Consider the following 144,179-nt stretch of genomic DNA (forward strand, 5'->3'; position numbering starts at 1 on the left):
TGGTTGTTTATGTAAATGTCATCCTCATACTTGGACCAGTAAATATTAGGTCTACTGAAAAGATCTGTCCGTTTTTAAAATAAAACAGAATACTAAATTTCTCGTACCTTGAATCAATTTTATCGAGTAATACAATTTTTATCGTTATTTATGACATCTCGCTAGCGTGATTGCAATTTGTATATCATTTTTAACGAGACAGATTCTCGGTGACACAGTTGAAACTAAACATCTGTAGACTACAGCCCATAGAAGAAGACGTTAGAGATATCGCGTTCACACTCATATCGAACAGATATATTTAGAAAAATGAACAAAGTTGTAGATTGTTCTACCCTTTTGTCCCGCAGTGATTTATATTTCCCAGAATTTCTCGAGGTTCCCTCATCGAGCCATGTTTTTATTCCCGACGAAGGCTTTCATTCGGCAACTCGAGCCTCTGATTGTGGCGAAACAACCGTCGGAAGGAGACAACGGATTCGTGCGAGGAACAATGCGAGGCTCGACCGCAAGCACTGAGCGTCCTGAAACCGCAGTTTCTCAGATCGTTGCTGCCAGTCGATTCGTCAAAACCACGAAAACGGATGATTTACGGTCCAGCATCGAACCGCATCTTTACGCGGGAGCCATTATACGGCACCGTGGATATTTACGATCCCTTATTTACACATCGAGCCCTCCACGGTGAATGGAGGGAAACGAGGAACGCAGCCAGCGCGAGAAGGACACGGGGAAGGGGTTGGATGCTCGAAGGGGGTGGATTATTTACGGCGTAACGGTCTTCCGGGGCTGTTGTCTTCGTTGTCAGGTAGGCGGATCGGAGCTCTGAAGCAATTTGCATTTATTTGCGGGTTCCTGACGACGCCCCCTTTTCATGGCTCCCCATGAGACGAGATACGTATCGCCTTCGCTGTTTCACACTTACGTCAGCCCTGGCCTGTTGTTTTTTGCGCTCGATATTATATCGGGATCGGTTACCGCGTGTCAAGAGTTCCCTGCTTTTTTCCCTCGGTCGAAATAACAGTAGCAACAAGAACTCCTGCGGACGTCGAATTATTGAGATCCGAGGAAGGATGCGCACTTTGGGCACTTGCGCGTCTTCATCGTAAAGAAAGGACGATAGGGTACTTCAAGTTCTGGCAGAACTGTTGAAAGTGATTATTCTAAAAGCTTAATGTAATTCGAATTAATATAAATTTAATATAAATTTCTGGCAGTGAGTCACCGGTTAGCGAGGAAGCTGTTTCGTGAGTATTGTATTCAACATTTGGGTAATTTTTAATTCTTCAGTTATAAGTGAAGTAGAAATGCATTCATTCGTGACTAATTGTGTATGAATTCCTTAGTCGTCCTTCTATAGTCAGTAAACGTGATGGGAGCCATTTTTGTCTACCACGGTGCCACTGACAGATTCATTGGAATTTTCGTTTTCAACTTGACTTTGTATGTTTCAATTCATATAATAATTTTAATTTTATGTTTCGTTATTATATCCCGTCATTATAACATCAATTTATTCGAAATAATGGCTATTTGAAATCTAACGATAAAAATGATCTTCGAAATAATATACAACAAAAAGAATTTATTTTAAGAAATCATTACATCTACTGTAATAATGGGAAAACGTCTTTTATAATCGGATAATTGTTTAACATAAACAAGTCAATTCTTTAATCCTCAATAGTATCAACGCATTCGTCTCTTCTTGAATTTGTGCATCGTTGCCATTTCATCTTCATATAATTTTCAATAAACAACTTCATACTTAATAATTATTTCAAAGGTGACCATAGGCATGGAAATAATGATGAAATAAAGTAGCTATTTATTAATAATATTTCAAATAACATGTCACCAATAACACGATCAATAATTAATCTACACGAATTAATTGATATTACATGAAACGATATTTCAAGAAACAATGATCAACAACCTGATCCGAGACTCTTTACCCTCCAGTAGCATCCTGCGTCTCAATTCTCCTGGAACGGGAAGGGAGACGTCCGAGCGGACACCTTCGTTCGCCAACGACACGCCGAGAACAAACATACAAACGGATCCCTTTCCCAATAACGGAGGCATTCCCGTAAATCAATTACGTCTTCATCCCCCTCGAATTCTCCGCTTCACGCTCGGCAATCAGCGATATTGTGACGACACCGTGACGATCTCGTCGCGACCTTGAAGAAGTGGCTCTGTGCGGTAATCCTCGGAGCTACCAACTGGCTAAGTTCTCTCGCTCCCTCTCGTTTCTCCCCTCGATCTCTTTCTCTCTATGTCTCGCCCTCGTAGATGGTCCGAGATGAGTAGCATGAAGACATTAGGGAGTTTGTTTTGTCCTCGCCACGGGACACCGTCGACCTGGGCATCCCTGTTAAAAGTAACGCCGTATTACTTTGCCAAGGAAGCCCCGACGGGTGGTCCTCGGGCAGTTTCCTTCCGCTTTTCCGCCACCTCTCGCGGGGTGAATGCGCGTCGTCTCCACGGCAGCCTTCTGTTTGGCCATTCTCGCGCTGCGAGGCGCACAAACAGAACGATAATAAACATTGATGGAGCATCAGCGGCCCGCGCGGTTCCTTCGTCGCTGGAACAATGTCCCAGCACCTAGAGATTTTTTCCTACCGGGCTTTCCCGGCGTCCACGTCGTTGATTTTTCACGGAACGAATCCGTCCCTTGACGAGCTACGCTCATGGAGAACCCGTGGGACGTGATCTACGGCGGCGGGCGAAGGAAACATCGGAGCACTCGATTTTCTGTAAATATCTTTATTTGTTGGAGCACGATGGGGCATCGATTATTCGAATTAATCGATGGCCATGGGAGTGGTTAGATGAGGGAATTTTCGGATAACGGAATATTTTTTGAAGTTTCTCGGTGTTGATCTTGTATAAAGTTTTATAAGGAATGTTTATTCAAGAATGTTGTCTGAACTGAACGATAGGTTTGACGTTTTCAAATAAATATTTCATTATAAATATGTATATGAACAAACTCTGTAAATACATATATATTTATAATGAGAAATTTATTTGGAAACACGAATCCTATCATTTGATTTAGATACATTTGTTCTATAGAAGGTACGAATATTTGTGGAGTTGACTGTGTATTTTAAAATACAGAATGAAACTGTGGATAATAAAAATTACACATAATGAATTTAGATATGATTTAGACGGCTTCCAACGGCGTAGAAAAAATAAAATATGAAAACTCGTCGGATCGTCTGATTCGATTAGTCTTTTTACGTCGATGTCGAGCGTCACGTTCTGTTTGAAGCGAAGCATAGTCATTTCCTCGATGGGAAAAAGGATCGTGGGCCTAAGAAGCGATAGTTGGAAGCCGATGGTCTGTGATCATGCGTTAATGATCGACACCCACGGTTACGGGGGGACGGTTTTAAGCGTTATTCGTGCTCCTCGCTTGCTTAACTCGTTGACGCTCCACTGCGTTGCCCAACTCCCGCGACGCATTCAAACCGAAATTTAAATTAATTCAGTTTGGTCAAATTATTGGGAACGTTAAGGAAAACTGGAGATTCTACTCTATTTAAGGGGATGATCTTTTATTTTAGGTAAAAAAGTATATTTATTTATATGTTCTTGTTGCTCGAGTTCTTTAAAATATTTCTACCAAATTAGATTAATAACTACATGATTTATGATGAATAAAAAAAAATCATTTTTCATTTATCGGACCATCAAGGTTGGACAATTGCGTTAACATAGATCACAAAGCACTCTTCAAAATCATTCTGCATTTGAATAAGTAGTGGTCCAAAAAGAAAGCGTGCTGACATCAAACCTGTAAGATTGGCTTAGTAAAATCAACAAATCTAGGCAGATCGTTATTATGGAAAGTATTCAAGGAGTGAAAGCTGAAAATACTATTAATCTAAAAAATCGCATTTTAAATACAGAAACATCATTAGGATTGTACACATTTGCGAGACCTTAATATCACGTCAATCAAACTATTACTTAACGAATCATCGATAAATGGACAATAAAATGCTCCTGAAAAATGAGTAGGTAGGTTAAACTTGTCATCAAACTCAATACGATTAGTAAAAAATTGCTTTCGAAGTTTTGCGAAGCTATAGATGTAAGAAATTGGTAATAAATTCAGACTAATAGATTCCTAATGTTCATGATCTAAATATTCAAAATGTATGAATAATGAACTAATAAATCATCAAGGAATGAATCACAAAAAACACACTCAAAGCCATTAATTTTCAGGGCGAACAGTGCTCCAAAAACGGAGTACCTCGTAAAATTAGACCAATAGATTCCTAATGTTCATGTTTTAAATATTCAAAATGTATGAATAATGAACTAATAAATCATCAAGGAATGAATCACAAAACACCCTCAGAACCCATTAATTCCCAGAGTGTACGGTACTCCAAAAATAGAATTCCTAGTGAAATCTGACCAATAGAATCTTAACATTCAAAAATTTTTTAAAGATCTGCGAATAATTAGTTAATAAATCGTCAACGAATGAATCACAAAATACCTTCAAAACCCATTAATTCCCAAACCATACAGTGCTCCAAAAACGTAGTACCTCGTCAAATCTTTTAATAAAACCAACGTCTTCACAGACCATCACTTTATAAAATCTCCAAAGTCTAAAAACCCAAAATACCATCTAAAATCCCAATAAATCCCCTTCGAATCCTGAAGCATCCAAACTCTCCCCATCTAAAAAAATCAGTACCAACGTTACCCTCCCAAGAAGCCCTGCTCGCAAAATAGCGCGCCAAAAACGTGGCATCTCGTCGGTTCCCCCTTCCACCAAAGCGCACCCAGAAAAAGGAGCATTCGTCCCAACGACAGCATGGTCTCCACAGGCCTCCCCCGCAGGCTACCACTCATGCGCGGCTGGGCGTGCCGTTAGGGGCGCGACATGGAGAACGTTTCGGAGCATGGATTGGTCGCACGATGCCGGGGAAACAGGTAGAAACGCGGCTGGAGCACGTTATCCTCGCTGGCTAACACAGGCCAGCTTCAGCTACCGTCGCTGCCAGTTACCCCACCATCGGTTGGTCTCAGGAACCGCGCGATGGGAGTGGCCAAGCGTTAGTTACCTCGGTGCCGAGTGGTAGTGGAGGCTAGTCAGGATCAGGAAGCCGATCTGTCGAGGTTCAGACAAGTTGTCGAAAGGCTACGGTTTCGAGGGCACAGGTGTCTGGCCGCGGTCCAAGGACAGGAGACTCGAACGGGATTGGATCGCGTGCAGACAGATCCTGAACAGCGTGGCGCGAACAAGTGACTAATCCTGGAGATTCGGAGTGACAGTTCCTCGACAGCGTGGTCCCGAGAGCAGAGATCGGTCGTCATTGGATATAGCGTGTTCACTCTCCGATACGGTATCTCTGTTCGGTTCTCCAACGAGCGCCCGCTTCGATCAGTGTCTCCCTCGGACTGGTGATTACTCGGTTTGGTGAACGCTTCTCGGAACGGAGGAACAGTGCTGTGACAGCGTTTGTGGCGTTTTGTGAGCGAAACACCGGTGGGCGCGAACGCGCTGAGATGACGGTGACCACTAACTTTTCGATGATGCGACCCTGCTTCACTGGATACCCCTTTCAAGGTGAGAGGCTGCGATGGGCTCTTTGGTAGCGTTAGATTGTAAGAATGCACTTCTTAGAGATGCCAGGCTTGGTTTTAGTAACTAGGTAATTTAGAGTTACTTGCAACTAGGTTGGAGATAGCTGAAATAGGGAGCATTTAGGTTTCTGTATAAATATGTAGAGACGAGTTGAGCTTGGTTTAGTTATGTATCCGAATTACAAAGTGTTCTTTTTTAAAACATCAGTGGAGAATCTAGAAAATGGCCTCTTGCATTGCGAGGTAGTTAGAAGTTAGTATTAATACCTGTTAAATAATTTTAGTGAAGCTAAATAAATTTATGACGAATTAAAGCTGGTGTATTAGAAACAAAGTCAACTAGGTCCAGTAATATTCTTCCATTTGAATTTTAAAGTGTCTTTTTTTAAATTAACACCAGTGGAGAACCTAGAAAATTTCCTCTTGCACTGCGAGGTATCTAAACACTTATCTAAACAATTATTTGAATGTCAAAGTGTCCTTTTTTAAAACACCAGTGGAGAATCTAGAAAATGGCCTCTTGCACTGTGAGGTAGCTAGAAGTTAGTACTAATACTTGTTAAATAATTAGTAAAGCAAAATCAATTTTTGACGAAATTAAAGCTTCTATATTAGAAACAAATTCAACTAGTTCCAGTAATATTCTTCCATTTGAATTTTAAAGTGTCTTTTTTTAAATTAACACCAGTGGAGAACCTAGTAAAATTGCTTCCTTGAAAGAAGTTTCAATTGACATATTAAGAAACTCGTAATGATCCTACGAGAGCTTGCAAGCAATAAAAATTAGTAAAAGAAATGTCACAAAAAAATTTGAGGAAATTGAAAGCGATAGGAACGTCAAGAAGCTGAGGAAATGGCAGATCGCATTAGTATTGTGCAATATCCCGTCGGGGACCATTCGGAAATCAAAATTTTACAACCGACCCGGTGGCAAGAAGATCTTCCAGATTCTACCGACAGGATATCCTTAAGATTTTAAACGGAGCATTGATATATAACCTTACCTGACCCGGGAAGACCGGAACATTGCCATTAATGACCGCCATAAATAATGAGGTACATTTCTCGTGGAGCTTTTGCCGTCGCTTTGAGAAAACTCGAAGAGGTGCTCCTCGCTTTTAGACTTTTTTTTTGGCAAGAAAAAACTTGTTAGGATCGACTGCAAATATCCTGCATAACATTTTTGCATTTAACATGTTGTGCTACGCTATATCGTGCCACTTAAGAATATATGTACCCGATAAGCACGTTTCTACTAACTGCATGCGATGTAAAATAAAAAATAACATCGACAGGTAATAGATCTATTAGATTATTAGATCTTATCCATAAGAGTTAATTGTCGAAAAATTTATATATTTGAGATCACTTATACTGCTAGTGTTACGTGGATTCTTATCCTTTTTAAAATTTCCAATTCATAAAACTTTCTACTTACTTACTTGAAACATTACTTGAGAGGATTTATTACATTACTTTATACATTATTTTATCAACATTTAATCGGCCATGTAGATATTAATACCCATTTAGACTGCTGTAAATTAAAGCTACTCCTAAGCTAATGACCATAAGAGTTATTATTATAAATTTATTTATTTTCGTGGCATTAACGAAAAACAAGAAAGATAGGTATTATTGAAATTGTCGCCAGTTAGAACCATCTAATTTAAATCAGTGGTCAACCAGCTGATTAGAGAATTATTTGGAATTCACTGCCGAGGCTTTTTCTCGTTGATTATCCAGAAATCGAAAATCGACCGTGTAATCGTTGAATTTGTTCGGTATTGTTGACTTTCGTTACCGGAAAATTTTCGATGCCGACCTCATGAGCGGTTCTACTCGAAAGTTTCGAAAAAAGACTCCGCGACCTTTCTTTTATTGCCCCATAAATTTCGATACTTTTCCTTCAAGACAATTTTCCGTGCCTACCTGATCGCGAAGGTCTTAAGAAAAATTAAACAGACGGTTAAAAAATAGTTAGCAGAACATTTTATTAAAATTGCGAATAATATTCAGGAGTAGATCTATCCAGGAACGAATGAACTCTTAATTTCAACCCTTCTACTGCCAAGTTTCTTATTCGATCATTATTGTTCCAAAATGTTTTGGTTCAAGTAAATGTAATCAAAGACCGAAGAGAATTGTACAATTTCTATTTAAATAATTTGTATTTCTGTTTAATTCTATTCAGTTCTATCGATATAAACTTAATCACTCGATTATCTGAATAATTGAGATTCTGCTGGACCATACATATTTTTCACACTAACATGTGTTTCTTATAAACAGTACCAGAAAAAATAACGAATAAATTAATCAATCAATTAGCCTTTACGACAGCCATAGCTAATATCTTGTTTGTGTACTCGAGTTCTTGTATCTCCGTAAACAACGCATCTAAAAATCGTCGAAAATTCCAAGAATGGAATCGGCTAAGCGAAATAATTAACACAGCGAATAATGGTAAACACTGCGTCGGAGTAATTATACCCCAGGCAATAAGGTACGATAATTAGACAGATTGGAAACGATGTTAGACGCAATTCTAATGCAAATGGGGATTCCGTCTGGGAATTTTGCATTTTCCATTTGTTGCTTACGCGCTTCATGGATCATCATTTGTCACTGTCCGACATTACGCGTCGGGCGCGCAAGTTTAATTGCAACCGACAATTAGTCAACGAATCGTTTGTAGGACTTGTATGCAAAATGGAAGCGTTTAACGCTCGGGGAACGTGTAATTAAATATTCCTGGAAGATTGATAATGTTGCGGGCGCGTTTCTCGCAATTACGCGCGTTGCACTTTGCATCGGCTATAGTTAATTATTTTACTGAATGTTGAGACGCCGCGGCGTGAGAACAGGTAGCGAAAAATCTCGATTAATTTATCAGAGGTTGCTTTCCTTTATCGAACGTTAATTGCAGAGGTGGCTCGAGCGGAGGCTTTCAAATTTTTATTTTAATTGTTCCCCGTGGCACTGGCGATTAACAGTTTCCTACGATTTTAACGTTAATTAAATTTCAAATCTCGCGGTGAACGGTGTTAGAACTACCGAATGAATTTACGATGGTAATCAATCAGGGCAATTAGAATTACAATGGCAATTAGAATCGTTCGTTACTTAATCCCTTCAGGGATTGTGTTAGTGGAAGGTTATAACAATTTGGAAAATCGAGCAGTTTAAAATTCAAAACTCCCATTATCCAGACATCTTGATATTTTTCAATTAAAATAATTGGTAAAGAAAGATGGATGATATCATTATAATAAAGAAAATTTAATTTAATCTGAATGAATAAGTATATAGTAATTAAATCATATATACATATATACATATATATATTTAAGAATGAAACAGAATTAATTGAATATTCCTTGAAACATTAATCTTCGATACCTTTTATATTATTTACCATTTACAAAGCAAACAGGACTATCTTCAGCATTTCAAGCTTTAACAATATGCAGAGTCTCTCTTAAATATCACAATATAAATGTGAAAGCAATCTTGAAACTCGCCACGAGAGAAAAATCAAACGAATTAGCGAAACAATTAGCAACAGTTCTTTCGAGTCCAGATGGTTTGAGAAAAAAAGGCTGTGAACATTATCGCGGTTCTGCGTTTTCCGGGCCGTCGGGTGCACTCGAGCCGGTGCATAACTCCGGTTATGCAACCGACCACGGATTCTGCGCAATTGAAATCACCGTTTCGCTTACTTATTTTTATCCGCCGCTCTCGCCTACTTTTTTTCCATCTCCATTTTGGTTACGTGAACGATTCGCCGTTTGGTTTGTTCTTTGGTTCGTTCTTCTTCCAGCGTCAAGGTGGCACGATTTCTCGCGAATCGGCGTGGGAAACCGGTCAGTTTCTAATCAGTTGCAATGTTCAACGAAGACGATCCGAATTAGGCGGGGCTTCCTCTCGAAGAGCTCAAGCGATAGTTTCGGTGAAAGGAGGGAAACATTTCTTTCGTTGTAAGTCACGATGAAGGTGGCGAATTTTTGTATCGATTAGTAGTAGTTTCAACCATTTCTTATCGATGCTTCAACTATATCAACGACTGCTTTTATTCGGGATAAGAGACGGGAAATATTTCTTTTTTAATAAGACCAATGAAAGAGGAGCGTGTACGCATTGACTAGAAATTTTAATAATTTTACACAACATTTTACATAATAAAAACACAATAGAAGGTTGTCATTCATTCCTATGTCGACGTTCAAGTCGTACAAGTTTTCCACGAAAAACGTTACAATTTTAATTCTATTGTTAGATCGTATCCTCTAAAAGTATATTTCTGGATCGCACCAAAAACAAACTATCATTCATCCAGTTCATTATTCCACAAACCTCTCGACAAAAAAGATTGAGCACATTGCCTTGCTTTTAGTATTCAATAAAAATCGATCGCACGACAAAAACCGCAACATGGTTGCAAAGATCGCGAAAAAAAATGTAATTGCTCGATGGCGAGCGACCGTGTGAATATTTTTTAAATTCCGATTTCACGTGATTAATGACTGCGAAGTGAATGGATCGCATAGATCGTGCAGCATCGAACGACAAGCAATAATTCCATATTCTCGTTTTCATAACGTTACGCACCGGCGATCAGTCCGTCTTCATTGTCGTCGGGAGACACCGTTTTTCCTCTCGCTACTGTGTCACAAAAATGATTCACACCCGCGTCGGATGCTTTTTGCTCGCCTCGATCGCGATCGATCCAGTTACCGTAATATTTGTCACGACTAGTTGGGAGTCCGCCACTGCACGCAGCCAAAGAAAGAACGGCTCTGTTACGTTCGAATTACCAGCCATGTTTTAGCTTATTGTTAGTTTCAAGGAACCGGTCCACGAGAACAGGAAACTCGGTGGATCGAAATCGGAAAATGAAAACATGGATCAGGAAATTAAGAACCCGAAGTCCAATCGCAAAGGAACGATGTCAAAGATCCGAAAGCAGACATCGAGAAGATGTCACCGATTTCAATGCCCCTTGACACTGTAATAACAAATAGGACAATACATTTCTTGATAAAGAAACTGTTTCGTTCTACTGTCACGCTGTTATAAAGCTTCAGAAATGATAACATTTCCAACGATTCTACCATATCCTTTATGGTTCATAATTATAAAAAAAAAATCATCGTTTCTTTGAAGTGGAGATTTTATCACTGGCATCGCTATCATTCGTTAAACTGCTTTTAGTTAGCGCGATTGGTTTGGCGCTATAATCGCAGCCCTAAACAACGAAGAGCGTGCAGAGATTTCAATTAAAAGGAGAAAAATAGAATATGGCAAGGTAAATAGTTCGCTCGGATCGCGATCGCGTGACGTAGATCTCAGTCGGCCAAGCAAATTATACGCTATCAGTGTTATGTACGTCGTAAACCCTTAGATTCATTGGTCTTATCGTTATTTATGGGACCGTGCACCAGCCAATAACTCTCTCCATCTCGGCCACCTCTCTTTCTTCCTCTTTCCCCCTTTCGTCCTGTTACCCCTCGACAAGCAGGAAACACGTCGAGGCGAAGGTGGAACGATAAATCCAGGTTTCTCTTTATTCTCCACCGAGTAACTGTTCTCTCGCCTCGTTCGCGCGCGGAAACAAAAGGATCCACGGTTTCGCAATCGGCCTTCGATCGATGGATCCTGCGCTCCGTTGGAAAAACGCCGGATACTTTCCAAATCGTTCAAAGTAAAGGATCCAGTGGAAAAGAGACCTTCTTTAGCTATTTTCTTTTCTCTGGAACTCTCGAGGCAATTTTCACGATTTCCTTTTGTAGTCAATATTTGTTTATTTCGAGCAATGATAGCTTCCTCGTAAAGAACAGAAATGTTTTTTCTTTTAGATGCGATTAATGAATTTGATTGAATAATTGTTAGCTGTAAGATTGCTCTTAGAGTGAAAAGAAATGAGTATCTTGGAAAAGCACTCCTCTCTTTTTAATATGTAAGGATAACATCGATCTCATATTTAAATAATGGGTTTCATACACTAATGCAGCAGATCTCTGGTATTATAAAAATGTTTCAAAAGGAGCTTCAGGATTTTGTAATACATGTTATAAAACACAAGTGGTATGGAATTTATTTTAAACGAAAGTACACATAATCAAAATTAATCTAGATCACATTAATAGATCATGTCGCGTAAGTGTCGTACACCTGCAGTACCTTGTTATTGAAAAACAAAATTCTAAACCTCTTTTTAAAAAAGCTCATTACCAACTCATATACATATATGAAATAAGGTGCAAGTGATTTCTTCCTTAATTTCGAGAAACCCTTTCTCCGTTATCAGCAAGTCGTACGTTTCAAAATTGTACACGTGACGCTAGTTTTCATTTCTTCGTATCGAGAAGGAAGACTCGCCTTCCCCAGGATATTCCTTTATTTAATAAATCTAAAATTTGAAACTTTGATCTGCCTTGAAAAATTTGAATGGACCGCTAAGTGTATCCTGTTCTGATTTCGACAAATTTCTGTCGCAGATTTGGGATCGATTCCAGGTCAGGGACGCGTCAATCAGCTCGGTGGCGTTTTTATAAACGGTCGCCCGCTACCGAATCACATACGTCTGAAAATCGTCGAGATGGCTGCTGCGGGCGTCAGGCCCTGCGTTATTTCAAGGTAACCAAGCAATATCTGAACACGTTATTCGCGAGTCACGGGGCGTTGTTGAGAGATGATGCGAAACTTCTCAGGCCTGCAGTAACTCGATAAAATGAAGAAGAAAGTAATACAACGAGATTGAGTTGCCTTTTTAACGCGTGAATTTTATTTTATTCGAAAGACAGTATATTTATTGAATCTTCAGAGCAGTACATATATTCTTGTATTTAAAAGATCCAAGGAATATATCTTACTTAGGGGTTCGTTCCTAGGTGACCTCTCGAAGAGGAACACAAAACGTGTAATTAACAGATCTTTGAAATATGAAAATATATAATCTGGAAGCTTAAGAAATGTATTCTCTTCTGAATGCGAATAAAAATGTTTAGTTAACGTAGAATCCTTTTCTTTTTTAAGCCTTTAATCTTTTCAGAGTAAATAAAATGTTTTAGTTTAATATTGTAAGTAACTTAAGTAAGTACTCTTAGTGTAAAATATCATCTAAACGTATATCGACACATTGCATATTATTATAACTTGAAGTTTTACGTAAAGAATTAACATAATTTTTTTTTATAAATCATGCTACGTTTCAAGACAAGGACGTTATTATAAATACTCATTTATAACCTATATCACGTTATTATCGAACTATCTTCGGACAAATTTCATTAATTTTCTCTAGAAACACGTAACAATTCAAGAAACGTACATTTCTAAAAAATTAATTAATTTGCATCGAGAGATAATATTAAAATTCATGTGCCATTGCAACGAAGACGTCAATGAGTATTTTATAACGAGTCTGCAAAGTTTCTCGAACCTCGTTCTACAATTTCAGTTCTGACGATTGAAAAGAATTATACTCGATTATTATTTCTCCACTCGAACAGGCAATTGAGGGTGTCGCACGGTTGCGTATCGAAGATTCTAAATCGATACCAGGAAACAGGAAGTATCAGACCAGGGGTGATCGGCGGCAGCAAGCCGAGAGTAGCCACACCGGAAGTCGAGGCCAGGATCGAGGAATACAAGCGCGACAATCCGGGTATTTTCTCCTGGGAAATTCGTGACAGGCTTATCAAGGAAGGAATTTGCGACAGGACCAGCGCTCCGAGCGTCTCTGCGATTTCCAGGCTTCTCAGAGGACGAGATCCAGAGGACGAGACGAAGCTTGGCGATGGTAAATATGATTTTCAAGAATTATTGTTTATTTTGATAGAAACAAGGAAACATAACACTAAAGGGCCTATAATGAGTGGTATTTTAAAAAATTGTTTATAAAGAAATATATCACGAGTTGTCTTCCAAATTTCATTGTGTTTTACTGAACATATAAGCAAACAAAACATGGTCCCATAATGTCACTAAAGTGAACATTGGAAAAGAACCACTGTACATTAGGAACCGAAACACCAAAAATTATCTTAAATTAGATACCTAAGCGTAGTTTATTATTAAAAAACAATGTCCTAAATATCCTTTTAGAAAACCACTAATAAATTGTATCATTCCAAGAGAAGTTAACAGTATTTTATTTAATCGAGTGCTTATAATATATTGAGATGGAAGAAGTATTTTTTTTTTTAACATTCTAGTTTCAATTCACCTGTAAAATTGCTTATTAAAATACTGGGATGCTTCGTGAACATCTTGACAAAAACATTTTCGATCGAGAGCATGCCGGTCTCGTGTCTTTTCTCGACCGCTCTGACCAAGATTGATGATCCACCTGAATCAGTGAATCAGCCTCTCGCAAATATTCCCGTGACAGCGCCACCGTGCAAAATTAGATTATAACAACACACCGGCTGGTAATTTCGTCCTGGAGGCTCTCGTTACCCGAGTTCCCTCCAAATTGAATCGGCCATCTTTTTTTATTGCAACACCTAATTTTCTCGCAACAGAATTTCGCTCCCCGTATTTATGTAAATCACTGAAATTACGCTGATATTATAACACCTATGTTTCAGTGAACTTTGTAATTAATTGGGATTGTTCACGGCGATAAAATTGTAACTATTCGGGAAAGGCAACTCCTCTTTGCGAACTGATGTAGAATATGAGAGTTATTTATTAAAAATATTTGTTTTGCGTTTCAAGTTCAATAAATATAATTGAATGAAAAACGAAAAACGTATTTGTCAATTTTAGTAATTACAGTGATATCATAGACAATGTACAATGACATTGATTCACGTATTTGTAGTACTAGTATCGCACTGCAAAAAAAAATTATACAAAAAATCATGTTCATTCTTGACACGAAACTTCATGTTATAAAAATATGTAATATGTTGAAGTAGTTGACGTATTTCTAGTGCTAGTTTTTGAACTAGTTCCAAACTAATTTCTAATCTAGAAATTAATATAATGTGGTAGAAATATTTGAAGACATTAGTCGATACTCCAAAGTTGAATCTAGATAACGAAAACAGAACAAATCGTATGTATTAATAATCAAGAAATCGATCCTATTCCAAACCCAAATATAACAGGAACTATTTTTTGTCTGAAACCGAATTAAGCACTTCCTCAAAATGCACTCTCCATAAATGTTTTCGAATCGTAAAATCGCCATAGTGCGTCAAATATCACGGAACCCCGTCTCGCGTGTCGCTTTGTAAAAATTTTCACGGTGCGTCGTGGTAGCTCACGCGAAAAATTGACCAGCAAAACGTAATGTCCGCGATAAAAAGCAACCATTAGAGTAAAACAGCATCCTGTGCAACGTAATACTCCATCCCAGGGAAAATTATAACGCTGTAAATTACGAGGGAGATCAAAAGCGGAGCTTAGCGGTGTACTTCGCAGTTAATTCGCCACTCGAAGCTGAAACTTTTATTCGCGGCACTCTAATCATCCTGGAGGATTCGAAAACGCGTTTCTTAGTTGCCGCGAAACACCGTTTCCACCCATATTTTTTTGATCTTTTAAACAACTCCGCGAAAGAAAGATCCGAGAGGGAAGGATTTAGTTTAAAATTGGCGCGTTTCGCGAGATCTCGAGGATCGATAGAATGCTGCCTGAACGCTTGCAACGTTGCACGCTATAATACACTTTTTATATTCTCTTCGCCCGGTGGAAGACCTTGGCAAATTTTAATCGAAACGAAAATACGATACAACTGTTTCAAATTATTTATTTTGTTACTTAATATTTTTGAAATATTTCACCAAATTATATTAATATATTTCAAAATTGTCAAAATTATAATCGTTACAGTAGTTCCTCGTTAATTCTATTTTACATTCCGATAATTTTAAATTTTTCAACGTAGCACAACGTAAGCAAACATAATGCATGTTTTCCACATTCTGTTTAGCAACGGAATTTCATTCAGCGCGACCACAAGAAAATTTTCACGGCGCACTGAAACTTTTTGGAGTTTACTGTATAACTTTTTTGTGTCACTATATCTGAAATATGAACAAAAACGTATCTCTTTGTCCTGTACCGCAACTCTTAAAAATTCGTCTCTCAACGGTGTCCTCACACAACAAAATTAAAATTGCACGATCGCATGAATCAACTCAATACTTCCGCAGTCGTATTCAAAATGACCCGCTCCCATTCCGTTAGCGCAAACACGACTGAGTAGAAGTAGCGAAACGTACTGGTAGTAGCTGGAACGCTACGTAACAGCCGCAAACCGATTGGGAATAGGAAAATTGCGAAGTCGGACTTAGTAGCGAGCGAAATTGGCGCGTATGATCGCCTATACATGGCACGCCCTATCAGCTGGCCGTCAGACCACCAAGGATCCGAGCAGGATCTGAAAAACGGTGAATGAATAAATTAAATGCTCGCGCATTAATCAGCCTCGCGTTTCTCGATCTTGGAAATTACCGGTTCTCGTTCGCCGCAGCGAACAGTCGGTAGCCGGCGCCGGGTCTGTAATTTTCTCGCCGCCCGGTACATGCCCACGTGCACACGACCGAAAGTTCGATAGGTGGTATCGAGTCGGGTGCGCGCGAGTCTACTGCGAGGGGATCCACGAAAGGATCTAGAAACCCTTTGGGTGAACGATCCTGTTTCATTTCTTCCAGGGAAAGTTAATGAAAATAAGAAAAAATTAATAAAAAAAAATTTTTTTTTTTAAATTTTTTAAATAAAATGACGATAGTCATACTATCACCGTATTTATGATATATTCTTCCGAATGTATGAATGCTAGAACAGATTCACAAATAGACGAACATTGAAAATGATACTTTGTTTAAATTTTCGATGCCAGATTTAATTTGGTAATTTCGAATTTCTATTAGAAAAGGGTTACACTTTCTTTCTGTTTATTTAAGTTCAGAATTTGTTTGAAGAAATATAGAAACTCGTAAACCGTAGCGATAAACATCAAAGGTTTCTCACGGATTGAGGGTTGTTTCCACCCCCAACGGGAAGACGAATGAAACTAGTACCGACGGCGGTGGTCTGCCGTGGGATCATTTGAAAATTCACGTCGGCAAACATGAAAGAGCAAAACGAGACGAAACTGCTCAGTAGATTTGTAAGTCGATCAGCCCGATGGTCGGCCGCCCTTTCCAAACAAAAAGAGGAGGGCAAAAACAACGGAGGGGGTGAGAAACCTAAAAAGACGCCGACCATTGGACGCTTGCATTTGTCAAACTACCTAGGAAATACAGTTCTTACCTTACAGTCTTAATTCACTGAGAGAAATGAACTTCGCCAAGGTTAAAAAATTGTATCGAATCCTGATCTAAACCAGTTTTCCAACATTGATCATTCATATTCCAAATCAATATATCACGTGGTTGACAAATTATTTGCGGTTAACTTCACTTGCAATTCGAAACATGAATCTCAATTGCAATTGAAGTTAAAAGGCAGGTATAGATTCCACTTAATCTCAAATTTAATTGAAAAGATAAAATTTCAATTGTAACCGAAGAGACTTTAAATCGAGAGTAAAAATTTGAGAAGTGGATCTCAGATTTCGTGGGACAATTAATTCTTTGCTGTTGCAATTGCCAATTGCTCGATTGCCTTAGAATTTTAATCAACATTTAAGGAATTAAAAATTTCCGAAAATTTTTAAATTAACAAGTATTTCATTGCCGTACGAATTCCATATCAAATTTCGAATTCTTTGTAAATTTGGCATAAAGGTGAAATCCGATTAGAGTTTAAAAGACATCTTGCTTCGTTTCTTCTTCAATAGAAAAACCATGTGTGACGTGTCTTCGTCGATATCTTCCAAGCTACGTTGCAGAATCGCGTAGAACGGACAACCTGGTAATCTTTCAACCCCCCCGGGGGTAATATCGGGTTCGAAAGTTTGGTAATTACTAGCCGGTAGGAACCGCTTAGTTCCGTGAAAGATGCAATTTCTGTCGTGATTTTATAATTTTGCCCAGTTCGTCTTCTGCTACAATTTAAACCCAAAAAACTTTACATGACTTCATCTAAAGAAACGATTTATAATCATTTCCACCTGGAAACGTTAAAGTGTCGATGATCTATGTATCGTAACTATTTGAAATTTCAACTTTAGAAATTTGTAGATCCAGTTAGAATTTTTTTTTATACCTTCTCAAGACTGAAATACTTCACGAAAAATTTCTTTGGCTATTCTTGAAGCATTCCGTACACCAAAGGATTTCTTCGCTACGACAGTGACAATTATAGTAATTATAAAAATGTGGGACTGTCATAATATCTACCTGTCAGAGTTGATGAAGCTGTCGGAGTGCAATACAAACTACAGAAAAAATAGAAGGTATTCTTTTTTTAAAATGTAGACATTTCCGTGTGTTAATATTCTTGTTCCTTATGATTTTTTAAATATTTCTATCAAAGTCCCTCGTACAGTCTGATTGAATACGAATCTTCAAATGCATTTTTCTCTCGTTTTTCTCATTTTGAATAGAATTCAAATTTTACGTACCTACAAAAAACGCTTCTGTCAATTTTCATTCAATCCCTTTTCCCCTAATTCAGGCTGCAACCATATTCATAATGAATAAAACAAAAAAATAAAAGTTTCCATTTGTCCTGACCATCAGGGCGAACCCAACCACATGAACATACTTAATCCGTTCTGCTTGACGTGACGTAGAATCTTTTCACGTTATTCATAAACAAATCGACCTGGACATTTGAAAATTTTAGAGGATCTTACGCATACATGTACAAATAAATAAACCGAATTTCAATAGTTCATATCGCGTACTTTTCCTGCGAGAAAATCAGAAACTTGCCAGATCCGTTCGTAAATCCAAAATATCCATGTAAATTCTCTCCGCAACCAAAGCGTTCCGGGAGACCAAAGGATTTATTCGCCGCGATAATAACAATAATAGTAATTAAGAGAAGGAAGGGGGAAAGGGTGTTGGGAAGCGCGGAAGCTTGCGGAACGTCTGAAACGAGCCGATGCAAGAAAGGAAAAGGAAGAAACGGTCCGTCCGGGAATAGAGTCCGTGTCGAATGGGCATCAACGCGGGGCGTCCCGGCGTCAGGCGTCGTCGGCCGATTAGTCGCGGCCCGAGTAAAGCCACTCGACAATTTCAAGACGCAACCGAGGCCATCGGCGGAAGAAACAGGCTTCATTCTTTTCTTGTTTCTTTTTTATACGCGTGTGTCGTCCGTTTCTGCGTTCGCGGTCGCGATGATGAATCTACCGTAATCTAAAAATGTGAGCGGTCTGGCCTTTTTGCGTTTCACCCCCTTTCGAATTCCGTTCGCGTACGAGGTGAAACGCTCTGCCACGAGGGGGAAAATAATAGAAACAGTGGCAGGTCCAGGAATTTCTGATTTACTTCTGTCGAAGTGGCAGGGCTTGTCTGCGTAAGTGCGAGACGAGAAAAATATCGAATGTGGAAGCTAGCTCTTTCAGACCTGGCTAAAACGATCGAGGATCTCTTTTGGATCTAGACACAACAATTTAAATGCTTCTTTTATAGATGCAGCAGTATGGCCAGCTCTATCAAAGCTGAATGAAACATTTCAGCTTATACATTCTGAGCTAGGTGCAACATTCTAGTTAAGTCTTTCAAGATCAAATGAAACAGATGCACTTGTACATTCAGAGCTAGGTGCAACATTCTAGTCAACTCTTTCAGTATTGAATGAAATAAATGAGCTTATAAATTCTAAGTTAGGTCCAATATTCTAGTCAACTCTTTCAGTATTGCATGATGCAAATGAGCTTATACATCCAGAGCTAGGAGCAGAATTCTAGTCAACTCTTTCAGAGCTGAATGAAATAGATGAGCTTATACATTCAGAGCTAGGTGCAACATTCTTGTTAACTCTTTCAGAGCTGAATGAAATAGATGAGCTTGTACATTCAGAGCTAGGTGCAGCATTCTAGTCAACTCTCTCGGTATCGAATGGAACAGATGAGCAGTCACAGCCAAATACAATAGTGTAGTTTATTCGTTTATTCGAAAGTAACGACTCGCAGTCGTTTATTACGAAAGTAGCAAGTCCATCTTTGTAAAAAATAGAGTTCCTTAAACGAACAGTCACAAACACATCGATTTTTAATCAAACGAATTTTCACTGTGACATAAGATCGTAATGAAATAATTGTCATAAAAGCCACACCTATGCACCTCGATTATTTGAAAACCCTTGATCCCACATTATTTGCATAAACATCCGCGCTTTACTTATGATCGGCCAAAGGGTCGAGCCCGTTGCAATACTCGTCGAAAACGATACAGAGGGAGTGATTCGCGAAAAAAAACGAAAAGGAAAAAGAGCGTGGCAAACGAATCGATTGCGAATCGAGTGTGAAATAACCGCCACAAAGCGAGCCAGGGAGCGGTTCCTTTTGAACTCTCGCACGGCAAAACAAACCATAAACCAGGACCCGCGTTCACCCACGTAGAGACGAGGTTGGGTATGTGACACCATCGATCCTGAGGAATTAATAACTGTTAGACGCGGCACCGTTATTTGGTTCGCTAGTATTGGCACCCCATCGTTCTTTATCTTTCTGTTGTATCGTCGCAACGTGTTCCGCGGCCCTGATAACCAGCGGAATGTTAACGCAAAACAGGCAGGAAATTTAGCGTTGTGAATCGCTCTTTCCTGCCTCGTTAAGGAGCTGTATCGTTTAACGACGCGGTTACTATGAAAAAATGAACAGCCATGAAGTAGAGGCATCTAATTGTTAGTGTTGCAGCAAAGTATTACTCGTTTGAATCTGGCCCTGCAAAATCATGATTGCTGTATAAATACTGTTGCGTTATTGAGAATTGATTGACACTGCACTGATTACTCTGTCTAGAAAACTATTTATTTTTAGCGAATAGAATTTTGAACACAAAGGTGTTCGAACACAAACTTCAAGTGCAAAGGGGGACATTATATGGAGTAAATAATTTTTTTGTAGGCGGTGTGGGTGATCTGAAGAATAAATTAATTTTTTTAAACGAGACTTTGTACATTTTTATATATAGTAACATACATAGTCAAACATATATATTAACATATTATAGTCAAGTTTAACTCTAGATTTAATTTCAGTAAATTAATTTAAACTGCGTACAAGAATTGAAGGACGAAAGAAGACGCTCCGTCCTTGTTCCACCGATTATATATTACTACAAATATAGTACTTTCTGAACCATTCATTTTCTTTCCTTAACTCTTTCTTCCACCTTGTATATTGATGTAGAAAATCATCTTCTATGCAGTCTAAAATCGTCTTTCTAAGTAGACAGAAAATTAAAATAAGAAAAGTCAACGCTAATAACTACAAACAAATGTATAGATTCCTGGATACATCATACTAGAATATAGCTACGAGAAATTAGTATCTAAATGACAAAGTGTGAACGGAGAATATTTGGAAGAGAGCGGATAAAATCGAACAAATGTTTATGTTATGGTATCGGTTGCCAGTTGTAAGAACAAGTAAAAGTGCGTGCTGTAAGTGTAAATAGTTCAAGAGAAAGACGCGGTTGAGAGTTTCAATGGGAATCAGTCGAGAAAGGATCTTCAAGGAGTACATATCGAATCGTATTTCTCCCATTTTGTCAACTTTATTTGCACAGTTTATTTGTAAATCGTACAGTGAAGAATTATTATTAAATCTACTTATTAGTCTAACATTTCTTTACGATAACAAGGATCTGGCAACGAAGGATTTGTCCTTTCGACAAGAAAAAGAAATGAATGAAAGTATGAAAGTGATCATTTGAAAATGTGAATTATTGTACCTCGTTACCAAAGGAAAATTTTTGATAAACATTCAATGTTAATTCCTTTTTCCAGGCAAGACCAGTTCCGGTTCCGACTGCGAGAGCGAGCCAGGAATTCCTCTGAAGAGGAAGCAACGCAGAAGCAGAACGACCTTCACTGCCCACCAACTGGACGAGCTAGAGAGGGCTTTCGAGAGGACCCAGTACCCAGACATCTACACCAGAGAGGAACTGGCGCAGAGGACCAAGTTAACGGAAGCCAGGATTCAAGTTTGGTTCAGTAACAGAAGAGCAAGACTGAGGAAGCAGCTGTCTTCCACCACTTCTGGTGGTTACGTTAGCTCGGTGGCCTATCCCACGGCTTCTTACGTTCTTCATCCTCCAGGAGCACCTCATCCTCATGCTGCCGCTACGGTTCCTCCGAGTCATCCGCATCCCCATTCTCACGGACAGTCCCTACCAGACACCACGTTCTCGTCCAGTCAAGGTGAGTTAATTTTTATTGATGGATTTTGAGGCTTCTAGAGCTTGGGTTCTCATTGTTAGTACAACTTGAATCTTCCAAGTATAAATAGCGATGTGTTTTCGTGTCGTCTAGTGAGTTAATTGTCATTGTCGAGTGTCCAAGGTTTTCAAAATTCGATATCGAGTTCTCATATTATTTATCTTCAAAGTTCCATGTACAAGTAGTGATCAGTTTTCAAACAACTTGCAAACTTTTAAGCAAATCAAATCCTCCAAACTCTTCGAGTCATTCAAGCTTAACATAATTGAAAACCTCCTTGAGCCAGCTTCATACCCATCGCTAGATACAAACTATGTCTTTCTGAAAAAGCGTTTCGACATTTCACCAACACTGCTACCTCTATCAGTGTATCCAAAGCATCCCCAAACGCTTTACCTTCCTTCAGCCTACCGTCCCTCAACCTTTTAATCAACTGAAATTTCTCTATACAGTTCCAGAGCTGTACGCTTCGCATCATAGTACGATGTCTCATCAGCTGACGCCAGATTCGGCCCGGCTACCCTCTTCCGTCGGTTCTACACCGAGTTATGGTCTGCCACCGTCGGTTACCTACCCAAGCTCGCTTTTACCACCTACATCGTCGACTAGTATGAGCCACATGACCCACCAGGGATCCCCCGTGACTCCTGCGTCTGGGTCAAGCTACCAGCAGCCGAGCAGCCACCAACTTCCACCGACTCCCAACTCGTTGGTGACTATGATGGGTCCGAATTCAGGCAATTCGAACCAGTCGTCCGACCAATTGACCTCGTCGGATCTACCGATAAGCTCGGTGTCGCCGGTGCAGCAGCAACAACAGCAACAACAGAGTAGCCAAGGGAGCACATCGCCCTCGTGGAATCTTCCAATTACCAGCGGTGGAAGAGTCGGACTTCCTAGTCCACCTACCAGCTTGCAACAACCTCACGCGCACCCCACTCACCCCCATCAAGCTTTTGCGAGCCACTATGGCGCTCAGGGTTTCCAACAACCCCCTAGACCAGCACCCCATCAACCGTTTTACAGTTGGTACTGAGGCGATGTGTATGTTTGGGGTAGATCGAAGGCTATCGAAGCTGAGTGATAATAAGTTCATAGTGGCTTAGACATGATTTAAAAATGTTCAAATGCAACTGCCAACTGGTTTGGCTTGTGCATGTTGAAGCCATGCCATTTTTTTAAGCGTTCAAAGTCGCGTGCTCGGACCTTCAATTGGTAGAACGTAGTTGAAATGAATTAAGCTGTTAAATTGTTTAATTGTTTCTCTCTTTGAAACTTTGTATATTGTATCTATAATCGAGGCGTTTTGGATGGAGTTCAGCAGAGTAGATGAAATTAATTTTTAAGTTGAGGTATCTTTAAGGGATGAAGTCTTTGCTGCAAGGAGTAAGGGAGGATAGGGAGCATAACGCATGTAACGCGATAAAAGGAACCAAGTTGTAAGAAGAATATAAGTGTACAAGGGGAGAATGGTACAAGTCGTTTATTATATAGATCGCAGAGCGTTTAGATAAAAGAAAATAATCGCGAGTAATATTGGCAACATCAGGAAATGATGTGAAATTCGTAAAGAGACAATTTAAGCAATTGGACTGAACTAAATCTACTGTAAACTCTTTTCGCACGTAATTATTCGATTGATTATTCTAAATACGAAATATCGATTTGTTGCCATAGAATGTTACCGAAGATGTGGCTGTACGTGACCATAATTATGGCAAATATCAATCACAAGTATCGTGGTGCATTGATGTAATTATGATCACTTAATCGATTAATAATTTATTCTACCAATTGAGGGTTAAAGAGCTCAGATATGTAAACAAAGATACTTAGCAATTCTCGATTACTGTATGCAGGGTGACGTATGTATACATGTATTGTCTGCATGCAAGATTGAAATGTCCTTATCCAGATCGTCTTTTGTTGTAGATAAATAGACAGTGTGTAGATGTAGCTATTTATTTAAACATTTTGTGAGAGACATCGACGACAACAGAGAATTAAAAATGGAATTGCGTGCATGTTGCATCGAACAAATGATTGCAGAACTGAAAAATGCAAATTTGTTGTAAATTGCAATGCAAACGTACGTTTTAGCACAGTTATTTATTTTAATCATTTATGAGAGAAATTAAGATTACCAGAATTGGGAAACATGGTAAATTCAATCGAAATCATAATCGTATTTTCATTAGGATAAAATGGAAATACATTCATTAATTACAAATTGATTAACGTTCTTTAGTAACCACATGTTTCAATTTTTCATATAGGATCATTTGCAGTAGGATTAAGATTGGAACATTGAAAATATTTTATGCGAAATTTAAATTACACGTTAACAGAATTTAAACAGTCTCTTTACAACTGCAAAGAAAGGAGCGAACCATAATGGACATACAAGCAGTTACGCTTGACTTAGGAAAATGAAACAAGCCAAGCCAATAAATCCATTAAGTATTTAAGTTTTAAATTTAGGTCGATAATGTAACATCGTCGTTGTATAAAAGTTAGAATAATGAATCTTTTTAAAATCTTCCTAGCCTCGGGGACGAACGAGTCCAGTGATTGTATCTATGTTTGCGCAATCTGAAAATGTAAATATTAAAGTTAAGATTGGCGCACGCTGTCAACACTTGGAGACAGTTTGCAGGCGACTGTCGTAAAAAATAACGCGAGAGTTTCTTACTTGTAACAATTGTACATTCTCTTACTTTGTATAGCTTAAATTAATACCGTAGTTAGTTAATTACATAGTGTACATATTTTCTTCCTATCTTCATGGTTTTCGGGTTTTCCTTTTTAATCTTCCACTAATATGTTCTGGTGTGTATACAGTGCGACCAAAAATGAATTAAACGTGTAAATAATAGGTAGTTGATAGGTTTGCAATTTTGATAACGAATTTTATTTGGAACTTTTTCTGCAGAAATTTCTTGTCAAGTGACTAGAGTTAATCGATTTGTCGACTAACGATGAACTAGTAATTGATAATTTGATCATATGTTTAATTGTGATTTAATACTCAGTTACCAATTATGTTAATTTGCCGAACGAATGTTCCAAAAAGTTACTATAAATTTGTAAAATTAAAGAATCGTTGTTTAAATATCAGATAAGGGTAATCGATGAATTGTGAGTCATAGAAGATACAACTCGTTCGATCGTAAATGTCCAATTCCAATTTTTGACAAATTTTCCTGTTTATTATTGACGCATTCGCGTCGGACCACGTGGGCACAGGGCAATTTCGCATTTTTCTTTTAATAGCATTATTGCTGACATTTTCTAATTAATTTTCGCAAAGGAATTTTGAGGAAAAGTGTAAAATATTTTTTGAATCTAAAAAAATATAAGGAATAAAATTGTTAATATACAAACTGGGGAAAACACTAATTACTGAGAAACACATGTGATTGTAGAGCCCAATGATGACCTAAAAGATTTTACTCTTACACTGTATGGTCATTTTATTAACCGTAAACAAACATTTAATTCCGTTATAGATAATTATCGGAAATCTGTCTGTACACTGTGCAGCAATACTCAACCCAAAACCTAATTAATTCGTGAAACATTTGTATATTATGAAACTATATTACTATGAAGTAAAATTCCACCATTTATGTTTATTTATTTGTCGATAGGTTGTCTCGGTGCATTTTAATATAATGACGCATATGTGCGTTACCCGAAGCCAATGTGAACAAATGAATGTCATATTAAATATTCATAGTATTGTATTTCGCTACGCACGATCTATAAATAAAGTTTTAAAAGAAAAAAGTGTCATATTAAAAAGACTAAGTAATCGTAGACATTTTCTTGATGCATTAGCCAGAATTGTTGTCGTATTAAAAATTTGTTTACCCTCGAGAAATGGGAAGCATTATAATTGTTATTCATTATCCTTTGTTATTCGTTATATTCATTACAATCACATATTTCCAAATACAATGGCGGTGAATAAATAATTGTTAACAGTTCTAATTTATTATTCCATATACATAAGAGCATATAGGCAAGCTAATGGACCCACGAATGGTATTGCCATCTAGTGACGGAGATCGAACTAAATTTGCACATACACATATTTGTATATTATGTATGCAGTGTGTACATGTATATTCACATTTCTTTACTTTTTTCTGCATATTTATATAATTTTACATCGTAAGTATCGTAAGCCAACATCTAATTGTTGATTTGTATTTTAATAATTAATTGATATTACATTTTTTGAATAAATAGAAATATAGAAAAATGTGGCGCCATCTCTCAGTGAACACTCCAAGTTTGTCGTGAAATAGTTTCCACCTCCTCGCGCTAGATGGCGCGACCGACATGAAATTACTTAAAGTATAAATTCTTTACAATTCTCTACATTCAAATGTAATTTTACATTCTAACTACCATATTTTAACTAATAATTATCGATTCGTATACTAATATGTGTCTGATGCCTAGTTTCTTAAAGAAATAGAAATATCGAAGAATAGCGCCATCTAGCGGCGCGAATTGGGAACTATTTCACGACAAACTTGGAGGGTTCGCTGAGAGATGGCGTCACATTTTTACTGTTTGTAGGGATTCCACATAAAAGAATAACGAACACGAACATAAAACCGAACTTTATCAACAAAATAATTTATTTCAACGAGAACAATTAAATAAGATTAACAATTTGAATACAAGGAGCTGATTGTACGATTGAAAAAAGTAAAAAATGTGAATATACATGTTCATACGCATACATAATATACATGCGTGCGATGTGAAAATTTAGTTCGGACCCCGCCGCTAGATGGCGATTCCATTCGCGGGTCCATTAGCTTGCCTATATGCTCTTATGTATACGGAATTATATGAATGCAATGAATCTAATGAATAATAAACTATAACTCTTAACAATTATGGTACTGCTCATTTCTCTGAAACAATAATGCATCATATTCATTACTTAAGGCTGGTTGGTTAGCATAATAAATTGAGTAGCAGGTTTATTAGAAAGAATGACAAGGCTATACTTTTAAAATTGATTTTTATTGTTGCACTTAATACGCATTATAATTTGATACTTATATCGTCATTTGCTAAACGTTCCATTAGTAAACAAAGTAAAACTCAAGGTCGCAATTCTAAATTTTTAATTTCTTGCATACTAAATGTAATTTCTTGTGTTACGTCGTCTCTTGTAAAGCTTATAGGCCACGAATGGGGGTAATCAGATTTTATTAAGCGTTGGTGGTGATACCATTCGAACACTAATTAAAATATACGTTCCTGGTCGCGACGACTTAGACACAAATCGAATAAAGCCGTTCTTTGAGAAGCTGTGAAACAAAGATAAGAAAAAAAATGAAGAAAAGCGAAATGTCGCGAGTGGCCTAGTCGACGAAGACACGCGGTCACGTAGCGTGGAACACAAATATACACATAAGAGTACCTGAAGAGCGTTTCTGCACTCCATCGAGAATGCCTTAACGTCCCTCGTTGGGGATAAAAGGTGCACACACATACCAGGCTGTGTTTATCCACGTTCTTGTCGGATTCTTTTCTCGCGCCATTTAAGTCGTTGGTATTTTCCCTCGCTTTTCGATGTTACTGCAAGCATTGCATTCCATTGCATTGCTGCAGCATCGTCTTTGATAAAACCCCAACGATGACTGCGAGAACTAATTGTTTTTTTTTTTCGGATATGCATTCGGAAATTTTTATTTCCTAACTATGACGCTACATAAAATTTTTAATTCGATACAGATAACAGGATAACTATAGTTCCTATGCTAAGTCAGCCTTGCATTATAGTCGTGCACATTTAATAATGAATTTGCATATTTTAATTAAGTCCTATAACATTGCATAGTATAATATCGTTTTCTAATAAACATTTTTATACTTTCATACGATTAAAAATATCTTTTGATTACATTATAATTGATTACTTTTGGTATTTACTTTGTTATTTGTACAGTACTTAAACAACTTAATCTCAACTTATTTCGATTCATTGATTGTGCAACAATTTTCTCTGATGCAATGTGCAATGCAAAACAGAGGTTTATCATTATCTAGACTTCCATTCGGGGTTCTCAATTCAAACGATACCCTGCTAATTAATTTCCTCGTGGAGTATCATGGGGTCCGCGAATTAATTGGAGTAAAGGGAATTCATCACTAATCAAAGAGGATTACGTATAAATCGTTCTAATGAATTGTAATACCTATTCTATTGTATCGATGAGAGTACAGAGATCGTAATTTCAACGAATATGATATTGACAAGTGTAGTTGAGATTATGGGACTTATGATACTTAAAAGAATTATTAATATAGTATTATAGATTAATATAGGAACGTTGAAGTTGAATTTATTCGTGAAAGTTGTTAAAATGTTAGTTTCAGGTACTCACAAAAAAATGGGAATTTTTCATTTCTAACAATTTTTGAACTAATTAATGAATGACATAAGCATATTAAATTTGAAGTTACTCGTGAAACTAGGGGTAGTAAAGTGTAAACTATCTATGAATGTGGCTATGTTAAAGTCGAAGTCTTTTATGAAAGTGAAAATGTTACATTTGATGTTTATAATGATAGTATGAATGCTGAAGTAGAAAACATTTTTATGTTGTACTTTTATCGATACATTAGATTGGATCAATAGTTGACACATTAAGACGAAAACAGCACATTTTAGCAAACAGCACATTTTAGCAAACAGCGAAACTTTGTTTATTTTTCGATTGTAATGTAGTCGAAGATTCTTTTATTTTTTAAGATAAAAATGACTCCCAACTACTGGCGCTCCAACCTTAGTATACATATATTAGTTATTTCTTTAGGGAAAGCGAAAAGCAATTGAAATACGCGATATATCTGGAATTTTCGAGTGTTATACGCATCGGTAGCTAAACTTTGAACGAATTCAAGCGAATAATTAATGGCGGCACCTTGTTCCGTCGGAAGTTATTATTTGCACGTGTCCATGCGCGACGTAGCGCGTGAAATTATAGCGAAATCGCTGGAGATCAAAGTTTCCGTGATTTTCGAAGGACTAACGAGAGCGTGAGAAGGAGTTCCGCTCTCGAGTCTTCCTCAATTTTCGAAAAGTTTTCGGCGTAACGCGGAAACTCGCCAACTTTCAGCTGGGGAGGAGTTACTTCGACCGGAAGTGCTCTTGGAAATTGTCGCTAAAACCCTTCGAACGCGTCGACTGGCGCAAAATAAGTACTTCGCGTTTACGTTGCTAGGGCAATATTATACTATCTTGTATTATACGTCTGATCTCCTTAAATTTTCGTCAGGCGATTTCTATAAATTGTGCGCCATTTTTAACATACCTCTGAGACTGTAGCTGTGTTTGATTGTAGCTGAAGTATGAGCTATAGTGTTAAATAGTATTTAATTCAATAATTACAATAATTAACAAATACTATAAAAAATATTACGTAGTGGAGGGAAGGGTCAGAAATCTCGAGAAGAATTCTTACAGAAGGTATGCGAGGGGTGAGAGCTCGTTCTTCGATGATCCTTCGGTCGATATGGATCCCGCGATCGCGCATCCGCGTCTCGCGTCCCTCCTATTCTTCCTTGTAGTCTTTGCTTGGTATTGGTTGTGGGTAGCTTAATTTGGTTTGGTTAGCTTTAAGGCATGGGTGTACGAGAGTCTGTCATCTACCAAATAATTATTAATCATTTGTTCAATTCTTTTGTTTGTTCGTAGGTCCATATTGGACTCGCAACTTCGTTCACCACTTCGGTCACTATTACTTCATGTCATAAGTGAGGTGACCAACCGTGTGACTGGACAGAATGGTCGGTTGCCGTCCTCCTGTTGGATCTGTACTTGAGAGGAAGACAATCGGCTCCTCCGGATCGGTTCTCTACTCCCTGTATCCCGTCTGGTGTAATCCTAGGCTTCCGGCGCAGTGCAGTAAGTCCAAAGCGCAGTGAGACGGGTGCAAGTCGGGTCCTATCGTGGCTCCCAGATGGGTGCAGGGTGTGGAGGACTGGTTCGGAGGCGTCGGTCGTCTTTCTCTCGAGTTCAGATCCAACAAGAGGAAACGGGACTGACTCAGTAAGTCCAGTTTCATGGTCGCGTCGTGTCGCGATTTCCATTTACCTTCCATTTAGTTCAAATAATTATTCGGCAAAGTCAGACTTAGACTTTGGAAATCAAAGGGAGTTTGTTTTCTTTGATTTCCACGGTTTCGTACTTAGTATTAAGCTCGTTGCTCTATGTAGAGCATCTATGCATCTACGTATGTATACTCTATATAGAGGGAGATCGAAGGAAGTCTGATTCGTTCTATCTCCGGGTCTCCAGTCGCAGCAACCTCCACGTGGTGAGTCCTGGTAATCGGTATTATTCGTGACGAACAATCCTTCGTCGCGAGTAATACCGGGCTAATGGCTGCGAACTTGTAATAAGATCTTTAGATATAAAAAATGTAAAGTGTAAAGTGAGATTAGATTTAGATTACCAGGGACAACACCGAGAAGCCGTAGCTGGTACTAGTCAAAAGCTTTCGATTTGACGTAAAATGCGTCTATCTATTTTTTATTAACTACAATTATCTCGATTTTCAATCATTTTAAGTAAATTTAAATTAGGGTAAGTCACACGTTGGAAGAAAATTAATTATTCATTCAGAGAAACACATTTAGATTTTGGGAAATAGCAGTCCATATAAAAATGAAAACGTTTAGCATGAATCCGATAATTAGTTTCTGGAATTTTAGGATAATTAATTAAATTCATTGTTAGTGTGAAAGGGCATTACATTTGTACGTGTCGCATACAGCAATTTAACAATTAATTAATTCACGTCAGAGTTTATTACACGTCAACTTAAAATACAGAAACATTTTCTATGGGAAAATCAATACAAATTGTAGTAAATATTTCTCGCTAAAGTGATCAAAATAAGAAAGCTGATTTAATGTAACAAATAAATTACTGCGTCGATGCAAGAGTTCAACGAAAATATTGTTCACAGCTAAAGAAAAGTACATTGGGAAACTTGGGCAGTGGAATAATCGTCAGTGACGCATTTCGAAGATCTCTGAGACATTTGAACGTCAACAGGATTTGTTTACCAGTGGAAACTCCAGGGAGAGTTCGTACAGTTTCAGGACCTAAAAAGTTTCCGTGTGGCGACACTTTTTCGTTCTAGGCCAACGTGCCAATGCGCAAAGTCCTTTTCCAATGAAAGCGTGATGGTAATTTAGCGCATTAAGTAAATAAAACGCGAATCTACAAAATCTGTGTCACATCGATCGATTGATCAGTCGAAAATTAAATTCAGGAAAAAGCTGATTCGAGTCGGCCAGTGGATATTTTCAAAAGACTGTCGTTAAAGGTAAAAGGACGCTGGTGATTGTTTCCGCAACCTTGTAAAATCACCACAGAGATATTTCATCGGCATGTCGGGTACATTTTCCGATCGAATTCAATTTTCGATGGGAGTCTGTCGCTCGAATCGTTGTCAAAATCAAATTCTATGCTTTTTAAACTATTCCATTTGGAATTATCTGCGAGATCATAAAAAGCACACGTAGAATTTGTATTATTTGTGAACGGAAAAGATGTTTAATAACATGAAACATCAATCACCAAGGAATAAGTTCGGACAAAAGAAGCTGCATCATTTGACATTAACAATTTGACTTAAGGTAATTAAACACATTTAATTCATTAATTTAAGAAAATTAAATGTACTCAAGGTAAACTATAATTTCAAAATTATAATGTATTCTTCTCATTTTGTAAGCAGTAGTCGGTGGAAAATAATGAGAAAATGGAATGCCAGGGAAGATAAAATGGTTTTCTACAAATCGGTTCAAGGTATCAGAAATCCTGTTCGGTCGCCATTTCGCCTTCAGCATTGTTGACTGTAGAACGTTGAATCGAATTGTTGTTAGTTTTACGAGGGCAAGTTTTCTTCTCCTGGCTGGGCAGAAATCTCTATCTCTATCTCTACCTTCGTTCGAGGTACAAAGGGAGACACACATTGCGACTCGGCGAAAAGAGAAGGAAGTGAAAAGTTTCTCGTCCCGTCTTGAACGGCGAGAAGAAAGTCGAGAACGTCGTCGAAAATCACAAAGGGGAGCGCGTTAAGGGTTGATTTATGGCCAGATGCGAAAAACCTGCCGACCAATGCAACGGGATAAATATTATCTACTCTCCTCCTAGATCCCTTCTTTTCGAACTTTTCTGTCTGGCGATTCAATTATTAACACATATCGTCTTTCTATTGACGCACACTCTGCGATAAACGAAGCTATATTTATATTTCATTTAATAAATTTACCAACGCTTTGATCGACGACGCGAGTACTTGTTTACACGTCGACTGCCATGTATGGGTTACGTAGTCCTCCCTCGATAAATTAAAAAGTGATCTTTAATGCACAGTTTTGTATTTTAATATAGCTAATTAAATAATGCAGTAAAATTGAGGAAATTAGAATTTTCGGAAATAGCAAAACTAATGAAAATAAATATAAAGTAGATAGTACTCTTAATTAAATTTATATAAAGTATAACGTCTCGTATACATTCGGATTAATATCATTCACGTTTAGTTTTCTTATTTCTTCTATTTCTAAACATTCTAACATTATAAATTTAAATTTGTACGTACCTTTAATTCGATATACAATAATACTGGATAATACTCTTATATTTCGCGTAATAATCTGAAAATTTTCACGTGAAAATTGAATGGTTTTTTCTTGTCATTCCTAGCGAAATATTCAAAGTATCGATAAAATATATTCTCTAATGTACCACCAACGAAATACAGAAACATAAATAATAATCATTGATGGATATGTATCGTTTCTTAGACACTTATTCCAATTGAGGAAGTATTCATATAATTATGTTGTATATAAAATATGCAAAATACGCATATTTCAATTTTGCTCTTTACTGAAATTTCCAACAAAATTTAAGCCTCGTAGAAATGTTCACAAATATTGGTCCGGCAGTGAACGGTGTCAAGTTGGTAATAATGACTGGAAATCGTGTTTTATACTTTGCAATGGCCTTTGCCGAGGCGAGTTTTCCTAATCCCAGAGTTACCTCGATCGAATCTCGTTTCCTAACCGAGTACGCGGAACCGTATCCAGCGTATCAAAGCGATTACAGTTCAAAAACAATTCTCTCAGTGGCTAAGGAGATGTATGCAAGTCGAGATCCCCAATCAGTCTTAGTAGTCGTCTTAGGTGGGTTTAGCGAACGGTTCCTGTAACCGACAGTACCGTAACACGATCTCAATATCCCCCTTTGCCTTGCGGAGGGGTGGAGGGAACCCGTTGGCACCGACACAGGGGAGGATTGGGAAGGATATATCCTGTTAATTACGCGATCTCGGGTTTGCCTATGACGTTAGACGTCCCGACCAGGACGTCTGTTTCCTGACAGCTCGAATTTCCTCTGTAGACGAATGTGTAATCTCGAGGAACAAAGGGCCAGTTTGATTTGTCGCACCGTTTGCTTGTCGAATTAGGAAAAGGCGAAACGAAAATTGAGGAACTTCTGTGCGGTACCGCGACTGATTGAATCATAGGTATGCTGCGGAGACGAGGCTTGAAAATAACGGAGGTAGAGTGGTAACAGTTCTTGTATTTCCAAATTTGAGATTTCCAAAGTCAGTGTTTAAATATTTTAATGGTATAGATTTTTATCCTTAGTTGACTTCGTTATGAGAAAGTAGTTTGGAATTTCTTTGAATTCTTTTAAGTTTGAGGCTCCTATAACTCCTTGCGCTACGCTGAAACTCGGAAAAAGTCGTGGCAAACTCGTGCGCCCGAATAGTCGCACTAAATTTGACAACGACCCCGACTCGTGATTTTCAAGTTTGGCCCAAAATTTTCATCGTGAGTCAGACTCGTGAAAATAGTGCAAGGGGATGTAATTAAATATTGAAATAATTCAACTTCTGTTCTGTTCAACTTACGTTTTGTTCCTTTCGATGGACGAAATTTAAAAATTTAATGCTTTTAATAACAAAATTAATAATCATCGAACCAAATAGAATTCTGCTTTAAATTATGACAATATGCACTGATTTGCATAACGTTCTGTTGAAAATGCAACACATTCGTAAAATTATCAAATATATTCATAAATCATACAAAAACATACTAGTACTCTGCCTTCGCTTACACAATACTTCTTGACCAATTTATCATTTCATGGAAAAAGCTAAAACTTTATAAAATCATCTCATATCGTCATAAACTTTAAGACATAATTCAAAATTCTTAATATCACGTAGTTAACGAAAGAGAAACGATCCAGAACATTAATATTCAGGACTAACCAGGAAAACTCTAACGCGATCATCTGATAATTCCGTTACGTAAATACGTCATGATTAAATGCACAATTCGCGCAAGAAATGGAAAGTTTCGAACGAGCGACCGCCTCATACGACTTCTATTGATCTTTCGCTAAAATTCCGCGTTTACCTTTGCACGTGAAGGCGAAAAGTTCCATGGAACGAAACTTTCGCCTCGAATAAGGATAGTGGCATCGCGGATAAAGTGGCAGCCCCGAACCGCTTGCGCGTGTAGACCGTAGGTGTATTTCTACGTAGAACCATCATCGTTGAAACAATGTTACGAAAAACATTCGGGAAATCCTGTTTCCCCGATGCCACCGCGAACTCGAAACTTCCATCGAAAACAACGAAGTAAACAAGTAACTTTTCTGTCATGAGAATCTAAACACTCAGCGATTCGAATTCTCCGGGAATGAGAATGAAAACACGATAATTGGCATTTTCAAGTGACAATTTTTACACCGGAACGAAGTAACGAAGTCGCTCTTGCTTTGCTGTTTTTATTCTTTTCTCTAAAGAAATATTAGATTAGTCATTAGATAGTTAACTCGAACCGATCTTATAACGCGCAAATCTTTTATTCGATACATTTACGAAGATATTGCTTTTTCCAAAACGATTATTTTCACCAGTTATGATTATCAAGTTTTGTCTCTGTCGATTGCCATAGAAATGTGAAAGTGATATCCATTTTGATGGAATTTTATAAACGTTTAATTGTTTCCTTGAAAGTGCAGTAATCGTTTTACGAATCGCTTTAACCAGAATCTGAAAACGAAAGAGAACTTCGTTACCGAAGAGAAGAACGCTTTTCATTTAAAGCTCTTTCGAGCTCTTTCTTTCGACGAGGTCATTGTTCTCTGCATCGTAATCTTTCAGAAGTTAGAGAGAGTTATCGAGTTCGAAGAGTCGCAAATATGTTGTTGCTTCTCGAGAGGGGAATGCAATCGTGGGTGAAATTTCTCGAAACATAGTGAAATTCAACGCGAGAGATATCGAATCGCTACGCAGGAAGCATAACGTTCCGAGAACGAGCTTAATAATGAAACCAGCCGCGAAAAACTCTTAAATCTTGGTACACGACGTAATTAAAAGGCTCTCTGAATCTTTCAGATTCGCTTAATGAAGCTACAGTGAAATTGGCTTTTTCTCTGGCCTATTTTGCTTTTCTTTCTTCTCGTGTTCCCGTGGCACGATTTACTCTGCAATTAAATAATTTCTCTAGTTGCTAATTGAGGCATAAAAAGCTGTTAAAGCATTCCCGATGAAAGCGTGAAATCAATGAACGTCGTACGAATACTGTTCATTTGTAAAATTCTTCTTCTTCTTCTTCGTTTGTATTATTATTACGTATTATAAACATATTATTATGTATTACAAAGACAAGTAGACGGACAAATAGTAGGAGAAAAAGGAACTTGAATGTAATTGGGGGGTTGGAAATTGCGATGAAAGTACACCAAGGTTTCTCCAACATAGTTCTCTTCTTTTTTTTTCATTGCCCTCAAAAAAAAAAAAAAACACTTACGAGTACAGATGCACTTTGGAAACGGTCACAGAAGTACATGCGTATGAAAAGCACACTTTACAAAAGATACCTCGCACGCATATCGTATCTCCATTCAGGCAGAACATAAGCTCGATCTCGCATAGGACCAAAGAACTGTCCTTTTCTCTATGAGAACTGAATTTCCGTAAAAAAAGTCTCGCGCCAGATTCTCAGAAAATCTGAAATTTTGTAGAAATATAATACATGTGAACCTATTCACGTCGTTATTTTTCGTAGGAAACGAAGAGTAAGTTACCGAGGGTGAAGGGACAGGGAATTTTGATTTTTCATATTTTTGGTGTCACTAGAATTTTGTTTCGACGCATTTCTCCATCTGTCCTTGAGTTTTCATATTTTTGTTAATATTTTTGATGACACAAAAAGTATACAAAATACATAACGCTCTATAACACTGTAATAAAAGATTTTTTAAAAACTTCGTTTTGATGCGTTTTGAAAATATTTGTTCAATATTTTTTATAGTTTTAGCGATATAAAGAAAAATATGGAAATATAAGATATTCTTGGAAGGGATACCCACGCTTCTAGAATTGTTTTTTAACACCAACGAACGATAGAAATGTTAGTAGGTTCACGTGTATTTTGTTTCTGCAGAATGTCAGTTCTTTCGGAGTGTATCAATCGTCGATTTTCCCTTGGTAGAAAATCTCTCGTCTCGCAAAGAAAAGGATAAATTCCGTGTTAAATCGCGGTCTTCCGGCGGGTTTCATCGTCGAAAAACGATCTATCGACTCCAGTCGAAGGATTGAGGGCAAAATAAGACACTTTGATAGAGACTGCCTCGACTTTTCAACGAGGAAACCTCCAGCCACGAGACGCTCCCTCGAATCGATCGAATTCGAAAATAATCCGGCGTTTGGTTTCGATTTTCGCGTATCATTTATACATATACTTCTTTAGTCTCTTCTTTATGTACACGGAAAGCGGAGCGTAGCGGGTGCTTTTGATTTCAAAACTTTTCCTGCCATACGATACATACACTATGTACAGATTTTTTTTTGTACAAGTTTCATTGAGACAGACAGAATGAAATGGAAAGAAACTGGAATAAGAATAATAATTATAGTGATATAACAATACAATAATAACAGCAATAATAATAATTAGTAGTTTTCCAGGTCGTACTGAAGCTCGATGATTAACTCGCCAATCTTCATAGATAAAGGGTAATTCTCTGATATTTGATAGAAAGGTCCTGAATATAAAGTTCCTGATTTAAAAATATAGCCGTGAGGCTACAGAACCTGTAATAGTATAACAAATTTTACCGAGGACTTGGCAAATAAAAAAATTCATCGACTTATTTTTACTTCGATAGATAAATCGAAGGATTTGTTAAAGAAATATAAACTAGAATAGTCAAGTAATAAGTATTCAAAATTTTGATACAGCTTTGTAATAGTAAATATGAGAACGTAAAACACGTAAAGCAATAACGTAAACATTATGTGATAAAAAAAAATTCTAAGATAAAATAGTTGTGACAGTCAATAAATTAAAAAAAGAAAAATGTTCTCTCTCGAATATGTAACTCTGACTTAAATTCTTTCTACGAAACATCAAGGAATGAACCAATCGAAGTTAGATTACAACCCAATATTCCCTGGTACCACAAGATACGAGAAATTCATACCAACTCACGCAGAATCGTCCAAACGTTCACCATGCAGCCTTTATACACGTCTTTTTACAGATTCTTTTTACAACGAGGCACAGACATCGCGCTCGCGATGAATTCCAACTTCTGTTTTCCTTTTATCAACGATTTCAACGTCTGTTTCACTGCGAATCCGTGAAAGGGTTAGGATGCAACGTCCTCGGCCCTGTCGTGAAGGACTTGACTCGAGTCCTCGCGATTTATGCAGTCCCTGATAGCTTGGAGTATCACGCGAACTCTTCTGTCGAGTGCTATGAAGTGGGGCTCCCATAAAACTGGCGCCACAGGATCCCTCGCCATGCTTTTTCGCATTGCCGCACTCAAAGACACTGGTCCATTGTGGAATCTGAAAAGAATTAACACAGACGATCGCGTCAAACATTTTTCTTTAATACTCGTGATCGAGAAAGGTAATTATTTCTATATGACGTTATTTTCGTAAATATATTAATTAATACAAAAGTATAATACATTTCAAGGAGACATTTTAATATCATTCTAATATCGATACAAGTACTTCGTATTAATGAAAAATACAAATTTTAACATCGTCGTTGTACTGAAATTGACAAACAATGACTTGGATTAAAAAATCCACAAAAGACACAAATGGATTTTTAGAAAAAATTTTTGTATGAAGTTTAAGTTGAATATACAAGTAATAAAATACATAGATTTGATACACGGATATTAATTTGGAAATCAAGTATACATGTTCTCGAAACATGTTTTAATTCCCTCATAAATTCAAGATTGAAACTATCGTCGAAAAAATCTTGCATTAATTTAGAAACATTCTACTTTTTAAGTAGTACCGAACAAAACGAGTAACGTTGCAATTCAATAAATATACATTCGCTCAAACGTGACAAATACAGATTTCTGTTGCTCTGGAAACTCGGACACTAACATTTGTCTTCGACGAAACGTACAAAAATGACTTTCTTTACCCCATTCCTGTATTCTCCAGACAATGGCTCGCGACAATGAAACAAGTAAAGGATCGAAAACGCGATGGTAGCAATTCTTCTTTCTTCAGCGAAAGTGATTGTCGGCCGAACAGTGAAACTGCCACAACTTGGACCGAATTCGCCACGGTTCCTATTCAGTGGCGAGTGAATTCGTCGACAATTTATATATCGATCGTCGTTCAAATCCTTTTTTCAATTCGAAGGGGTTCGTCACCACTCTCCCCCCTCCCGCACCCAAAAACTTCTCCACCCCGAAACCGTCCGCTTTCAATATTCACAGAATCAAAGTAAGTCGATCGTTTTTAATAAACATGCAAATCCGCGAACGACGCAGAAGTCGTCGGGGACTGAAAAGATGAAAAAACGTGACCCTTCCTCCCTGTCCGGGCAAATTGATCAGCGAGCACGAGAGCGCGCCGCGAAAGGAATTTTTCAATAAAAATGCAAATACTCGTAATTACAAGCTCTCGCCTCTTCGAAAGATACGTATCTTCGTTTCTGTTACGGCCCGTACGAAAATTATTTTCGCACCGGGTTAAAGAGTTTCCGGATGTGTTCGAACGTCAACCGAGATTTCGAGACGGTGCTACGATGATGGAGAATCTAGGTCTTCCTCGCGGAAGAGGCAATGAATAAAGTATCGACTTAAGCAGACAGATAGTGGATGCCATTTATACTATACACGGTGGTTCACTCAACTTTAACGACCGAAATATAACTCTGGAGGTCTGGAATCAATCTCTATTTAATTATATGTATAGTAGGAAGAGCACCGTCCTGCCTTCCTTAGAAACTTTAGACCCCAATTGACGTGACATTTCGTATCCTTAAGGAGGACATCATAATACAACATTCTTTAATATTCGTCTTAGATCTCAAAGTACATAAAAATGTATCGAAGAAAGTTTGAAGGACATTATTGAATAAATTTGATGAAAGACAAACATTTCTTCATCTTTTTTGAAGCCTTGAGGATTGAATATAATATTTTGTTTTTATCCTTCAGTAGCTTTGAACTCTTTTTTCCAGTAGTGACGTAAAAGTACTCGAATCTCGACTTTTCCATGATTTTACTAAAACGAAAAAAAATTCAACGATCGATAAATTAAGGTAGCTAACAATAATATATGACAGAGCTTTTCGTTCTTCTTTTAAACGAGTAAATCTGTATCTTTTAAACGGGTGAATTTCCGAAGTTAAAATTCTATATTTGGTGTCTTTCCATACTCTTCGTAACATCCTCCAAAATTTCGTGTCAATCGACCACCAGTGCCTTTCGAAATAATATCTATAATTTTAACTTAAAATAATCCACCGAATTATTTTTGTAATCCGTGAAACGCGTAACATCATTTGCAGATACTCGACGCGACAAAACTGTATCCCCACCGTGAATCGAGATTATGAATACGTTGAATATGTATATCGACGCGTCGTTATTCCGAATAATCAGGAAACATATGAAATTCCAAACTTAATTATCTAATAACCCATTCGCAGCATCGTGCCACATAACGATTCGTACTAACGCGCGTCGGGGGCTTGCTCAATGGGAATTGAATGAAAACGAAGTCATAATGAAAAAAGCAACCGTGACTGACACGACGAAGTAACCGCGATGAAGTACCCACAGGATGCAATTATCCTATAATATCGGGTTTAATGGACAGCGTGTGGGCTTCTTTAATGCGCCTTCAACGAGCAGCATGATTTCATTTGAGAAGTTACTTGGGACTCGTTCCTCTCCCTAACTATAACCAGGACGACCGACGATCAAACACAATTGTTAAATTCTTCGCGAAGAACGGTCGGCGAGCTATCGATTTTCCACATTCGGGTGTATTCTTGTCGTTAAATTGTCTGGAACCTGTACAGGGTGGATCGGAAATTGTAGAACATACGGACTGGATGTAATTCTACGTGAGAGATTAAGACAAAAGTTAGGTATAATATTGTTCTACTCCGTGGATTCGTTATCGAGAAAATCGATTTAGAAGGGTGACTTTGGAATTTTTATGCTTCCTAAGCCTTAAATGCTTCGAAATAACTAAAAAAATATTCCTTCAAAACTTCAGCACACTATCTCAATTCTTAACTGTTATTAAAATATATAGGAAAAAAGCGTTTTGCATTTTGACTTATATATTTCGAGAACGAAATAACTGAAATATTATGAGATGGTATATTCTTATAGGAAATCGAATGCTCTTCAAAAAACGTCTCTTGTGAAAATCTTGTAAGTCTAATCGGTATAAAGTTATAAATTAGTAATGTTGAAATTATAAGAATTTGTCTGTTTTTCTGAATTTTAACCATAACCAGTTTCTATATTACATTCAGCTCTTTCGGTTCAATGAAAGACGTGAACAACGAAAAACCTGTGTCTTTAAAAAATTCTGTAGTAATAAAATAAAATACGAAACCTTACAACTGTTTACTATTTTGTTACCGTTGTTTAATCTCTTGAGACATATATGTATACATTCGCGTATATTTTCTTTGGTATAAAAATTGTCGTTATTTCCAGCCACGATATCTTTCACAATGAAAAAGTATACCATATTGAAGTGAGACAGTAGATTTGTATGTTAGAATCAATTTCCAAATCAAAATTGCTTTGATTTGCGCGTATTCAATTACAGCCCCTCGAGAGATCAAAAATCGCATACTTCACTAGCCCACCCTTTAACATTGCCCCAGCCTACCACCTAACGATTGCGTCGAAAGGAACATACGATCGATAAATCTCTCGACACGACCGACAAGGGTTAAAGAATTCTGCTATCTTCGACTGGAATTCCAGCGTGACCGTGTCCCGGGGAATTCAATCTACGTTTCCATTTTTATCGAGACAATAGCTGGTGGTGTCGCACACCAGCGAAGAAATACTCGGTCAAAGAAGATATCGGTCGTTCGAGTTAGCAGCTCGTAACGGCAGCTTAAGCATCGGTGTTCCAGGCGAATCGATAATCGGCTGGCGGAATCGTGCATCGGTCACCGCACACGTACGTGCGCGTCCACGTGGCGCGGGGCTACGCGTGTCGACGAAATCCGCTTCTCGTCGAATTTATCGCGCCCGTAAAAAGCCCGTCCCCGTGAATCCACATCAAAGCGGAGATTCACGAGCGACGGTACTGGCGGCCAATTCTGGTAAAACGTTTCACTCCGAAATCCACCTTATCCGAACAACCCTCCCACCCTTGTTCGGCTCGTAAAGTTTTCCCGGCGTTTCCCTTTTTCGAAATCCGCGGCGAGAGAGAGAGAGAGAGAGAGAGAGAGAGAGAGAGAGAGAGAGAGAGAGCCCGGTCCGCTCTGAATTGTAAATTTTCCCGCGATCGATCCCTCGCGACGGCTTCGATACGACCCTGACGGAATTAGGGGTGCGCGGAAGATCGACGATATTTCCCACTGAGCTGGAATACCGGACCGTTCGGATCAAAATTCAATTGGAGGCGCGGGAATTTGATTCTTGCGTGGACGGGGAACTATTGGAAATCGAAAAGAAATCGGCGTCGAGGCAAGCGACTAACGTGACTTATTGAAAAACGGGGCAATTTTACGGGATTTGTAAGATGAAATTTATGTAACGGAGAACTTTCGATTTTAATACGCTTAGTTTAAAGCTACTTCGAGCTTTAAATGAAGGAACTGCGGCAGTGAGTCAGTTGTCTTCGTGTCGGCAAACGAAGTTCATTGCAAAAATTGAATTTCAGGAGAAAGGTCTTCTAAGTTTTCAATTTTCGTCTCAGAAACTAAACGTCGTATGAATAAACTGTGAATGTAAAGAAGTTTTGTTTTGTCATTCTCTATAAACTGATCTTTTTTTTAAATTCACACCTCTTCGTCCCTTAGAATTTCGAGGAAAAATCGTCCCGCGGTCAAAGAGTCAATAAAGGGTTCCTGAAACTTTCGTAAATACTTACTTCAAAAGAGTGTTTAGGGTGGTCTGTCTGATCATGCAGCATTGCAGGATGGGGGCTAGAATGGAGATCTCATCGTGGAAAGGTCTTCCAAAGCCTCTGCCGTGGTCCAAATGCAAGGGGAACGTGTTGTTGCCGAATATCTTGAATGTCTCGTAATGGTGTCTGTCCATGTTTCCCATGAGGAAGTCTAAGATAGCCATATCCATCAAATCCAGCAACCTTCGTCCCTCGTCATACGGAGGTATTTCTTTCACCAGAGAACAGTAATCGGAATCTGAAATCATTAGAATACGTAATATTAGAAATTTCTGCCTGGACCATAGCGAGCAAATGTATTTGTTTTATTGAATTGCTTCGAAAATCACAACGCAATATTTCCATTTAGTTGAAGATAGCAAAATGGTTTCATAGATTTTTCAGACATTTTAGGTCGAATCTAAAATTCAATCATCTGGTTGTTTGATACAAAATAATTATTGATTATAATATTAGAAATTTTTACATGGAACACAGTAAGGAAATATATTTATATTTTATTGTTATTATTACATGAAATCCTGATACCCAATGGATTGCACGACACAGTTATGAATGAAATACGGAGAAACATAAAATTTGATAAGTATTCGATGTGTAAAGATATTATTCGATTGAAAATTGAGAGCATATTAATTATGAAACATCAATTTATATCTATCACTTTATGATAGATACAAATGTATTAAATTGATGTCATATATATTTAATAAATATGCTCTGCATATTTCATCGAATAATTATATATTTACACATTGACATGCATATATACAAAAGCAAACAATTAATTTAATTGATACCGAAATTCGACACATCCAATTATTAATTATTCAGAAAACCGCATGAATATTGGAACCATAGACTAATTTTACTCTATCCTATCATTGCCATTTTATAATCAAAATTTGAGGTCTATTATTAACAATTAATTGCATTATAATTCTAGATTTCACTTCATAATTTTCCCGGTATATAATTTCCAAACTAAATAAAATTTCATGCAACAATTCCGTAAAACAATAATATAACGCTCATATTTAATTATCCATAAGCCCATATCTTCTGTATACTTTCACCACATAATTTTCATATTTCCATACAACATAAGAGCATAAAATTCGCAATGTAATAGTCAAGAAAATCAAAACTGATTAACACCATTACTACAAAGAGACTGCAAGAAAATATAAGAAAATCTATGAGAATGTGCACCAATGCAAAAGTATATACAAAATATCAACAATAATATGCACGTTATACTGCTCACAAGATAAGACACAATATCATTTAAATTTTAAATTTGCATAAACATCATCTAATCGTAAAGAATTTGATTGAAAAGATGCATTTACATAAGTGCACGGGTAACAGATATGGAAGTTCCTACAACTTTCCAGCGCTTCTGTTTCAAAGTTATTCACACTTTTACTCGGCGTCTAACAGTATCGGGAGCCGTAAAAGTCTCTTTTATAAAATGCTTTTCGTTTCACGCTCGTAAGAATCCCCGTTCGCGAGATATCGTCTCCCAAAGCACAGCATGATTTTTAATATTCCGCTATCCCCACGTCTCTCGTGTCTTGCTCGCACAGCCGAATCTCCTTTGCTCGCGTTTTAAGGCTGTAACTGACCTACCCCGAGCCCGCCACGTGTGCGCTGACCAGTGACAGACGCTGAGTCGGTCGGTTTTCGCCACTACTAATCTCGCAAACGTACGCATTTTCTAGTAAAAAAAGAACTAGGTCACCGCATTTCCCAAGAATTTTGGTCGCCTATTCGCCGTCCCAGCGCATTTTAAATGCGCGCTTTAAAGTCTGATATCTCGCGAGGATCGATCGCCGCAACGTCGACGCGAAGTGAAATGTATTATCAGGGACACAATTTCCTTTATCGACATATTCGCATTCGCATTCAAAATTTCGCAATGGCATTTGGCGTGGTTTTCAGATTTGTTAGAAAAGAGAGAAAGGAAGTTTCTGTTCACGAGATGCACGTAAACTTATTGTGATTTGCTCGATTCGTTCAAAATTAAGCTGTTCATATTGATTTACATTGATTGAATTTGTTATGTATTGGATGGAGTAAATTGATTATAGAGTTTTTTGGAAGATTGAATCCTTGTAAAATTGTTTTACGAATTTTAGGGGTTGCAATGATAGAAGAGGTTGGAATAGAGGTGGTTGCAATGATAGAAGAGGTTGGAATAGAGGTGGTTGCAATCATCAAGGTTCCAATAATCACTCTTGCAATAATTAAAGAGACAATAAGCGTATTTGTAATTATCAAGGTTATAATATTCCAGGTTTTAATAGCTGTGGTTGGAATAATCGAGGTTTCAATAATTATGATTGGAAGAAATAGCCAAGATTGCAATAACTAAGAGTTGCAATTGTTCATGTTCGAATAATCACTGTTGCTAGTTAAGTTTCTAGTGCATTGATTTCTATGTAGGTGAAACTCTTACCGTGCTCCCACTGCGCCTTTTTCCGTTTGTGGTAACTTCGTCTCCAGGGGTGTCTCCAAGCTTTCCGCGTGACCAACGATTTATCCGGCAAAAATGCTGCGAAACTCCCTTCGAGGGTGTCCGGATTTCCGCAAATCGCGTGCGCCGTATCGCAGTAATAACTGCACTTGCCATGGAAGCAGATATTACCAGCGGGACTGACGAAGAACGTCTTCAGAAGCTCACCATCGGCGATCTGATAAATCTCTGTCGTCAGGTTCAACGTTCTCCCAGTGACTGGCATCGCTCTACGGAATCCCAATAATCTGCAAATAAATTTATCGAGAAAATTGTTACCTCCGTTTATCCAGGTTGGCTTTGAAAAAAAAAAAACTGTTAAATCTTCCTAAACTAAACGCTGACTTTTATGAAATTTGATACACAGATAGAGAATTGAGAAATAGTAGATACGTATTTTTGTATAGCACCTGATAATCATGTTCAAGAGGTGAAAACTACCCTTGAGGTTGCGAATGATGTAGCTATTCATTTAAATTTGTCAAAAACTGACGAATGAAAACCTACTAAAACGCTCACTAAAATAAACGTTTAATATCTAATGTTATTATATAAAGAAATTTTGTTACCTGTCTAAATGGAAGGCTGCGATTTCGGCGGTATGTCTCTCGAAGTCGGTGAAATAGAAATGATTCGGCAGAGTTTGCTGTTCCCGCGGAAACCTGTTACAAACACAAACATTTTACTTAGTTGCGAAATAGTTGGATTGCGTCACACGTACACAGTGCAACAGATCGTGGAACATCGATTTCATTCGCAACACGTAAATATCTTTGTTTGTCGCAACGAATATTAACTTTGTATGAACCTTGCATCTAATCTTACATTCAACTACCAGAATAAATTGCAGAAGTAGCTACATAACGTCTCTGTAACCGAAATCTCGATGCTTTTAAATCATTGAGAAGATTGCTCGTAAATAGGACGGTAAACAATTTCAGAGAATCCTTCAGGTGTTACGACTATGTTTGATTGTATTTACAGTACGGGTTTAGCGATCTCGAAATACCCTAGCTGTAATCGAAATTGTTTTCAAATGTAATTTTTAGATTATCGTTTTTTTTCAAACGTGGGTTTCCAAAACCACGAGGACCAGTCGCGTTTTCTGATAAATATCTGTTCGTTCAAGGACATCAGCGAGGTTTACCAACGAGAATGCGCGACTAAGAAACTTCGCGTGGAAAGTGCGGTAGAAAATCGACGAAAGAAAGTGGAAACGGAAAGTAGTTTCCACTTACTCGATACTTCTTCGCGACGAAAGGGCAATGCCTCCAGTGAGCGAATACATTATTTTCCATAAGAATAAAAATTCGTAAAAATGAGGGAATGTATGTAGCAATCGACTTTTAAAAGAACGATTCAATTGCAACTTGCAAATATTATTATTGTTGTTAATACCTGAGAGGAAAAGAACGCATTAATTAGAAAAAAATATTCGCCACTATAATATTTCAATCAAGAACAAATTTCATATAATCTTGATCGACGGTACTTTATAGAAATAAATCATCCTCTCAAACATTTTTAATAATCTTCGTAAATATTGTTGTAGGTATTATTGTAAAGCGTTAACAAAGGACTAATTTTTCAACTGTGTTACACGAAGCTGAAGCGACCGAGGTACAACCAATCGATCGAACGTTCACGTTTCGCAAACTGATACGAAATGGAGTCGAATGGAAGCCTCCACAATCAAGTGTTTTCCCTCTATTTCCTTTCTTTCCCGAAAAATATTTGTGCCCGTTCAAGGACACGGTCGTATCACGAACGGAGCCCCGAGACGTCGGAATCTAAAGTGAGACGATTTCTCGAGAAAACACGGCGATATGGAGAAAGAGTATAGGTAGAGACAGAAGAAATGGTCCAACCTCCCGCCTCGGTTCCGTGGAAGTCGACGGCGATAAATAAAAAAGGCATCCCCAGGGAATCCTTCGTGTACGTGCGCACCTTTTCTCGCGGAACACGGGGAAGGAACAAGAAGAAGCCTGAATTCCGTCGGTGTACTGACGTTGAACGAGTGTGCTCCAACGAGACTCGATGGGAATGTAAATAATGGGAAAAAGTTTCGCGCGAAAACAAATACAAATACAAATTATTGATTAAAATTCTGCGAGGATTTCGATCCGCGAGTAGGTCAGAAAAGTGTTCCTAGCCTACGCGTTATTCCTCTCCAAAGTGACCAAAGTCAAACCCCCCGTTGATTTTTCTTGTATAACTTTCTTAATATTAACGATAAAATTAAGTTTTTGATGGTTAAAGATGCTTTGATTAGTTTTATCTTAGAACCTGTTTCGACAGAATTCTTGTAAAAAATTACAGTGAAAAATATTTTCGATTTTATGACGAAATGTCAAAAATAATGGGTCATAAAAAATGCCCCAAAGTCACACTACTATTTCTTACATATTGAGATTGCCTAATGTAGATGTTTTTATGGGGACAATTTCAACTGTTTAAAACAATATTTTTCAAAATTGTCCAGAATAAAGTTGAACAAAATTTATGTTTTTCAACTTCATGTAACAATATTATAATTATGAAGAGTATAGTTATGAATAGTTATGAATAGTTATGAGAATGATTTGTTGTGTTTATGTTTTCAGAGCCTCATGTAATTAAAGAATAATTAATCACTGAAAAAACGATCAGAGGCTGCTTGCGAACGATTCTTTCCCAAACCAATATATTGTAAATATTGAAATCCTTTTAGCTGGGCGAAAATATTGTTGCAGTAACTCCCTGAAGAACAAACGAGAAACAGCGGACAATAACACATGTGGGAAAAATGTAGAATGCGGGGGATTTCGAAATGCACCAACCTAGAAGATTCTTCCCTCGGTCAAATATTTACCTACGATCTTCGTGTAGATTTTACGAGCCACCTGGTACGTGCATGAAGGATCTGTAACGCAGCTACCGTAAATCTAGTACACCGAAAGTGTACATACATGTGTCTACATTTGCCAAAATAACGATCGATTTAAGAACCTAGATAGCGATGGAAATAAGACGTGTCCTGATTCCATCGACAGATTTGCATTTCAAATTGATTCTTCTGCATCAGCCTATGCTTAGGATACAAAACTCTAAATTCACATCAGCTATGCAACCCATAAGTTTACGAACGATACAATTTGGAGCAAACCATTCTGAAGAATGTTGATATAAATTTTACTTTATCATCTATATAACTCATAATTTTATTCACGACACGATGTATACTAGTACATATGCTAAGTACACATATAAAATAATTCTACGAAACATAATACAGTAAAATATAAGTAATACGTAATCGGTTAATTTACATACATATATCATTGGGATACAGGTGGTTCCAGTTGATCTTTATATGACATATCCTGTTTCCTTATTTCTATTTTTATTGGATACCAAACTTGTTTGGTTATAGATCAATCTGAAAACTAGGGGGTTGGTTTTTGTATCAAACTTTAATAAGGAATATCTTCAAAGGATTCTAGATATATTGAAACATGTTACGGCATCGACGACTAACAATTATATCAATGTTGACACCTGTTTAATTACCTTCACAGCTAAACAGAACTAATAGGAGCAAAGCTAATAGTCGACAACCAGTCTGAACGTCAAACATAATTAGTAACCTTACATGGCTAACATGTGATGAATTTTCCACAGGTGATTGTGCTCAATCTGTTCAATGGAAAGAAAACGTAAAAATGTAACAAATACAACGATAACAATGATAATTGAATCGAAGTAATGGTTCGTGGCCACAAATAATTTAATATTTGAATACACACACTGCATTTTCCTTCGTAACATAGAAGATTAAGTACAATGGCAAAGCAAAAAAATTCAATGATATCAGATTTAATGACAAATCAGAGAAATATGAGAAACAATAAAAATTAGTCGATTGGTACCATTGGTAGTGGGCTGAAAAAGGATCATTGTCCTTCGAGATTAAAATAAAACATCGACATGTGAAATTCGCTGTTTTACAATAATTTGCTGGTCGACACGTTAAATTATTCGTCACAGTATGGCCAGGTTTGCACAAGTTCCTGTGAAATGTCAGTCAAGAAGTTCACTATTTTACTGCGACAGTTTATTGGCACATGTACGGATGCTCGAAAGGTTCCAGGCGGACGAGACTGCTACCGAGAATAGTTCAATGAATCACGAGTCACGAAGATTTTGTATAACGTGATGCTTTTATTACATTTCAGATAAATAAGTAACTGAAGAAAGTACGATTAAACAAATCGGAGATGATAGAAATAAAATGTGAAAATATTAGATCGCTTATGAATAATTACTATTTCAGTAAAAGGAAGCTTTTCACGTCCTTGAGATAAGCTGTTTTTCTTTAGAGTTATAAATTCCGAATACTTCACGCATTCCAGCCGATACCTTATCTCACGATTTTAATACAAAACTTTTGGAAAAATATCAGTAACTCTACGGTACGTTAAAAAAGAAAATTTTGCACAATGATCTTCAAATCAGGAATGTACATACGTGAACTCGTTGAATAATTCGGTACATCTTATAAATTCAGACTGGACAACCACCCGAATCTACAAGCTAGTACTCTCACGAATAATGCAGCAGATGTCGGGTGACTAAATATTGTATAATCAAATCAAATCCATTGTAATTCTATATGAATTGTAATGAGTTGATTATACTTGATAATGCACGCAAAGAGTAAACGTCTCTCGTGCATCTGAAATAGGTGTGTATTCACGAAAAGTATACACAGCGTAGAACGAAGTACATTCTGTCTTCGATTAAATATTAATATGAATCACGGTTCAGTGATCGTGAGAAATTTGTCAATATTTTAATATCTATTGATTGGATCAACTAAATATTAATTTCTGACAATAGTTACATTAATGATTAACAATATTTGTTTAGACAATGATCGCCGTCCTCTAACTAGTCTGCAGTAGTCTCCGGATCAGAACTCTCTCCTGTAAGACATACTTGGCACAGTCCGTATACTGATGATACTGACTATGTTGACTACGATAACGATGTGATAATAATTATGATAACAATGATCATGATAGTTATAATTGGACGATGGGCAATGGAAAATGATCAGTGGACACGTATGTACGTTTTGCTTGTATTCCGAATATTTGCATCTATTCCGCGTAGGAATATGTACACTTTTCATACATATATGCATCTATTCTGCATACGAGCGCATGTTTGCATACAAAGTATGCGGCTGCATAAACAACCGCAGTCTACTAATGAGTATTTTATTCACATGTACAATCCTCATCGCAACCAAATCAAATTAGCTGGTCGGCTCGATACGCGGCACGATGTGAATTTGAAAAAGTAATTGGAATAAACGAGAAAGAAGATCGTCAAGGTAGCGAATCGTTGTCTACCGCTGGAAAATAATTCGAGATATGGTCACGCTTAAAGTCGCAAGCCGAAACGAAGCAACGAGACTTGGAAAACCACTGAACGGTTGGCCAACGGGGAAGTTTTCCGAGCAGGCTCTGCTAATGAATACGACGGTCGAGCGGTAATTAGCGCGTAATTTGCATTTGATTAAAAGTTAACTGGAGTCGCAAGGCAGCCAGCCAGGCCTTGCCTCCTGACCTTCCGACTTCGCTGGCATAATTTTGTTTACCAAGCTCCTTCGTTCGCGAATTTTCGGGGCCCCGTTTCGCCCTCGTGTCGCGAAAGCCTGTTGGAAAAGATAACTGGTATTCGGGGCGAATAATTGCGCGAAACAAGACCGCTCCGGTATTTTCCATTCGAATACACCTATGCGCAATTTGCCTTGGCAATCATAAGCATCGTATCGTTCGCTGCACGGTGGAATTTGAACCGTTTTAAAAACTTCTGGATCAAGAGGCGAAATTTGAATTTGGAAATTTTGTTTAACTCGCATTAATATCAGTCATCTAAAGGCTTTTTGAAAATGTATGTATATTGTAGTGTTATCATGTTAAAATGTCCAGTGATTATTTTCAGTAATTTCAGAAATTTTACTTTTCATGGGTTTTAATATTCTCAAATATCTGTTCCATTCTATCGACCTCTTATAACTCCCATATCCACGACGCCTTTTGAGCTTATGGTTCTCTAAATCGTGACAGATCCCTTTTCACGCTGTCTGCGCGATGAAACTTTTTCTTCCTCCCTCGAATCTTGATAATAAAATGAATATCGGTCAGGACCATCTAGATTAAACTTACTTTCATCGTGAAAGATTACATTTTTACACTTGGTTATCCAGCTGGTATGTTTCCTCGCCAAACTCGAGCCTATTTTTTTTTTTATAAGGATCTTTCAAGCATGGTTCTCATTTTAAAGGTCCCCTTTTTGCATTTTTCGAGTCCAGAAACTAGAAAAAAGCATAACCTAATACGTTATTTTTGTTGATTGTACGTTCATTTAAAATATGCAGCATACAATTCGGAATATATCGGCGTTCGAGTACTTGGGTGATCGACGACTGCGTTTTTCTGTAATGAGCTGGATATATCGCGACGGTTTGTAGTTTACCATTTACCTTTATTCATTTTGAGGTATAATTTAGAGCCACTCGCGGACAATTTTTATGCACGGGCGATCTTAAACGGTTCGTTCGAGGGGTCTGCGAAACCAGTTCCTCTGGAATTCGCGACACCGTGAACGACCTAACGCCAATTACGGGCCGGCTAACGATGTAGGTCGATGGTAATTATTGCTGCTCGATCGGGCCACGAGTGGCGAGATGAAAAACAGAAATGTACACCTTACGCCGAACAAATTCCCTTTAACGGATCGAATTAAAACGTATTAACCCCGAGTATTCGACGTATTCAATGCGCAAATTATTGAAAGCGTTTCCGCGCCCGTCGCGGAAAATTAATTTAGAAAATGCGCGGAACGTATTGCACGCGTTCCAGTGAATTTTGTAATAAGCGAGAATCGTTCGCGTTTATTTTCGCTTGGCTCGGGCGGATAGCATTTGAGAAACTTCCCTAGAACGAAACGAAGGAGATTATCGAAATTTCTTGGCTGGAGAAATGCCGTTCTGGAAAAACGCGGGGAAGAAGGAAGTTGTTTTTAATAATCGAGTAGACGGAATTCAAACGCGGAACTCCCGCGGAAAATTTAATAACGCGAACTTCTGAACCCGTGGGGAAGCACGCCGTCGAGGAAAATTTTGCTTTTTTAACAGTTCATTACAGAGAATTCACGAAAACGGAGTCTTCTTATCGTGAATGATGATATAATTTTTGTTTGGAAAGAGTCGAACGTGACAGAATTAATCTACATAAATGAATGTACGTTATTCGATAACAGTAATTTTAAACATAAATAGAGAACATTTGATTTTCGTTAAATTTACATACTCATATTCTACCGGCAGCTCTTCTCTAGTTTTTGAATAAATGAATTATTCCTGAAGATTGTCGAGAATCTATTAATAAAATTCAATAAGCAAAATGGGACGTTAGAGGAACAATAGCGAAGGTGAAAATGAAGATGAACTTAAATTAAGAATTTATAATATATCAGAAAATTCATAGAAACTCGTGATATATCTATCTGACAGTTAAAAGTTGATTTAATTATGTTAAATAATTAAACAACTCTTTTATTTATGTTATTGTAAAAAATGCAGTTTTGATAAAAAAAACAGGTTATATAATTTTTGTACCTCTAATACAATTTGACAACTTTTTGTGCGATTTTTAATTTTATCGAAGAAACAACGGAAGAAAAGTTGTTTACCTCTCATCCGTTACCCGAAATGTTCAATCTAGATGAGAATTTTGCTCATCTCCGTCGTCGTCTCGAGATAGAAATCGCTACCCGCCTCGTTTTCAAACGAAACGGCGGCCTATGGTTCTCGTGCGGTGACGCAAAGCCGATAAGGCTTAAATTACTGCGCATCAGTTCTCCCTTTGCCCAAAAGGAAAATAAAAGAATGGCTCGCCGAATGACCGAAAATGAACGTAAACGAAAAAGACCGCTCACGGAGACACCCTGCGGAGCCCGGTCCGCAATCAAAGAGCCTTCACGCTGGTGTCCAATAAAAAGCATCAGGAAGAAATAATTTCCCGGGTGGGAGCGACCCGAGAAATTGTCCATTCAATGAATCTTAGCGAGCGGAGGGGTGAGTTTGACCCCCCGATGGGCGAGAGAAGGCCGTGACTCGTTTCGTTTCGAGAGGAGTAAGAGAGGTGTCCTCCTTAACGTGTAACGAGAGCTTATTGCGGGATTGGTGGCGTCGGGACGCTCGCAATTTCGCTCGGAATACTCTTTCTCCGTCTGGCAGGGCAAGGGGGTGGCGGTGGCCGAGGCTGGAAACTTTCCATGGAACTTATTGCCGAACTTATTACCGGAGTTTAAGCCGCCCTCGGCCACTTATCGCGGAATCTTCGGCCAACCGGAAGTTTAAAGGGCCAAATGTGTGCACCAGAGGGATTCGAGAGGGCTAGAGGTGCAGGAGGTATAAAAAGAGACGCAATAAGCGTCCTGGGCGACCCTCGCTTGTCTCGAATTTTCTCTCCGCTTCGGGATGTTACGTTGTCTCTACTTTATTCCCGTCTTTCGGGCTCGTTCTTTCGACGCCACGTGCGATCCATTCGGTGTCCAGTCGATCATTTCTGCACCTGAACGTTAGGGATATTGCCGATATCGGTGATGTTGACGTACAATCATGGATGAAAAGGGAGCACGAGTGTGGGTGACATTAAGTCCTCGGGATTAGATTCAGAATTCTGCGTACTTAGATACTACGACTTAGCACAAACGGTGCGATGTTCATAGTCGCGTGAAGTATGTAAAGCAAATGCCAAATATTTCAGTAAATTGTAAACTATGTTCCCAGTACAAAATACATAATATATTTGTGTATTTTATTTTTATATTCTTATTTTTATTTTTATATTACATTTGCTTTATCATTCGAGTTGAACTGTCATTTTTAAAAAAGAAATATTTCATACGCTCATTCAACAAATAAAAATTAACAGAATCTCGTAAATACACGTATAAACAAACATACAAAATTTTCAATGTTTATGTTAGGTATTTTGACTGCGAAAAATTAAAATTGTCTCGAAACCGGTCAAGCATACCACCTTGAATCTCTGTTCTCAATCCGAGAATAAGATCCAAGGAATCCAAAGTACGAGTACCGAAGAAACTCGCAAAAGCTCGCGAAAAGTCGCGGTAAATTACGCCCCAAAGGGACAAGAAACGTGGAAAATCGGAAAAACTATTAGCCGAGCAGCGAAATTACGAAATTATCGCACCGTCTATCCATGTTTTTCACCCCCGTGCTTGTTCCGTCACGCAGCTAGATCTGCGGTTTTACCGGGGCTGACGAAGTTACGTGGATGGGATTACGAGCACAATTACATAAGTGGAGGCCCAAGTGCCTCGTGCCGTGAGAGAGCCACTCGAACTGTCCTTGCCTCTTCTACTCAATTATCATTGTCCACTCTCTCTTTCTCCCTCTAGAAAACGCGATACGTCACATCCTACCATTGTCTGAGACCTAGAAACGCTTTCGCGAAGAACCGACGGGAACGAGCGCCGAGGGTGGTGATCGTTTTGGATGCGTCACTTGTTTTTACCCTGGGACGTGCCGGGTCGTTGGGTGAAACAGCTTCGAGATGTTATAAGAGAATACGCCCACGCAGTTTCAAAAGTACTGCAATATTCAAATTCGTTCTGGGCGAAACTCGTTTCAATCCTCCGGTCAATTTGCATTTCCGGCGATATTTAAAAATCCATCTTTCAGTCGTAACAACGCTTAGAATTTGTTTCCAGGGAACACTTTTTTTTCTTCTTGTATTTGTACCTTTCGCTATCCGAAGGAGCTTCGACGAGTGTTTTCTATTTTTTATTAGAGGATCTTTGATTTTCTATATGACACATGTGACGCAAAGGGACATTTCTTTAAATTGTAGTATTTCTAATAAAACGTGGTATGGAATTGGTATATTTCGTTTCGCTTGTGAGAAATATTACATGTTAAGATATGTTTAATGAAGGTAATCTTCTCTTATAATAGGAAACATTTAAAGAAAGTTGTTTGTATAAAAAAGGAGAACTTGAATTTCACGTCACTTTCCTTAGTATTTGATTTTCTTTACAGATTTTCTTCTATTTTTTCTCCTCGTTTTCATTTCCCTTTCATTTACACTTCAATTTTCCATTTGATTTCCATCCATTTGTGCTTGAGTTTTCCGTTTAGGTAATTTTGATTTTCATTTGTATTCAAACTTTTCTATTCGCTACCCTTTCATTTATATCTCCATTCCTATTCATTCCCATTCCTATTCCTATTCATTTTTATCCATTTCTCTGGCATTTGAAGAGACAAACTAACGTGGAAAGTGACAACGGATGAAGTTGACTTGCTCGGTAGTTCTAGCGTTAAACGTTACGCATCCCCACGTGGAGTTGCTTTCGTTACACGCGGTATGCTTCGGTGTCCCCGAAGAGGTTAAACGCCTCAATCGGAAGAGCTTTCCCAACTTCCGTCTGTCCTTTGCCGTTCCCATGATTTCATCCCTTTCCACTCACACGAATGAGGTCTTAATGCCCCACGAGCTGTTTTTCACCCTGCTGGCCAATCCTTACGATGGGAAGTTGCGAGGAGCGATGCTTCAGCGTTAATTTCCCGATTTCTTATCGCGACCGAATCGACGAGCGGGAATGTCCACGCGATTCCTGCGGGATCTCGCGACGAGAGAAGCCACGTCACGGGCAAACTGCTGAAGTAATTTCCCGCTGGCTGCAAGTTCAAGATACGAAACTTTCCAGCCCTATCTTTGCACCGGTTGCGCCGTCATTCGCGGAGACTAAGAAGCCCGATTTCCACCTCCGCAATTTCCTACGAGTTGCTTCTAATCGCAAACGTCTGTGCCACACAGCAAATAACGTTCCGTGTGAAATGAAACACCGCGGAAAATGTTTTCGACGCCGTTCGCGTTACCACGATTTTTTCTTTATGTAAATTAGCGAAACATTCGAGGAGTCGAGTAAAGTGATTGTTTCCTAATCCAGACCTAAGCGGAATAAAAGTGGAAGCTTTATTTATTTGTTCTCAAGGGGATGTGTGAATTTTTACTGTAAAAGTTTCATTTCAATTTTTTTGAACCGCATCTAGTAACATTAAAACTATCGAGCTAATCAATTTGCATTTCAAATTTCTTTAAATTCAATCAATTAATAACACTGCTCTCGTCACAATTTTCAGGAGACAATTATTGTAATGATGTACGTGAACTATAAGTAGTCTGCTTAACGTGCTCGGTAAGGGTGCTTATGAAAATCAAATTAAAAAATTAACTACTTAAACATTCTTTTCTGAATATAAAATATTACGAACAAAAATACAAATAAAAATTCAGTTATATTATACATGAAACGAGGATAAAATAAATGAAATACGTGGAATAGAATTCTATTTTCAAGAAATTTAATTTTATAAATTCGTGCCACTGGTAGTAAATGTGAGTTGTTTATTTGTAAATTTTGTTGATGACATTACTTTTCGTGGATTTTATTACTGTCTAAGGTGTTGCAAGATATTATTACGGATCATATCACTGTCGACGATCATGAACACCAACGTAAGTAGAAATAGTGAATAATGGTCAGACATGCTAAATAGCGAAGTCAGTATTAAATCGAACGCGTATTCGGAATATTCAAAATCGATTTTCAGAAAATAACGAAACTTCTATCTCTTTTGCATTAATTTCATTTTATCCTACGTTCAATTATCATGTGTAAGATTGATTTAAAGTAATGAAATACATACGAGACTATTTATAAAAGTAGTCATATAATATTAAAACTTGTTAAAAAAGAAATTTATAAAAGTTATTCGCAGTACTAGTTACACGAGAATTTATTTATTAAGACAACCAATAAATTTGATTTGGTATGATAACAAATTAATTTTATTTGCTACTATACTAAATAAATTCATTATCTAATTAGCAGATGAAACGATAACCTAACCCAGACCAGACAATGTTATTTAAATATTCGATTTATCCTTAGTTTAAAAAGGGAGGTTTAAGGGTGTCTTCACTAGCGAGTTTACTTACAAGGTTTGAAAAGCACCTATTCGGTGGTTCTCGCATTGTTGTTACGATTGAATAAATTGTTGAACGAGCAAACTAACATCGACGCGTCCAAGTGGACCAAATTCAACGTGATTCCTCGATTTTAACGCGGACTCGAAATGATTCCAACGGATTCGATTACCGGCGAAATATAATCCAAGGTAAACCTTGTCCCAAGGCACGAAAGTTTCTCTTCTTATCTTCATCCTCGAAGTTTTATAGTTTCATTTGTAACGCTAAGCAGTGCATTCGGTTCTCTAGACGTCAGTTGTAATTCACGCGTTTACCAGAGATAAGCGGCAGCTTTCAAGAAACTCTCGTTCCCTTTGATCAACCGAGCAGATATACTCGTACTTAACAAACAAAACGGGGAAAGAAAAGCAGTTTCAGCTTTCGAGACTTTGTCGCGCTACTTACCTCGTTGTTGGGTGAAACGATTTTTCTGAGGGTTGGAAACATTCGTTTCTTCGAATAAATGAAATTTATATTTTAATATAATTAATATTGCACTGTAATAATTATAATACATGGTTACTGTTGGACCGTCTTAGAGAAAAATTCACAAACTCTAAAAGAGTCGTCTATTTTTTAAGGAAACGAATGGTTTACAACATTCAGAAAACATAAAATCTCAAATTCGTTTCTTATCACTATTCAACAATTATGATTCACATCCCACAAGTGTATCTCTTTATATTGAGAACGTTAAATTAAATAGTTTGTACAAATAATGTTAACGACTTCGACCTATCTAATAGATCCTTCTCCAAAAACATGGTTTATCTAAAATTATAAAACCATATATGTTAATAAATTTATCTAACTTAAATCAATCGCGTTTATTATATGAGTAATTCACGTTGACTTTGCTATTATGTTATCGTGTGGTATTTAATACAATTGTTGAGGCATGATTCCAGCACTAGCTGGCGACCCTTAGACAGGATGTTTTTAGATAAAACATACGATTGAAGAAAACTGAATAGATAAGTGAAAATCGTTCTATAGGACAATCTAAAAATGAATAGATAAAGAATAATAGTTGTTCGCCTACGAATACATTAATATGTTGAATATAAAAAAACTACATAAAATTTAATTCCACTCACCTCATGGGTTTGAACAACGCCTGCATGTACGAATAGTTTATCTCGAGTTTCAGCTGCGTGCCGCCTTCCTTCTGAACTGAAAACAAACAAAAAAAAATGGTAAAACAGGATTGTTTACTCTCCAGTTTCGTGAAAATAAAGGGGCGATTATCCGACCGAGAGACTGGAACACGCAAATTGCTTAGGAGTAGTTTTCCAGCTCGATTTTCTCGGTCTGACGGAGCCCGGAACAATCGGCATTTTCGATTCAATTGGTCCCTGCACGATTAAGTCTCGCTTAATTGCACTCTCCGCGTATGCAGATACCGAAGGATAATCAGGAAAGTGCGTTTATCGAGCAGCGATTTCGATCCCATTCCGAATAACCTCTTCGCTATTTGCATCGAACACTTCTCGAGGATCGTTCGAGGATTCCATTTTATCTCGTGTATTGTCTAGCAGTAATTCGGACCTTCGATTGTCAATTTTTACAACGATTACGTGCCGCAAAATAATCCCTACCGGTATTTATGTTTATAAATACCTTGTTCACCTCGGTTGCAGATCAAAATCGAGAACCCCGCTTTCAAGTGAACAGAAAATCGCACGTTTGACGATTCAGAGGGATATTATCGCGTTTATTATTATCATGATTATTATTATTACTATATATCTTTATTTGAATACATTTTTATTTATTTAATGTCTTCGTTAAACTCACTAAAATACAGAAATTTTACAGAAAGTATGTACTTTTAAAATAATTGATTCCCAACTACGAATCAGATATCAAAAATGAGAAAAATAGTTTCTCAAATATCAACTTTTGTTTTAAAACTACACGTATTATCAACTAAATTCGAGTAATATTTAAGTCCATTTAAATACTAGCAAAAGAAACTTCCCAATGCTCTGTAATAAGACAGTTAATTAGCCAATTAACCATAATTAACTATAATTGGTTAATTAAGGAATTCTATCGAGTATCCAGTTTACATAAGGCGAGCAGAATTCAAATTAATTGATCTTTAGCAGACAAAACGAATTGTTTGAACACGGGATCCTTTAATTAATTGATAGTTGTGCAATTTTGCGGTGGATAATTTCTGAAGAAATTTAAAGTGAAAAGCCAGGTTTAATAGTCTTCGTGATTGCGGGAATAAAATTGCCCCATGGATTGGTAATGAGAAATTGTGCAGCTTGGAACAAGTTAACATGGAAAAATTCTTGGCAGAGACGCACCGCAGGAATATCGATCGTTCATCGCCCGCTGTGTCAATATCATAAATGATATATGCCTAATTTACGTACCAGCCGTGCGGGTTACTCGCGGTCAATTTATCATACAGAACAATTAATCGTCGGCTTCCTGTCGCGCCGTCGAAGTTATTGACTCGGACTACTTACGTTTACATCGTTACGCGACAATCGGAAGCTATCACAATCATGATCTAAATAAAAAGTTAAAGTATTCAACGAAAACTAAGAGAATAATTAGGTTTAAGAAGCTTTCATTTATCTTAATATCAGTATTAATAATAATAATAATGTCATGATGAATTAACTCGAGCTCTCCCGGTAGTAATACTCAAATGCATAATGAAAGGCATTGTTGAAAGTAATTATTTTAAAGAATGAATCATGACTGATCATCGCAATTGTCAATTAAAATTGTCATTGAGAAGTGGAGCGTGGTCTTGCGTAACCAGGACAACCAGGAGTCAGAATTTTTTCTCACGAGTTTATTACCAATGCGCAAACAATTTTTTTGCAGATATCATTTTCGAAAACAATTTTAGAGCAACGCGTAGCGTCCTTGAATGGGGTTATTTAAGGACGCTGGCGTTTTACACAAACATTTTTATCGATACTGGTAGTCGATCGAATGGAAATTCTACCTTGAACTCGAGCAAAGTTCTAAGGTCGCTCGCTTGGGGAAAAAGGGATTCTAGGAGATTATTGGAGAAATAGGTGGAAAGGAAACTTTGCGAACTGTTTGAGGATACACTTCAATAAGTACCGTTTTTCGGAATCTGAAGATAATACTTTTGTGTAACAGAAAATTAACCTCTTCAGAGACGAATTGTTTCGAATTGTTTCGAAGGTATTAATACTCTATTAATAAACTATATAATATTATCTATATGATATTAATAATCTACACAAAACAATTCGTTTCTGAAGAAATGAATTTTATGTCGAAACTCTGCAATCATTGCCAATACGATTTTTATTTACATCAGATCTTTTGCTAGGAATCGAGTGCGTCGTCGAAACTTCAACCCGATTAAATGTCTAACTCCGTGGGCCGTGATTACGTATCGAAATCAGTTCGCAGCGTATCGAGTGGCTGCAGCCTAGCCGCGCAATTTAATTATTGTTTAGCAAGTTGGACCGACCTCCTTTGTCACCGAGATGCCCGGGGAAGCATCTCCGTTCCATCCTCCCTTTTGATCGACGATCTAATTTCCTACGGCAGTTCGATACTGCTTAATAATTGCATCCGCGGCAGCCTGGGACTCCTTGGTTCCGATTTAATTTCGTTCCGTTGCCACTCGACCCTTCGGCTCGTCTCACCATTTGTGTAACAATCTGTCGCTCTTCGACTTGATGCAATCGAAATTACACCGACTCGTCTACGCGACGAAATTCACCACCGACCGAAGGAATCGACTAGAATCGATCAAATCGACACTTTGACGCGTTCTTCGATTTTTTAAACTTCATCGTAGGAATTTATTGTTAACAACTGCCTGACGTTTGCGAAACGATTTTCAGATTGATATTCAAACGACAGGACGAAAACAAGCGAGAGCATACACATGTCGCGATTGGGTATAAATAATCGAACAATAGTCGACGCGACGATCGAGTCGAGGATTGCGCGCGCAACGACACGCCATGGCTAATTTTACAACGTTATAGTTCTCAGACCACGCGAACCGTCTGTTCCGCTCGTTCTCTCTTTCGGATCGAACGATCGCGGTATTGTTAGTCAATAAACCGCGTCGCAGCAATTACTAAGCACAAAACTACGGTCACAATAACGTCGGTTAATTGAATGGCTTCATGGGCCGGAGAGGAATTAATTCCAACAGAGAAGATAACCACGGCGCCGTTTCCAAATTAATTTTATGCTTCCGCGTCTAATCCTCTCTGTTCGTTTCATTTGTTGCGTCGATCCCGTTACTGCAAGGGACACGTTCATGTATTCTGTGTTATAGTTATGTTCCATGAAGCGCATTCACAGCTGGACATCGGAATAGTTGATAAATCGAATATAATATCGAATATAAGCCAAAAATATCAATTGATTTTCATTATACTGGTGATAATTGGATCGATAATTTCTCGAATGGTAGTATTCTTTAAGAAGGAATGGAGAATATTTTTACTATCTTGTTGCAGTTATCTATAGAATGAAGATAATAATAAGATTATGGCGTTAATAATGCAAAGTATCGTGTTAAGAAAATATAGAATATTTCATTGTTATTTTTTATACTTTGCAACTAACTTGATTATTCTGACGAATAACCTCGATGTTAACCGGAAACCTTTAATAATAATAATAATATATACATATACGTCTCTTAAACCAAAATATACTGATGGTTTTGGTTGAATAGTCAACAAATGTGAAGATATTTTTAGTTAATGCTCAATCATTCACTATGCTTCGATAAATTCGTAATTATTCGTATAGAAGTTACTTGTCATATTGAGTACACAAAGGGAGATGATAATGGTCAGTACGAGCACAGTGTAAATAATAATCCACTTATAGATTGGGTCCTCTCTATTAAATATGTCAATTTAACAACAATTTTTAAATTTTTTCATTATCAGTCAAATACAATTTTTAATCTTGTCAAAGACAGTAAAGTAGACGTCTCGAATTTATCAACGAACAAATTAATATCTGCGAACATAGATAATCTTATAGCACGTCAAATGACTCGAAGACCTCCCAAAAAAGTCGATTTACTGCGAACCATGTAAAATTTAATAAAGGTCCCCGTACGGTCCTCGGCTTACCATCCATTACTTTGCCATAGGAAAAATTCCGGGCACGATTTGCGTGCACTGTCGCTCGAAAATTTATATTACAGCATGTTCGATCGCTGTAATACCTGAGCAGAAGGAGTTGAACAGGGAGCGTTCAAAGAATTTCGATTGATATGCATTGCGCACCTATCGGAACGTCTGACCAGTAACATTTGATTCTCCTAAGCGATGCAAACTAACTCGTTGCGCTTTGAACTTCAAAAATACCATAGTTAAGAAAAGTTAAGAAAATTTAAGAACATGGAAATTTTGTTTCGTACTTCAAAAATTCGAATGGCCTTCGCGACCTTCTTGTATAATACCACTTTAGCAATTGGACATATAATTAAATTTATGTAAGGCAAAGTGATGTTAAGAAGAATGGAAATAATTGTATTGTGATATATGGATTTCGTGGAATAACTGAAGTGACAGTTTCGCACTTAAATGGACCAAACTTAAGCTCAAAAGAAATAAAAGAGTCGATACGAAGACTAGAAAGATACTTACCAACATGAACGATGGGCTTGGTCGCAATTTCGTGCAACAATTGGTCCACATATTTCGAATCCTTCGGATACAGTTCCGTTCTGGATATTTGCAAGTGGAACTTTTCCAGAGTCGAACTGTTTCTCCTAAAATCAAAGAAAAGGGAGAAAATAATTAATTTGCGATAGGAATGAAACTATTACAATTAAAGCACAGAATTTTATTTATTGCAACTGAGGATGAAAAATGTTTTTGCCATTAAATCATCAACGAATGAACGTTTACCGAAAAAAACTACATACAATTTGATAAACGTAATTATTACTTCCAAGTATCGGTGAATTTAGTTGTCAAGCTTACGTCATTTGATGATTACCTAACTCTGCAATAATAATGCTTCATTTTAAAGTAAGCGAAACGAGAAGTCATTGGGGATATTTTTGCTACCAGTGCTATTTCTATCCGAAAATTTTGACAAGAAACTATGTCGCAACGCAACGTGCTTGCCAGTGGCAATTCCCCTGGTAAACTAATCGCTCCGCAGAATATTCTTTTCCACGCACTGTCGCGAGGTGGACGATGAATTGTCGCGAGCGACGGAATTCGCGCGAAAAGTCGAAGGCTGTGTAGAAAACAGTGCCAGCATTCGAATGAAACAGAAATTGGGAAACTTCCCGGAAACTTCAGTCTCTCTCCACTGGTCTGGAAAAAGTTTCGAACGATTGTCGGTATTTTTAACGCGGTAAATAATTATTTTTTTCCGTAAGCTCGATGAAGCCTCTATTTTTGGTTCTCTTCGTACAAGTTTATCTTCACCTAATTTAATAAATTAACGTCTTCCCTGGTATTTTTCGGTGAGATTAATAATCACTAGACTACGAATGATTGCGCAGGAATATATTTCTAGAGATGTTGATAAAGAAATGAAATTTAAATGAAAGTATCCCGTATTTTCGAAACGGAATAACATATATTTTATTTTTGATATTTTATATATAGATATTTTTTAATTTGAGTACATTCTTGTACATTTCATCTCATTTCTATAATTGCATAAAATTTTTCAGTCTAAATAAATATTACTATAAATAATCAAATAATTAAAAATAAAATTTTAAGCCTTCTTTTGGTAAACTCTGTATAATGCTAATATTACCTAATAAAAGTTGAGCTTGCTAACACGAAAAGTTAAATCCCTGCAAACATTAACTTAAATAATTTTGTTCCAGCAACCAATCATTCCAAACGTTCTCTTTACACGACCCACTAACACAGCTGCGTTACGCATATCGTAAATAAATAAATTCTGCGTTGTCTAGTCGGGAAACTCGCGCGAAATGCGTTGTGCAGCGCGTTTGCAATAATCACAGGAAGAGAAACGAGTGGATGACGAAGGTGACAATTAGTCTACTGATTAATTTTAATAGATCGTACCGTGAGCTTTAGGTCGACCGTGGTGGACGATAAAATTTTCAGGAAAAACAACTTTTTACGACCGTCGACCAGCCTAAATCTGGTTATATAGAATTCTGAATTCGTGGGAACATTCCTGGAAAATTTACGGGATGAACGTCTGAATCGTATCCCGTTATTATGCATGGAATTTGACAAATATTTGCCGCTGGCATTGTTCGTAGACAACTGAGTAGAGTTTCAATATAATTAAAGCGAACCGTGGAGACTAATATCGAACTAACATCTGTCAAATTCCGCGACGATATTTATAACAGACGCTGATATCTCTACGTGGTACTTCGTCCTTCTCGTTTAAGAATGTCTTTTCTGTTGCTGCTCTTCTATTGTTTACGTATTGCGTAGGTCAATTGTTCGATCACAGCAAAAATAGTTATTAGTATCGATAACTATACACGAAGACAAAGTGAAATTAGACTTACGCATTATGAATTAAATTTATAATGCGTGAAACGTTCGAAATCATGGAAACGTAGCATCCTCGAACTGCACAGGTGCTGGCGTTTAACAGTGATAATTGCTTTCTGTTCTACAAACGTTGGACAAGGGGCTAATAGAGCTTCCCGCCATCGAGTTCTAAAAGTTCTTCCGTAAGCTGTTCAAGACGTAAATCATGTCCATTTGGAAATTTATTTCAATATTCTTTTCAACTTCGTTAGAGTCCTGACGAGGAAACTTTCGTAACCTGATTTCCCCTCGAGAAAAATAGTGGCTGACTGTCTCTCTGAGTTATTGTTATATTTTTAAACACGTCAACAATTGTCATCCATGTGATTTCGATCTTTCTTACGACTCGTATTTTCCATCCAAACTTTTTTTTGTATTTAACATTGCTTTCTATTTCTATTTTTTGTTTGTTTAGAAATTTAATTAAATAGGTACGTCGTTCACAGCTTCGAGGGTAGTTTTTCACCCCTTGAACATGAATGTCTGTCGACATAAAAAGAATACGTGTTTGATACTTTACGATGCCACTCTACCTGTCCATTAAGTTTCACAAAAATCAGCGCGTTTTCGTTTGGCTGACATTCCTTGTAAGCCACGGTTAGATAATAACTGGTCGAAACAACAGTCGCCGGGAGGTTCATCCCCTTCTGTCTGTCGAATCTCGAGATAATTCAGCAGGGTTTAACGCGGCGTCGTCGAGTGGTTAGTATGCAAGCCGCAGGGGGTGTCCCGGCCATCGTCTAGCTGTCTTTTCCATGGCAAAAAGGAAGAGAGCGAAGGTGAAGATTTTATGCTGAAACGGTGGATCGCTTGGACTACCAGCCGTGAAACAAGCACCCTTCTTCGTCTCTTCGACTTCTTCCCTCAGTCCCACTGGCCATGCAGTGGTCGTATGCAAATTCGAGGAACGAAACAGGGGTCGGGAAAAGTGCTTTCCAAGCGTCGCGCGCAAACTTTTCCCGGATTTTTGTGAAGCCAGGCTTGGAAAACCGCTCGTCGCGAAAGGGTGAATCTGTTTTCGTTTGTTGCCCACGAGAATCGGCAATTGAAAGCGAATGGGTGGCGCAGAAGTTGCGTGCGTCGATGCACAGGGTGTGTAATAATTAAGGTAAACGTCGACGAGACCTAGGAATTTATTTTATTCGTTTAGTCGAGAGTTTTATTGGAAAAGAAAACGGGATCGAGAAGAGAGGAAAAGAGGAATTTTGTTTAAAAAGTTTTAAATACGACAAATACGAAGCCGAGAAAATTAAAATTGGCTGATATGGATGGTAGTTTATAACGAATGTACGAGAAACATATTACAGACTTGGAAATTTATCAAGTATGTTAACTGCAATTTAGAGCATGCACTCGATTGCAATTAAATTTTCAATTAATCGATCATTTGGTTGTAAATTTAATTCACCGTTGCCCAACACTGGTATATGTATACATATACATATGTATAACATATAACCTCCATTTCAGAAGAAAAATATATGGATTCGAAACGGATTGAGAAAAGGATCTTCATTTCGAAGACAATGGAAAAGATTGGGAACACGAAGAAAAGACGAGAAATTGGACCATTGGAACAAAAGTGTTGAGAAAGAGGTAGACATAAGGAGTCGCTATCAAAGCAATTCGGTGGATGTTGGGTACCGAGGAAATCTACATTCCTGGGAACGCGTGTTACGCATACGCAACTCGACCATAGTAGCCAGAGATAAGGCCAGGACCATCCCTTAACGGTGTTCATGTAGCGCTATGGAAAACACCCTCCCTGGCACGGGATAGCCTACCTGACGGGCGGCAAACCCTTGGTTCTGACGTAGAACGGGGGACCGGAGTCGTGAATGGCGTCCCATGCATTTTAAAAGGCTAGAAGTTACGTTCTCTGGATTGTCACGCGGTTCACAATAATTTTAAAGTCCCGTTGAATTATAGTTACATGTGGTGATGCCACTGACACGCGTTTCGGTGGCATTGATACATGTTTGAAAAATAGAGAACACTTCAGACATATATTTCCCTGAACGTATCAGAGGGCCTTGTTTTAGGCCCTCTTTAGAGCTACTATTTAAATTACTAATACGTGAAACAGCTTCAAACAAACACCAGTCGCTACCAGTTGCTTCCTCGCGGTTGACAATAGCGCAGGTTCGTTTAAAAATCGTCGAAAGTCCTCGGTTCCGTCGGGACGCGAAGATATGATTTTTGGCTGAGGCATGAAAATCAATATGGAACCAACGGTGTTGGCATATATTGGCCAGGTCGCAATTGATGAGATCGTTAAAGTAGACACACCGTGTATATCTAGTTGGGGTTTCATACAATTCATGGAAGTGTACACGAGCCGCTGTACGTGTACCCGCTCGCGCGTCCCTGTGTGTACAGGTCAGAATGCACACAGTCTGCCTCAATATGCAGTGATCACTAATGCAATTTCATGGCGCATGCACGTGCAGTAACGAAGGCTTAGGTCACGCTTTCATGTACACTGACTGATTACGTCTTGCCTGTAGACGTGCAACCCGTGTAACTAGGCTGTCCGAGTGTCGTTTTATGAGAACGATTCGACGCGGGGATCGAACCGTGCGCCTCGTTCCACCTAGTCGTATTAATTAACTTTCTTGTTTATTTTCGCGGTCCGCGGATTTCGATGCGATTCTATTACTCGCGATGAACATTTTGGAGATGTCGTCGAGCGGGCTCGCCTGCTGCACATCGTCACTACAAACACGTGCAGCGGAAAGATTGAAATATCCTACCCTCCTCCATTTTGGAATATCTGTGAAAAATGAGGCCCTCGTTTCTTTACTAATTAGGCATGATCAAGCGCACCCGTACTCGGCGAAAATTCAAAGTCGATTTTCACGAAAACAAAGCTACGCATTAAACATTTTTATTCTATATTTTCGACTTCTTTTTTCATGCAGAATCTCCCTGTATAACTGTAAGAGGTTTAAAGACCGCTTACTACACTTGGGAAATTATTATTATAAATAATTCATTCCAGATACACTTGAAATCAAATCACATAAATTCCACTACGAACGTATGTACAAAAGTATTGCAGGTCTTTTTCCCTAATATGTATTAGTATGTATTACTTTCCCAAGCAAGAGTAATAATGACCAAACAGAACCTTAAGGTTATCTTTCTCTTAAAAGGAAATTCTTAAGAAATATCTCAACGGGGAAAATAGTGGATTCATTTGGAGAAACATCAAAGATAAACGCAACGATGCAAATTAAATTGAAATTAATCTCCCTAATGAATCCAATGCAGACTTCGATCATCCAACGTGGATACGCGTCAAAGACGACGTTCTCCAAGAAACATTCTCCAAGATGATTCTCATCCGTTGCAAGAGTCTGCGTCCAATCGTATTACGAATTAAAGCCCCGTCTAGATACAAGGATCGCTTAAGGTATAATTGGAAACAGAATCCGCGGAAACAGTAGTGGTTCCCCCTTGACGACATTAAAACGATTAACCATACCTGAAACACACAATGCACGGTGATGTGCTTCGCGTATCATCATTCGACATTCATGAACTTTGAACAGTTTGATTGATTTGACTTTGGCAGGTGCTTCGATACCATAGATGAAAACGTTTTCATTGGATTTTCAAACCATCACGTTAAACAGAGTGGAAATAATAAATTCTCTTAAGATATTTACTAAGCGAACCACTGCAAAACAAACAATTTTAATAAGAAGTAATAAATATTTTCCTTATTTTAATAACAATATATTAAAATAATATTAGCTAATAATATTTCTTCATTGTTAGACAACGAAGTCAAACTCATTGGTCTTATTATGTTGACAACATCAACGACGCTTTTAACAAAGAATATAAACAAAAGGCATTATCGCGAGCAAAGTCATATTTTATTGTATCGCGTTAATCCACGATGGTCGATACCATGCATGGTATTGACTGTTTGTCCATGAATTATGACAATCGAGTATCGAAATCCGAGAATGAATGGGAATTTCAAACGAACGTCGACCATTCGTCATTTTTGGTCACGCCCATAATTTGCAGAGTCTAGATTCGTTAATTGCATATAAAATTCTGAACGAATCACTTCTTCTTCATTCGACTGGTATAAGTTGAAGTGCTCCTTAGACTGTAATTAACGCTTTGACGGTCGATTGTTTCACGTAAAGACTTCTAATCAGCGCGAACAACTTTCACGGAGAATTTTAATAAGACGGAACTCTTGAAACTGGGTTTGAATTCGAAATTTTTAAATTCTGTATTTTGTAAGCATTCGAATGTTAATCGTTATATATTTTATCGTAGGTCGAAATTCAGATTAATTATATTGATTCGCATAGCTCGTTGTATCACTGTAAATTAAAAGCGAAGAGTAACGACAGAATATTATTTGTCGTTGCTATCAAAAATTGTTGCTACAAAAATAGGTTTATCTGATTAGACAGCTGAAAATTAGAAAGCTCAATGGCAGAAATGTAGACGACTAAAAATTACTCTTCAACTGCATACAATACTACTCGTTAATACCGTGACACGCAGTAGCAGGAGAATTTCGATTACGGATTTACGGATTGTAAAACGCATTTCTATCACGGGAATACCTTATTTAACTAGGCGCACGGGCGACATTAATTGAAAACAGAGCAATTAATACAGATGCTCGACATGCTGGCCAATTCGTTGACAAAGCAATTTCGGCAAACATTGACGTCACGGCTGCGATGTAGTTTTGCAGGTAATCCATTGTTTTGCCTAGTACTGAGTCTAATCTACGTCATACGCGCCGAGGTACATGCATATTAAACGCACCTATGCGAAACGGAGACACACGCATGAATTAGGTGGAACAACGTGCCCCGGAGTCATGCAAATTTTGAACGAAGGAAGTCAATAAAAAAGGGAAATTGGAACGGAGTTCTATCCATAGATCGTTGCTCGACTTCGTCCAAGTCGAAGAGTATTGTTCCTTCATTTATTACAATGGTTAGACTTCGAAATAACAGTTTCGCGAATGCAGTTTATTCTGGTTTCATCGTTAACCTTGTTCCCACTTACGTGCCTGAGCTTAACGAAAGATATCTTCTGGTATCTAACTGTTATTTCAATAATTGAGGATACATAACGTTGCGGTATGGAGTTTACAAGTTTTTCATTATTTTATTTATATAAGTGGAAGTCTTGATATTATGCCAAATTGAAATATATTATTTTGCTCTCGTCATTTGGTCCAATAACGAAAAAGTCACAACACTTTAATAGTACAATAATCAGACATAATTACCAACAATATAGAATATAAAAGTCCTACGCGTACCAAGGCCAATAAACTTATTTTCATTAGTAACAAAAAGCAGATAAGATGAAAATTGAACGTAAAAAAGAAATGCCGGAAAATTACGCCGAGGCCTGGACATACGTATGTAATTATCGATTGATGTTCCCATGAGAAATCGAGCACGGTCACGATGGTAAAAATGAATGCATAAGAAAGTAAGGATAAAGATTGAGTTTCATGTTAATCGGGCAACTCCAATCCTTGCGACAACGTTCTCGAATATTATGGATCTTCAATCATGGAAGTGAGATTCGCCTATTTATATTCAGAGATCTCCTCGAGGATCCTTCAATATTCATGAAGCAGATCGCGAGAATTTTAACCCTCAGCAGACCCACTGAACCTTCGTCTAGAGAACAGTTGATTTTTCTTTATTGAATTTTCTGGAGATTTTGGGTGTTCGAAAACTCAAAAGTAGACTGGAGATATTTACAAAATTGAAAAACTTCAAAAATACATTCCAAACGTGATAACTGTGCTAAATTGTTTCTTCTTTAAAATATTAATATTTTTAAGATGGTGCAATTTCTATGGCTAATTAAATTTACATACATTACATACGCATAGAGAGCGCACGGAGAATAAGATCGAATATTCAGAGAATTGCACAGGAAAACTATGACGAGTCTATGGTAGACGATTAGTCATCCGGCGACAATTTTATTTTCAGAGAACTTTGTCAGAGAGATGTCATTATCGCAATGAATCACAGCGGCATCAATATGTTTCTCGTGCTCCCTGTTATTTATGAAACACTAAAGAGCAGACCTTGAAATTAACAATGCCCAGGACAATAAAGATTAGCATAACAGAGGTCGTTTCCGACGTTTTTTCTTCTGTTCGACACGTTCTTCGAGGTCTATCAATCTCCTCCAGCGAGCTTTCTCGTCTCGCTTCGAAAGCTGACTTCTCGAGCGAGAATTCGATATAGAAGTGTTCGATTGATTTTACCTATTTTTCAAGAAGACTTCGCCTGTCTCGATAGTAATCAATTTCAGTTTTCAAAATCACTGTACGATCCACCCAGATGATAGTGGCAAATTAAGATTGAGGAGACGGTTACTGGAATTGCGAATAGATCTCCATCTCCGTGAGACGAACAAGTAGAATGCGTTTCTGTTAGTGTCTTGGAGCTTTACTATTATATTAGGATGTAACATTAACACATTGACCGCCCGTTATCCGCTAATGGGCGACGAAGATTTTCACTAAGGAATTAAATAAATTAATTCTTATGGCGAGGTATTAAAGAAAATAAATTTGGATAAGGTTGGTAAATTTTAAAGAGGTTGCAAATATGGACAATACCATAGAGGTTAGATTAAATCATTCCTAAATTTGTAGAAACGAATGTTTAGCCTCGTAGGAATTTTCACGATTATTAATCTGGCAGTGAACGTGATAAAGTACTACCAATGGCATTTTAAAACTATCATTCTCTTATATAGTACCATGAGACTACAATTTCTACTGTGATCTCATAACTAGGTTGAAGGGGAAGGGTTAGATACAGAGGCTGATGCTCGAAGAAGCCTGATTTATTCTTCAAGTCAAAAACGAAAGACTTTCGTCGACAGGAAAAAGATTTAAATAACGATGAAAAATACATTTTCGACTGAACGTATAGTGTCAAATATTTCGTTTCGTCTAAACTGTGAAACGATTTGAAAATTTAAGAGGTAAGTTGGTAAGAAGTAGATGATTCAACGTTTATGATAAAATTTCCTAGATAGAAAGAATTCAACGAAAATAAATTCTAAAACTGTGAAAATGAGTTTGAACATTTTATGTAGTTCAGAGGAGTGTCCATAATGCATGCCATGCGCGAAGGTCTGAGGAAATTAATTCAGACACTTCTGAAGTTACCTAATTAAGGTGTCGTGCAATCCACGCCCTCCTCAAGGGTCTTTGAAGTTGATCAACCACCAAAGAAGATTCTCGAGGAACCTCCAGTTCCGTTTCAGACTGCACTTATCTCACGAAACTGATGATCGATAAAAGAAAAAGCTGGAAAATCACATTTCCTCCAAGCAGAGACAAATAGGGGAAAATATTCTACTAAAAATCCAGTGTCATCTACCTTTTTCATTTAATCTTATGTTTTCAAATTTCTTGCGATATTTTTTACACGAAAGAATATACTCGACATTATAATGTCGATTAAAAATATATTTTCGAATCTCAAATTGTCAAACCCTCGTCTCGCAGACGTCAGAACTTCAGATAAGACGTGTTTTGCTTTGGGAGTTAGCACCGTGACAACGATAAATAAACAGTGAAGCATTTACTGTTTAGACACTGCAACTGTAAGTTAAGGATAAATACGAATTCAGCGTTTCTAGTCTAAGGACTATATCCCTGGAGATATCCCAGGGTCATGACGTCCGCAAGAAGTTGATGATGATTTGTTACAAAAGTCAGTAGAGAAAAATGTCCATACAATAATGGAAGACTGTGAGTGCTGAAGAGAATCTGGTTTCTGGTTTGAGAACTAGAGCTTTGAAGATGAGCTGGGAAGAGGAGACCTCCAAGAGTTCGATCATGATCTGCTAAGAACGATAACGGATTAAAATCTTAATCTAAAGGTGGAATTAATAATTATCAGCATGAATCGTGGGTTCGTTACGAATTATCAGAGTTCAATAGAACAATGGATATCTACACTTATATTTATAGAGAAGAAAAATCAATGCCTGAACAAAGCAGTTAGTAACGACAAAAAGTAGATTCTGTACAACAATATTAAGCGTCGAAGATAATGGACTATGGGATATGAATGGAGTCATCCGTTACGAGCTATATTACACGCCGAGAAAACCATCACGAAGTAGCTGTATTGTCCACACCTGGGTCGGCAGAAGCAATCTATTGAAGAAAAGAGGCCAAGAAAGGTACTGGCTAACAGAAAATGTGTCATTTTTCATTGCGGTACAACGCCAGGCTTCATATGGAACGAGAAACGGTACAAACACTGAAACTGTTTGAATGGGAAGTTATGATTATGACACCTACACCGCCGCCGTATTCTCTCCAAACCAGCGCCTTGAGACTACCATTCTCCTTGTACCATGAGACTATGATTTCTGCTGTAGTATCTACAATTACATCAGATGGCAAGGGTTCAATACAGAGGCTGATGTCCAAAGAACTTTCGTCGTCAGAGAATGGTCAAATTGAAATTGAATTGCAAAAAAGGACTAAATAACGCTGGAAAATAAATTTTCGAGTGAAATTATCGTGTCAAATGGTTTGTTTCATCTAGAAAGTGTTAACGATTTGAAAATTTAAGATGAAAAATACATTAATTGATTACATGAAAAGATATTATTCTTAAAAAATCTACAAAAATTTAAAAATTGAAGGTAAAGATATGTAAATGTAAATAAGAAATACTTTCGATTAAGAATAAAATTTGAAAACTCATTGTATAATTTAAAAAATGTCGGGGGATAGAAAACTTAAGATTGAAATTGAAAGAAGTATGTAACACTCGAAAATATATTATTAAGTGAAATTGAAACGTCGAACTACGTGTTCCATTAAAAAATGTCAACATAGAAGTGAACATTTTGAATTAACGATATACATACATTATATAATATATAACATATTTTTGAATATAATTAAAATGTCGAGTTTTGTCTTCCCTGATGACGTTTTTATTAATTAAACCAGGTATGTAAGATCGAGGTGTAAAGAAGGTACACAAAACAGAAAACATACTTTTGATCAAAATTAAAACATCAAATTTGTAGTCTAATTTCAAAACTATCCCTAGAAAAAACCGCGTTACTTATAAAATGACCCAATATCGTGGCCAAAGACGACCAATTCGAGAACTCCCTTCGAGATCCATAAAATGGCTACAACTGAAAAACAAAATCAAATACAGCCGCTGTAACTGAAATTGTCAAGAACGCAACGACAGTAGAAGATAAAAAAAATCGAACTTTGAAAGCAAGCATAACTGTAACAACTCAATATCGATCTGCCCCCATCGGTCATTAACAAATAATCAAATTAGCTAGGGAGACAATTAATTCGAACGCCTTTGAGACGCCAGGTAAACGAGCCTGGCCTGATTACGGTATTGTCTGATTAGTGTGTTTCCTAGGAGGGGCGGCTCAGGGGCGCGAGACGAGCGGAAGTCGAGGAACCATCGCGAGTCTTCCGGTGTGCCTGGCAGGCGGCGTGCTCGCGGCGTGCAAGCCAAACTGCAAACCGAATCTTCCGACGTAGATTGAGTTCGGAAACACACGCGCGAGTCGAACTAATCTCGTCTCCCTCCCTTTCCCTCTGCCCGGCTAGCACCCCGGAACTCCGGCCGCGTCTGTAACTCTATCAGGACTAGGATTTAAGCTTCGTTCGCATGTACGACCGATCGTAAACCAACAGATCCGAGATTGAGCCCTGGATATGTCCAGGGCATTTCCGTATCGGGGAGGATGAGTTTCGAATGACCTTTTCCCGCAGCTCCCCGAGGTAAGACGCGGCCGAAGAAACGACATCGGAGACAGCGATTTCCATGAGGCAGAGTTAATCGGTGGAAGTTCGAGGAGTTCTTTCACGAGATTTTGGAGGATTCGTGAACATCGAACTTATGCGGACGATGAAGATTCCTTTGATTTCTATGGAAGATTCAGAATCCACGTGGCTGGATGGAAGGAACTTCTGGAAATCAGTTGAGTTCGGAAAACAGTGTCGACCGGGGGGAATTAAAATGTTGGGGTGGGAGAAAGGACTTCTCGGTGCTTCATGAAGGGGTGTGTTGAGAGTCAGGTGGGGTAAAGCTGAAAACGAGCGTAAGAACCTAGGAACTGGAATATAAAATTTCTAAATCTAAATTTCTATCTCTTTGGATAGAAACTATCCAAAAAGCTTCAAATGTTTATCCGACCTCCTTGAGGGACTGCGGATGTTGCCATATGCCAACAATAACCCCATCGACGAAGAGCAGCAATTTAATTCGAGGAGAGGGTAAAATTCAGGAGACTATAAACCAGAGGGTGGTTGTTAATGGTGAGTACCAACCATTGAATCTTTTAACGTGGCTTATCTGCGCTGGTGCAGAACAAGAAGGACGTAAAGGGGGCTCAGAGGAAAGTGGAAGGAAAGGAGACGGAAGAAAAAAGGCGACGCAAGAGCGAAGCCACGAAGGTGGCGTTCATTTGTTATTCATAGGGTCGCCATAGCCCCGGCACGTCGTCGAACAGGTTCCGAACACGTACACGCTCAGCCACGGAGACCGCAAACTCATCCGGCAACTTCAATTACACAGATTTCTTTTATCTGGCCTCTGGCGAACCCGTGTTCACGTGTTTTCAGTTGTAACCACGCTAAACTTTCTTGGTTTCGCGTACTGCTTCGGAGGACCTTTTGCAAGGGGCATTCATTTTTATTAAGAGGCAAGATTGACATCCAGTGGAGCTATGAATGATATTGCAACGACAAGGAATGTTTGATAATTGCAAGTGGGAAGACGTTCGGTTTTTTTCAAAATTTTGCAAGCAATCGCTGTCAGGTAGTTCGACTTAACCGAGACCTAACCGAGACCTAAAGGGACATTAAACATTGTAGATTTGCTGCGTGAAATCTAATGGTGACTGAGAGTCGCCTCTCGAGTGCAAACGGTTAATACCATATAATTCGTGCTTCTATTATTCACTCGTCAGCCACCACAATGTACGTATTTCTGTTGAAGGAACCTACGTAGAAAAATAAGGAAATCTACTTGTAGTTTCATTTATCCTCGATAAAGCCATGTAAAAAAGCACCCGAGACATAACCGGGACTTAACCGAGACTTATCTTAAGCGATGGTGTTGTACTCTAGAGACAACAAACACACTTTGGTACATGTGTAACAACAAAATCCGTGGACCTCAAAATTACATGCGTAGCTGAAGAAGTAACTTTTATAAGCATAATAATTCGTATAATTTTCTTCCTTTAAGCTTCTCCTATAGACTTCTCCTTTGAGTAATTGCAATCAATTTGACCTACTTGCAGCCAGGAGAGTCGATGTTGAGAAAAATAGCCCACCCTTCGTTTCCTGATTCGTCGAGATTGTATACTTGAAATCCCCGTTCGATTTCAATCTTCAGCGTTGCAAAGCCGATTATTCTCGATAGCTTCTTTCCGATGAAATCATGCACAAACAACATCAGGAGACATACCCCTTTCTTGTGGAACACCGGAGCACACAGGAATCTCATCGAGGTAACAGTTATTAAATCCAACGATAGGAATTCTATTGCTTAAAAAGTTGGATAACGACGCGAGGAATGTATCGCGAATCCCCAGAGCTCGATATTATATTGTTAATGAACGTCTACAAAGTTCTTTCCCAGGTTCCAACAATGGGTAACAATGCCTATGGTGCTCGGAGACTACGCGCTCGAGCGTACATTGTTTGAAGGAGAACGAGCCAATTCCAACAGCTGCGCGCCATCGTTTATAATTGTAAACGAAATGCAGTGTTAAATTAGCGTGCTCGCTAAATCAATATTTATGAAACCAGCACCTGGGAGCAGCTTCGTTAATTACGAGGCAATTATCGTTTTGAAATACTTTCGAATAGTATTGTGCAGCGTGTCTTCGATTATGAAAGCCACCTGAATATATTTATTTATATTTCACTTGTCTTTTAGAATATGGAAAGTATTTATGGCATGATTTCAATGATTTCGAAGGAGAAATAGTGTACAGAAGAAGTCTGTGTTCTAACTTTTTGTATTTTATTTTTTTTTTTTTTTATTAGGAAAATGTATATTTTCTTGTGTTGCATTTTGTAAAGGATGGAAAAATACAATCGATAAATTCTGAGCCATGAACTTCGGATGCTCTTGAACGCTGAAATAGTTCATTTAAATTTTTAACAAATATTCAGACAGTATGTCAACTTACTATTGATGTTAAAAGTGATGTCCTTTCAACTGTTTCTGGTTCTATGAGTTTATTATATCGTCCGGAGTGGTAGGTTGTTAGTTTTCTTCTTTTAATTTTCTCCAAAGAAAAAAATGTAACTGATTGTAAGTTAGATTCGGTGAACACGTTGGCCAAATCATGGACCCGTTACGTCCAATCTGACAATTTGGTAATTTCGTATTCAGTACCTGAGTACCTGCTCATGAATAATATGCTGGACAGCCATGGCGTTGGTACCACATAATCACCCCGAACATTTAACGATAAATCTTCCAACAATTCGTCAGAATTACGTGATAATCAAGTTGCATATTTTTTTTTCACTTAAACTTTTGTCAATATACGTTATGAAACGTATTGTAGGATCGTTTCTGTTATTTTCTTCGTGTTAATTTTCATCAGTATCTTCTTGTCTATATTTTTTGTTTATAGTTAAATACAAATCGTTCTTCCAAGCTTTCATAAATAAATAAAATAAAGATTAGAAGTATCGATTAAGTGTTTATATGATCCCATATTCCATTATTAAAAAACATTTTATATTTTTGCATTTATATTCAATGCGCTAAAAGATACAACGCAAACAATATATCTCATCCTAGTATCTATAATATCATTACCTTGAAAAGACTAAAAAAAAAAAAAAATTGGACACCACATTTTTCGTCTACAGAATTCTTCTCCTAAAATGATCGAAATCACGATACTAAGAACTTTCGTACTACAAGAAACAAGAGAGGTATGTATACATTTGGGGCATCGATAATCTGGGCCGACCTCTGTCAAAACTTAACTCGAAGTGCGTGCGAGTTATGCGATATAAATTATTAATCGACCTCGCGAGCACGTACACTATGAGGAACACTTACTTCGAATCATTCTCTCCCTACTCGTCGGCTTCTCGAAGATGCTTTGGCGTCGTGCATACGAAACGAGCCTTTATTCCAACCCTTCCGAGTGCAAGCAGATAGCTACCCTTTCGAGAAATAAGGTAACGTGCCTGATGGTTCAACCCTAGACTCTTCACAGAGTTCTGGAATTGGGGGATAGAGGCTTTTGCTTGATTCAACACGTTCAGGAGCATGCAGCGATGTTATGCAATCTTAACACATCAGATTATTTATTCGTCGCAGAATTACGTAGGGAAGAACGTGTTGGATCTCTCATGTTTCGTTTCGAGATTCAAAATTTGACGCAGTTGACGTAGGCGATATTCAAGAATTTTGTATCAACTTTTAAATATAAATAGTACAAAACGAAGTGTAAGTTTATTGTTAGGATATATCTAAAAACGATCAAGATACAGAAAATCTTCAGGGAAGCTATTTTGTTTGTTTTTTTTTTTTTGTATCGTGTACACGATAACTTGAAAACGTCTCGACATATTATTTAACTAAAGAAGAATATATTCTAACGTCTCCATTATAAATATTTTTACATATAAAATCTGTTTCATTCATAGAATGATGCTTCAAAATGATTTTTACATAACATCAACTGATATCTGATAAATTCGAATATGACTATTTAAATATTTCCATGGTTTGTGATATCAAAAAACGTCCAGGTAGAAAGTTAAATAGAAGGAATGATTTTTGTTAACTCGTAGAATTTATACGTCGTGGGCACTTTTTGGACGATATCATATTATTTGCAACAAAAATCCAATGGCCTATAAATAAATATAAATACGATGCACTGTACAATTTTCAATTTTCATTTTAAATTTTACTCAAAATTGATCTCCATTAAATACCATATTTTGGGGATGACGTTAAAAATATACGACGGTGAGAAAATAAGGCCCACCGTATTCCACACGCGCGCACCGCATTCTACTTGCGCGCGAAGACGAGCGTTTGCTGAATCGCGACGCTTTCGTCGCGGCGAACCGCCTCTAAAACAAACAGCCAGCATATTTGCCTGGTAGAATTGCTGATGTCTCGTAAAATACGCTCGGGCGTGTCTTTCCCTCTGTTTTATTCGGCCGATAAATCTTTCCGGCTAGCGCCATCCTCCACGTGCCGCTTTAAATGGCTTCTCCGCTTATCCGCGCGCTAATTTTACCCCGATCCAGTCGCAAGACGGGCCCGTGCTCCTCGATAAAATAGCAACGATTCGTGTTCCTGTCGCTCGACCGCGTAATAGTGATCTTCGATTCGCGTGGGACACAATTTCGATTCCACTTCGGCGACGAGCGGTGAGAATAGACGCTCGAATAGAATTTACCCTGCTGGTCGGCTTCGTGCATGTAAGAATATATTTGTATGTAGGTAGACTTGTAAGCTACGAACTCGTCGGATTTGCATGGAAATATGTATGTAAGGATTTTTAGGACGACAGACTACGTATTCGATATCAGAATTTTACGATTAAAAGTGGCAAAGCTGGTATGGCTGACTTGCATACTAAAAATTTATTGGATGATAAAATTGATCAGATGTGATAAGTCTGGGATTTTACCGTATACTATATGGGATATTATATTTTATTTGATTTTTATAGCGTCCACAGAATTAACAAATTCATATGAAGAAATGAAAATAATATAAATACATTTACAGGGTGGGGCAATCGCTATTGGCACCTCAGATGTCTTCGAAACTATAAGTGTCGCAGAAATATTTGCTGAAACAAAATTGCACAGTACGAAAGGGGGCATACGGTGGCGATAATAGTCTTTTTGCAGGTGAAGGTACTTCGGACATTTGAAAGTCACATCCATTTTTTTAAGTGGATCGGTATGTTTTTGCTTCCGTATCAAGATAGATGAAATAAATTTATTCGGTTGAAAACGTCGTGCAAAAATGATGCTACAAAAATATGAAAACAACGTATGAACCACTATACTACAGTTTTTAAACTCAAAGAACGGTGTTAAACTCAAAACCTCAAAGAACAAATTTTCCGAAAAAAAATGTAAATTCCACAAAGACTGTCTTAAATTCAATGTCAGTCGTACATCGATCATCAGGGAATGGTCTCGTCAATCAAACAGGTATTTAAACGCGGACGCAACACAGTGATCATTCAAATAATTATTTGCATAGCCACCGGTCGAATTGAATATCACGGAATACCATCAATCACCGAAACGGGCTACTACTTCGAATGAGCTTCGTGTAAATGTCACTGAACGATGTTCGCTACAATTTCTACACGCGATATCGATGAATTCCGTTATCTTTAAGAATTTATCGGGTATTCTCATCAATTTTCTGAATAATTTAGATGACTGCTAATCAAACACGACGTAGGTAATACAGAACTGTAAAGGTGACGAGGAAATATTACGTTGTCCATATGTAAAAAGTTTTCCAAAAGAAGCTTCAATCTCTCAATATTCTTCCAATAAAACGCGAATGAAGTTGTTACGCAACTCGACATAAACAGGCGTTTATATTACTTCTTTTTCGTCGCAAGATTGCCTTACGAAGAAACCGCAGACTTTATTTTTCGCCGACGTGAAACGATCTAAAATCGTGGTCCAAACGTTCCGTATACACGTGCACCGTAACGTCGGTAAGGCATGCATAATGCATATTGTGCACTTACCAGATCTGGACTGCATCACGGGGAAATATTATCGACTCGGGAATATCAATGCGAAGAGGTGAGAGTGTCGCTTCCTTTGTCCACATTCAATTCCGCGACACACGTCGCCCCGGAAAGGGAAGAATGGGAACTGCATAAATAATAAAACGAGCCAGCTATCGCGAATTCTCGCTTGATATCCATATGAATTCATCCCGGTGTCCTCGCTAAAAATACGTGTAAACTTGTCCACTTCGAAACTATACAGTTTTAGGAATGACAAACTATACCGATACTCCGTTACTTTTTTAATAATAAAGCATATCCATTTGGTATCAGAATTTCCACAAATGTGTCTTTCAACTGCATCCGCTATGGTTCTGCGAATAGAAGGATGAAATGAACGCAGAAACCTGTTAAATATGAAGGAATGAAACGGACGTAAGGTGCAAAAGGAATGTAGATAAAAGATAGTAGACGATTTAAAGATAAAAGTGGATTAGCATGGATTAGCAAATTTGTAATTATTGAATAAGGTCTTCATTAACCCTTTGACTGCGGGATGATTATACTGGAAATTCTAAGAGGCGTAGAGGTGTGAATTTTAAAAAAGTGTCAGCTTATAGGTAATGATCAGACGGAACTTTTTCGTATTCGCAGTTTATTCATACGACGTTTAGTTTCAGAGATAAAAATTGAAAATTTAGGAGACCTTCTTCCTGAAATTCAATGTTTACAACGAACTTGGAATTTTTCAAGTTTTATTTTCGAAGCTAAGCGTCCTACACTGTAAATATAAAAATATAAAACTGTAAATATAAAAAAAGTTTCAAGATAGCATGGAATCTTGTTGAAACAGAAAAGAATTATTACGAAGAGTACAATATATAAGGGAATTCTATAAACAAAGGTTTGACATAAATAACCAGAAGAACAAACATGATTGTTCGAACCTTAGCTATTCGTCATGTTTGTCAAAAGAATTTGCATACTTGGTATAAAAATGAAGATCGATTTTCTCGCCCTGCTTTTAAGCTTAGTTTTATACTAATTTAATAGTATATAGTTTCAGCTAACATTCTTGCAGAATTAAATAGCCTATGCTTCCCTTCGAACAAAAAAGAATAAACAAAGAAAATTTCATCTACATTGGTATTAAATAATAAACGTTACGAAATCTTGAATATATTTTTTATTTTATATTCAACAATATCAAATTTACTAAAATAACTTTGAGCAAATACGTGTTAATAAAGAGAACCTGTTACGAAATCTAAGTAAAAACCTGACGGAAATGTAGATGATGTCGTTTCTGGGATCTTTATGGTATCAAATTCATCGTGGATGTAATTTATCAGGATAAAATTCTGAAAGGTCCGCTTCCCTTTATCAGGATCGACGGGCAAAATACAAAAATGACGTTTTCACTTCGCTAGTGAATCGAAATCCTTTGGTGAGTGCATTCTCATGCATATGGATTAGCCATTTGTCATATTCTGACGGAGATGATTCATTCCCCCTCAATTTGGATGCTCTTAACATGGAATAATTATGTCCGGTTCCCTCGAGGAAAGATCGACCGATAAAACTGTCGATTTTTTGCTACGTGTAACTTCTCTTTCCCGTGGTACTACAACAATTAATTTCGCGTAAAACTGCAAGGGTTTCATTATTATTTTACCGTACATTATTCTTTTGTCGAGGAATAAAGGGTTTCGGAATATTTTCCAATAAGGGCAAATTTAACATATTCGAATCGAGTATTTGTCAAAATTTGAAGAAAAGCAGGGGAAGTGATAGATTAAAAAAATTTAAATAAAATGTGTACATTATAAAAATTGAGACAGTCCTATGAGTTACTTCGAAATTCTACTCTCAATAATGATGTAAAAATACGATAACATTTGATCTTTCTATATTTCTTTCTAAACATCCGCCAGTTGAAAACGTCGAGCAAAAATAACGCTACAAAAAAATAAAGACAACGTATGAACCATACAAACACCTTAACTTTGTCTTAAAATCAAAGAACAGTGTTTCTTATAAATAATCTGCAAGCTCAGTTAGTAATAGAGTTTCAATTATAACACAGAAGTCTCCTTTAATATTAATTCTCTTTATTTTTGCATCTAATGCATTTTATTATAGAAAACAAATTTGATCAATTCCCTAAATTTAATTTAATTGAATTCCCTATACTTCCCTAAATGTCAAATTTCTCTTTTGCGAGAGAGTCGAATAGTTTCGTGGTTCGCTGTGTACGAAATTTCATCTAAATCGAAGATTGTCACTTAAGTCACATTCCCGGTCAGTAAACTACCCGAGAATTATGGTATTTCAAACCGACCTATGATTACTCAGAACTCCTAGCTGCGGTTCTATATTCTCAGTCGATTGCGCGAGTGGTCGCAGCATGGCGAGAAGCTCGCAGTCTTGATCCTACCATGAAATTGAAAGTGTTCCAGGTAGAGGAACCACCGTCTTCGTTGATTACAGGAAATGGCGAAGCTCGCGTAAAACCCGTCTTTCGTTTCTTATCAATTACGCGTGGAATTATCGAATCCGACGCGACGCATACATTTTTTGACGAATATGTATGCGAGCCGATGTAACTTCTCCGCGTGTATCGTCATCGATTAGTGTAAATTGGATGCCTCGAATTAACAGCAAGCTGACAAGATGACGAGGTTACAATAACAAGAGGTTAAACGACTAACGGATACGTGCACTCGTGACGCTTTTATAACTCTTTCCGAGAGAAACAGTAAATCGGATCAACAAAAGTGTTTTACTGCACAAGAACTGCCACTATAAGTGAATAAAAGCATTTTCGAAATTTCAATCTCACAAGATGTTGTCAGACGTGATTACAGCCAAAAATTTGGGTCTCCCTTTTCACTCCCTACCACAGCAAACGTTATAACACATCGAAAACTAACCAATTCACGTTAAAGATTTCTATGTAGTCTCTTCGAACAATCACCTTGAATATATCAAACATTTTTCAAATTCCTCTTCAGTCGTACAGTCTTCAAAAATTTACTAAAAGTCGCATCTTCTAAATACACGCACGACTGGCCGCGTCAAGACTGAAAAAAATTCTCTGCCATTTATTTTTGTTGGGTCTAATCGCCATACTAATAACGGCACACGTGCATGGCACGCTGCAAAAAAAAATTGCAACGATTAAATTCTCCGTTGATTAAAATAAATTGAAGGACTGCCGGAATATTAAGCGACTGAACGAGGCGACCGTGATTTCCACCGAAATCGTGTTCGATTGTGTCGTTCATCGGTTTTGGCAATGTTAAGTGTCTCCGAGCTCGAAGGTAGACATTGATTTTCGCGCGAAACAGCTAACGCGGAATTTACTGAACGAGCTTCGACGACTCGTCCGAGAAAAAGGACGCAATTTCGACGCCGTCTCCGATGCTTCGAGTCGATTACTTCCAGAAAGCGACGTTTCTTTGCGCGAAACGGCGAAGTTTAAATACCGAGGCGCGCGGAATTTCAATTTGGAGCCTCATCCGTTACTGCACGTCGCTTCGGCGATCGTTAAATTCACACATCGAACGGACAAGCACTCATTTAAAGGGTCACGGTGGCATTTTTCGGCGAAAAATATTCGAAACGACAAGAAACGTATCCTTGTTTTACTCTCGATCCTCGCTCACCCGACCGAGGGGTTATTTTCGCACGAGCGAGAAAAATATTTCAAGAATGTTTATTTTAAAGAAATGTTCAACGTGAAAATTTGTTCCTTAATACGAACTCAGAGAGATGGACAACTAAAAAACGGAAACGTTTGGTGCTTGAATTCTTTATGAAAAATTATCACTCGGAATAAGAAACTACCACGATAATAATGAGTAGTAACAATCAATTACATTGATACTAAAATTGTTTAATATAATGAATATTACAACATTCGAAAGGTCAAAGGGCTATTCTATTTCAAGGGAAGCAACGAGAAATTAATACTGTCGCTTGTCACGAATCGTGTCATTTCTTCGTTGTTAACTGGGGCGAAGATTATATAAAGCGTGCTCCGTGTTTGCACGTGCACTTGCCCACGCCAATAACGGTTAATTAATTAGGCAATTAACGGGCGGCACGATCGAGTGTCGAGGACCAAACGCTTGGCGGAAAGTGTCGCTTTGTGGAAATCGAGAACCGGAATGTATCGTGCCGTTACCTAAAGTAATGCAAGTACAAAACAGAATTTTAATACGTTCGCGACCGGCAGATTTTTAGTGGTCGCGAATGTGTTGGTAAACGTGAACATAATTTATGGAAAGCAAGGAATTTATTTTCTCGCAATTTCACGAAGACGCATGTAATAAACTTTACAGAACCTTTGTTTGGTTTGTTAAGAATAATTTGACGTGGAAATGTGTCGAATTTTCCATTGAATGTAAGCTAGCTGACTATCTAAAAACTATAACCTCGGATGAAATTTAACAAACAGAATCTTTTCGCGTATCTAACGTTGGAAACGACAATATACTCCAAGCAAGTGTTTGTGGTCTCTGTGATTTGAAAGACGCTAATGACGCGGTTTGAGCGAGAAGCTGACTTGACGTAATGGCCCAGGAAAGTTGAATAATCGTATTTCACGCGTCCATTCTATTCGAAGAAAAAGTGGCCGCAGGTTAAACGAGTTTCCGATTAAATTGAATTACGCCTGCGACAAGTGTTTACAGAGGCCGACGAATATTGTCGCCTGTCGGAAGTTTGAGTCTCGAACGCCCACGTTTTGCGACTTCGTTCTCCATTGAGATTCGACGGTAATCAGTTTTTCAATAGGAAGATGACAATGGTCAACAAAAGGATATTTTAAATAATATTGCTATGTTTAAATGTTGCTATGTTTAAAATCTACTCGTTCATAAACACTAATTAGAAGTCCAATAATAAAATGTGTATATAAATATAATATTATAACTTAAAGTATACTTGTGACGATCAAAGTAATTTTCCAATTGATATTAAATATGACGAGTAGTCAGTATATGAATAATCTTGGTAATCAATTTTCTAAGTAAATCAGGGATGAAATGGTCTTCACGAGGAAAGAATATCGAACAGAGAATGTCTTAACTTCGTGTCTTTTTCTTTTTTACTCTAACGTGAATGCAACAAAGATTGCGCCCGATGCACTCACAAATTGCCTCGATGCAACATCGTCGATCATCGAATTCGCGCGAGAATCCAAGAGAAATGCGTTTCTTCTGCTCCATCGAAACTAACTTTCTTACTTCGCTATTTCATCGAATCTCGTCAATTTTTATCACGTTGATGGAACAGAGTAAATTAATAGGTTGATTGAATTGACTCGAAACTCATCAGACACGTATTATTATTTGCAGATGCGAAATGGGAACAAAGTGACATCACAAAATGAAAGTGACACGTTGTAATCGTTTATATTGTCGGGGAAACGTAAAACGTATTGTTTGTTAATTAGTTAACTAAAAAGGTAGAAAACAGTTTACATTTTTAAGAGGAAAGCGAAAAAGTATAACAATTCGTTTTGTTACATGAGAAAATATTTAACAATGGTAACAACGATACGGAGATGGTCAAAATTATTAATTTTTTTTTATTCTGCCAACAAGTTTTGATACTCTTCAAGGAATAAAATGGAAACTCATGCAGATATCGAACTGATTTCGGTTCAAAAGCTAGAGAAACATCTACTTTATATGCGCGATCAATTTCAAGTCAATCGATCAATTGGCTCCTGAGATATTACGTCAACCAGCTTGAAAATGTCGTCTCGAGAGAAATTGCTTTAAAGTTTGGCGAGTATCATCATAGAGCGTCATAGAGTTTTAAACTCACGTAACATCGCCAAATTTTTGAATTTCATCCGTAATCTTCTTACGATAATCCTAAAATTTCAATCTTCCAGAAAATCTATATCATGTTTCATACAAGTATAAATCAGAGGTCGGTAAACTTTTTTTTAAAGATATTTGCATGGGTAATTCTACTCATATAAGGATAAAAGAAAAAGCAGGTTCATGATTTGTTTACTGGAAAGTGATAGTTGTAAGTAATATTTATACACTTATGCTGGCATTTATACGCACAAAAAATGAACAAAATATTTCTATTCGTTAACAAATTTATTATAGAACACGTTAAATATATACTAATGCGATGAATGTATAATATATAATAAAATATGTTATTCATTTTGAAACAATATAAAAAACATATTCTTATTATACATATATCAAATACATTTCTAGTATTTCTGTGTCTCTGTATCTGCACCTTAATTTACATTTGCCTATGTTCCCAATGTTATTTAAACTGATGCCATTTGTAGAAATACGATAAAAAGACATTTTTTCGCAGAGTACACTTACTTCGATCGTTACGTTTCGCTTTTAATTTGAATTAATTGGTCACGCGTTGCGACGTATCGGTTCCCGTATTTATTGAATTCTCGTGAAATTTGTAATTAACTGGCCGTCGCAGCCAAGTTCATTTAATGAATGAGTAAAATTACGCTTTGATTATCGAACTGTAAGCTGGTGAAAGACGAGGATTTGACCGAACGATGCCAACCGACTGACATCAACTCCCCTGATTAATTATTGCAGTGCATCGACAGCTTGCCAAACTCCATTAAAAAGGACTCTAATGAATGATTGCGAGCACACGCGCTGGTGTCGATAAATCACCGCACGATTATTTGTTCGGTTCGAAAAATGCGAATTTAGATACCACTTTTCAAGGGGAACTAATTAAGAGGAATTAATTCTTACATGCCAAATTTAAAAATCGATATTTCTGTACTTATATAAATAGAAAAGAAATTAGGAAATGGCTAGAATGAAATAAATGTTTGTTTAGATGAATTATCTATCGAGCAATTAGACAGGAGCCTATTTAAATCAAGGATTTATCAACAAAACGTTCTGTAATACCAGCACTGGTATCTATGGGAGAACTGGTATCTAAAATTAATAGAAAGAATTCCATGGTACCAACGACGCTTTAACTCTTATTCGAGCTTCTCAGCTCCAATCTCAACCCTAATCCCTCAAGGGTGCTTCGTCCAGCCCTCGTTTTATTTCATTTCTGTCATTACGTGAATTAATGTTCCGTAAGATATTTAAAGCGCAATTAGAGAGAGACTGCCGCTATCCCGGATTCGTGGTACAGTTTCGTCTACTTCGTTCTAATTCTCGCAGTGTACAAAGTGTCGTTGCGGCTCGGGGGGTCTTTTCAAAAGTTCTGCGGTTCTTTCAAGAGGTCGTTTCGAGTCAATAGGCCATCTGGGTTGAAGATTCGGGCGCTGGGGAGAGCACACGCGCGAGAGAAGAGTCTCACGAGGAGAAGAAAAGGGGTGGCTCAAATATTTGACCAAAGACTGACCAGCAAGAGGGTCTAGATGGCTATCTTTAAAATTCAGTGCTCTATAAACTGTAACGGGTGTGTCGAAAAAATTCCTTCTTTCCAGCCTAAGAAATTCTTGAGATTAGTAATAAATTTCCATTTAAAATGAGTAGAAAACCAATCGTAGGCAATCAAAACTATAAGTTCAATACACTCTCATCAGAAGTAATTGTTTACTTCCATTTGAAATAAGTTTACCAATAGGCTGAATAGTTACGAAGTACTCAAATACATTTTTTTTTAACAACAAATGATAACGATAAATACCTGCGATGAGAAATGTCTTTGGGAATTTAGCTGTAGATTGGGCCATATTAAATTTTCGTAGCTTACCTGAAACAAAAATAAACAATTGAATTAGTAACGAAGAACAACAGTTTTGACTTTGATTACATCACATTCAGTCCATTTTCGTATTTAGATTATAATAAATGCAAATAAAAGAGAATTCATTTGATATTTTGAAAATTCATTAATATAGTATATCTCCATTTGGTAGACTTAAGAATAAACCTTCAAATGGCAGAACAATGATCGTTTCATAACGCATATCAGAATTGTTTTTTAAATGGGAACGGAAGAGTTCCTCGGTGATACTTTGACCCTTTCGAGTCGCCAGAAATGCACGCGCTAAGATAAGATCGTTACTCTTTGAATGGTGCAACGTGGCGAGAGTTTCCACGAAAATTGTTATCCGATTAAGAGCATGCATGTCCCCACCATTATCTGAGCTCAATTTTCATATATAAAAGGTGCATGCTCACACGCCTTGAGAATTAATTTCTTGAGAAGAAGCTAGCAATTAAAATTGCTATTATTATACAGAAGGTTGTTAAAAAATTTCCAAAATTTTATAACAAATTTAAAATCTTGCGCTTTACGTTATTTCTTTGGAATCTCAATAAAAAGAAATGCACGACAAGAATTATAGAAAATTTTTAAATCAGACGTTCCAATATGATAAATTGAATGTTTACGACTGAATCTACTTCAACTATTAAATATATCGATTTAGATCTTTTTATTTAGCCGTGAAAAATTATTCTTTGTTATATACATACAAATATTTGTACCTTGTAATACAATTTACATTTTGTAGTACAAAAATATTTTGATTTTGCAAATTTGGTCTCCGATCAGATCTTAAACAATTAAAACAAATGAATTCAGATTTCATAAAGCATTTTCGTCCATTTTTATAGTTGATTCTTAAAAGGTCCAGGTCCAGATGAATATTATGATAATATTACACCTATCTGTAAGCTGAATTTCATCTCACGACCAAAACATATACGTTACTCGACTCATGTCTGTTATCAAGGCAATACTTATTCGATAACTGTAATTGCAAGCGTTGAAAGGGAAAATCGCAGTTTTCCCGTCACTGTCGACGCAAATTGACTTATCAGAGTGAAACGATTACACCATGCTCGTTAAATCAAAGGCATCTCAAGTTCTCTCACGCTCTCTCAGCAAAACTGTGGGATCGCGCGGGACGAGTAGAAAAAGAGAGTTCCACTGAATATATGCAACAATACGAAGAAACAATACTGTGCTCACTTGAAAGAAGGAACGTGGGAAAAAAACTACTTTCTTCCTCATTTTGATGCGACAAGTATCATTTATATGCACCAGCAGATCAAATAATAATCGAAACCGTGAATTCTAAAACGTCGCAAGTCTACTATCATTAAAAAAAAGAATTTCATTTAAATATCTTCTGTTTTCAATTAATAAATAACAATTGAAATCTTCAAGTCTAAATATTATTGATTTATGTGAACGTTACCATAAAAATTGTTACTTTCTTATTCAATTTCCATGTAAATTTCTCATCACGAAGTTACTGAAAAATAAATTACAAGAGTAATTTTATCTAAAAATCTTTCCAGCCAGATTAAGCATTATTGGATAGAACTGGAAATACTTGCATAAGTAACTCGTATAAGTAGTATAAAAATAGTGGATTTGTGATTAACGTGTTAAATATTACTGATGTTCGAGCAACTAGTCTGTAAACTTTCCCAATAGCGAGGTTTCAGTTATAGCATAAAAGCCTCCTCCATTTTTAATTCTCTTCATTTTTATCTAAACCGCAGAAGTGGCCACGCTCCTTTGCACAGGTGAAACGCGTTCAAGATTTCTCGAATGATCAATTCGCTGAACGATGGGGGGGAGAGCGCACAGTACTTGATTAAAACAGCTTTGTCTTCTCATTAACACCGTCGAAGGACGCGGTGCGTAACCAGAGGCGTTGTTACGCCATCACTGCGAAGCGTAAAAGCAGCGTCGTTACGGTGTTCAACAAAGAGTCGATGCGGGAACGCTCGAATGTCCATTCATGATTCCGATTTCACGGCGACTGGCTCGTAACTTTCGTTCTGGCGGCGTTCGTTATTCCAAACCTACCGTAGAGCGCGTCCCATTCGCTTTTACGGCGGCTCGTTAACGGAAATCGGGGATCGGGAACGAACAAACGAGATTATACGCCGCGCACCCCGTAAGTTTTAATTATAATTAATATTCCCCACGATGGAGATCACCCCTGGCATTTCACGTGATACGCGACCTTACGCGAGAACCCACCTCCACGCGTGTGCCCTGTTTCTGCGTTCAGAAGGAAATCGATGCACAAAACTCGGCTTCAAAGTATATACGAGTATTGGTGAAATGAAAGGAATTTTTCGAATACATATTGGATTGAATCGAAATGAGATTTACAGTCATTTTTATCTTCAAGTGACATGCGTGGGAGTACTGATTCATTTGAATAAGAGGTACATAGTGATTTAAATGCGCTGCAAAAAATGGAATTCTCACACTACATAAATATAAACAGCGATAGGAATGGTTCTGTTACTTGAATTCGATGTAAATTGTTAATGAGGATTACGTCAAAATACTTCCTCGCAGATCGCATTGGAAGTCACGTAACAAAATTTAAAAAAATCTAGGTTATGAACTATGAAATATTAAAAGAGATTTCGGCGAGTATAGGTCGGTTGAAAATAACATGGAAACACGATTATAGAAACGAAGGCTCGGTGGAAAATATAAGGTAATTGAACATGAAAGAAATAAAATAAATCAGATAAATATACCGCACGACCGTGTAAACAATTTCTGTCGAGTTCGAACCCCGAGTAGTTTATTATTTTATCCTTCCATGTGAACAAAAAATATACGAGAAAAATCGTGCGCTGAACTGACTACTTTCAACGAATAATAAACTGTTAATGCACTTTTATTTACGTGGACCCATTTAACAGAGTTCGCCACGTAATTGTAAACTAATTTATAACTTCGAAAATTCCGTCCCTATCCGGTGGCGGATGCGAAATTGAAAATCCATCGCAATCGAAAGTTATAATCTATCCACTCGCGTTTTAATTAACCCTTTCAAGTTATTCGTAGCCGTGAAGTCACTATTAATCAGTGCGGAAAAATTGAAAGTACAGTGACAAGGAGAATGTCAAAACATTCAGGTCTTTTTATCCCGCATTCTCTCTCGTTTCAACGTGCGCCGATCGAGGACGAATAGTAAATAACGATAGCAGAATGTTTCCAATCAACCAGAAAATATCGAAGAGAAAATATTTTTCCTGACTCGATTTCATTAAAAGAGAAAAACAGAATTAATTTCAAATATTACAATTTAAGCAAATAAATATTATTTCATTTAAAAGTAATTAAAGATCGGATTTATTTAATTTTAAACAATAGAATCGTGTTCGAACTATCAGTTATGCAAATTGTCTTTCATTTGACGACCAAGATCTTTTATCTACTCGCCTTTTCTCTCTTTCACAGTTACAGTATCATAGGATTACGTTGCAAGCTGAAATTATCTAGATCTGTCTGCGTTTTCTCTCTCATACAGAATTACCACATACATTTCTACAGAAATGAACGATTGAAAGAACTGTAATCCTGATGAGTAGACGTTTTTCATAATTATTACTGGCGTAATCATTCTCATTCCTGCATTTAAGATTACTACTACGTACGTTCCATTTGCTTTCCAAAATCGTTCTATTTACTATTCCGCCTTTGAAATTTCCTCAGAGATCCGACATTTTTTAAAGGATTCTGTAAAAAATTTCCAAAAGATTCGCGGAGAGCTCAAGCTTCATTGAATTTAAGAAATTAATGCGGCGGTAATGAAAGTCGTTTATTATATGTTGAGGAAGTATTTGTTAAAAACGTTTATAGGTATTTATTCGTTCTCGATGCTCGTTCGTTTTCTACGAAAAATTTTTACTAAACTGGATTCTAATTCTCATTATACGAATATTTTTCTCGAATACGCCGAGGAGTCTGATCGGCGCTTCATCCACGTCACGCGAGCCGACAAAAAGGTGACATCCAGTCACTCAACGCGCAAGGATCCAGCCACACGTCCAACATCTCCATCGAATCGTCGCGGCTGGAAAACCCAGGCCAACGATAGGAGCCTAATTGCGGATGTGCTATCACGCGTACGCGAATAACTAATCAGCGCAAATGTCAGCGCGTTGCACACACGCACACGCGTCCCTCGTTCCGCAAAGTGGACCTTGCGCGCATTTCCAGCTACTAATATGCCTGGCACGTGTAGCTAAGGCTAGCCCGGAGCCAGCGATCGCGGAGGTCACTCACGGATTAGAGATCATGCTCGTGATATCCTGAGTCGCCCTTTGCTCTCAAATACGGGCATTACGCGGCGACTATTGAACCGCGAGCGAGAAGAGCCAAAGGACGGATGAGAGTAAGCGCGCAAGAGGAAATTGTGATCTAGGGGACAGACGGCTGGAGGAACGCCTGGAACATCCAAAGCGGTGACAGCTGGGTTTGATCTTCGATTTGAGAATTTGCACAAGGTATTTCATAACGTGTCCATGCTTGAATGGTTGACAAGGGACAAGGAACAGTGAGAAAGGTTCAGGTAATCGTGAGTTGTGTTGAGATTAGTAAACTCGTAAAATGTAGGTTTTCATTACCAGATAAGGATCCGTATTATCTAATCAGTTTTTAACGGGGAATCACCTTGGACTCGTGAAAATTATTTCTATAAAAATAATTTTTTTTTAAAGCAATTGACTTAACAGGAAGTATTTATCGTTTACAGCTTTGATCTTTTTTACCTTCCTAATATTTACTAAGCGTTTGAAATGGAATTTCAACTGAAGCTATACAAGAGTGCAAAGGGTTAACCTTGTTTCTTGTATAGCTGCTTATCTTCGTGAGAGGTTATTCGATCGAGAGGACTTCTGGAAGAAGTTCCACTTGGTGTTTCACATGTGATAGGATGGTACCATCGCTACACTTTAGGCGAGTAGCTTGTTGCACGAACTATTTCCTAACAAATGGATAGGTGACGTAGGCCAGCTCGTATTCACAAACCTGAGACGGAATTGTCTTTTTTTCAGGCTATAAGAAGCATCTTTTTTATCAGTTTTTATTAAAAAAAAAGTATGCAACATTTTAATTTGAAATTATATACATTCTTTTGTTACTATTTTAGTATCATGAACCAATTTTTATGGATCGATTTTGTCAAAACTATAAATGTTACAGCCAGTTGACTGCGACACCGCGAAACAGATATTCGCCACTGATTGACATGATATTTGCCGTCTAAATAAACTGAAACAAAAACCAAAAGGATCATTCTTTTGGAAATGGCAGTTGATCAAACTCAACAGAAAAATGTCCTGAATTTTTGAACAATAAAAGGAACTATGTAATATATCATCTCGCTTGTTCGTTGCTGATAGAAGGATCACTTCCGGATGTACGTGTCACAATGGGTGAGACATAAAAGACAACTATGCGACAGTTAAAGAAATGCCACTGAAATTATTTTTCCTTGAAGCAGGTACTGGATTACCGGTTATTATAACTCTATTTGATTTTCTCCATGACCCGAACAAAATCTCCTGTTCCATCACCTATACAAACGTCATCGAAACATCCCGTAGAAATAAACGACTGACGCGAAATTCGAACTAGGAATGTTTCGTTCATAGAACTATCGACACCATCGATCGAACATACGATTCGCAGAGAAGACAAGACCAACCATTAAGAGAAGATAGACCATTAAAGTCTATCAGTTCCGGTAGTCGCGAGGCGCCGGTTTATCGAACATACGATGGAAACGGTACCGTTTCGTCGATAAACATGGCGGAAGCCGCGCAAAACTATTTTAATTACGCGGCCAGCTCGCAAGATTTAATTCCCTGGCGTGTACATATCATTTCACGGCAGGCGCGGATTTGTTTCATCGCGATCGCGTTGAGGTCCGTCTTCCGTCCGTTCGTAGTAAATTTCCACCTTTTCAATTACACTCCGCTTAGCCGGCGTCTGTTCGCGTACGTGGAGCACTTTTAATGAGAAAAATGCCGCGAGTAGAGATTCTCGAGACGCATCCGCCGCTTTGATCAATCTTTGTTATTTTTCTTTAAATGGAGGATTTACGTTGCATCGACTGCAAGATCATTAGCGACGAGTATATCCTATATTTTTTGGTCCAGATTCGTGTCTCTCGGATGTGTTTTGCATATTAACTTGAGATGTCTTTGTACGGAATGGACTTTCTAATTTCGTTTCGAGGAATGGCAATTGCTTCTTTTGCAGAAATGTTAACTTTTGCATGTCCAGTCGATAAATCTTGAAACGTGCCCCAGCGTCGATCAAAACGATCGACTTAACCTAGAACCATTTTTTTAATTTCTTATGCGTTTTTTAATTGTACTACATTTTGTTTATTTTGTACATTTATTTCCTGGTTATTTTTTTATTTAATTTTCTCATTACTATGCGTGTTAATATCGAAGATATACGACTTTCTGAGTCGACATCTACTTCGAATAGTTTTCCTTTTTTACTTTCAGGTTGTTTCATTATATTATTTATGTACATGCATGTCTAGCCAAGTTATTCCGATTTTCAGTCACCTCTATTTAGGTATTTCATAGGTAACTTCTTACACGCAATGGTGAAATTTTATTCAGTCTTCCCAGATATTTGGAGAAAGATGCAGGGGACTTGCGATACAATGAGTTTCACATGACCATGTGAACAGGTAATAGCGTTTTAAAATTATGAATTGGTAGTAGTGATTATCAAAATGTGATTTGTTAGTATTGTAATATCCGCGCCTCCCGTACCCAACAATAAGGAGTCAAATAAGAACACGAAACGTAGGCTACGGGATTGGTCGCGTAGGTAAAGCGGTCGACTGTGGATCCGAGGATCGTGGCTTCGAATCCCCGTGCCTTATTTTTCGTTTAGACTCCTACATATGGGTGCTCGTCCGGGATGGGGGGTTACAGCGGCAGAGGACCGGCCAGTGACGATGAGTGACGATGAACAACAATGCCACGCGAAGGACGGTGTCGTGTTGACGGTGGAGCGGGCAACAATGAGGCGTCGAGAGAGAACAACGTTCCAGAAAGAGAGAGGGGAGTACACTCGCGAAAGAGGGCGCGGCGCGCACTGTTGTTGAGACGCGAAACCCGAGAAAACGGACATTCGAGGGCGAATGAATGTCAATTCAGGATAGCCGAGTGTAGTGTCCGCGCCTCCCATACCCAACAATAAGGAATCAAATAAGAACACGAAACGTAGGCTACGGGATTGGTCGCGTAGGTAAAGCGGTCGACTGTGGATCCGAGGATCGTGGGTTCGAATCCTCCGTGTCTTATTTTTCGTATAGACTCCTACAGTATTAATCTTTAAGTTGTGAATAGGTAGTAGTAATTTTAAAACTGTTTAAATACATGGATACTTGAGCGAATATCTTTGATGCTCGATGCGACGTCACGCGTGTTTCATGTACCCAGGAAAGGTAACTTTGAAAATCGACAAAGAAACGCGCGGGATTCAGGTTTCGTTCGGGAACGTTGTACCTAAACGAGATTCTATTTACAGAGCATTAAATAAATTGACTCGTCCCATGAATAAAATCCGAGGCACGCGCATTTTTACACGATTGCAGAAACAGGTTTTTGCGCGACGGGTTTACGCGCGAGGAGGCGAGAGACGAGCGACGATGACAAATCAGAGATTTATGTAATGGAGGCAACATCCGCCACGCGACATCCTGTCTATCCGGTCTATTATTCCTGTTTCATCAACGAACATGTTTTTTCTATAGGCTTACCTAACCGATTGTTCGACAAACGAGGAAATTGTCGGCCTTTTTTGTGCGTTCGGCTCGATTTCCATTCGTTTAAAACTGTACCTTCGGATTTCCGGCAACGCGTCCACAGCTTCAAATAATACAAGAAACACAAACGTTTACATACCGTAGAACAAAACTATCGCAACAAAATTATTCGTCAAAATTTTGCCATTCTTCAAATGCGTACAACTCCGTCAATTTTTGTGAGATTTTGTAGGTAATTATCTGCACTTTAGGAACAAATTAATGCAAAATGGAGGAGAGTCGATGTCGCATCTCCTTAGCTTGATAACGCCCAAGGACTCTCTTTTCCTTAAAATTTGATTGTTTGATGTGGGCTATCTGGAAAGCACTGATTTTTTTCGGAACTGATACACAAACCATTGGACAGTGTATATTTCAACAAACAATTCGAAAAAAGAGAAGTCTATACGACTTTCGTGAACCGAGTTATATCATTTGGAAGTCATTCGTGCATTTTTCAATGAATACCGACGCAGCGCCAATAAAACAAGAACTGTTGTTTCGGTTTACGACTTCACAAGATCCCTCCCAGCGACTATACAAAGAGTCGAAGATTTTAGCGAAACAACGTACATGGGTAACGTCAGGCGTTCATTTAATAAAATAGGCTATTTTTAAATTGCCCTCTATTGGCTAAATATTTCCTTTCGCAATTTAAACGTACTCGCGAGAGTTGTGACGTCGAATAGAACGCGGCACGAAAAAAAACCTGTGTATGTGGCAGATAAAAATAACCCGATGGATCACGTTCAGCGTTTGAAACACGAAATATTTTTGTCGAGTACGGCTCGGAGTCGCAGAAACACGATATTGTCTCGTAGCGGGCAGTGTACGTTTCAGAAGAACCGGAAGTGTTTATCTCGCAGTATCCACTTTATGACGTTGCTGCATTCGTCTCGCGACATACTAATTGTAAACTAATACGCCTTCTAATGTACGGATGCAGGGTCGAGTTACGGGCACGGAATTTAAGAGCTGCGACTCAGGATCCTCCGCGAACTGGAAGGCCCTTAGACAGATGTTTTACGTTTCTAACACCGAGTACCGACGAAAATAATAAAATTCTGAAACTGGACATCGCAAATTTGCATCGTTAGGGCGAAGATAAATATTATAAGATATGTTTTGAAATGTCAATGTTGTAAACATGTAGTGTATAAAATAAAAAGATTCTCATAATTTGTATACTCGCTTGTAAGGTGGATAATAGACAACCGCGAATAGAATTTAAAGTGATGTGAATTCACGTCAAAATAATTTTCTGTTTCTAAATAGTTTGTAAAGTTATCACAAAAAAAAAAAAAAACTAGACGCACGAGCGCTTTTTCGACCCAATCGTAATTTCTGCACCTAGCACTTCCAGCATTATTTTTACGCGCAATTTTCCACGCTGGATCGTGATCCATACGAAGTCAAACGGACGACCGAAAAAGTAAAACACTCGTTGCTCTCTTCCGGCCAATTACCAGCGATCCGTGGTTTCACTGACGGCCGATAAAAGCCGTGCGCCAGTAAACAATCGAATTCTCACGCGAGGGAAAACGAAAGAAATTGTGTCACGGTTATTGGGTCGCTTCATAACGCGCCGTTGAAACGTGGACGGAGTTAACCCCCGATAAAACCGCGTTCTCCGCTGCAACGAGCAAGGCTCGCGTTTCTTTTCAGTCGTCAGTGGCAACAAAGTCCGTGTGCCCGGGTGATCCTGTTCACGCTGTCAGAAACTGGTTTCACGGCCACGAGACGAGTAAAATCTACATCCACGGTGCTTCGTTCGTGTCGAATTATTACCGATGATTCCCAGAGAGACCGACCACCGACGATAATTGCACATTTGCTTCCGACACGCCTTAGCTGGAGATGAAATAAAATTACATAGACGGTGATGTATCGTGGAAGCAAATTGGAAACGCGTGTTAACGTCATCATTGATTATTCAGAATTAATGTATTACATTGACAAGCGGTTATAATTTGAATTGTAAATGTTCATGTTAAAATTTGTGTACAACTGTCTTGTAACTTATTTATACAATTTTCTTTCGAACTACGTTCTTTGTAAAGGTTGGTTAATATTAATGATAAATAGTCTGTACTTTCTGTAAAGAACAATTAAACCAAATTTCATCTAGATTAAAGAAAAATATATAAAGTTATAGGGAAATTATAAATATAGGAATTTAGAACGCGACGAGATCGGTGCACGATAGTCTTTAACCACTAATTATATCAATTTTGAAACATGCTAGTTAATAAGAATGTATTCTATAGAAAGCTTGAAAGAATTCGATCATATTTGTGTTGGGATTTTGTATGCTAGGCCTCGATCAAAGATTCATAAAATATGAATTTCTACGCTATTTTCTTATTGCAAAAACAACTCGTTAGTCAAAGAAATTTACTCATGGTTAGCCCCTAATAATTTCAGGTTTTGGCCCTCGTGTCACCCAACGTGACAAATTCGCTTCTGAAAAACAAGTCGAACGCGAATACTAATAACGGAACGCAATCGTTTGCCTCGACGAAATCGACCGGTAGTCGAGAAACAAGCACGCGAAATCGTTCATAAAATTCGCCCCGCATTCAAGAACTCGCGAATCATTCGCGACTGCCCTCGCGGAAAAAAAATGGAGAATATTCGAGATCGATCGTTCCCAGGAATTAATTACAATGCAAATTGACACCAGCCACTTTTCCCTCCCGGGCGAAATTGATTTTCCGTTAATTAAATGTCGCCGTTCGCCCCGATCCTAATTAGGATTCTCTGTTCGTTAGCCCAGGCGTCGCGGCGGGATGCACCGCGATCGCGTTCTCTTTTTTCTTCTCATTCTCCCACTGTTTTGATCCTCGCGGCTCGATTCGAGAGACCTCGAGATTTCGAAAGCTCTCAAACAGCTTTTCCTCTCGCGGAAGCGACGGCGAGAAAGACAAGGGCAAACGACGAATGAAAATAAGAAAGAGGAATCGTCCCGAGTCGGTGATGGAAAGAAGGAAATCCAAGAAGGTTTCGGCGCCAGGAACGAACTTGGTCGAATAATCGATAGACCCAGAGATCGATCCTGTCGAAGCTTTTTCCACGCCAGACGAGTCGAGCCGGATGCAACGGAGAAACCGAGCGGGACAGAGACGGAATCCCTCGGCGCGAGAGCGAGAGAGGCGAGAAAGGGAAACGGAAAACGGGAGACCGCGGTGTTCCGCTCTGGAAAACAGAGATGCATTTCTCCCGAGGAAAAGCCATTTTCTCGCCTCGCGCCGCTTGTTTACCCCGGGTCATTTATAATTTCCATTGCACGCTGGCTGCGTCTTGTTTACGACGTCCCAGCGATTCGTCGGCCCAATCGACGATTCTCGTTCGCCCTCGGGATTCGGTTGCCGACTCCGCGAAAGGGAGAACTTCACTCGACTGCAACTCGCTTAACTTCGGTTTCGTGACTTTCGATTAGCTTGTTCCGCGACAAACGGGATTTTCTGCCGGGTAACCGAAGCCCTGGCAACTTCCTAACAAGTGTAATCGTCCTTACTCGTTCGATTGGAAGATCGATGCGAAGAGGATATACACCCACCTCCCGATGTAAATAGTCTCTGCTTCAGATCAAATTTATTCCCACCAGGAGCATTTACACGGAGCACTCTTTCGAGTATTGTCGCGTACACTTATACCTCGGTATAAGTAGCCTCCCATTACGTAGTTTCACTTTAAGTAGTTTACTTTACGTAGTTACATTTTAAACACACTACCGGCCATAAATTTCAATACACCATTCTCTTGAGATGAGACGCAAGTATATTTTGTGATAAATTCATGTTTATCGAAGTACCGTAGCCATATTTGAATTCATTGACAGGGTTTCCAAACATTTGTGTAAATGATTTACTTACATTTTGCTTTATTAACCCCGCTTTTAACAGTGCACACAGCAGAACACATTCGATGCATTGTATAACAATTTTTATAAAGATTCAGCTTTCACTGTCTTTCATCTCATTTGCGGCACATTCCACGAATGATTTTTATTCATAATTTGTTCTTCTCGAGCGCATGTGTCGAGGTGATCCCACAAGGAATGTTGCGGTGATTATATAGTGCTCTGTTGTAAATCTCGTTATCTGACAGGGTATGAATATCGAGTATTTTACGACAACTGTATAATGATATGACATGAACGAGAGCGAACATAGGATGCAATAGTATTACGACTCGTTTCTGCATGGTAACCATTGATTACGTTCCCCTTTCTTTGGAAAAGCTGCAAGTATAGTAGGGTATCGAAATTAATGAATACAAAAATTATTTAGTTTTGCTTTATGTAGCTTTATGAAGTTTTTGAATAGCAAAAAATTATAGGCGTTGAATTGATCGACACTGGCACCACTTTATGCAATTTTAATTGCAAGTAAATATACGGTCGCGAAATCAGTGCGTCCCTCGGTATAAATAATCTCGATTAACATAGTTTCACTTTACATAATTTCCCTCTACGTGGTCTTGTTCTTCGTAGTTCACTTATCTTTGCTTTACAATTTCCATTTTTGTCAGACGGAGGGTTTATGAGAATGAGCTCAAGATTAAAGATGAAAAGGATATGCAAAATACAGGACCTTAAGAAATTCCAAGAACAAGGAACCTTTCAGATTCGAGCTCCATGGAGTTAAACGGTTTCCTCTTTCTGCTAGCCCCTTTCGGTTACACTAATTGCGGGTTTCGAACACGAAAGATGGTAACCATGAATGTTTCATTGGTGGTTTACAAGGAATGTGAAAGATTTAATGTTTCCAGCCCTACAGTTTTGCTCCATTTCAGAGCAATTGATGTCGAAACTAGCATCTACAGAGAATTAAGTAATATTTATATTTAGAAAATATCTACAAATTTGAAATATATCTACATATATAGAATAACAAAGGGTTATTTAAAAGTTTAATAATGCCTTGAAGATTGTGACCTCAACTTAACATACCTTCAGCAAATATTAAAATAAACAACAAATGGTTCCTTTTCTGAATAAAATGATTACATCTTTTTGTCATTGTTAACAAAGAATGACATTACTTATGAGCCATTTAGTTTTAAATATTTTTTAATGACTGTTATGTATCTATTATATTCATGCATAGCTAATTTTATAGTTCCTACTATTAAACCGGATTGAATTCTGATTAAAAATATACTATTAATTATTTCACTCTAAAATTATTGCATTCACGAACCTCTCTGTCCTAAATTATCTGGCTAAATCAGGATTTTATTTAAATTGCTCTGGAGGGAATTACTTCATCTCCAATATTAAGCGTGATATTTTCATATTACATTTATCGTATTAATAGAATTATCCTTTTATGATTTATATTATGTTTATGGATTCATGGGTTATCAAACTGGACGATGACTTTTATCGATCCGGAACGCCCACTTTTATTTGAATTACTGTTATAATTCTTAAACGTCTTTGTTAATCACATCGATACATAGAATCAAATTTATCACGACTACCGTTTCAACTTTTCATGTTCGGAAATATTACTTTCTCGTAAAACATTGGTATAATAATCAGAAACTTTAAAATACATTAAATATGTGCAACTCCGAATTAATTGAAATCTACAATGCATATAGTAACATTCAGTGCTCGATTAAACATTAATAACAATTACGGTTCGGAATAAGTATTCACTCGAGACATTAATCGCGAGAAATTGATCAATAATTTAATATCTATCGATTGGACGAACTAAATATTAATATCTGACAATAGTTACATAAATTATTAACAATATTTGTTGAAACAATGACCGCGAATATGACTTTTCTGTAATATTAATGTTTCGCAAATTATTTTCGCGATGGATCAAACGAGCCTTCGAATCGACATGTCAGGACATGTCACGCGGTTGTTGTTCGCCCTTCCCTTTCCCTACTTCGAGAGGCACAAGCGAGCAGCAACCCTCGACCGACACAGGTATACGAGGGGTGAGAGCTCATTCTTCGACGATCCTTCGGTCGGTATGGATCTCGCGATCGCGCGTCCGCGTCTCGCGTCCCTCCTATTTTTGCGTAGTGTAGTTTTCCTTAGTTATCGTAGCTTGGTATTCCTTGTGGGTACCTTAGTTTGGTTTGGTTAGTTTTAAGGCATGCGTGTACGAGTGTCTGTCCTCTACCAAATAATTATTAACCATTTGTTCAATTCTTTTGTTTGTTCGTAGGTCCATATTGGACTCGCAACTTCGTTCACCACTTCGGTCACTATTACTTCATGTCATAAGTGAAGTGACCAACCGTGTAACTGGACAGAAAGGTCGGTTGCCGTCCTCCTGGTGGATTTGTATTCGAGAGGAAGACAATCGGCGCCTCCGGATCGGTTCTCTACTCCCTGTATCCCGGCTGGTGTAGTCCTAGGCTCCCGGCGCAGTGCAGTAAGTCCAAAGCGCAGATGGGTGCAAGGTGTGAAGGACTGGTCCGGAGGCGTCGGTCGTCTTCCTCTCGAGTCCAGATCCAACAGGAGGAAACGGGACTGACTCAGTAAGTCCAGTTACATGGTCGCGTCGTGTCGCGATTTCCATTTAGCTTCCATTTAGTTCAAATAATTATTTGGCAGATTCAGACTTAGACTTTGGAAATCAAAGGGAGTTTGTTTTCTTTGATTTCCACGGTTACATACTTAGTATTAAGCTCAACGACTCTATGTAGAGGGAGATCGAAGGAACTTTGATTCGTTCTATCTCCGGGTCTCCAGTCGCAGCAACCTCCACGTAGTGAGACCTGGTAATCGGTATTATCCGTGACGAACAATTCTTCGTCGCGAATAATACCGAGAGCTAATGGCTGCGAACTTGTAATAAGATCTTTAGATATAAAAAGTGTAAAGTGTAAAGTATATATTGTGAAGTGTCCGGATCAGAACTTTCTCCTGTACCATACTTGTTGGCGGAGTTATAAGGCGGAGTAAGTCGGTGTAAGTCGACGTAAGTCGTGTCCAAGATTAGCTCTGTCATCTAAAACATATTTAAAGAAATACAGATGTCCAAAATCAAAGCGACGATCGCGAAAAAGTCTTCGAAAGAACACTCGAATCTCCAAAGCGACTCAGGAGAAAGCTTTTCTACAAACTGAATCCTTCCGAATGTAAGCCACCACTACTAACGCAAACATCCATTGATCGCTACCAATAGCGTTTAGCATCAGCCCTAAAACCTTTAATTTACCGAACACGCCTATCGAATACCGCTTGGCAGCTTCCGCCGCGTCGAAATCACAGAACAAGCAACATCTGCTCGAAACTTTGAGACGTTCCGTCGAAACGGATCCGTTCTAGTTTCCACCGAGGCGATTCGACTGGCACAAAGCGGCGTTGTGTTCGTTAGCAAGGGCAATTACTCGACGGGAAAGGAAACGACATAACGACAACAGCAGACAGTACGTTCCTCGTCGCGAGACATCTACGAGCAATCGTTCCCTCGAACTTCAAATCATTCAGACTTTTTCAGCAGCCTCGTTTTTAGCTTCTGGAAAAGCATATAGTCATGCCATTATATTGGCACATCGTCGTGTGGTCATATCACACCATATTCTACAAATGAATATTAATAGCAATGACAATAGTAATATATCATACATAAATATAAAATAATACATTACGATTATTTTATTACATTAGTAGTACATTTTATTTTTCCATACATCAATGCGTATTTTATATGCATAAGAGACCAATGCTGTTTGCATACATAAACATTTATAATGTAGTTACCGAGAAATACGTCTTCTCGATATATACTTCAAAAGAATTTGTGAATTTTTGCAGGTCTGCGATTGCTCGCAGGACCAGCAGAGGATGTAATAACGAAAACAAAACCACCCGTTAGTCAGCGATCCACCGACTCTGAACACGCCTGTGTTACGACGACCAAAGTTGGGAAAATTTCTATTCGCGTCTCGATATCCCCGTTGCCACGAGTCTTCCGCGACGAGTGTTTCAATCTCGAGCGTTCATTTCGATTCTCGACGGGAAACCGCCGGAAATCAGGATTTTGTGGGCCGAGTATTCGATTAATTTTCGTCAAGGGGGCAGACCCGTGGAGTCCTGGGCGCGGGATTGCCTTTAAATCGGCGAGCAAGCCCGATGAAAAATGTCCCGGGTGTTGCAGGCGCCGCTCGAAAATGTACACGGTGCATGTGCAATGGCTGCACCTGCCTCTCGTGATGCCGTGGAACGATGGGACGAGGAAGGACCGAAACGCTCGCCTCGAATCGGATGCTACAACTTTCACGATATATTTTAACTCTACGACGCCGGGACGGTTTCCTTTTTTCTTTCAGCTTGGAAGGAAAAATGTGTTGAGCGCAGAAACGTTTCCTTCGCTGGGGGACCACTTCGAGGAATATCGTGAAATATCGCTCGGCTGTTGATATCGAGACAAGCCAAGGGCTAAACCATTCGTTCCCGCAACCTAGATACTATTATTATTCTTTTTTTAAGGAGGGAAGCCTACCTTAAGAAAAAAGCACATTTATGAATTTTTTGGTAAAAAGTTGGACAGTATTTAAAAGAACGTTACTTAACTCTTTGAAGTTAAGTAGCTTGAAAACTATTTCATCTTTTGTTTAGCTTTACTATTTTATTTAAAGTTTTTCATGCATGTAGCGATACTATAAACTAACGCTAAAGGTACAGTAAGTGGAATCAAAAATGTATATGTACAAAACGCGTCAGCAAGTTGTTGACACTGTTCTTCTGTGCAGCTTGAATTTTATTTTCTTTTATAATCTTGTGCCTCAAAGAGTTAATGCATATGTCGGAATTTTTGTATAGAAAACTATCTTTAATCCAAGTATGAAGTGTTTCTTAAAATATTTATTTTTATAGAGAAGAATATGTGTAATATCATGTAAGCAATCTGGATTGGTTGCTTTCTCAAGCATACTTCTCAATTAAAGAACACTTGAAGGTCATAGTATAGTTATACGTTGAACTCGTATTTTTGCCAACCACGAAGTTATGAAGTTAAAATCACACAGTGCCATTTAAAAAAGTCGAAGCGGCTCCGACCTATTCTTTCTCCACTTTACTTTTCTTACCTTTTGAATTTTATACATTTGCATTTTATTCCCTGCTCGGTTGGAATTTATTTCATATGCGTTTGCATTTCATTTTCTTTCCGCTAATTTGCATTTCATCTTTCTTCTATTTTTACTTCAATTTCTCTTGCGTTTTAGGAAACCAGCAAAGGTGGAGCGTTGTTGCGAAACGCGAGAAAACAAAATGTTGCAAATCACGGAACACGTGCAAATCAGAAAATTTGTGAATCTCGAAGTAACGGGGACTTAACAAAGTTGCAAATTTTTGAAAGATAATTGAGACAAGAAATTAACGGAATACAGTGAAAAGAAGATAGAATATTGAGAACGAAACGAAGAAATAATGAAAAGAAAATTGAAAGGGAAAGGAAGGGAAGATAAAAGAGAAATTGAAGGGAAGTGAAAGGGAAGTGAAATGAAAATGAAAGGGTGACGAAATGATTAATGACGGAAAAGTGGGAGGAATGCAAAAGGAAATAAATGCAAAGTGAAAAACAACAGAGAGGAATATACGTGAGAATTAAAGCAAAATAGAAAGTCAATTAATGTGAATCAAAAGGAAAGTTAAAAAAAAAAGAAAAAGGGGTATAATGGAATTATTAGACAAAAATAAATCGAATGGAATGGATGCAAGGTATGATTGAAATTAAGTGAATGAATTGAATAAAATGTAGGAAATGAAAATTAAAATAGATCCGCTAGCGGTCAGGCAAAGCAGGCATGGTCAAACAAGAACACACATAAACGTAAGCTCTTTGGAGCTTTGCATAAGTTTGTGGGAATATAAACGGCTTCAGGGACCAAAGTTAGGGACCCAAAAGTTTAGGGAACGGTGAGTTATAGTCATGTACACCGAGGAATGGATAGTGAGATGAAGGAAGTCGTTCGGTTCGCCATGTTCATTCACATATCAATATGGCACTCGTGGGTCGGTATTGTTCGAAGTGCATCGCGATTACGCGTGTGTGGTATAAACAACTTATGCTACAAAACTAGAATACTTGTTCTACAGACAGCTGTCTGGAATTATCACGTCAAGATAAACAAATGTCAATTACTCGTTAGTTTATTAGTGAGCAGCATCTCCAATTCTTGTCAGTTATTCCATATCAGTAGACTGCGGATATTTATGCATTTATGACAACTGTAAATATACAAAAATATATAAGGACGTGTGCGAATGCATAAATGTATAAAGGGAAAGAAAATAATATACACGTTGCAAGATTTAGGAGACAAAGCATACAACTAAAATTTGCGTAGCTGTTCTTCATCTGTGTACGTACAAATATGAATTTTGATAAACATCCATATCTTATTATTTTTTAAAGAATAGTTCACCACACTATATTTCTTATACATTATCTCAAGTATCGATTTTTCTAATAATCAGATTCAGCACATACAATTTTTGTATTCAGATAATTAAATAAATAAAGACAAATAAATACACGAATACATAGTTAACTCGCGATAAAAAATAGAAGGTCTTACATAGATAACTTGGTTACTAACCCATGAAGAAATTCTTTCTCAAGCAATGGCCTCAATAGGACTTAATCGAGAATTCCAGAATGCAAAACGAGGATCAATTCCGAATCTAATTTGAAATGATATTAGACCACGAGACAGTACTAAATAAGTCTGGAAAAGTCGGATTACTATTTGAGAATTTCTGGAAATACACGAAGTACCAGTTAAACGATTAAACGATATCAAAGCTGATCTCATTTCAAATGCAACGCCAACCAGTATCTGAAACTTGATTGGTATGATATTTATACTGGTGACAGGCAGGTCTGGAAATTTCTGATTTCAAATGTTAATTACGTCTGTCGTAAATTGTTGGTTTCTCGGAAAATTTGAAGATTAGACGTTCTGTAATATACCGTTGGCTTGACACAGTCTATAAAAGTAGGGGACACGAGAAAATTGAATGCTGGGTACAATAAATGATGATATCGAGCTGTGCTTTTTTCGAACAAGAAAACACTCGGTGTCCCCTTCAAATTTTGACACATCTGTTCCGTCTGACGCGAAGGAACACTCACGGGAAAGTTTAAGACGTACTCGCGAAGCAACGCTATTTTTTAGAGTCATGCTGATATTGCCGGAAATATTAGTTTAGTCACGGTCGACGATGAGACCTTTAGAATTTCGTTTGTTTTCGTTCATTGTCTCAAACACGGAGAACGCAAGGGTCATGCACGCCTGTGCAGCATAAGTTCATCCAAATCGTATGTCATCCTTTTGTCGAATATGATGCAAATGAATATGATTATCAACACGTATGTTGATGAACTAACTCCTGAACAAATATTGCCTCAAAAAAAAAAAAAAAAAAAAAAGTACTGATATCAAATGACAGAACGGTACGAAAAAGAAACGTCGGATAATCATGCATCCACCCACTATTTCTCAGCGTTCAATCGAGGCGGTTGACAGAGGCACTGAATATTAATGCGCTGGAGAATTTATCAGTTCGGCAAAATTATCAATGGAGGCCCTTAGAAAGCTCATAGACCGAGGTACTTCCTACCACGTGAATTCACCTGGCCGCGACTCAGCCGAGTTGCGATGAATTATTTCCGAGCAAACATCCGGCACTCGGTTCGAGCACCTTTGTCATCTTCGCCCAGGAGATCCCCAAGGCTTTGTGCGCTCCTGGAGTCCCCAATGTTTAGTGTGTCTCCAAAATTCCGCCGATGAATCGATACAACACACGCATTAACCTGCTCGATGATGCGCCATTATGCATGTTTGCCAGCGCGTGTACATACCGTGGGACACACGCGCTCCAACGTGTATGCATAACTCCAACCCGGCCACGCTATTATACACGTGTAAATTCACGGGTAATAACGTGTACACTCGTCGTGGTAATTTGCATCGAACGCGTATAAGAATTTGCTAAGGTGCGTTATACAATAGTATTCAAGTTAAATTATACAGTATCTATAGAAGTACGTCTCTGTATACTTTGATATAGTAGTTTCTAAGAACGTAATTGTTAAATACCACTGTATCGCCACTTTACTTATTCAGAAGAATCGACAGAAAGTGAAGACCATGATTTATACTTTGAAAATCACATCCAACGCCTGTACCATTTCCTCGTATCATAACAGTTTGAATATTGTGACTCAAAAATATTACAGCACCAGACAGCCCCTGACAGCATTGGACAGTACCTAACAGGACCTGACGGTCGTTGCAAAAATCTGACAGCTCCTGACAGTACATAACACGCCCGACACTTCACACTTCACACTTGCGCATCTCAAAACTTCGCAATAATGTTTGTATTTTCTAGAAGGCAACAAAGTTGCAAATCGATGATCCTTGAAATCCAACAAAGTTGCAAACTTTAAAACCTTGCTTTGGAACAATGTTGGCATTGTCTGTGAAGCAACAAAGTCGCGAATCTCGGGACTCCGCCTTGCAACAATGTTGGCATATTTTTTTCTAGAGGGCAGCAGTTGCAAATCGGGTACCTTTAAAATTCGACAAAATTGCAATTCTCGAAGCTTTTGCTTCGGAACAATGTTGGCATTTCAATGAGGCAACTAAGTTCCAAATCGAGAATCATTAAAATTCAATAATGTTGTAAAATACGAAGCTACCGTTACAGTTACAGTCGCATAGTGACACGCATCACGCAAGTGGTGCTATACCACGAGTATGGTTACGCTCCACAGTGTAGAGTTCGGCGCAAGAGGAGAGTCGGTTAGCAAAGCTTTGGGACTGGTCTACATCGAACGCTCGCGATACAGCTTCAAACATTGTCGTTGTCGTCGTGGGATATATCTGTTGCGCGAGCAGTTCACGTGTAAACTAAGTATTGCTAAGGTCTGCTCTAGCATTGTGCACGGAGCACACGTAGTCTATTCAAAGATAAAGTAACCCCTCCTGAACGGGGACATTAAGGCATTGTTGACGGTTGTGCGGCGCGAAACAATGGCGTATTCCCTAGGCGCTGGGGGTCACCGGAGCTGTCTATCTAGTGAGAACGGAGAGAGGTCTGTGCTTACGAGGATGCTTACAGCGTGTAACCTTCGGGGAAATGCTCCTTGTTTTCCTTCCCAGGTGCTCGATAATACACGAGCTCGCAGCCCCTTGTCCCTCGATCCCTGTCCCTCGGATCGATCTTCCCAGAGAAACGCAATGAAAAATGCAGTCTGCTGCGTCTCAATGCAGCCCTCGGTGGCTCCTATCGCTGGAAGTTTTTCACGGTGCCTAGGGATCGCGATATCCCTATTCCCGAGGGAACACACCGTCGAGGGAAGAAAGGTGAGCTTTTTATGGGCACGTGAGCGACCGACAACATCGCACGGTTGAATTCGATTAAACAGATTTCGGGGAAAGCTCCGCACGGGATGTATTCCCAGAGGACATTCTCAGCTCGTTGTAGATACACATGTTCAACGTTTGCTCCAGTCTTGGAATTATTTCTTTCTTGACACATGGTGTAAGGTATCATTGTGCGCAACTACTGCTTGTACTCAACGAGGGTTGGTAAGAGGGCTCTGTTTATTTGTATTCCAGAAGTTAGAATAGAAAAGGTTGCATATCAAGAAACATTACAAAACTTCTGGTATCCAAACAATATTTCCTATTCAGTACGACGTCTGGTAATTCAGCCACTAGGTAATAACAATAAATTTACGACGAGACATGAAGATCTTCAATGCTCTTGTGTACGTTTTATGCCAACGAATTCCTCTGCTTGAGCTTCCCTGGTCAAGCATTCCTCTATAATAATGAAATTCTCTGTTTATTCTAGTGCACAATTACTTTGCGGTTCGTAATAATAATAATCTAGCAGCTGAATCGCGAATATGATTTTAAAATGTCACTAGAAAGCCTTTAAATCGTTGGGTGAAAAAATCACCGAATTAAATCCGCCTCGCTCTCGAAATCGAGTAAAAAAACAATCGACCGCCTCTATAGAGTTAACACAGACGAGTAATCCTAATTCGATCCAGCGCTTCTGGATTATAACGAGTCGACGCGGTCTGAATTGTCGATTGGCTACGCGGCCATTGTCCAGGACAATTACACGCAATTCTGAGCGGCACGAATTAGGCTCCAGCGAAAAGGAACATCGAGGGAGAAAGGAGAGAGGAAAAGTGCCAGGGAAATCACGTTCACGCGAACAATCGCACTTACCATCGAATTAAATCAGCCCAGTTAAGGGAAAATATAAAAATTAGAGGGTTTTCCGGATGGACCTTTAGGATTTTATTTTTTAATAACAAAATATGCCTGTCAACGTAACCGTGGAGGATATTCAATTGTGATATCGTACTTCATGTTTAGTTGCACTTACTCGTAATTTAATTCAAAATAAAAAAATCAGATATAATTTTTAATTCGCATAGATCTGAAATTTAATATCAGACCGAAATATTGTGTACGCATTACTTGTTAAATAAAAAGAAAATGTTGAAGAGCAGAATGAAATATTTTATAATGCAAAAGTAAAAATGTTATCGCAGACATTGGAAGAGAAGATGAAAAGATAAAAAGCCTAAGTTTTATTGAATGGCTGTTTTTATCCCTTTCAATGTCTTCTGAATGCAAATAAGAAACAGCAATTAAAATTATTTTTATTTTAAATGAAAGTACACACGATTGGAATTGAACATGAAAAATGATATCGCTAGTGTCCGCTATAACCAACAAGTATATTTTATTATTAAAAAGAAAAATCAAAACTATAAAATACCTTTTGTAAAATCCTTTATGTAACATTCTTGTCAACGAATTTATATATTTCATTGAAGGGATGTTTTTACCCCTACAACTGCTTGTTTACCATCAATGTGAAATAGCAATGCGATTAGATTGCTTAATGACCTTAACTCTGCATGAATATATTTGTTGTTTTTAGATTGAATAGAAAACTACCCCTGTAAGTGGGAAGGGTTTGCATGTTGGGAACGATGTCCAATCCAGCGGTCGATGGAAATACATCCGTGCAAACAAGTCCGTGAATCACGCGTATTCCTTCTGTCATCGGGTATAATTACGTTTACCATCGGACAACTTGCTTGCACAAGAATATGTGCGCTGGACACACACATAAGCGAGTGAATGCTAATACAACACGCGCTCGTGTGTACGGAGATTCACGCGACGTGGCTGATGCACGCTCGCGAGACAATAAAATCATTTAAGCGAAATGGAGATTATTAACAGGCGGGTTCAGGAAGTCTCCTTCGAAGGACGTTTGGAATTGTACTGTATAGAAAGGACGGATTCATCGTAAATCGACTTAAACTCGAAGTCATACTGATTCGTGCCCATCGAATTAAACGTGCATTGAAATTGATCTCTTTGACTTACAGTAAAGAATCTATTATTAGAACTGATGAGGAGGTATGACAGGTTAAATAAGGATAATAAAACAATCACTATAAATTAAGATAGATATCGATAGATATCGATAGAAAATAAAATATAATATAAGAATATGAACTTATTGAATAGAAATGGGGTTTATATTATTATAGGATTTTTAGATGTTTGAAATTGCATTGTTGTAAATGTAATGGAGCAGTCTAAGCACTTTTTCTAATTCCACGAAAGAACATTTTAATGCTACTGATCAGGGCTTTCGAGGTATTATGTATTTTTTATGAACATATATATATATATATAGTCCTAAGGAAAATAATTTATGTTTACATTATTTTTGGTACTCTACAGTACATAAAAATCGTTTACATCTAGAAATCTGTAAAAAATGTTCAGTTGTATAGGAAGAATGTAATGTAAATAAATTAATATGCAACTTAGGATATTAATAATCAGTAGCAAAGTAAAATCAATACATCTAATTTTAGCATTAATCGAGACATCGAAGTTCTCACTACATTTCACTCGTATGATTATCAAAATGTAATTTTTATTTTTAGCAGGCTGTAAACGTTAAGATTGGTATTGACAGAATTCTAATTATAATTTTAGACACGCCAACATGGCAAATAAATGGCACTTTAATGATGGTTAATCGATTAAAATTTGTTAAAAAATATCGCCTTTAAGCAGAAGGAGAATTATCCAATTCTGGAGAAATGACGAACTTAAGGCCAGCGATTTATATCGCGATTTATAAAGCGATTTATATCGCTTACGATGAGAGATGGATGCTAAAAAAAAATTAAATAGAATCCAAAGATAAGTGGAATCTAAATTCGCAAATAAAGCGTGAAATACTAAGACGAAACTACTAATCCTAAAATGGCACGAATAGTATGGCAGAAGCATAATTTCCATGGTCAAACAGCTCGAAACAAACCACTTATCAGCAGCAAGGATAAGAGAAAGAGATTAGACTTCGTAAGTATACATTTAGATAAAAATGTCTATTTCTGGAAACAAATAATTTTTACTCGCGAAAGTCAGCTTCATATTTTTCGTTAAGTGTGAACTCGATCGAATAAACAATTTAAAATAGAATTTTGGACATCGTCATTAAACGTACAAGTGTAAGAGTAAAGTATTCTCTAGACTGAAGTCACAGTACCTTCATTTTTTATATTTAGAAAGATTCCTTCGATATTATTACATGATGTATATAAATACATTTACAAAATACATTCGCCATATTATTTCTTCAATATCATTCCTGAACTTTGTTACAAGTTCAAACTTTTTATATCTGACAAAGTTTTGGCTGTAACTAACTGTATCTCATTTTCTTCTTATCATCGTATGGAAGATTGCACTTTCGAATTAGGGTGTGACTAAATTGAATTTTTTGTCTCTTTTAATTTTCCATTCGCCGTGGCACGAAGTAAATATTGTTCTTTTACTATCTACATTTACATACGAAAACCTAACTTTACAAAAAGGAAAGCGCATTACTTTTCATTCGAGAAGGACTCGGATTCTAAAAGTATACAATTTACGATATAAATACATATATTAATGTAGAAATTTCCTGTGGACTGAATTTTAATATTGACCTTTCCCCGCAACTGGAAAATTTGCCTCGTGCTTAAAATACGAGATACCGAGCTTGCACGGCGAATTGGGTTGAACAAATTTATTACAATCGATATTTTTAAATAAATCTCAACACGACGGCGACAAATAACAAATACAGGGTGTCTCGCTTAACACTTTCCACGATTTTTCAAGTATATGCGATAATCCGTCAAAAAAAATATTCCAAACAAATGTTGATCAGTTTTCGATTGGTCATACATTGCAATAAAAAAAGGTCGAACATTTTTTTTTAGTATTATCAAGGCCTTCATTTTTTGAATGGCACTTTGTATTTTTGACTCAATAATACTATACTGAAATAATAATTACAGTTTTGTCAGTACCAATCGGTTTAACGTTTATAATTTACTAAAAATAAAATATATGATCTTACGAATGTTTTGATAATCACGTGAACGAAATATACTGATTATGAATCTTCTCGTCCACTTCTAGGTATCAGTAATCAATATTCATATACCGAACAGCACTCGAGATATCGATCTAAACGTTTATATGAAATAAATTGTGCTAGTAAGGATTATATGTTTACGCAATAATACGATCAACAGATCGAAAATATTTGGACCTAACTATACAGAGTGTACGAATAGAAAAGCCCTTTACCAATTTTCGAACTGATTCGTTATCGAGATGTAAGCAGTTGAAATTTGCAGGTTGACTTCGTGCATTATTTCTGTATTATTTATCAAGATGTCGCGAGTTAAAAGCGTAAGGTCGACACAGTCGCTGCAGAGAACATACGTGATCCACATATTGCGGCACGAGGTCTCTTATCTGCTTGTTATGATAGAATGACGTTCTCGATTTCAACGGAATCAGAAGTCGAAGAAGTATCGAAGCTCGCTCGACGGCAAATCTCGATGGATCACACGTGCACGTGATCGTGTTAAGGGTAAATCGATTAAAATTACGCGAACGTTGCACTTTTTATCAGCTCTACTCGCTCGCTCGGAAAACCGCGCGCAAAGTTCGACCGATTTTGGTTACTTCAATCTAACTCCGTCGCCAACCGACCGATCGGATTTTCCACCAGCCATCAATGGCAGAAACTTTCCCAACTGTAAGGTGAAAAAATAACGTGGGAGTTCTATTTGGAGTGCCTGAGAACGTTTTAAAAGATTTCGATGCCCGACCCCGTTGCGATTTAAACTTCCCACTTTGGACGTTATCCCGCTTAATTAGCCACCGCGAACGGATGAGTAGTTCGCTTATCTCGCATTGAAACGGGGACAGATATTTTCACTGGAGTCAACGTCAACGGAAAACTTTCATGAGATGTCCTCTTTGACGACGAGAATTGTCATCAACGCTGATAAGAACTTCAAGTTATTCTATTTACGCGTGCATCCTATATTCGCGAAAGTATTGCCTAGTGTTAAACATTACGTGCATTATGAATGAAGTTCGTGGAAACGTGTCTCAAATTTTCCAAATCGACGTAACAATATTTAAAAGACCAGAGAAATGTTATCTAGTTCGGGCAAGATCCATTACGCTATAGTACATATATTTAGAAACATTATCGATGACGTATCCAGCAACAGGAAATTAGAAAATAGATATTGGTCGAACGAAAACGTTTTGAAAACCTTAGCGTAGTTATTATAATATTTTGGTAAGGGACGATTGTTTATAGAGATCACATCTCGTTGCACTCTCGTCTACGAAAAGTATGTCATGGATGTTTTGACTTGTAATTTTTCAAGTCCTCTTTTTAGAAAGCATAGATTGGAGATTTAGTTACTCGAACCACTGTTATGAGAACAGTCTACTATATCCTCGTAAAGTATTTTCTTATAATATTGTTTTTTTGCTAAAATCAAAATTAATTTCGATCCTAATAGTTTAGAACGCGAGTGTAATCAAATTGTGTCCTCTTCGATATACCAAAATTGATACTGTACTTTATACCTACAAATATATGAGATAAGAAGCGTTTGCAATGGAGAGTCGACACTTAATTTAGTCTTATTTTAAAGACAAAGTTCTTTAGCTTGCGTTTGGTAATTTGCGAAAGAATGGAGCGACGACATTATTGAAAACAGTTATCAGAATGTCAATGCATTAGAATAGAAAACTAGGTCGATTGGATTGTAATAATTCGGCCCACCTTCGAGTCATTTTCTATTTCAGTGTGTTCATTTTTCTAAATGAAGAAAATGAACTCGAGATTAAAAATCGAGATCAATTTACAAGAAAGTATTTTTACATTCTACGAGGGAGGATTTTCGACTCTCGACCTAATTTTGGCTGAAATTGGAAAATAATGTTAAATTAAGCCGTTGCACTCGAGAGGTGACTCTCGGTCACTACTAGGTTTCACACAGCGAATCAACCAGCAATAATGTTTGATTAGGTTTAATTTCTTTGGAACTCGAAATGTCAATAAAATGATTGTCGGCGAGGCAAAGGTAGCCTGACTCTCAAATCTCAAATTAGAGATCTCATTACCGAAACCAATCTAGGCTCAGCATTCGTGGCAAGAGAATGCTAAGAAAGCATTTCGAGTTGCTGGTAGATACTAGAAAAAAAGACTTCGAGTGCAAAGGGTTAAGCAACGCTTGAGAGCCCTTTATCGAGACCAGGGGGTAACTTTGCGCAAAATAAATACTACATAAATGACGCGATACGAAAATGTGGGTACTCATAATCGGTAGTGATAAAGTGTAAACTGTAAATGAACTGGTAGACTTTGCACATTTATACTCTTTCGATTAATTAGTGTAAATGCCCCAATTATCGATACATTTTATCACAATCGTTACTTTGAATGCTGAAAGATAATCACGAGTATAGGATTCTTCGTTTACATTTTAATATGAGAATTTTATGAAATGCAAAGTGTCTGTTATATATTTTTCATAATAAATTGCAGCAACATTGCAAATTATAAGACAAAGGGTCATCTCTTATGGATAAATATTTTGGAGAAAGAGTTTTTCTCAAAGCAAATGGCTGTGAAAATGTCTTCGAATGAATTCTTTCTATTGCATATTATTTTCACGAGTATCTCTTTCAGCGAAGAGCTATTATTTCAAAACGAATTGATACAATTTTTGTATTCAAATACCTATTGAAAGTAACGATCCAAAAGAAATGATTTCAAATAGTGACGTCTTATTTTCGTGTAAATTATCCCAAATCTGATCCCACCAGAAAAATGTAACGCTTACCTTGGACTAATCTTCTTCAGTTGTCCCAAGGTAGGATTGTCCGTGTGATCCTCTCCGCTGATTCTGGCAACACCTTCGTACACGCTAACACCGTAACCCTTCGTCACTATGTTCACTAAATCCGGAAAACTATCGTGCACCATAGTCTTCTCAGTCCTGGAGTCCCTAGGCTCATTGCCGATGTCCTTCCCGCTGTTCTGAGTGGTACCGGACACGTCGGCACTGTTTTGTTCCTTGCTGGCGTTCACTCTCTGCAAGAACTTCCGCCGAAAATTATTATAAATGGTCTCCGATCCTGGATCGTCGCCTATTCGAACGCGACCGTGGCTGGGGACCAGGTGATGGCCACTGTAGCCCAAATCCATCTGGAGATCCATCACCAGCAGAATGGTGAAGAGTATCGCGAAAGCGCTCAAACCGAGCATCAACTTGTCGCGGACCCTGATCATCCTGATCGTGAGCTTCATCTTCCAGTCGTTCGAGTCCCGAGCCTTCGGACACTTAGCGTTCCTAACTTTCTTCTTGCGCAGGAATCTGTCCTGAGGTTTCCCGTGAGACTTGTCGACGACCTGGCCGATCAGAACTGGACAATACTCGGGCCGAATCGTCTTCGTACCACCATCGAGAGCCACCGCAGAGTCTTTCCGGTCCACAGGCTCATCGGTCACGCTGTTCGAGACGTTCAATTGGACCGTTGGAAATTCTGACTCGCATTTAGTGTTCGCTTCGCGGGCAGACGCGTTGAAACTGGTTACCTCGCCGATGATCGTTTCATTTTTCCATGAGGACAAGGTGTCGTCGACTGTCTCGACGCTGGAGCGGTTGTTGTCTGTCGCAAATGTTTCTTCCGGGCCGCGGACAGGTGTCGCACGGTCAGAAACGTCGGGTTTGCTGCTCCCGTAGAAACCGCTCGTGTTCTCGGCTGGTCTCGCCACTAACTCGCGTTTACTTTGCTCTTCATCAGGCTCGGGGTCTCTCGTCCCCTTCGCGTCGCCTCCGTTCTGCTGTCCAGCATCCGCGAAATTTGCAAGTTTGCATTTTACGCCGTGGAACGTAGCCGACTGCCGGCGCGCGTGTAGCTCGTCACTGGGTATCCATGATTTCCTTGCTGAAACCAGCTTATCGGTTGACCCGCGCTCGTTATCGAGCGTCCACCGGAGCCCCGCCGACCTCTGAACCAGCCAGTCATCCGGCGGAGGCGATCGTTTCACTTTCCACGACTTCCAGCGTACCTTCGTCTTGTCTCGCCACTCCGGCGACCTTGACTCCCCGGAACGTCCGACCTGGCGCGTACCAACGGATCGATCGCAACGTCTGTGGGTGATCGGGGTGCAATTGACCGTGACAGGGTCCTCGGAGTCTCCGTGGCCGGGAAACGCAGCTTGAAATTTGTCGCGGGCGTGTCCAATCGTCGGGATCAAGCTCTCCTCGCTCCAGGATCTTCGTTGTCCAGGCTCGAGGGCTCGGAAGAGCTTCGACGACTTCTCCAAGCGTCTCCTGATCAGAACACGCTGCTCCAGCAACCGTAAGTTGTTCTCCGATTTGATCAGATCCTCCACGTCCTCCACGGAGACGCTTTTCGACGAATCTCCGTCGTCCAAAAGCTCGCAGCGAATATGACTAGCGTGGACAGACGAGATCCTGTTAACGCATTCGGTCGCGACAGCTTCGTGGCTGTTCGCCTGGGTCCGAGGACTCTGGTTCACCAACAGGAAACCGTCTTCGACGGCGTCGACGGTTGGACAGATGATCGAGACTTGGATCCTCGTGGATTCCTTGGCAACGGAGTTCGTGAAACACGTTCCGTCTCGATCGAATTTCAGAGGCCTCTTGGCGGATCCCTTTCTTCTTAGAGGCGGCACTGGTATCTCCTCCTTCCTACCGCTGGTGACGTCGTCGTTAGTGCCCGGCAGGAACTTCTTTCTCAGAACCGATGGACTCTTGTGAATGTTTCTGACCAGCCTCTCGCAGCCTTCGGTGATGTTGTCTCTCGAACTCCTCACGAGTTTCTTGAGGAAGGAGTCGCTCTTTTGCAATTTCACGCGGGGCGCGTCCTCTTTGCCTTCTTTCGAATCAGAGACTTCGCGTTCCTCGCCTTTTTCCGAAGGCCTTCGTGACTTCTCGCTGAAACTGAACTTGAATTTAGGCCTGTCGAAGAAACCGCCCGGTTTCTGCTCGCCTTTCGGCGACGGTACGCGATCGCTCAGGCTCTGTTTGATCCTCCCTTCGTTCCTTCGAGCCCTAAATCGCGAATCCTCCTCATCCCTGGCTAAGAAGCCGATCACGGGCTCGGATGTTCGTGCTTCGAGCGGCCGTTGAACCGTTCTCGACTCGCTATCTTCGAATGTCTGGCGGCTTGAACGTGGTGTCTCGTCTCTTGAACCACTTGCGGGACATCTCCTCTCGTCCAGAGTTCCTTTTCGACGCGAAACCCAACGAAAGTCTGGCGTATCGATCGCGGGCCGCTCGAGTCGTTAACGGAATTGCGGGTGCCGACGTTTTGCCGAAAGTCTTCTTACTAGAGTCGCTAACACCACGCCCCGAGTCGGGTGGGTTCTTTCACTGACTCTTGGAATGTATCGCGCACGGTTCACTCGTCTAACGCAGACTGCTCGTCCCCTCTGGACACTGTCAGCCTTTCGATTCCACCCCGTTGCCGTCTGGAAAACAAACAATAGGGGAAGTGTTAGATCGTGTCGATCATTGACGCTAACCAGTTCTCGTAGCATCGTTTCTAAAGTGATTTTAACTTGGCAACCGCTTGCATTCGATGATATTTTTGTTAGAGAACGATTTTGCGAACATTTCACTGAATAGAATTATTTCGAACAGAAATTATTATGTGAAGCTACAAGGTTTTTCGATAGGGACAATATGTTTTTGAAATGGATTAAAATTAAATTGTCAGTACACCCTGACAATACATCGTGGTAAGATACACGCTTCAATTACGTTTGGTGATTAATGATAATTATTTTAATATATGGTAACGTGCGAAACAGTCAGTGATATGCTATTAAGCTACAGTTTTAGGTTTATTTATTTATGGTTTCGAATTGCATCATTTTACAAGAAGTGGCCTCATACGTCTATCTTTCTTATACAAATATTCTTAATCATCTTTTTCGCGTTGATACCACTGCGAGTGTACTCCACACTATCTACGTAACACCAATTCATATTTTTTTTTTGTATGTATCTCGGTATACATATCATACTTTGATAAAGAAAATATAGATAAATATTAGGTCAAGAGAAATGTTTTTTTTTTCAAGTATATCGTAGAAAGAGAGAGCGATTATATTTCTTTATAACACTTAAAGATATGTTACACATATCAATTTGGATATAAAAACGGTAAGTGACATGAACTCGTGGAACGATTTAATGCTACAATTTAATGTGCTCTTTCGTGGCATTTAAAAGTTTATTCCGTATAATCACTAACAAAGTTCACTAGACTAGTCCCTCATAGAGGACACCCGAGTATAAAGGGACAAAATCTTGCTGGTCATGATTCAAACTATTCTAAAAGCCCTTTAGGAAGGTCCAAAGGGATCCACGTCTCTTATGTGTCGACTATTATTGATCCTCTTAATATAGGCTTAGTGCCTAACCGTTCTAAAGGGGGCCACGGTCTAGGTTTCAATAACCTTTGAGTTCGACTAGTTCTAAGAACACAGTGACGATCATTTTTGACTCTAATTTTCGATTGTAATTTGATTTTAGCATGTATAAGTATTTTATACATATTATTTTGCAGTATAAAATTTTCATGTTTGACATAAATATGTTCCTCAATGTCTAAAGATTCATATCAGCTCAAGTATCATTACAGTATATAACATGCTTCGTAAGTTACATTATGTAATACGATGTGATTCTTGTTTGCACATTCTGTAACGAAATGGCTCTGAGTGGAAAGGGTTGAAACCATACTTGTCTAATCAAAGGCGAAGAAACCCATGTTATCATCTAATGAATTTTACACTGAGAGTAGTAAATATTAGTCTGAAATTTTCCTTTGTAACCTGCTAGTGGAATTCTGTCAGAAGCACAACCGTACGTGCAACGACCTCTGAAACAAGCCTAGAGAAACATCGCGACGAGCAACCCCCGCAAACAAGCCGCGTCTAAAAATAAATCAACGCTCGATGGAATAATAATAGCTGTGTTGCAGGCTTTTTATCGAGTTCCCCTGCAGGTGCACACGGCCCGTTAGATGCACTGGGTCAAGGTGCAGCCTCTAAAAGGATGCTCGAAGGTGTGAGGGTGGCCGTAGCGGCTGAAAGAGCAGAGATATCAACTGTGAAATAGAGTGACGGTAATGGCGTGCTTCGTGTTGCGAGAGTGGCCATTATAGTTATCGCAAAAGTCGCGTCATAAAGAGGATGGCAGAGGCTGCGCGGGGATGGCTGAAGAGGATCGTAAAGGCTCGTTCCTTTCCTGTCTTTTATACTCGCAAACATCGTTGCATCTAGCTCAGACCGCACAATTCAATATCTGCATCGACCTGCGCCGACATTAATGACCAAAAAGCAGACTTGCTTTATTTTAATACTCGAACGGAGACTATTCAACCCCTAAACGTACGCCTAAACCCCGAACGCCTCGTCGCTACTCTACGTTTTCACCTTTGACAGAGTTTAAAATTCCCACTTGTTCCTACATTCAACTCCGCTGATTTCGAAGTTTCTCGAGCGTTGTAGAGTTTAGCTTTGGCAAACTTTAGAATTTAGAGACTTGGAATTCCAACATCATGCGAGGTTTGTTGAACTTTAAAATTATAAACGCAAGTATTTTATGGTTGGTGCAATTTTGTCGGTTGACGCAGAATTTTCTCTGACCATCTTCCAAGAATTGAATGATACCGTTCCATCCAGCTCGGACTTGTACTCAGGGACTTGGAATTTCAACATCCTGCGAGATTTACTTGTTGAACTTTAAAGTAATAAACGCAAGTATTTCATCATTGGGTAATTTTTCTGATTGATTTAGTATCCTCTCTGACGATCTGCCAAGATTTCAATGATAGAGCTTGAAATGCTGATAATGATTGATAATTTAGAAGGTGTTTAAGGTAAATGTTTTGGAAAATGTTTATTCCTGATATATTGTTAAAACTCTTTGCAACCATTCGAAGCTGTAACATTAAATATCCTATAATATACTATTATCTTTACTTTATTATATGTATATATACCCTTTCCTTTTTCATGTGTATACATATAGTGATAAACTTAGTAGGGACGTTAGAATATTCAAAAGAATGGTGTTCCACCGGAAACCATCATTGCTCCTAGCGAAATAATGAAAGCTCAATGTGTATTGCTTTACAGAAACATTTTTTTCTATAAACATGTTAACCATAAGAAAAATGAATATAAAAATGAATGAAAGGTTAATACGAATAAAGAAATAAATAGATAAATATTAGGGGGACCATAAAGTAACGTCGTCTCTGCGAATGTCAACACTTGTTTATCATTTATCAGCTCGTTGTATACCAATTGATTTTTATCGAACAGGTATTGCAAATTTCCATGCTAGATAACAAAAGGTTGTGTTGATAACAAGAGCGATTACATAATTGATTAAAAATAAAAACTTGTCATGAATTCGTTTCTTTGAACTTAATGTAAAAGAAACGGGATTACTTTCTGGTCCCCTTAATAGATACATGTACGCCTTCCTTTTTTAAGCGTGTATCTAACCCCTTGAGAGTTCGATCACGCATAAGTGGATGCGACGGGGGAGTACGCGTGGCGCGTTCCACGAGCCCCCAGTTTTACAGCAGCATTTCTTTCGCTCGCGGAGAAACGTCAATGGTTGTAGCTATCTTTATTATCGTCGAGGTACGCGCGGAATTTCAATGGCGTTTCTATTCGTCGGCGGTATCGGTGCCCGAGAGTTACACGGGAACGTTTCGTTTCCCTAAGCGAAACGATCCGCTCGCTGCGAGCGACTCTTCCGATCAAAGATTCCACCGGAACGACAACGATTTCCAATCGTTCCCGGGAATGTTGTAAAGGAAAGGACACGGGCCGATCGTAAATCGTCGCGTAACAATCTCTTCTCGGAGGCATTAACAGCGGCAATTTCAACGAAACTGCGTCTTCAGTTAGCGAAATGACCCTGCTGCACCGAGCCAAACTCGGAGGACTATTTTTCCTATGCATCGTTGCGGATCTTGTTCCAATGCGCGTTTAACGATTTATTTACCTTTTGGTTCGCTTTCTATCGGATTATTCGAAGAATTCGTTTCAAATGTTTGAGAGAAAGTAGAATTTCAACATTTTACGCAAAGAGGAATTTGATTGAAGCATATGCAGGGTGTTAAAAAAAAACCATTCGATATTTATAATATATAGACACACTGTACCGAGCAAAAAAAAAACTGTGATAAACATAGGTCAAAAGCCAACCGTTTCTGAGATATAAACATTTTTCTTTGCTAGTATTATGATTGACTTATTTGCATCCATCGCGTGCGATGTTTATTTTAGTGTTTATAAACCGCGTTCTGAATGTTCTTATTCGAGCGCCTACAATAGATTTCATTAAGAATCAGTCAGTTGTGGATCGGAAATTCTAGATATTGCACAGTTACAAAATATCGTGAAAATGTTAGCGTATTATTCAAATGAAGAGATGGCAGATATGTATTTTATGCATGACCGTGCTAATGGAAGTGGTTTAGGTGCACGTAAGACAGTGCAAAATATTACCATAAATCAACTAACTAGTCAATTCAGCATATGAAATTGAAGTTCCATACTTGCCAAGGTTACGTAATGATAATAAATTACTAATTACTTGCTCGACAAATAAATTGACAATCAATCAGATAAGGCAATCATTCGCTAAGAAAAAACAAAAAAGGAGCATACCTCCTAACCAGTGGAACAGCAAAAATAGTTCTCAATGGTTCCACTGACTTGCAAGATTCCAGTTGCAGATAGAAAGTCAAGTTTTTCGAAAAGTTCGGAGCTCGAATCTCGTAGTTCCTCGGCGACGTAATTGAATATTTTTCGGCCACGGAAACCGACAAGCGATCGGGGCGTTGTTCCAGCAAGTTAACAGAAAGAAGGAAGATCACGAATCTCGGTTTCGTCCTCTACTCGAAACTTTCACGCGTCCCTCGTCTCGTGTACCGAAGTTTTCGGTTTCAGCCTCAGCGTGAACCCGATTTCCCTCGCGGGACCCGCGAATGACGCGAGCGATTCTCGAGGCACACTTCTTATTTCTACATGACGCCTAAAGAATAATAAACGCGGATATTTCTGCACGATACATTCGCCAACAATCATCCACGGATTCTATTTCAAGCAAACAACACGACTGCGGAGCGTGAAATTCATTTTCGAGCACGTTACGCAAACAATCCTTTATTTTGGTTACCTATTTATTCATCCATATTTATTTCGATAAACGAGAGTAACCTACTAATTGAACAAAGGATGCGAAATTAGAAGTTTGTAGTAATTTAACTCGAGTGTTGGTTTGAAATTGTGGAATGAATTCACCGTATTATAAAATTGGACATTTTTAATTTTCAAACCAACATGGAAATTAAATTAAATTGAGAGTTTGAAATGGAATTCAAGCTTTCACTAGTTAATGTTCAATTTAATCCTCTATGGGCTCGTGCAACTTTCGGGTCACATAATATATCGACATTTTATCAAATAATTTTAGTTTTTTTCAAAAGACGACGTATACGTTTTAGTTATACAAGGTATTTCTTAATATGAACTGTATAGTGATTCAAATAACCAATAAGAATATCGATGGCAATTGACAGCACCATCAATTTGAAATTCAAAGTAAATGTCTTGCAAGTCGTCTGTTAGTCGTTAAACCTTTGAGTGCCAAGGAGCAATATATCACTTCGTCCTTGTGAAGTGTGAAGTAGTTAGAGACTGAATGAATTAAACATCAATGCATTCAATCAGGATATAAATTATCCGACATAAAATGAAATTATTGTTATTTTATGGGAATATTATAAAATTTGAAAAAGAAAACTATATTATTTACGAGTACCCTTAAAGTAAACCCCTTGAAAAACCAGATCTCGATCGTTCGGCTGCGCATAAAAAATTCAGATGAGAAGTTAATACGTCCAACGAGCGTTCCCTGGCGTCGAGAAGCAGCAACAAGGGCAAAGAATATGCAAAACGGGGAGATGCAAGTGGGTAGAAGGAGCTGCAAGAGCCGCGGCAAGAACAGTCTATAGGTACTCGAAACTCCGACCGTGGATCATTTAAATATTGCACGGGGAATGGTTAAATAAAGCGGAAGGTCGAGAGTGTACGAGCGGAATCTGGAATCAGCTCTCTCGAAATGTCCGAAAAGTCCATGCCGGTTTTATCAAAATACCGCACGTTCCACGGCCATAAAGTGCTTCGACGTTCGCTTTATACTTTCCACTTTATTAGAAATTAGAACATTCCCAAGAACGTCCAGATCTACGGAAAGTAACCGCAATTTCGAAAGCTTCGTAACGAACAAAAAAAAAAAAAGAAACTCTATGCGTGTATCATTATTCATTATTTAATATTTGTGTGCGTGGATGAAGATGTTTATCAATAATAACAATTTGCAACGCTATCAATGATGCAGAATTTAATTCTGAGAATTAATAAAATTTGTCTCGGTGTTTATAAATCATGTAGCCGTTATTCTCGAAGGTTACAGCGAGGCTCAATTTCTAAGCCATTTCTCCTCGTTGCTTGATTTAAATAATAAACACGCGAAAATGTTTACTTTGCATCACTTTTATCAGCGTTGCGTCATTCACCGCTTGAGGTTAATCGTATTTTTTTTAATTTTCAACTTACTTTGATCACCTTCCCGACCCGTCTTCCTCTTTTCATGTAACGTTTTGATTAAAAACACTTCCCAAACGAATGCGGCGAGTTTGAAGTGAAAATCACGTTTCTCGGTGGTCATAAAATGTGCTTTATTATTTTCTTCTTTGCTTTAATTTATACACGCTACAAACCTGCCGTTTTAAGAGCACGGTGAAATGTAATTCGAGTTGAATATCGTTTGTTGACGGGAGTATGAAAAACGTTCTATAAAATAGATACTAAATATTCATTTTCCAACCGGGAGTGTTAACTTGCGCTTAAAATCGAAAATAAAACAAGTCGTTTCGCGATGTCAAACATCGCCATCAGAGTAAGCTAGCATCACTGTAGCAATTTAAAATACACGATTTAAATATTAGTAGGTTGTTATAAAATGCGATTCCTTTGGATGAAAGTACGATTTTACTGTAATTCTGTAACTCAACAAAATTTATACGCAAGTCGTAAATTGCGAATCTGCGAGCAATAGTTATTTTACGAGGTATGGGATGATTGACAATAGAAAATTGAAATATTTTTCGTCGTTACTTTACTCAAAGGGAACAGAACGTGCGATTAACTATTTAAAACGATAAATGAGATTAATATAACAAGTATATTAAATAAATAATAGAAGAATATGTATTGAGAAATTAAATCATCGTGTATTTATCGGAAAATTGCTAATTAAACAGAATATTAAACGAGAATGTTCATAGGATGTTATAATATTATACGTTACTGCGTTGATAATAACCCAGAATATATAGACGGAACCGAATTAATTTGGTCGGATCGGAAAAGTTATACATTATCGATAAACTAGTTCATTATTTCATAAACATGTTGTAATAATATAATTATTATTTTAAGTGCTTTCCCTTGATTTTAATTAAACATTCTTGGCATACTTTTACTTTTTCGACAAATTAGTATTTTTAAGTCGTTTTGCTGTCGTAAACGAACAAAATTATTTCAAGCTACTTCTTTTAAATAAAATTACATTCTCAGAGTATCAAAGTAAATAAAATTTAAACGGTTGCAGGATTTTTTGTATTTCGATGAATCGAGACTCCGCTATTTCTAGTCGCTCTGTGTAAAAAAAAATAAAAAAAAAATACGAACGTCGAATTGAGTAACGTCCTCCTTTTCGAAGTCGGTTAAAAAAATCTTTTGAATTTCACGTAGCAAAAAGTTCGGTTACCGTTCGCGATATCCTGGATCGCTTCCCTTCGCGCAACATCAAAACTTGTTCATAATGCGCATTGAAAGGGCAAGAATTAAATCACGTTAACTTCCCTTCACTTCCACAGATTCTCGCTTTTCTTCGACCTCTCCTTCTACTTCTTTATACGGAGGCCGCCTAAGCGCCTTAATTAATTGCAATCCGTTCCCTCGAAGTGAGAGAGCTTACTCCGACGGAAGAATAGTCGCATTAAAAACTGTATGCTGTTGAAACCCTCGATCCGTTCCTTTACAGTCGTTCCGAAGTAAATTATTAAAGATGATTACGAGTCTGCGTATCAATGGCAAAAGTAATTAGTAAATTCTCCAGGGTTCTTTCACAAATTTCGTTATTAATAATAAAATTGGCTTGCAAAGGACAGAGCTTAAAATGATTACCATTTTTGTGAAACTCGAGCCACAGGTAAAGCATTGAAATACATATTAGACGAATTAAAGCTTGGATAAAATACTTTTTAATCTTACAGAAATTTCTATTTTTAAGTGATTTTGCTGTTTTTAAAAGAACGAAATTATTTTAAGCTACTGCTTTTATGTAAAATTTAATTTTCTATGAGATTTATTTTATTTTGTTAAAATTTCAAACCGTTAATTGGTATTTAAAAAGAACTCCAATATGAAGTAAGTTTAATCTTTTCTCGCCAACTTCTACTATTTAATTGATTCAATTATTTTCGTACATAATTCCTTCTTTATGCAACTTCAGCAATTCTTCCTCTTTACAAAATTTCTATTTAGAATTCTTTGCTTTACCGTCGAATAATATTCCTTCCGTAAATGTTACTTGTGTATTATTATTTTTGTACCGATCTGAATATTGATGGCATTAATTTTAATTGCATCTTGATGATAATAGTTACCGTATGGCCCTATGTTTGTAAACAATATTGTACATTCGTCAACGTTTCAAGCATTTCGCTCGGTCCTCCATGGGGAAAAGTTTCATTTATCAAGAGAGTCACACCGTAGCGCCATTTGAATGAAATAAAAACTCCCTCGCTAAGCTTACTAATTAATTGCAGCCTGTTCTCCCCGCGCGTGCCAGGACTGTTTACGTAGCCCCGGGTTCTCTACTTATTAACTTAATTAACAATTAATAACTCGATCTTTACGGTTATGAATCACGATTTCCTTACTCTACGCGCTTCTATTTAACACCGTTAATCGATATTATCGCTGTGATTAATTTTCATAAACCATAAACCATCCCCGGGCGCGCTTAATTAACGACGTAATTAACGATCGACTCGCGACAAAAAGAAACGAAAAAGAGAAGCAACGAGGTGCGACTCGTATAAAGGCTTGCACAAAAAGACACATTTGTTCGAAAAAATATTATATAATAATTAAATGAAAATATGTATCTACATCTACACATAAAAAAAAAAGAAAGAAAGATAGAGATATCGATAAGAAAAAAAAAGAAAGATAGAAACTAAAAATAGCAATTTTAGATTTCCCCTCTTACTTATTTGTGAGAATAGATATTCCATTACGAATTGTCTTCCCTATTTTGCTTTACAAATCTACAAGTATTAAATTTCCAAATGAAAATGAAATATTCAATTGCAAAATCGGATTTATTTCCGTTTATCACAATTACCGGTATCGTTGTGCGAATTAATCGAGGGGGTGACTTTGTCGTCCATGCAAATCTTTCATCTTGTTTACCAGCAATCAAGAGCAGCACCGCAGCTCTGTTATTTTCTTATCAAACATCGTTGGCCCTCGTTCGGGCTTTAATCAGCGCGCAATCATCACGGCAATTAAGATTTCTTGCCAGTGACAATTAGCAGTAATACTTCTCTCTACTTTAAGCGTAAGCATTCCGTATAACTAACTGCCTCGTCACCGAGAATACTTCTATTCCATTAATTAGTCGCGAGCCGCAACTATAGAAGATCACTGTCCTCGACAAACGAGACCAGATTGGTCGTCGAGCTGAATGAATCCACGAATGGATCGTGAATGGAAATTACTAAATGAAGACCTAGTAGAAACGTAAATATACAGGGTGGTCCATGCAACTTGCACTTCTAAAGTATCAAGTTATTTTGAAAGTTCGTGTCAGAGGTTGTCTTCATACTTAATTAAAAACTACAGAAATTTTATTTTGTTATTTATTTTGTTACTTATTTTGTTATTTCAAATGGAATGTTATATTTTGGATGCTAATATATTGAAGAACGTACAATTCTGAGTAAAAAATTATTTACCTTTATTCGCTCTAAATGTAACAGTTAATAGTTTCACATTTTTTAACAAGAAACTTTATGAGTTAATCAAGCTGTGGAAGTTGCGTGGACCACCCTGTATATTCCTGTGGCATTGCTGAATAGCCTCTTCCTGTTTTTTTTTTTTTTAAGAAAATATTATTTTGAGTTTATTTGACCGACATGTGTGGGTTTATGTGACAAACACTTGCATTTACGAATGCGCAACATTTAAAACAAATTTAAAGGAGAAGGATTATTTCATTATTTTTAATAAACATTTTCAATTGATGAGTTAATTTTGTCAATTTACACTGGGAGTCAGTGTTCCACTGGAATATCACGTCGATTAAAACAACTTTTGCTTAAAATGGCTAGCGACGATGATAAACGCGCTTTCTACGTATAATACAACCACTCGCCGCGCATTTTTCGCACACTCATTGAATTTCACGTAAAATTTACTCCGTGGCCGGTAAAACTAAAAATCTGACACGATTTCCACCGTGCTAACGAGACTCCATACACTTTACAGACAAAATCCCTTAAAATTCGAAATCCATTAACAGAGTTCCGAATTTTAACAGGAACTTCCACCAAAATATAGCCCAATCTCTATTGGAAATGCTCCGTTGTGAGAGCTGTAAACCGACAGAAATAAATGAATAAATAAAGTCTGCGTATCTGTGCTGGAAAACAGCGAAAAACGTAGCATCAAAGCATGGGCATGAAAAAGACGAACAAACGACGAGTTACATGAGAAAAAACTAGAGTGCATCGCAAAATTAAATGTGAAGCTCGTGAAACCGCGTATCTGAAAAACATTTCTGAAGTAGTGTTTCGCCGTTGGCAATTGTACGATTTTGCGTTTTTACTAGAGCACGTTTTCTTTTTTTTTGTCGTGCCATTTTAATTAAAATTGTCATTCGTACTATGCGATAACGAGCCTAGGGTTGCTTTATTGAATGACTAAAACGCTAGGAAAGCGAATTATTTTGACCAGATGAGAGAAACAGGATCTCCGTTCGAATATGATTTTACAAATTTGAATTTGTCACTTGATTTCATCGAGTTACGAGCTCAATTTGCCCCACTTGGTTTCGCTTGGTTATTGGTTTCATTCGATTGCGGACTTCATCGGAGTCTGATTTACTCGTTTCGTTTCGAATCGAGTTTACCGGGTCTTCCTTGATTCTGCTATTTGATTCTAATGGATTTTCAATATAGATGCTACATTCGGCTGCGATAACTCTGAAATTGTCGCGAGACGCAATCTTCGTACACACAAAATTGAATAGAGAAACTTACTAACCGAGAGTAAAATAAAGAATTTCCAGATTGCTTTCGAAATTTGTAGAAATTTAAACAAAATGAAGGGTTTGCCAAAAGAGGCTTTAAGATTTTGAACATCAGCTTTCGGAGTTAACTGTAATCACGTATACTTTAATTAAAAATTTTTTAAATCGGATGTATTCAATACTTGTGTAATAATTCTTCATTAACCGACATCGTTTTATCCTCAGTTAGTTGGTGTTTTCACAGGGCACGTACATATGGAAGTATTATACTTTGTAAAGACTTAAGAACGCATTGTCCATCGAGGTTAAGAAACCAGTTTTAGTTGGCCTTCGAGACATAAGAAACAATTTTTACGAAATACAGGGTACACTCGTAAAAAATACGAAGGTATTATGCATATTGGAAGGGTAACATGAAATCGACCATTGGTCCTTGCGAGCAGTTTATTGGAATTGAATGTTCTCGACCTTTTCTTCAAGGCTACCTTCGAACGAATTGGATTGCGAAAAAAGATGGAGGACGATTAAACATGTAAAACCTATATAGACCAAATTTCATTTCAATAAGTAAGAAGAAAATTGCTATATTTAATAGGAGTCCAAATTCATGTTATACTAAATAACGAATGTATAATCGATATTTTTTCTGTGAATTTTTGGTCAATTTAACATTTTTAATTATTTTTTATAAACTTTATAAACCATACTAGATTATGGGATAATAACATTAGTTTTGCACAAATTAATCACAACGGGAATCTGATATTTTAACTGTAACTGAAGTCTGTTCTTTTAATTGCAATTTAATCCTACTTTTTTTAATGCAATTCAACTGTGACATTTTAATTGCAAGTAAATTTACTTGTGTCTGTTTGTTCAATTGCAACTGAAATCTGCTTTTGAAATACAACTGAATTGAATTTCAGCTGAAGGACACCTTTTCAAGTACAAATGAAATTAGACATTTCTAATTGTAATTGAAATCTGTCCTTTTAATTACAACTAAAATCTGACATTATTCATCCCTTCAAGGGATCCTAACATTTTTATTGCAAATTTAGACTGCCCCTTCAATTGTATTTAAAATTAATTGCGATTAATCGTTAAACTGATTGGACTTATATTTGATCAATATCCAACATCGCGAGCCAGCAATAGTAGAGACTTTTCACACTAAAAACATTCACACGCCCAGAAGTTGGATGTTCCCTTTGAAATTCATTTATCGTGTTACAACTTCTGGACGCATAAAATCGCCCATTCATAGCGCAATGTATCAGCACTATGCAAACGTATCGGTTTACTCAAGCAACGTATTCACTGTCCAAATTACCAAACCAGTTCCAAGAGGACCTGCCCGTCGCGGTGGCACGGGGCGTGCGAAGCATGAGAGGGAATTCATGACAGCGGTCGTTCAAGGTGCAATCGCAGCGTTCGAATGCCATTCTCGGACACGCAGCTAGGTGTCTCGTGTACGTTGCGTGGCTTTCCGCATCGTCTTGGAATTATTTTCGGACGCAAACGGGAGGGTCGCTGCCAAGAATACTCACCACACTAATAGTGGCTTGACAGACCGCGTATAACGGTGGAAAATGAGAACGTTTGTGACGCGAACCGATCCGGCAGGAACACACCGACACTTGCTCGTAAACGTCCAAAAAATATAAATAACATTGCTCGCGTGAGCGATGAAAATCCGCCCACTCCGAAGAAAAATGTGTCGAATGCAGTCATAAATACTTGCTACGTGCTACGGTATGTGTTACGATTCCCTATCGTGATTCGCGATCTCAGTTTTTACCATTACGATGAGTACTGTTCAGAGGGGCATACGAATGTATGAATAAAACTAAAGGTACAGGGGAAGAATTGTTGTTTCGTGTTGTGACTGTTAGTTAGTTAGTTCGTTTGTTTGGGCGTAAAGTGGTCACAATTTGAACTACAACACCTCTTGGTCCAATTTTTACATTTACAAAGAAATACTCAAATTTAACATAATTTTTTTTTTTAACATCAGAAAGTAAAGATTCATTAATATTCTAGTTATAAGTAGTGGTTTATGTTATTTTAAGATTAATACAAAATATATTGCTAACTTTTGAATAATGTATCACCTAGACTTGCACATTAATCAACATTTGTCGCAATAGCCCTTAACTAGAGGTCTAGAAAAACTGTCGATTCATTGGATACTCTGCAAAATTGTAGTATTAATAAATATTCAGTGAGTAATATCTGTATTAATAAATATTCAATGAGTCAATTTTGTTTTAATAAATATTCATTCTATATTTTCACGTTCCTCTACTTTTTCATTAAATTGTTTCCACCACTATGGGTATTTTTAAAATACCTAATTCTTCTATTTTCAAATTCGAAACCATTGATAGATCACTTTCATTTGGCTGTGCATCCAGCTTCGTTTTAAGATCGTTGAACTTATCGAATTTATCGGTTTATTTTATCAACTTAATATCACTAAAATATAAAGGGTAGTAAATTGATACGATTAAAACTATCCTACCTCACATCTTCATAACAGTATCAATATATTCGCAAAATTTTTCCAATGAAAATGAATGCAGATCCACAATCTCTTCCCAACCACATTTAATTATACATCGATCAAATTATTTCATCGGATTCTTATCAGCCAACTCTCTCTCAGTCCACTCATAATACTTCCGTTAAAATTTCATGACAAACCCAGATATTTTCTCTTCCGCTTGAGATTTGATTCATGAATATCGTATTACCTCCGTGTCTATTTTACTACTCTATTATAAAACTCTATTATAAAACTCTAGATACGATGAAAGACTACAGGAAAATAGATTTTATTTTATTTCCATTTCGATGAGCCGGTAAATCCTGAAATATACCCACATATTTGCTTTACGTATTTCCTTTCAACCAAACTTCGAGTTTATTGTTCGAGTAACCAGTCGATGGAAACAGCGAAACTGTTGTCGTTATTATTAACTCGACCTAGGACAGTGTTTCTAACTTGCGTTACATCCAATCGTATCGTCCTTATTATACCACTGCCATTAATTAAACGCCCGCAACGCATGATGTTTATGATTGTTAATGCGACCGCGCGTCAGGTATCAAATTATGTCAAAGGAACTGATGTTCCGCCACAATTGAACGAGAAATGAAGCGACGAGGTCGATTGGCATCAACAACGAGGCTGAATCTATTCGCGTGCCCTCCGTTCGCCATAGTGCACACATTTTAATAAATACCCCGCTTATTTTTTATTTTATACCCTAATAAAAAACTGCAACAACTGACCTTTGTTATTTTACGAAAGTGAAATCAGTTACAATCGAAAGTACGAAAGTTTAAGTAAACTAATTGAGATTTTACGTACTAATTGTGAAGTAATATTATTTCCTTTTATTAGTCGAGAATGTGAAACTATGTCTTGTTCGATCGTATGAAGTTATATAAAATTCTATAAAATTCTATGACAATTTTGCGAAAATCTATGAAATTGTATATCGTATAAAATTCTCTATTCTGGAATCTCATCAAACTCTATGAGACTCTATAAAGTTCTACGACAATCTATGAAATTTTATTTTGTACAAATTTACGTACACTTTTAAAAAGTTTTATAAAGGTTTCTAAATTTCTGTGAATCATAATTCTATGAGATTGCATGAATCTATAAAATTACATAAAGTTGATGAAAAGTCGTATACAATCTACTCAAAAAACAACATTGATGACAATAAATATATGAAAAATAAAAGAGAGAGAAACAGGAACAATTATTATAAATTTAAATTTAATAAATCATCGTTCTTTCCTTTGGATCTAAAAAAACTACCAAATCTACCAACCAACGATGCAAAGTAGTCTAATTTGTCGCAATTAGAATCTATCGACAATTCAGAGATCGTTCGGCTCAAATGAGAGCCGATAAATCTTTTATCGCGCGCATCTCAACACAAGCGAGTTCGAGACGACATCGCAGTTTGACTTCCTGACAACCGTAATTAACCTTCGACAGACTTTCATCGTCGAAAACTCCCGGAGGCACGATAAACACGCTCGTTAACTCGTCCAGGAATTCGTGTCGGCTTTGAGCAGCGTGTTAACAAGAAGTGGGAACTCGCCCCGTTAAAACTGCTTCCCATTTTCTGGCTTTTCGACAGCGATGATTAAAGATCGCCAGATCAAAGGCAACTCCGAGAAACCGTGTAACGGAAATCGTCGACGAGAGGACTCAATACTGATCTACCAGTTGAGCTTCGACAATACTTTTTTTTACGAAATAAAATTAATTTCAACGACGATTTATTTAAACTCTTCCAATGATAGAATTCCGATGTTGGAATTAAATTTGATCTCACTATTCTGTAAACGAGTTCGAACGTGAAGTCAGAAAGTATCGAATAATAAGTAGCTTAATTTAACCAAAAAGTGAGTGTTGTATTGGACTTTTGGTTTTGCAGTATTCCCTGCATATTTTATTTGCAAATAATGTTATCCTGGTTCATCTTTAATGAAGTTTGTTAACCCTTCAATCACCTCGACGATATTTTCTCTTAATTAGAAAAAGTTTCTCGTGTCATCAACAATATCTTATTACAAACTTTCTACTCCGTTTCGCAGTAGTGACACTTTTATACTTTCCGCGTGAAAGATGTTCATCTTGTTAACTCAAGGGATTTTGTAATTTGAAGCGAAAAAGTCATTTAGCTTCTATTCCAAATATCGCATTGAAACTCTTACTAAGTCTCCAATTATTCTTCTTTCACCTATTTTCGTTTTTTTTTTTTATTATGCGTATACTAAAATAAATTGCTTCGCTTTACATTACATTTATTTACTTTTTCCCTAATGAGGTCATTTGTGTTTAATTAACCCTTTGACTGCGGGACGACTTTTGCTGGAAATTCTAAGTGGCGTAGAAACCTGGATAAAGAAAAAAATATTAGCTTACAGGGAATGATAAGACGTAACTTTTTTATAATTACAATTCGTTCATAGGACGTTTAGCTTCCAAAATAAAAATTCAAAATTTAGAAGACCCTTTTTTCTGAAATTCAATTTTTGCAACGAACTTCTAACTTTTCCATTTTTGTTTTACAAAGTTAGCGTCTTATTAATAAACTGTAAATATAAAAAAAGGTTCGTCTCATCATCCCCTATAAGCTGATAGTTTATTTAAATTGATTTAACGAATACAAACATTTCTCGGAGCTCATTTTTCGAGGGATGTATTTTCGTAGTCAAAGGGTTACAAAACATAGACTCTCTTCCGAGAACCCTTTATATAATTTTATTATGCGACAAATAGTTTTTTATGTTTTATTACGTTGTTGTATACAATCCTCGTCATTGTTATTGAAAGTTTGAAGGAATAAAGGCATGCCCGTTTCGCGAGAATATCAGAGTTTTGTCACGTTGTTAAGGAAGCGCCTTCCCTTTTGTACAAGTTCCAAAGGAAGTGTTCTCTGCGTCTACAGTGTTTAGCGTCCGTTTTCAGAATATTGTTGGAACACTTTGCACGTTACAGCGAGCACAAAACGCGCCTTATTTATCGCCGACGACACTCTTCACTTTGACGTTTGCGAGCTGTTCTTCGAAGAGAAACATAAATCTATTCGTGAGCTACGGGCCACGACGCGGAAAAGGCGGGCGCGGACAACAAATGCCGATTCACGCGGATATTTGTTTCGACATATCGACCATCTTTGCACAGTGGAACACCTGTCTCTTAAATCTGGACAAAATAGTTTCAAGTCCACGGAACATGTCGGTCCTTGATGTTTTGACAAATTCGAAAAATTGTAAAAATGATCAAAGTTAGAAGATTAGGAAGCATAAAGGGAGTAGACGTAGTGAACATGGTTCGAGTAGATGGCAAGTGAATTTCAAATGAGTCCTTTTTTGAATCTTCAAGTCATCAAATATCAGTTATCAAATACCAGTATCGCCAAGCATTAGAACCACCAGTGTAATCGCAATAATCACAAACGTCAGAATAATCACAAATATGACAATAGTCACAAACGTTAAAATTGTCACAATTGTCACAATAAAATATTAATAATGCAGCAATATTCTATTCAACCTTAATATTAAATTCCACCTTTTAGTATCGGTACCTAAATTCTTGAAATGCAACATGAATAACTAATCAATACTTCGAATGGAATCGACTGTCACCGCGAACATTAATTATTAATTAAGCTTCATAATTCTCTTAAAATACCAACCTGTTGAACAAAATTTCGCGACAGCCTATAATAATAATAAGTCGCTGACAACCATCGGTAACCAATGCGACTCTAAATTTGTATAAAAAAAATGTCTACGTCTCCTTTTGGCAAAGAAAAAAAGGCGTAAATCTTAACGTTCAGGCGTACAAAGAAAATGAAAAGTAAAGCAATTAGAAGAGAGTGAGCAAGGAATCGAGAGAGAAATGCGAGAGCAAATGAAAAGTGTCAACGGGAAAATAAAAGAACATCGGAATCCAGACCAGAGCAACCAGTGTATCCGACGTCGTTTCTCTTCCGTACAGGTTCGCCCGTTTGAAGTTAATTTTAGCTGGTTACCGTCCCTATAACGACCGTTCCATCCCCTGTCGCTAAATATATACAAGTATACGTGTTTTCAGTTCGTGGCCACCTTGCACGGAATCGTAATAAACAATGAAGTAACGCGCGCATTAATTATTCGCCGGGCGATCGAGTGCATTCACGTTGCACCAGTTTCTCGACGAGTGGACGCTGTCGGTTTGCTCGTTCTGCTGGAAAGTTTCGCGGAGTTTCTGGCTCGCATGATTAAACTGTGTCAATAAATTGTGACACGCGACTCGCTCGCTTCAACGGACGACGCTTGATGTCGCTACAGCACGCGACATCCGACGACAGCGTATTCACGATGCCAGAACAGAGGAAAGTTTGTTTCTCGACCGGTAATTTTCGCCAACGTTTCGCGGATACGTATGCTCGCGTGCCGCGGGACCGCCTGTCCAGCTTTGCCTCGAAAGAAGAAGCGATGAAGTTCGAAAGTGGTCGGATTCTGACTCGTGTTCGTTGATATTCACCCTGGGTCAGGGTCGCTACATTAAGCATTAAGGGTTATTCCTGAGAAGCTAAATTGCCAAATTAAGGTTCTGCGAAATCGACTATGAAAATCTGGCACGTAAGTAATCAAAATTTCGAAGAGTAACATTAATCTCATTTATCTCATTAATCTCATTTATCACTAAATAACGAATGAAAAAGAATAGTAAATCTATTAAACTGTGATGGCGGTGCCTGTGTCAATTTGCTTCTTAAAATAGGGTAGCTTATATATGAATGTCACCTACGTCTGTCACCTACTAACTGCTTATCACTGATTCCTCTGAAGAGGGCTGTTAACAGGTTCAAAACGTAAAGATGTCGGCGTACAATACCGGAATCTCTGAATCTTAAGATTTCAGAGTCCTGTATTATCTGAGTCCTCAAATACTTGGATCCTTGGACCTTTAGGGTCTGAAATATCTAGGCCCTAAGAACTCTATTTTTGAGTACCTAAATCCTGATATTTCAGAGTCATATGACTTCTAGATTTTGGAATTTCTGAGTCCTTAAATTGATGAGTCCTACGATTTCTAAATTCAGGAATATTTAGATCCTAAGAACTCCAGCACCTGAGACATCTAAGTTCGAAGATATGTAGGTCCTAAAGTTAACCGTATAATCTTCAAGTTCTAAAGTCTGTAGATCTTAGAATCTCCAGGACCTACAAACTTTTGTCCCAGAGAAATCTAGATTCTGGGGTCTCTGTGTCCAATTACTTCTACATTTTTGAATTTCTGGATCCTAAAATTTCTAAATCTTGGATTCTTTATATCCTAAAAGCTCCAGCACCTGAGATATCTAAGTTCTAAGATATACAGGTCCTAAAGTTTCTTAACCGTATAATCTCCGAGTCCTAAGGTTTCTAGGTCGTACAACCTCAAGGATCTAAGAGCCCTATACCCAGAGAAATCTAGGTCCTGAAATATCCGAGTCCTTCGATCTCTAGATCCTATGATTTCTTGCTTTTGAAACTTCCGAGTCTCGGGACTTCCAGAACCTAGGATAAATTACCAGCGAAGCGACCCTAATTGTAGAACTTTGGGGTAGGTCGCGAAGGACAATGCGGTCTGGGATCGGTCGCGTTCTAAATATAACGATATATCGGACACGCCATTATCTTCAATTATCTCTCGAAAGCAGCACGGATGTCTTTACAAACAGCCACGACATTATCGCAAACTGCACTCATACACGCGAGCATCATGGACAGGCGCGCGCAGAGGAGCAGAGCAAACCGTGCCCCCGTTCGCCGAGTTGCACTTTGAGCCGATGAAAAGTTGGATGAAAAGCGAAGCAACAGTTGACGCGTCGTTTAATTAGTTTCGCTCCCTGCATCGCCGGGCAGGAGCTCTCGCGCGATCCTGTAAACGCTTCCGTTTTGTCTTACGCGCGTATCCGCTACATTTGCCCCGGACGAACTTTCCAATGGAAATCGCTGACAAACGTGAAAGCAAATCGTGCAAGGACGACGAATGCGCGCAGCAAGCTAAGCTGTACCCCAGTCGTTGCGAGAATCGATATTTCGGATACTTTCGTCTGGGTACTTGTTGAATGGAGGACAACTCGCGCGAACACGCGGTGCGTTCATTCGGAGACGAAACATTGGAAGATGCTTCTACGCAGACAGCGAATCAACTAAGTACTCGTACACCTAGTTCTTTTGCAATGACATTACACAAACGAACACTATTTCGATTAACAGTCTACCATTGTGCAGAGATTGTGTGCAAATGGGAATTTTAATAATGCGTAACAGGCAAATAATAGGCTTAAACAAAGTTCAAGTTAAATGTTGCATCAACACAGCATTGGTTCTCAATTGCGAACGATAAAAAACTTCGAAACCTATCAAGCCTTCTCCGAGACTGATGAAAAATTTCAAAGTCAACTAGACCTTATAAGATCATCTCGATTCGAACGATATTCGAAGCGATTCGATAATCTGATTTCATATATTTTTTCATTTCGACTGAATTTGAGTGAATTCGTTTTGGCGCCCATTATCAGCGCAGCAGAGTTCGCAGGTGAGAACGATGCAATAAACATCATTCGGGAACCTGAGAGCGACGCGAACGAATTCACCGCGGTTTGAATAACATTGAAACGGGACTCGCAGCTCCTAAATTGCAGCTTCGTTGCAATTCTCACCGCGCCATTTCAACGAGATAGGGGCGCTTTCGTGCTCGCGGCAACAGATACAAATTTTCACGACTTAATTCCGCCAGCCAGCGTGTAATCGCATTGGGGACAAACTGGAAAATTCCTAAACGAGTACCATTTTAACGGAGACACCGGTTCCTTAAAAAAAATCCGGGAACGTCGTAACGTTGTAACGTGTCTCGTGAACCTCGAATGAATCTTGGGCTCACCTTTCGACAGAAAAATTTGAAGACAATCTTTACCTTTATAGATGTCTCTAAATACTGAAAAATGGAAGACAAAATAATGATGCCCAATGTTTCTCCAAAAAACTGTATTGTCCAACGTAATTTGCACGAATCTTTGTGCTACCTGTGCTTTACTATCATTTCTTTTGCTGTGAGATCAACAGATGAACTTCGGAATGAAGACTAAAATCTGTACATAGGGTGTCTATTCTGTACTAGCTTTAGTTCTTCAAGTACCGTTATTTGGGCTCACTTTCACTACTTTCGCTGTGAGATTAACAAAGATCTTCAGACTGAAGACTGAGTAGGATGTTTATTCTGTAGTAGCTTTAGTTCTTCGAGTACTGCTATTTGGGAGTCCCAACAGCACCTGAAAGTTCTTGTTGCCGAAGTTTCTGGTATCCAGAAACTCCAGGTCCTGGGATTTCTAAGTCCTGTATTATCTGTGTCCTAGAATCTTTGATCTCACAATTTCGGAGCACTAGGTCCTGATTTTTGGGTCCTACAATCTCTGTGTTCTAGGATGTTGAGGTCTACCTCTAGGTGTTGAGGTTTCTAAATTTTCGAAACTCTAGTTTCTAGAATATCTAAGTCGTAGAATCGCTCAGTCCTGGAATTTCTGAGTCTTGTAATCTCTGAATTTAAGGTCCTGGAATCACTAAACCCTAAGAACTCTTGACTTTGGGATCTCTGAGTCTTGAAATTGTTGAGCCCGTAACGCCCGTAAATTTGTGACACTGCGCGTCGACGCGGTCTATTAAGAAAAACCGAGTTATTCGTTGCACGCTCGCCGAAGTGTGTCGTGTGGCGGTCTTTAAAAGATTCTACGGACTGGTTTACGAAGGAAAGCGAGACCGCGGCCGGCAGCGATTCCAAAGCTGGTTCTTCGTCTTTTTTCTATCCTCCATTGGTCTGTCGACCACTCGCTTAGAAAAGTGAAAACCTCCCTGGCCGAAAAATTCAAGACCAGTTCTCGCCGCCAACACGCAGGACCAGTCGCGTCAATTAAAGTGCAACGAGATTATCCAACAATTATACAGCCTTATGCAACGGAACCTTTGAAATTGACTCGAACGAACGACGACATAAACGAACGTGATAGTGCACGCGTATAGAGTCTCGATTATATCGAATGCAATCGTACCTCGATTGACTTAAGGATTTATTGAAATTGAATCGTTTGATACGCAACACGATCGCTTCGGATGGATCAGCGATGTATTCGAACCGTGCCTCCTATTTCACGTGTACGTGTGAGATTAAACCGCTAGTGTTCATAACTTTCATGTTATGCTACTTGTACGATATCGACTGTGGACAAAAATATGGTACTTTTTCTTTGTGGTACTTTTTCAGAACTGCTCTTCGTTTCCGTTGTCCCGACGGCGCGGGAGGGGAATTCTATCAACCGCGGCGGATAAGCTGCCCGAAGCAAGGGGTCGTTTTTCAGAAAATCGTCTTAGGTTTCTTTTTGAGAAGAATTATTTTCACGATATGCAAAATAGTTTCTGTACTTTGTAGAGTTAATTGAAATTTTAACTTCATAAAAATTTTCACGAGTTCCTGGCACTCGCAGTGGTAAAATGATATTGCAATGTTGTGTAGTCAAATGTATTTTTCTATTGTACATGTAATGACGAAATGTTATTTAAATTTTCATTACTTACTTGTCTCTATATCAATTCATTACATCCACTGATCAAAAGGATTCTTTTTGCGTGGCATTGTTACGGGCCGACACGAGGAAAAATATTAAATTAAAATATTTCTCGTTACATGTGACGAACTGTATGTGAAAAATATCTCATACAAAAATGGCTGAAAGATTGCATGTACAAATGGTCACGATTCGCATACGATATGTACATATTTTACATACATGAATAACTTCAGTTTAAACATTCTTATTTTTATAAATGACTTAAACATTGGCATTCCCATTTAAACGAATGGCTGCAACCGTAAGATTTACTTAAATGTTTATTCAACGTCCAATATCTAATAAAATGTTTCTAGTTTCCAAACAAAGCTCAATTGATCATTTAACATACTTTTAAAGCCATACTTCTATTCAGACGAATATGCCGAGTGTTTAGAAACGGGACTTTATTTTTTAACGATTATTATTTGGTTAAACGTTCTCCAAAGTCCAATTAGACTGCGAATGTTCATGCGTCTATGGTAAATGAAAATGTGGAGAAATCTATGGAAAAATGTATAAAATACCAACAATAATATGCATGCTATATCATTTAGAAGATAAGACATTCTTTCATTAAAGTTTCGATTCCTTTCCTGTATCTCTGAAAATATAAATTTGCACAAACATCCGCAGTCTAGTGATAAGGTTGTCTATTTATAATAAACACAGCCAGACAAAGGAGCTGAATGCAGATCGCGAAAGAAACTTTCGGGACAACCTAATGTTACACATGTCCACTGTTCTCGCGACGTAGAAATTACGCAAATTTCTCTACCGTTGCATTTAAATGAGTCCGCGAAAGAGGATTGTTTGAAACACGAGTTCCCCAGTTATGTCCATCGAGACAAACCTTTTGCATCCTGACACGCGAACAAGAAAAGCTGTCGGGTTCGTCTGTATGCTTTTGCTTGTTCCCTGTTCCGGAATCTCTGGCGGCCGAAGCGAAGAAATCAGGGAAAAACGTCTGGGAAGAATTTTTTAACGCACGTTTGAAGAACGACGTGGCTGAGAGGGATGTCGTCGATATATCTTTGATTCTCGAACGAGGCCGTGGAAGAGTGGAAAAGCGAGTGAAAAGAAAAATCCAACACGGACTGCGTACTAATCCCTTAAGAGTGTCGCGAAGGGGGAAAAGGCAAGCCGTGACGGGCGAAAACTCGAAGGGCGGGAAAAAGACGCGATGCAATCCTGTCGGGACTCGGTTTCATTGAAATTCTGAGGATGCTCGCAAGAAAAACAGCATCTGGGCTAAATTCCCATGGATATTTCGACCCCTTGCTTCGGGCAGCTTTTCCGCCGCGGTTGATAGAATTCCCCTCCCGCGCCGTCGGGACAACGGAAACGAAGAGCAGCGACGACGTAACCTGTGGCGAGAAGAAACAACATCGACGAGTTTCTCGTTCGCAAAACGATGAACCCTGTGACTTCGACGGTCCCGCGGGAAATAACGGACCGCGGCGAATTTGCGAATCACGGTTTAAGGAACGTGCCTCTTGGAAAAAAGGAGTTCTTTTCCTGAGATGCAAGCAGATGAAATGGTACAGGTGGATAAAGTGGTCAAAAGTGCTCGTAAACTATGAAGGGTAGAAATACGGAGGACAAACTCGTATGAAATTTAATCCATTTGCATCATTAGTGCATACAGGGTGTATTGTTTAAGTGAGCACAGCAGGATATCTCGGAAAATGTTGTAGTTATTAAAAGTCTGTTGATACAAAAGTTGTTTGGTGGAAGAGGTTTAAACAGTAAATTAATATTTTTAAATAAACCCTTATATATTATTATCTTTAAAAAAGTAGTATTTTTTGAGATAAATTCATCGACCTGTAAAACGAGATCATTTATTGTAATATAAAGCCCTTAATTGAACCTTTAGTTTGAACTCGGTAGATTTAATTACAACTTATGGTTGAATCTCGTCCTTTACACGGCAGATAATTCTACATACCTTCTACATATTTAAAAATATGCAACCGTTTGTTCTACATATACTACATATACTACATACACTTCGATGTGAATTAAAAGTTAAAACGCTCAAATGAACTGTGCGATGGAACAGCAATTTTAAAGTATTTTAAATGTATCATTTTGCCTCTATTGATCATTCGATATTCATTCCTTATCGATTGTGAGTACCCTTTTTTATACTAATCCATTTTCGACCTAACCTTCTATTGTGTAATTTAACTTGTGTATGTTTGATACGTATTCTCTCTGTTCCGTTGTCACCTTTCCCACCTTGTCAATGGCGCACTTTTTGATCGTGAGGTGATTCGACAATTATGATGTCAGCAAACGTGGATGCACATACATAGTGTATTGCATCCAAAATACTAGCGTGACTATTGCAGAAGAATGCAATTGGTTTAAAAAGAATGCTAGAAAACCATGATTCGCTACTCTTGAAATTAACGAGTTGAGAAGAAATCGAAGTTTGATCAGATAAATCGGTACATCATATAATCTTTAAAAAAATTTTTTGTAATTACCAGTAATGAAACTGTTGTTCGGGAATGCGCAGTATTTCATGAGGCATCCTAACAATACGACATTCGCGTTACATAAGACACCCTCTATAATATGATTTGTTACGATGACGATCATTTCTTTTGTTTGGAGGTAATTCAACAATAATTACAAGACATACGGTATACTTGCTTTTGTGTATATTTCATTATGCATGTTCCTAATGACGCAACTATGAGCTCAATTAGCACGATGAATTAGCTGATTATCTCTTGCAGATTTTATCTCTCGATATTAAAATCAACGAAGGCTATTAGGGTAAGTAGGCTGGTAATTCTTGAGATTTCTTTTTAATTCTTACCTGACATAATTAGAAGAATCTGAGGTACTAATTTCTTGGACTTTCATTCTCACTTTAGAAAATTCTAATTTATGCAAATTTAAACAGAATCATCCAGTTTACAATGCAAGCGTTTAATTGGATTATATAAATTATTCCTTATCGATATTCTTACTTATATACTAGAAAACGAAGCTTTGTGTAGAAAGAATTATGCCAAGAAAATAATTTTCGCTTCAGTTATCATAATGGCTATTAAAACTGAAGTTCGTACTTTCTAAACGATAGATCTCGTTTAACGAGCATTTTATACCGCTGG

The 144,179-nt window shown here is 38.0% G+C and overlaps 2 protein-coding genes across 2 annotated transcripts; one reads left to right on the forward strand and one right to left on the reverse strand.

Moving 5' to 3' along the window:
* The first annotated feature begins 5,150 nt into the window (after window positions 1-5,150).
* LOC128878464 (protein gooseberry-like) lies at window positions 5,151-24,676 on the forward strand. The gene is made up of 5 exons (XM_054126685.1): window positions 5,151-5,608; window positions 12,126-12,264; window positions 13,140-13,429; window positions 21,490-21,903; window positions 22,374-24,676. Exons 1-5 carry the CDS (start codon window positions 5,548-5,550, stop codon window positions 22,955-22,957), a joined length of 1,488 nt encoding a protein of 495 aa, XP_053982660.1. The 5' UTR covers window positions 5,151-5,547; the 3' UTR covers window positions 22,958-24,676.
* Window positions 24,677-35,745: 11,069 nt separating this feature from the next.
* LOC128879105 (extracellular serine/threonine protein CG31145) lies at window positions 35,746-118,719 on the reverse strand. The gene is made up of 7 exons (XM_054127955.1): window positions 116,261-118,719; window positions 62,705-62,829; window positions 58,169-58,244; window positions 45,525-45,617; window positions 44,899-45,203; window positions 42,402-42,675; window positions 35,746-37,853 (listed from the first exon to the last, which is right to left on the reverse strand). The coding sequence occupies exons 1-7, from the start codon at window positions 116,725-116,727 to the stop codon at window positions 37,652-37,654; spliced, it is 1,542 nt and encodes a 513-aa protein (XP_053983930.1). The 5' UTR covers window positions 116,728-118,719; the 3' UTR covers window positions 35,746-37,651.
* Between the last annotated feature and the right edge of the window lie 25,460 nt (window positions 118,720-144,179).

This window comes from Hylaeus volcanicus, chromosome 6, assembly GCF_026283585.1.
Source record: "Hylaeus volcanicus isolate JK05 chromosome 6, UHH_iyHylVolc1.0_haploid, whole genome shotgun sequence".
Classification (NCBI taxonomy): Eukaryota; Metazoa; Arthropoda; class Insecta; order Hymenoptera; family Colletidae; genus Hylaeus; species Hylaeus volcanicus.

Excerpts from the sequence above, each read along its gene's own strand:
- LOC128879105 (XM_054127955.1), bottom strand. The coding sequence starts at position 116,727 with ATGAAGCTCACGATCAGGATGATCAGGGTCCGCGACAAGTTGATGCTC. Across the intron at positions 62,830-116,260 it reads CTGAAGAAGATTAGTCCAAG|GAGAAACAGTTCGACTCTGG; the intron begins GTAAGCGTTACA and ends CTTTGATTTTAG. Across the intron at positions 37,854-42,401 it reads ACCCTAAACACTCTTTTGAA|ATTCCACAATGGACCAGTGT; the intron begins GTAAGTATTTAC and ends AATTCTTTTCAG.
- LOC128878464 (XM_054126685.1), top strand. The coding sequence starts at position 5,548 with ATGACGGTGACCACTAACTTTTCGATGATGCGACCCTGCTTCACTGGA. Across the intron at positions 5,609-12,125 it reads CACTGGATACCCCTTTCAAG|ATTTGGGATCGATTCCAGGT; the intron begins GTGAGAGGCTGC and ends TTTCTGTCGCAG. Across the intron at positions 21,904-22,373 it reads CACGTTCTCGTCCAGTCAAG|TTCCAGAGCTGTACGCTTCG; the intron begins GTGAGTTAATTT and ends TTCTCTATACAG.